General features: G+C 36.2%; 2 protein-coding genes across 3 annotated transcripts; one reads left to right on the forward strand and one right to left on the reverse strand.

Moving 5' to 3' along the window:
* Window positions 1-10372: 10372 nt before the first annotated feature.
* Window positions 10373-105735, forward strand: LOC133531228 (irregular chiasm C-roughest protein-like). Of its 2 annotated transcripts, none has more exons than XM_061869374.1 (22): window positions 10373-11430; window positions 18789-18939; window positions 22389-22469; window positions 39687-39838; window positions 42434-42525; window positions 46747-46855; window positions 60856-60934; window positions 63254-63342; window positions 65634-65736; window positions 69709-69842; window positions 75038-75161; window positions 75957-76102; window positions 76446-76599; window positions 77229-77354; window positions 78423-78535; window positions 82847-83014; window positions 85756-85859; window positions 97617-97765; window positions 100044-100223; window positions 100551-100657; window positions 100932-101037; window positions 101501-105735. In XM_061869374.1, exons 1-22 carry the CDS (start codon window positions 11272-11274, stop codon window positions 101548-101550), a joined length of 2676 nt encoding a protein of 891 aa, XP_061725358.1. In that variant the 5' UTR covers window positions 10373-11271; the 3' UTR covers window positions 101551-105735. The 2 variants fall into 2 exon arrangements, with proteins under 2 accessions (XP_061725358.1, XP_061725359.1); XM_061869375.1 differs by having other exon boundaries at window positions 101513-105735.
* Window positions 105736-137405: 31670 nt separating this feature from the next.
* On the reverse strand, window positions 137406-141311 carry LOC133530865 (uncharacterized). The gene has a single exon (XM_061868921.1). The coding sequence runs from the start codon at window positions 141309-141311 to the stop codon at window positions 137406-137408; it is 3906 nt and encodes a 1301-aa protein (XP_061724905.1).
* Between the last annotated feature and the right edge of the window lie 2868 nt (window positions 141312-144179).

Below are 144179 nucleotides of genomic sequence, written 5' to 3' on the forward strand. Positions count from 1 at the left end.
TATCTCTAAATGTCAGAACTAAATGATTTTTATCAAATTATCCTTAGAGATGTATAGAGTCTCTAAGAGTCAAAATTCAGTATAATTAAAACATTCATTAGGATAAAAGAAACATACGAGAACCGAATGAGGTGTTTCACTGTTATTATACAAAAAAATAAAGTTAGCTTAAACATACCAGTCTCCACAAACAGCACCCGTTCACGAGTACGACGCGTATCTCGGCCATCGCCTCCCTCAACCTTCATTCAACCCAAATAAATAACAAAAAAAAACGGTAGATAATAAACCTGTCTAGTTACTTTGTTAAACTTATTGCTAGATTCGGGTGCAGTTGTTCATCGGCCAGAGTGACAGGCGACCTAAACTTTTTAGTTGAAATAAAAAATGCTAAAGTATCTACTTGAAAATTGTCGGATTGTCTCGTTAAAAGAGGGCTTGTCCTATATTTTATTATTATAAGAAAAGTGGTCGGGGTCTCCCTAGATTAACGGTTGCTCAGTATGACCCACATATTCACCCCTCAGAGTATTGTCAGACAGCAAAATTACTTCTTCTTCTTCCTCGCGTTGTCCCGGCATTTGCCACGGCTCATGGGAGCCTGGGGTCCGCTTCACAACTAATCCCAAGATTTGGCGTAGGCACTAGTTTATATACACACAGACACATAGACAGCAAAATTACTCTGTTTATAAATTATTATTTTGTCCCAAAACTTATCTACCTTCTACTACCGCGCAACTTCTTTAAATAGATATTACAAACAGAACAGTACTTAAGAGGAAAGAGGACGGTCCATTCTCCATATAAACGTAGTCCCCATTTTTTTCTCTGGATATTGACATTTTGGAAAATATTTGTACATAATTTAATGTATATTAACCATAGCTTTAAAAATTAGGAGCCAAGCCAGATTTCATACGAAATTTTAAATGCTTCTAACTCCTATAATTGAAAATTCGAAAAAAATCAAAGCTAAAGGCATAGCCTGTGGTTGATATACAATAAATGGTGTCAAAATATTTTCAATAATGTTAAAATCCAGAGAGGAAAATGAGGACTACGTTTGTATGAAAAGGTGATTTCGGGTGGGTCCTCCACTTTCGTCTTAAACACAAAACCCCCCGACTTTGCCTACCGTCTAGCATTAGTGTGTAATAATTTCGTTAATCACAAAATCGTGGACTATTTTCGGGCGTAGCTCTCCATCTAATTCAGGAATAGGGTGGTCGGATACATGCAGTCGTTCTTTGGCAGTTGGGCAGGCGTTGTCTGAGTTTGGATTCAAAAAGTTTCAGTTTGAATTTGGAAGTGTTTTGTCTTCGTTATTTTTGCTGGTGTGTTGTGACACAGGTGAGATTTATTTATATCGAAACCATAAAACTAACCAAATACTTAAAAACAAAATGTATAGTTAAACATTGTGATCTGTGCTCTGGTTTTTAGGGTTCCGTACCCAAAGGGTAAAACGGGACCCTATTACTACGACTCCGCTGTCCGTCCGTCCGTCTGTCACCAGGCTGTATCTCATGAACCGTGATAGACAGTTTAAAATTTTCACAGATGATGTATTTCTGTTGCCGCTGTAACAACAAATACTAAAAAGTACAGAAGCCTCCTTGTGTGACTCCAACTCGCACTTGTCCGGTTTTTTTTTAATTACATTTCTAATATTATGCTACTTATAAGGAAAATTCTTTAAGCAATTTTATTTTTTTGTGAGTCACTAAGTGAAATTCTAGCTGAATATTTTGTGGAGTGAATTTTATAAACATTCATGCATTAGACTACACACAAATTTAAGAACAGCACTTCTGAATTGATAACTTTCATGTTTGTATCACAATTAAAGCCGGATTTAAGCGGATGTAACATGTAATTTAAGATTGCGTGTAACCTAGCGTCGTGTGGACAGCACCGCGATCTTACATTACACGTAATCTTACACTACACGTTACACCCATCTGGACTAGACTTAATGAGCATTCTCGCGAATAGAAGAATGTATTAGCGTTCGTCGAACAATGCGCTGAATCTGCTTATAAATGCGATAAAAAAAAACTTTCAAAACATGTCAAATATTACAATGGCTGGTGTCTCCTTGTAAGTTATTTACAAAAAAACCTGTGCTAGGAGGTGAAGTCCCCAATCCGCATTGGGCTAGCGTGGGGACTATAGCCCGAGCCCTCTCGCATGAGAGGAGGCCTGTGCCCAGCAGTGGGACGTATATAGGCTGAATTATTATTATTTTTTATTATTAGGAGGTACCGCTCTTTCATAGCTAACAAGGAAAGGTACCCAACTGTCCGGTTCCGATTTGATTTATATTTATATAATGTTATAGAGTAGTCTAAAATAACGGACACGTATTTTTTTTTACCTGCCCAAATTCAACCTATTGGGAGAAATTGTCCTCCAAACTACTAAAAAGTTACTAAATCTTCTAACTCCTATAGAAAGTGATGCTCAAGCAACTTATTTTTATTTTTTTATTTTATTTTATTGGAGAAACAACAGAAGCAAGTACAATAATAGTATAAGTGATAAGTTATACATTGCAATAGACGTGCACCTACCTCCTAAAAACGCTCTCACTAAGAACTATATATAATATAGGTAAGGTAATGCTACAGTAAACTATGCTAAACTTAACGCGCTCTAGCGACTAGATGGCAATGATACAAATTGTACGAAGACACTAAGTTGTCTCACCTAGTATTTCAAGGATTTGTTTTTTGAAACTTACTCTACTTGTATTGAAAATGTCTGCGGCCGTGAACATTTTATTGTATGAATTGCAAAGACGGCGCAAAGGTGCGCGTATCCCAGCGTTAGTTGAGCAAGTCGGGACGGCGAACAAGGCATTAGAACGGGCAGTGCTGCGTGAGGGGACCCTAAAGCGTATGTTGTCAAGCAGCTCCGGGCAGTCGTACTTATCACGGCAAATGTTGTGGAGAACCAACATATCAGAACACGTGCGCCTTGACTCCAGGGAGGGTAACTTATAATGTTTCAATAATTTACAGTAGGACATACGTTTGCCAGTTAGGCGTCTATGTGTAGCCCGCAAAAACTTTTTTTGGACCATTTCAATTGCTTTCGAATACTTGGAATAAAAAGGGTTCCAAACAATTGAGGCATATTCCAAATGAGGTCTAACAAGAGCTTTGAATAATAGAATGTACGTGGATGACTTTTTAAACACTTTTGCTGTTCTTAAAACAAATCCTAACATTTGGTATGCTTTAGAGATAATTCGTTCTATATGACTGTTAAAATCAAGTTTATTGTCAAATAATATTCCTAAGTCTCGTACAGATGACACCTTTGTGATGGGTGCGATACCAATCCTGTATTCAGAGTCAATTACTCTTTTTTTATTTTTCGTAAAACACATGTGCAAACATTTATCACCCGCTAGTTGAAGTTTATTTTTATGGCAGTACGAAGTAAAGTTGTTGATGTCATCTTGAATTGAGTAAATGTCATTATGAGATTTTACTGATTTAAATATTTTTAAGTCGTCTGCAAACATTAGAATACTACAGTTATTGAAACACTCCTTTATATCATTTATAAAAATTATGTACAACAAAGGACCCAAAATGGACCCTTGAATTACCCCAGAAGGTACAGTTGTGGAGTCAGACCTAAACCCATTCACGGTAATGACTTGGGTTCTGTTAGAAAGGTACGACACGAACCAACGTAGGAGGTTTCCCCGGATGCCATTGTAAGCCAGTTTTTCCAGAAGCAATAAATGGTCCACCTTGTCAAAAGCTTTTCTGAAATCAGTGAATATCACGTCAACCTGTGCTCTTTTATCCATAGATTCTAGTAGGTAGTTCGTGTAAAGTGTAAGATTAGTGATTGTAGATTTACCTTTCATGAAACCATGCTGCTCAGGGATTATAGCATTAACAAGCGAGGGATACAAAAGGTCATGTATTAAGCTCTCGAATACTTTAGGGATGCAAGATTGCACTGATATAGGTCGATAATTAGTAATATCAGCACGTGACCCATTTTTATGAATTGGTGTGACATAAGAAGTTTTCCACTGCTCTGGAAAGATGCCTAAACTTAGGCATTTATTAAATATGATGTATAACGGATTAGTAAGCGCCTTGGCAGAGTTTTTAATAAGTATAGGGCTGATTTTATCAGGACCGATTCCCTTATTTGTGTCGACTTTTAAGAGTTTCATAAAAATATATGATTGCTTAATATATAAATTTGATAAGTTAGGTGCTCCCTCGCGCTGTGGTAGATTGGTCAGAACGTCATAATTTATGTCGCCCTTAGGCTCAAATACAGAAAAAAAGAACTTAGAGAATAGATCTACAATTTGTTTAGGTGTTGATGCAAATTCATTATCATGAAACATAGTTTCGGGATAGCTAGACAAGCTTTTTTTTTGAGATGACACATAGGACCAAAATGCCTTGATATTACGTTTTAAAGAATTTTCCGTGTTAGCAGTAAAGGTATTAAAACATTCTACCATTAATATTTTACAGCGAGTGCGAAGAAGTGAGTATTCTTGATAATCGGCGAGCGATTGATAGATCTTCCATTTGCGCCAAACTCTTATTTTCCTATTTAAAGTGCTAATAAGTGCCGTGGAGAACCATTTTGGATATTTAGAGTTTTTTATGTGTTTAAGTGGGATTAATTTGTCAATAACATCAAACAGTAAATTGTAGAATCGCCCTACCGCCTGGTCCGGTTGTAAGTTATTTAATTCAGCTTCCCAATTTACCTTATTCAATTCACATGATATAGCGGAGTAATCTGCCTTTTCATAATTGTATTTTCGGATACAGTTGACGGAAAGGGGTCGAGGACAACTAAGGTTCATGGTAAATACTATAGGTGGGTGATGCCTATCTATATTAGAGAGTTCAACATCGGGCTCAGTAGTAACGCCCTCCTGGCTACAAAATAATAAATCTAAAATCCTATCATTCGTATTGCGGAACCTGTTAAACTGTTTAAGACCCAATATGCCGCTAGATCCTAGAACGAGCCCCCCTATGTGACACAAAACACCATTCGATGGCACTAGTTCCTGCGAGCCCGGCCGCTCCACCCAATCAATAGTAGGTATATTAAAATCACCCACAATACAAATATCAAAACCACTGTAGCTATCGTTAATTCTTGAAATTTTATCACAGTAATCTTTATAGACATCATAAGACGTTTTGGGGGCAATATAGACGCAATTGATTTTTAATTTAAATTTTTGACTAATTATAGTAATAAAAATATCTTCAATATTTTTAGACTCCCAACTTGGGACACGTGATACCCGTAGGGATGATTTGATTTGCTAGTTAATGGCTTGTTTGAGTATATGTTTGAGAACAGGAAAAAATAATGTACACGTGTTTTGTTATATCTGCTTAAACTCAAGTTTTCCTAAAAAAAGACCCGTCTTTATGTGTAAATTTAGCGATAAGATATTATAAAACTTCGAATGTCGATTTTTTTAGGAAAAAATGAGTTTTAGCCGATATAACAAAACACGAGCTCATTATTTTTTGCTGCTTTCAAACATATACTCAAACCAGCTATTAACTAGCAAGTTGCTTGAGCATCACTTTCTATAGGAGTTAGAAGATTTAGTCATTTTTTAGTACTTTGGAGGACAATTTCTCCCAATAGGTTTGAGTTTGGGCAGCTAAAAAAAAATACGTGTCTGTTATTTTAGACTACTCTATAACATATATAAATCTAAATCAAATCGGAACCGGACAATTGGGTACCTTAAGTATAATCTGTATTATACTATTCTTAAAACTATATTCCTTAAAATTATTATTTGAGTATATGTGTGTGTGTGTGTGTGTGTGTGTGTGTGCGTGAGTGTGAGTGTATATGTGTATGAGTGTGTGTGTGTAATGCGATTGCTCTGTGCTCTATCTTAGTGATTACTCAAGTTTAAAAGCAGCTTTAAGAAACAAACTTTCATCAATTTGTACCTATTGTCAAGAAATTCGAGATCACTTAACGAAATCTTGTCTGACACTTTACATTTGACTCCGTTATCAAAGTCATTTTGTTAATTAACTTATCTTTAATAAACCGTTGCCTTTGGACCCTCAATTTGCTTATCGGTCGTAAAATTAAATGTTATTTTGTAGATAATGCTAAAACCTTAGGCATCGGCGCTTTGAGGTTATAACCAAAACTTAATTACCTACTAAGATTATCTTAGTTCGTTTTATTTAATTTTCCACATTCCGAATTTCTAGTTTTATCTATGATTTAGGTATTTAAAATGTAGATCTAGAGACGCGGTAGCGTGTCCAGCCAAGTTCAAAGAAAAATGAACTTGGACGCAGCAATCGCATTGCATTTATTTTACTTTGGATTAAATTCAAGTTCAAGACATTACTTAGATAGTTTTTTACCGACATGTTTTATTATCGAATTTTAACTGTCGGGAGACACTCGTACTAAAATATATAGTCTTTCTATTGTTATGAAAAGTCCTAGAACGTGTTTAAACTAAGTGTACTGATTTTTTAGTGAATATGTGTAGGTGTTAACATAAAGGTCATATATACATTGGAATTTGAAATAAGCTTTGTCTAATATTAGAAATGACATTTCCTTTTCTGAATAAACAAAATATTTAATTACACATTTCTGCCGTTTCTTTTTTTATGTCAATATTTCAATAGCAATCCATTTTCACATTCAAAGTTATACACGTGTCACATTAATAATATACTAAAGCATCATTATTTCAATATTAATGTTACGACCTCAAACTTAATCTCCTTAACCGATTTTAGCACTAACAAGGTATAATAAGCTGTAATCTGTTTGTTTCTGAGATAATTTGTGATGATTATAATGCCTGACAAGATTCTGTTTAGACTTGGGATAATGTCGCTAAGATCAGTTTACAATACGTAATGTTAGATGAGGTACAATAAACATTGGAACAAGAAAAACATTTGTAGGGAATTCTCATAGTTGTTTCTTTTGCCCCGTGCAAAATAAACTGTTTCTCCCAACCCGCATGGCAATATAATGCGTCTTCTTTGTCGTTCCCTCATGCCTGAAGATCGTGACCAACAACAATGTCCCTCTATTTAACGCGATCAAGGGCTATGTGGAACCCTCTGCGTGGAACCACATGCTTGTCTAATGGAATCCGACCATCTTGCAGGGGCTGTTCTTCTAGCTTGCCTTCAACTTGACCCAGTATAGTGTCACGTTCGAGGCTGTGGTGTGGCGATCGCATTATGTGCCTAAAGAATCTGAGAGCCCTGTCTTGGCAGATGCGCACTATAGTCAAATAAAATGTCAGTCGACTTATTTTTTTTTATTCATTGAAATGCTATGCAATCCTTCGTCCTTTTATTATGTGTACTTAAATGATTTATGATACTTATTAATAAAAACTTTTTACGTCTTTGACAATATTTTTCGTATTTGTCCATACATAATGTTATATCAAAATGTCAGTTTTTTAGGGTTCCGTACCCAAAGGGTCAAACGGGACCCTATTACTGAGACTCCGCTGTCCGTCTGTCCGTCCGTCTGTCACCAGGCTGTATCTCATGAACCGTGATAGTTAGCCAGTTGAAATTTCTGCAGATTATGTATTTCTGTTGCCGCTGTAACAACAAATACTAAAAACGGAATAAAATAAATATTTCTTTCCAATCTCGAGATTCTCATCCAATCACCGAAGTTAAGCAACGTCGGGCGGGGTCAGTACTTGGATGGGTGACCGTTTTTATAGATAATGGTACGGAACCCTTCCTGTGCGAGTCCGACTCGCACTTGGCTGATTTTATTGACCTTTATGGGTATTTTGCGGTATTGATTTTCTATTTTCCTTGAAACCGACTCACCCTTTTGCAGTTTGCATTTAGCCTCCTTTAACTCTTTATTCTATTTTATTATTAGAAGGTCTAAGCGGTAAGATATGCGGCTCCCAACCTGTAACACAAAAAGGTGTAGTTTCATATTAAATACACTTATTATTTTAAACTATAACCGAACATATCATTACAAAATTATTCTCATATTAGTTACCAACCGCACATAGCTTCAAATTATCTCCAGTCAGTCTTTATCTCAAAGAAATAAGGTCGAAATTACGCCCTAATCAAGATAATTAAAGAATTTATATCGATATCAGTAATAAGCCTGCTCTATAAAACTAATTATGCATCCATGGGAACAAACGTAACGTGTAATTTTCCAAATAGCGAAACTACATACTAGTCTTATTAACGTTTACGACATTTTAAAAGTAAAGATTTGAAGCACTCATCTTGTTACAAAAGAGCGTAAGTATATATAATTGTTGTGTCGGTTACGTCTTTTTAAATTAGAAATGTGAACTAGAACTACTGGCAGAGTAACTAGTAGTTTGTGTACGCAATGGAATTTGAGTGCGTTTTTTTTTGTTGAGTAATAAATAATGTTTATGTGTTAGTTAAATTGTTCGGTTGGACATGGAAGCTTAATTATTATATTTTTGGTTTGATACGGTATTGTGGTGGTACGGGTCGGCTTTTTGACAAAGAGCATTTTGGAATAGTCATTAATTTAAAATGTTGCACTATTGCTACATTTGTATTCTTTTTTATATTATGCGCATTATTTAATTATAGTCATCGATGTTTTAGTGAACTATTTAATATTTATGCTTATTTCTTTCTTTTTATTTTATTTCTAGGTTTAATTTTGTAATATTATATTTTAGTTTAATTAGTCAATATAGATTGTTTACTAATATGATACGACTATGTAAAGTTGTTACATATTGACACCTACTCTGAAATAACAATTATATATTTAATTTGGCAGGATTATATTAAATCCAATTACATCCATTTGACAATTTCCTCAATTCAAGCCTGAAAAAAACGAAAATAATTGCGAATTGTTGTCTCGTACACTAAATACATTATTCATATATTTTACAAAGGCACTCACGCGCAACTAACAATATTTTATTATTGTTTTTAAATTATCTCTTTTATTTACAATAACATTATACATAGTGGATATATTATTATGTAGTGGTTTTACTATAACCAACTAAAATCTAAAATAGGCCCTTGAGGCATTGTACCAAAGATGCTGGCAGCATTTCCTCGTTGTATCGCAATACTGATACGTTCTGCGAGGAAGCCGTCAGCTCTTCGGTCACCAGTTACGTCAACCAGACGCTTCGCCATTTATGCAAAAAAACTTGTGCGCGCTGTGATGCCATGGACTTAGAGTTTCAACGCCAAATGGCACAAAATGGTACTCTGTTTTTTATCATTTTCACGTGCATTTCGTTCGTATTTGTCCGTACATATTTGATATCATAAGTGTGTGTTTATGAAGAAAAACAGGAGACTTGGACTTATTTGGCTACCACCAGTTCGGCACTGACATAAACGCTATCGAGAACGTAACTTACTTTCAATGCATCTCGCTCTTACTCGCATATAAGTCCGAGCGAGTTTACGTTCTCGATAGCGTATATGTCAATATTGACACTGTCAGTGACTCATGGTACGGGTACTAGAGTTTCTTTTGTTTTTAAATAGGTTCCCAAATATCTGCACAACGCTTATTTGTAGGAAATATTCTTATACTATTTTTTTTAGAATGTGGTTTAAATTTTTATAAATGTAGGCATATCTTTTGGTTCAATATATTTTGCTATACAAGACCCTACCCCTAATTTCACACCTTTTGGCTCATGTTTCTTTCCCCATATTCCCAAGGGCGTCGTATCGGCGACTTAGGGCGAGTTAAAACGCTTTAGCCTCATTTCTCTGGCTTGCCAAAACAACCAGGGTAATGAGAACTCGCGTTTCACAAAAAATGTACGGAGGTTTAAACTGGATTTTAAATTGCGCATAAGCGTTGGAAAGACATTTATCACTGTAACTTTGCATAATTTATTTGCAGGTGATAAATAAAAATGTGAAGACGAATGGCTCTTGTGTGTTTGTATGGTTACATAGGGTTAAAGTAAGGGTACAAATTATGTATGTAAGTGATTTAAACAAAGGCTAATAGGTTGGTTTACATTTGATATCTAGTCATAGCAAATACTCACATCGTCTCGGAAAAAAATATTCTTTTTCTTTTAGTACATTTTTTTTCTCAACCTTTTGAATTTAAAGACATTTTTTGGTAGGTAATTTTAAAAAATATATTTTTCAGAAATTCTGGCGTTCAATTATGTTTTGAGTAATATCGATCCAGTTTTGGTCTAAATTAAATTAATGAAATATTTTTTTTAAGAATTCAATTTTTAAGAAAAAATATTAGGCAATCATGTAAACACAGTACCTACAATAAACTGAACTTTTATCGACATTTATATGTAAAATAAATCAATACGCTGCTTTATTTTGTGAATTTCAAAGAAGTATTTAAATTGAACAACAAACGTATTTGCTTTGAAACGTTTTAATACAAAAACAGAAGTATGTGATATTTTTCCCATTTTTTTGTTAAACGAAACGGAGAAAACTATGCAAAACTTGTATGCATATTTGTGATTTAATCGGGAAGGCGAAGTCAAACTTTTGCGTAGTTTTTGTTTATCGAGTTTGCAAAGAAATATGAATCATAGTTCAACTTAGTTTTACAAAATATTGGTTTGGAGCCGGACTTTAAAATTTAATGTTAGTTTTTAGTTTACTGACTTTTGCGCAGAACTAAAGTAAAATATGGAAAATGTTTAAACTGAAATAAAATTAAACCGTTAAAATGTAATTTTTTTAAACAGTTATATTGTGCATTACAGTGAATATTTTGAGCTTAAACAAGATTTAATAGATAAAAAATACATTATAAGAAGGTAGTTATTTCATAGGTACTTATCTATAACGTATTACGTTGAGACTCCGTTATTACCTATGCCAAATTTAGAAATGCTTCTTATGAGAGCCCTTCACATACAAAACATCGGCTGACTCAGCTATCTTCCTCCCTTATCATAAACACGTCAAAATAAATCATATTCTCACGATCACACTAAATAAATCAATATTCATAACATGTCAACACCCATTCTATTTGCGTCACTAACATTAACCCTTTTTTGTTTCAGATTAAAAAAAACAACAGAACGAGCGATACATCATTCTAAAAACAAAATGGCCGCTAAGCAGCACGCGTCGATAAAAATAGGAACGGACAGGGGAAGTTAAGCTTCCGTTTAAAAATGTGAATTTTAAAAATAGAATACCGGATCCTTATGTTAACGGACTAGTGACAATCCTTGAAATGTCTAAGTGTAAATACAGAGTGGAAGTGAGGGTGAAACCTTTGTTCTTGTTGTTGCGGACCCAAAGTGTTTTTTGTTTTAGTTTTTTTCTAGTGTTTAATTTTGGTGTGTGTGGTGGTTATCATGAACAGAAGTTTGCTATGGAGCCGCAGGATCAGGTAATATTTTTTAAATCTTATTTAGTACTCTTTAAAAAAGGAATTTTAGTGCATGAAGTAAAGCGTAAAATAGTGTGTAAAAGAAGCGCTTTAAGTGTAATATCACGCACTATTATGATCCATGTTTTCAGCACATTTATTATTATTACTAGTTATTAGTTTCCTTTACTTTTCTGGTTCGAATTCATATCTATTTATATTATATATTGAATATTTATTTATTTTTCTTTATATATATATATATATGTATGTGACGACCGGTTTGGCCTAGTGGGTAGTGACCCTGCCTACGAAGCTGAGGGTCCCGGGTTCAAATCCTGGTAAGGGCATTTATTCGTGTGATGAGCATGGATATTTGTTCCTGAGTCATGGGTGTTTTCTATGTATTTAAGTATTTATAAATATTTATATATTATATATATCGTTGTCGAAGTACCCTCAACACAAGCCTTATTGAGCTTACTGTGGGACTTGGTCAATTTGTGTAATAATGTCCTATAATATTTATTTATTTATTTATGTATGCATTATTTTATGGTTATTTTTCTATCTATGTATATTTGTATCAATATATATTCAAAACGTGCAATTCATTAATTTCAGTGATTGTACACTTTTGTTTATGTTTGTCATTCATTCACCGTTACTTCTGTTTTACTCATTTCCTCAAAGGTTAACTGGAAGAGATCCCATACAAGGATAAGTTCGCCTTTGTTGTATTTAATTTACTCTGTAACTGTGTTTTTCGTGTTTTTATTTCTATGTACAATAAAGTATATACATACATACTTACATATTACATATATCTGTAATATTTGCTCCAATTGGGTACTCAATTAAACCGGATCGAAATATGTCATTACAAATACATCCAGTAGGTAATCCTGAGATTAAGTAGAGAATATTAGATGCTAAAAAAACCTGACGAACTGTCTGGCCTAATCGGTAGTGACCCTGCTTATGAAGCCGATAGTCCTGCGTTCAAATCCCGATAAGGGCATTTATTTGTGCGATGAGCATCGTGTTTTCTATGTATCAATATTTATGTTATATATTTATACATACATAGAGTCTATGTAGACCTGTTCGCCCTCGGAATACCCAACTGGCGTGAAGTGGCGCAGGATAGGGCAGAGTGGCGCTCTCTTGTGTCAGAGGCCAAGATCCTGTTTGGGTCACTGAGCCAGTGAAGTAAGTAAGTAAGAGTCTATGTACCCGAAATACGAGCGTAATTGACCTTTCTGTGGGACTCGGTCAATTTGAGGAATAATATCTTGAAATATGTTTCAGGATATTTATTAATTTAAAACAATAAAGAACATAAAATACCTAATATAAATTAAAGAAAAAAAAACGTTTACGGTTGTTTTCAAACATAAAAAGAATAATAACTGAATAATCTTAATCTTGAAGTCCTTACGTGATTATTTATTAATTTCAAAGAAACTCTAAACCACCGAGGCTTTGTGACTAACATTGATTTCTTCTAAAAATAGCCCGTCAGTCACGAGCTAGAATTAAAAACCCACTAAATATCACTGTCACTGTTTATCCGGGCCGTAATCAGAAGCAATTTTAAAACGAGCGTGGCCGCAAAGAAAGGCATTTCCATATCAAAGATAATCCCCGCCATGACAGTATAATTAGGAGCCCGGAACAATGTAGTTTTCCGGCTTATACGGAAATGGCGTGAATCCAGAATGACGTGAAAACTACTACGATTTTTCTTGTGAAACAATAATTGACAATAAAAATGCGTAATGTTAGCCAAGAAAAATTTATTGACATAAAATTTAATTGTAAAGTAAAATTTTAAATGTCACATAGGCACTCTGAATATTAGTAAATTCGAAACGCACTTGGCCGATTTTTTTGTATATTTTGTGTCATCCACGATGACGCACAGATTTATCAAATCTAAACTTTAATATTATAACAATACGAGTCAAGGCACGCGCCTTCGCGAATGACACGATTTGTATAGCGCAATAAATGTTAATAGTTTGTTGATTTAAAAAAAAATGTCAGACGTCAATAAAAACTTTTATCAAAATAAAGTGATAACGAATATTTTTTGTAGGAATTTGATTTTCATCTTTTTGGCTTTTATAAGTATTTAAACTTCCATAATTATTAAATATACTTAAAATAACACACAGGCTACGGAGACTGCTTACCATCAGGCGGGCCGTATGCTTGTTTGCCACCGACGTAGTATAAAAAAAAATCATTTTTGGATTGGTTGCAATGTACTGTATGAAGACATATGTCCGTTTTGAGTTAACACATACCATATCATAATACCTACGTAGTGCTTCATTTGCATATAAAATATTGACTCTCATTTGTTTTCACTAGATGCGACAGCGAGATTGACACAAAGTTGATAATTTACCTCTTAATGAGTTGAATGACAAGTTGACTGATACGTGGGGAGAAGTTCGGCTTTTTTTATTTGGTTTTTACGACCGGTCTGGCCTAGTGGGTAGTGACCCTGCCTATGAAGCCGATGGTCCCGGGTTCAAATCCTGGTAAGAGCATTTATTCGTGTGATGAGCATGGAGTCATGGGTGTTTTCTATATATTTAAGTATTTATATAATACATATATCGTTGTCTAAGTACCCTTAACACAAGCCTTATTGAGCTTACTGTGGGACTTAGTCAATTTGTGTAACCATGTTCTATATATTTTACACAGTACAGAGCTTATAACTCAAAAGGTCCCTGCAAAACTGTATTTACAGTTTGACTGAAATAAAAGTCTTTACGATATATATATTTTTAGTACGAATTTTAAATTATTATTAAATCTAAACACTTAATTGATACTTGCACATGTGCAATTGTGACTTTAAGTGTTTGCAGTAGGTATAATTTTAAGGTACTTTTTTCTTATTTGGATCATGCCGAGTTTTCTCGGTCAGACTATTCAGGAAGTTTTTTCCTTAGAGTCCTGTCGCCAAAGTAGTTACTAACCCGGGGAACGTCAGATTTTCGCGCAGTTACTGCCCAGACAGGACATGGCCACTGTATTTAATGATAACTGATGATTACTATATTTTAAAAGGCTTGTAAAATCCTTATTCATTCATAAGGCTAAGAAAATTTAGTAAAAATGAAGAGCTTGGCTTACTCAATTATAAATATAAATATTATTAAATATTATAGGACATTATTACACAAATTGACTAAGTCCCACAGTAAGCTCAATAAGGCTTGTGTTGAGGGTACTTAGACAACGATATATATAATATATAAATATTTATAAATACTTAAATACATAGAAAACACCCATGACTCAGGAACAAATATCCATGCTCATCACACGAATAAATGCCCTTACCGGGGTTTGAACCCGGAACCATCGGCTTCATAGGCAGGGTCACTACCCACGAGGCCAGACCGGTCGTCAAAATTATGAACTATGTAACATCCTATGTACCTATCTTTTGCAAACAAATGACTTGCGACGGCTAAGAACAAACTATTTTCAACGGTTTAGTAGATTTCATTTCATACTAATATTTCACGAGATATGTAATATTCAAAGTACACATTTGACTATAGTAAGCCAATCTAAGGGAGGTAGTATTAGTCCCTTTTCGTTTAAAATATGATTTTCACCGATCGATCCGGGCCAGAGCGCAGACAAAAAAAAAATACACAATATTTACATAATTTATTAACGTATCATTGATAATTTGTATTTTTATAAATTTATTTATTATTGATTACTAAACTAGTAGTTCTAAATAGTTTTATTTAATATGTAGACTAACGATTTTTTTTCCTAGCGGTTCTATTTTTTTCCTTTATTACACGCCTATTTTTATCTTTATTTTATCAGTCAGTAGGCGTATAATAGATGGCTTTATAAATTGATAAAATAAGTACCACTTTTTAATACCACGCAATTGAAAGATCACGCTGTCAAGTAGACAAATAAGATCATTATATTCGTACTGAGGACAATATAATACCCACAGTATGCAAATGTATTTAGGTTAGTACATTGTACATTACAAATTTATCAACCATAATCAATAAACAAAACCAAAGTCAATAACCTCAAAACATTTTCCGTAAAACACCATTGTAGTAATTTATGAATACTTCATAAAAGTCGACTTCGGCCACAAATAAGCGACAGAAGGGCGATAAAAAGGTCAATAGAAACTATTGTCCGACACTTTATTGTTGTAAAACCAGTTTATTCTGTAAAAACCATAAAAACTTTAGGTATTTGGCTTTATTCAGCGGTAATTCTTCAGAATAGATTTTTTTTTATCATTACCCTGGCGATTTTTATTTAAATATATTTTGACAAATTGAAAATTGATTATTCATTTCGTAGTACTTTGTTTAAAAATGGGCAATTGACGCGCGATCTTTGTTTTGGCGGTAAAGTAATTGAAAAAATAAAAGGTTCGTTATTTTAATACCTTGGCTAACTTTTAGGGTTCCGTACCCAAAGGGTAAAACGGGACCCTATTACTAAGACTCCACTGTTTACAGAAATGTGGATTTACATTATGTATTGCTAATATTATAAGCATATAATAAAATATATAGCATGAGATATTGACCGACTTCTAATTATAAAGTTCAAAAAGAAACAAAAAAAAAAAGTGCCGACTTCCTCGTGACATCCTGTGTACAACAAAATTAAAAGAGAAGACTCGTAGAATATAAGGGATTTAAGTAAGTAAGTAAGTAAATAATAACTTTGTATGTACTATGGGTACTGACCTGCCTGCCTGAAATAAAAGCCTTTATTTTTATTTTTATTGTGCACCATACATTTAAAAATAGACAGGAAATGAAAAAACACGTAAAAGTTAGGTAACAACAGGCGGTCTTATCGCTAAGAAGCGATCTCTTCCAGACAACCTTTGGGTAGCAGGAAACTATGAACTTACAACATTTGAACGACATATGGGATTTAATACATTTTACGACTCTTCTCTTTTCGCACGGACTCTATATGTTATTTTTTATTGGTATTAACACTGAATATAAGCGAAGCAAAGAAAAAAAAAAGTATGACATTTTAGTCTTTAAATGTGACAAGGAATAGGTAGGTACACTGTTAAAATCTGTCGGGTTCCTCGTGTTACAACATGTATAATAAACATATAAACATACCTAAACTATTCCAACCTCATTGTGATAATGATAAGTAACCCGTTTACCACCCCATTAAATCCCATTAAACGCAACATATGTTCCACAAACAAACGGATTTGCCTTGTTCCGTAATTTAAACGTGTACTATAATGTACTTAACCGAAAAGCCGTATAGTATTGTCGAGGCACATGGAGATACGCCTTAATGGCTTAATCAGGCAGAATTTAGAGGATGTGAACGCAAAATGGATCCGTATCCTTAACTAAGGTGAATCTACAATGTCTCTGTACATTTTGTATTTTACTTGAAAGTAATATCTCGCTGGTGTTTTTCGTAACAGATACATTTCAAGACAATTGATATTTAGCTCTAATTCACCAGCAATTTACTAACGATTAATGTGTTTTTTTAAAACCTTTTGCTTATTGCAAATTTATTAATACTCTAAATAAGTATACATCAAATTTATTTACTTACTCCGTTGGAGCAGCGACCTAAAATGAGACTAGGCATCCGACACAAGGCAATGCCACTTTTCTCGGTCCTGTGCGACTTATCGCCAATTGTTGACTCAAAGTTCGTGCAGATCCGCCTCCACCATGTCGCTCCAGCGATACCTGGGGCATCCGATAAAATTTAATTGAATTGGCAATTATTAGATCCTTCATTATTTACCATTAAAGCTCTGTCCTTACGATTTTTTGCAAGGTCCAGTCTATTTCTACAAAATTAGTCCAGGTTAGGCCGCATATCGTGTTGGTCCATCTCCGATGAGAACAATTTTGAGTCTATAATATAAATATAAATTAGTCCCACTGTAAGCTCAAAAATGGAAAATGGAAAATAAAATAGAGGCCTTCGAAATGTGGCTGTACAGGCGTATGCTGAGAGTATCATGGACCGCAAGAATAACTAATTTAGAGATCCTAAAAAGAATGAAGAAGAAAAAGGAAGTACTAGCCACAGTTAAGCGAAGAAAGATTACATTACATATTTTGGACATCTACATAGACATGAAAAGTATAAACTGTTGAAAGTTATAATAGAAGGTAAAATAGAGGGAAAACGGGGAAGGGGAACAAGGAGGATGAACTGGCTCGACAACATCAAAAAATGGACAAACATCAAGGACGCGGCCACGCTAACAAGAATGGCCAAGCATAGAAAAGACTTTTCAAAGGTGGCCGCCGATGCCCGCTAGGGCATGGCAGCAGAAGAAGAAGTAAGCTCAAGACTGTGGGTACTCAGACATTGATATATATGTAATATAAAAATACTTATACATAGAAAACATCGATGACTCAGGGACAAAAGTATAAAGGGGCCCACTGATTACCAGTTCAGCGGACGATATCGGCCTGTCAGTTATTCGCAAAAGCTGACAATCGCGAATAACTGACAGGCCGTTATCGTCTTGCGAACCGGTAATCAGTGGGCCCTTTAAGAAACATACCTATCCGAGATTTTGGGTGCGGGAATAATTTCGTGTGTTTTTAACTTTGTTTTTTTTTTTATACATATAAAATAGTTTCCCAAATATACATTAAAAACGGGTAAAAAAAATCCTGCTTTTACGGACTTCACCTATTTTCTCGCTAGCGTGAAACATTTTGATATCCGAAACCCCGGGGTATGATAATGAGTTTGTAAGCATGAATTCACCTAATATGGCCCATTTTGCCCTTACTTACTCCTGTTATTCACTTTCCTTAGCACGTGTACAATTTAAGAGGACGTGTATTCTGAAAATATTATGTTACTCGCACACAATTAAGGTCCTCTAATTGAACAAGAAAATAAAGCATCATGTATCTTGTTTTGTAAAATTATGATCTGATTAAAATGTAATACTTAGGTATGTTAAAAAATATTACGTTGATAATACGGCCTCTTTAGCCTCGTTGATAGTAACCCCGCCTATAAAGCAGCAGGTCCCGTGTTGGAGACCCGCGTATATTTGGATGTAGTTTAGCGAAAAATGTCGTTTAAATTTGATCAGTACTTTTTTTGGATTGAATCCTTTTGCCTATATTACACTCATTTGTTTTAAAGATATAATTATATTCTATCTGTTTAAGTAGTTTTCTATTTCTAAATTGCATGTTATATAGTCGTCCAGTACCACTCAATATTCATCGAATTTACTGTGGAACTAGGTCAATGTCGTTAAGATTGTCGCTTAATAATTTATTGAATGTCTTCTAACCAAACGTTTATTTTTTCAACAGACGGCAGTCGTTGGATCAAGAGTGACACTTCCTTGCAGAGTAGAGAGGAAGTCTGGCCAACTCCAATGGACGAAGGATGACTTCGGCCTGGGCCTTCATCGCGACTTGAGCGGTTACGACCGATATAAAATGATCGGGAGTGATGAGGAAGGTACGAAATTTAGACCAAAGAGTAAATCATTGATTTCATAATGTCCATAATACGTGTTGAACACCCATCTAAATTCAGGGGGTAAAAAATGAAGGGTATGTAGTTCCTACAGACGAATAAATACTGTCGTTTTCGACGACCATTCTGGCTTAGTGGCTAGATGACCCCACCCATGAAGCTTATGGTTCCTGGTTCGAATACCGGTAAGGGCATTTATTTGTGTGATGAACACAGATATTTTTTCCTGAGTCATGGGTGTTTTATGTGTATATAAGTAGGTATTTATCTATATACGTAACGTTAGTACATCGTTGCCAAGTTTTGTTTGAAGGTGCATATATTTTCGTTATTATTATTTTTGACATGACGATAAGTATGACTTTGTGTAAAAAAATTATATATTAAATGACTGCTATAATTTCAGTATTATGAGTAATTAGGTTCAAATATCCTTTTTAAATAATAATAATAATAATAGTCACCTATTGGTCAACAAAACTAAAGTTAACTAATTGTAAACATAAGTATAATTTAACAAAAACAAAACGTTAATAAATTTATACTTTAGCACACAAAACTTAAAGTGATGATTATTTTATGTGAAAAACATCGATAATTGAGTTTATCGATATTAGAACTCCCTACTTGTCATTACTTTTGCCGCCTAAAATCGGATTTCTGGTGATGAAAGGTATTTTTTGCAACAAAAAAGAAAAGAAAAGTACAAATATGATGTTCGTATTTGTTTTCATGATTGAGTGATAGCAAATATGTATACATATAACTCCGTATAAGATAAATAAAGTCTTAGAAAAAACGTACCTAGACAGATCAAGAAAAAAATATGCCCAAACAGATGGCTGACCTTTGGCCTACACTTGAGTAGTTGGCGACAGCGTTTGATATTTGACACATATCAGTGAAAGTACATGGGTCAAATAGCCATGTGTAATTTTAAGAGTTTTAGTCCTGTGTCGAAAGATGGCAGTAAATTGAGTTGACTGCAAAATTTACTTCGACAATACGCCTCTATTCTAAATTTTCTTTGATGATAGTGATACTGTTTTTACCTATCAAACCTGTGTTAAAGTGACACTTATTTTTTAACATGGATACAGCCATTTACAATACGCCTACAAGGTGCATATTTTATCATATTCTTGTATTTAAATGCGCAGAAGATATTTGACAATCAAATAAAAGACAAGGAAATCAAATGTTTCGTGCCAACAACGTGAATGACAAAGGGACGAAGGCTGTATTTGATTCCCAAATGGAAAATTAATGAGGGCCAATTTTGTTTGAATTTTTTCTTGCAACATTGAGAGCAAACCAAATTACTTTTATCAAATATTTTGATTTATGTTTTAAGAGGAAAGCATAGCACGTGACCGTGACACGTGCACGTCCATAAAAAGTGAGAAAACGTTTTTCCACTTCTAAATATTTTTTATCCTCCTAGATTTTTTTAGTATGCTATTGACAAAATGAAAAACTAGGTTTATAGCTTTTCTTTTTTTTTTCAAAAAAGCGAAACTTATGAACCTAGAATATATTATACTGAAGCGATTGACATAAAAATTAAAGTTATTTGTTAAGATTTATTTAGCGGAAACCGTTTTCTCTTGAAATGGAATTTCATAGAAAAATTACCGTTATTTCGTAATTCGAATAGCTAACTAGTCATTACTACTACATATATATAAATTATAAATTAAAATAGATGTTATATATATAAAGTAAAAGTAACGAAGCCCTCCGGTGCTGAAGGCCAGATATAATAGAGTTTACAATTCGGATCCGAAATGCATGAAATTATATTTCATACATTTCAGAGCCATCGTGCAAACCCGAGACATACGAGTAAATAATATTATTTTATTTATTTTTAGGGTTTTCAAATAGTCAAACTACTACATATAAAAAAATAACGTCAAACATGTCAAATATAAAACCAAAAGCGCTTAGACTTTGATACACGGTTGCATAATCTTGAGACGTCGGTTCAAATCTGGTCTAAGATACTTTTTCTTTAGGTGATGTTATTTTTTCAGTTTATAATTTATGTTTGGATTTAAAGATGTTTATTACTCATAAAGAACAAATGTTAACCTACAATGAGCTTAAACTATAAAAAAATATATGCGAGGTTTACAATTATATAAATTATCACTGGTATATTTCTTCAACTTGGTTTTAAACAATTTTAATGATTTTCAATTTTTCACTTCACTAGGTAAGTTATTGTACATCTCTGTACTCCCACGGACAAGATCTTTATTTTTCCGTATCCTGTTCTGTTCATAAATTGTTCAATTTTGTCTGTATTCCTGTTAAATATTTCAATTAGATCATAAAAGCGATATGTTGTAAATCTAATGAAATCATATGACTCAAAATATAAGTTACTTTTATAACAAAATATCTAAAATCAGCCTCAAATACCGGCTTTGTATCCATATTATTAACTAAGCCACCCTTTATTGAAACAAAAAGGCCACGTTTATTATCACCGCTAATAACATAAAGCCGTATACACACGTAAACGTGGGGCCATTAGGGGTAGGGATGTGCTAGCAGAGTTTTTAACATTGTCGATACGTTTTGCGTGAGTCCATAAAAATATATAGACGTGTACTAAATACAATCTGATATGTGTTTCAACGTGAACGCTATTCGTCACAATTGTGTGCACAGAAATTAAGTACCAGAATATTTAAATGATTTCAATTTAATTTATAGTACGTTGATGAAATTACTAAAAAACTTCCATAGCTGCGACTGCGAATGAGAATGACCGCATCTATTTATATTTTCAGTTGAATGCAATATATTTAAATTAAATTCTCTTACTTAGTTTTTTTCTTGAACCATTTTTACATATCTGTTTAGCCCAATGGTTGACTCGTAGAGAATGCCTTTAGACATTTAGTCCGCCATTTGTATTGTTTTTATTTTGTGCAATAAATTTTAAATAAATAAATTAATTAATAAGAGCGTTATATTTCGAGTTTCTAAGTGCGATGATATTTTATCCGTGTTCGATTTTAAGTTACAGTAATAATTCAAATGACCATGACAAATAAAAGCATGTACTTCTAGATGGACAAGTATGTCAAGAAGTACACAAAATCTTACGTAAAAATTAAATGAATTTGTAATATCTGAAGTCGAAGATGATTTTTTTATATCCGACTATACTCTGAGGAGAATATGTAGGTCATACTGCACAACTTTTTCTATAGATCCAACCCCGTAATAGCGAAAAAGAAATCTGCTGTCCACTAAAAAAACACTGATGAAATTGTATTAGGCAGCATTCCCTTTTATGTTTTGGCGTTGCCCCATAGTTGTTCATTATCGACTCGAGGTACGGTCAGACAAAACTAAATCACTCTATAGGTTTATCTTTCACATCACTATTTATAAATGAAGGTGTTTGTCCACAGGGGATTACTCGCTGGACATAAGAGACGTGACCCTGGACGACGATGCGAGGTACCAGTGCCAAGTTAGCTCGGGCTCCAAAGGTAAGGATTTTTTTTTATACCTACTCGTAATTTTCAAAGATTTAAGGACCTTTTCTTTTAACTTCGTAAGACCCTCGTAAGAGAATTTTGAAATTTCTTAATTTTTCGAAGAGTTCAAAACTCGAAAGTTTGGACTTGTATGCGGGATTTACGAGGTTAAATTAATTCAAAATAGTTTCAAAGATATTTTTTTCTATTTAAGTAAATGGCCGCGGACTGGACGCAAGCGGCGTGCGGCAAATTAAGGCCGTTTGGTCGAGCGCAATGTATGAATCTATGAATGACCTTGATTTGCCGCTCGCTACTTGCGTCCAGTCCGCGGCCTTATGGTATCAAAAAGGTAGTGTGTTATATAAACTTTTTCCGCGTAAATAATGCTTTATAATGATGGTCAGTTGTAATGTCATAAAAATGAAAATAATGTAATAAAAAGTTACTAGCTATAAAAAAAATGCAGGACACAGAACAGCAGTATTGAGTTAATAAAAATGTCCACTTCGGGAAAAATTAAAAATAAAAATATTTACATAATTAAAATGAAAAATAATATTTCTCCATAAATAAGTTCCGAAAAACACGTAAATTATTCCGCGTTGCTGGAGCGAAGACCCAATTATTGACGTCTGTCATTCCCCCAGGCCGATACACTGACATATCACCAATTAATCATGTTTTATATAAAAAGGACGCATGTATTATTAACTCACCTTGCAGTTAAGCTGTTCTTGAATTAAATCTTACTTTATCGCCATATTTGATCCTCACCCCAAAGATTAGGTTCCAAATGCTGCGCGATAAAATAAGGAACCAGTATAAGGGCGTACGCTAACTGGCGCGATTGCACGGGGTTGGTGAGCGGGTAAAGGAAAAATAGTAGGTATGAGCAATGCTAACTGAGAAGCGCTGGTGGCCTAGCGGTAGTAAGAGCGTGTGACTTTCAATCCGGAGGTCGCGGATTCAAACCCCGCCTAATCCCAATGAAGCCTAGTTTACCCTCTGGGTTGGAAGGTCAGATGGCAATCGCTTTCGTAAAAACTAGTGTATACGCCAATCCTGGGGATTAGTCGTCAAGCGGACTCCAGGCTCCCATGAGCCGTGGCAAAATGCCGGGACAACGCGAGGAAGAAGAGTATGAGCAATGCTAACTGGCGTGAGCGGGTGCGACGGATTTTACCTACATCTTCTCTCATCCAGCCTTAGATTCTCAAGGTCAGGACTGGACGCACGCGGCGAGCGGGGCGGCGGGCGGCACCGCAAGCGACCGCCGCTGCCGTCCGTCCGTGCGTCCAGTCCGCGGCCATAAGGGGCCCACTGATGGTGTATTCCCATCTGTCCCGTGTGTCTATGCCCGGCAGCATAGATGGGAATAGGCCCTATACAAATCATTCCCATCTGTGCCCGCCTCTTGTATGGCGGTGGTCACGTGGGGCGGGTGCAGATGGGAATACACCCCACTGATTACCAGTTCGCCGGAGAATGGGCCTGTCAGTTATTCGCGGTTGTCTGCTTTAGCGAATAACTGGCCTTCCCTTTAGTCGAGACCCAGGTAAGCTATAGTAATAACAACAGAGCAGTTAATTACAGATTCTGGATAAAATGAGATAAGGACTTTTTCCTCCTTTTTGTAATATCCCGCTCAATGGGTATACGGATTGTTTATGTGAGGCGTTATTATGTGAAATTACAATTTGTTTTGATATTTAATTCGTTAGGTATTATAACATTTTAAGACCCACCATGCAAAATGTTTTTAACCTTAATTTATTTGGTTTATGAAAGGTCCTAATTACACTGAAAAAAATAGATAGCCGAACTGGTTTTGTAACTTTACTAAATAACTAAACTACGGTTATAAGAAAATAAACTTTGCATAAATTTACAAACTTATTTTGTAGTGTATACCCAGTACCTGAACACTGATAGCCAAACACGGTTTTGTAACATATAACACATAGTTCGCAAGTCCCAATTTTTGTGTAAACAGTAACCAAAATTTTGTTACAGTTATGCAAACCATTTCTTTCAGTGTAGAATGAAACCGAGTGTACATTAAATGTTTATTATTCAGAGCCCACTGCTGGGCCTCCCCCCTCTTTTTCCATTCGTCTCTGTTTAGTGCTGTATCTGGCAATTTCCACAAACAAGGAGTCCAAGTTATCCCGCCTTCGCCGACGATGTCTAACAGCTCCTCGGTTAGACTCGCAGGCTCCCACTCAGTGGTCATCTTGACCCACTAGTCGTCCGGCATTCGGCAGACATGACCAGCCCAATCCCATTTCAACTTAGCTTTCCGATCTACGTATATTATTTGAGTCTTAAGGGGCCCACCACTGATTAACAATTCGCCGGACGGTAACAGCCTGTCAGTTGTCAGTTGTTCGGAGCTGTCAACGTTTTGTTCTAACTGACAGGCCGTTATAGTTGTTAGATTTATAGCTGGCTCCCAACGGCTTATCCTTTGTCTATTGTTAACAAAAACCGCGCGTGCCACTACCCGCAAAAAAAGGGCCGGGTCACTTTAACCGCTTATTTAAATTACAACTCCTATGGTAATTGAAATAAAATTCAAAATGAACAAATGGAAAAATAATTTGTGATTTCTAGTGTGCTCCCTATATGGTTACTGAGTGCCAGCGAGTCGAACGTTACCGAACCGGTCTAAAATGTGTCCTCGATATGCAGAACAAAGGCGCGTTATCGGAGAGCGCAACTACACTGGTTTTTTGAGCGTTGGACTAGCCTGCGATCAGGTGCCAATTAGAATTATACGACCCTTTTTTTGCAGGTAGTGGCACGCGCGGTTTTAGTTAACAATAGGCAAAAGATTAGCTGCTCCGAGCTAGCTTCAAATCGAACGACTATACCGTCCGGCGGATTGTTAATCAGTGGGCTCCTTTAGAGCGCAGCGTGGTGTTTCGGACTCGATCCCTTAATTTAACACCTAATATGCTGCGCTCCATAGCTCTATGGCAAACCCCGAGTTTGAGCTTCTGAGTATTAAATGTTTATAAATAAATATTATAGGGACATTCTTAAGGCCAAATACTTGTATGCCACTGACGTAGTATTAAAAAAAATAAGCATAAGAACACTTCTTTGGTGGAAAATCACATTTTATTCAAAAAAATTCATAAAGGCAACCTTTTTTCAAACGTTTCTCAAACTAGAAGTTCTATTGAGTTTAATTTAAAAAACAAGTATTAGGTGTTAATCCCTTCACGTTCCTATATAGATCTTGTCTACACGACCCTTTGAAACCATATTCAATACCATTGAGCTGTCGTTTGCTTTGACAGGAGAGCCCTTTGGGTAATTGGGACAATTCAATTGCATATCCTATTTTGTAGGTACTATAAGAACACCTTGTATTATTGTGTCACACACATTGTACATGTCTTTATTGTATTCCGTTTACAAAAAGCGTAAAAATCTTTATAAAAAAAAGTAGGTAGATACAAAAATCAAATATTCTTTATTGCCCATCTCAATAGACAATAATACAGAAAACAAAATTAGATGTAAATTACAGGCGGTCTTATCGCTAAAAAGCGATCTCTTCCAGGCAACCAAAATCTGTTACATGCATACCGTGTTTGCCTGTAATTTGGTGAAAACTCAAAAAAAGAAACACTTAGGTAGCGGAAATTATTTAATTACAATTTATTTTATCTAAAAGGAAAACGTTTTAAGTTATTATATTTTATGTTTAAATCAAAATGAAGCATATAAATTACAAAATCAAGCAATGTTTACAATCTTAACGCATCAATTTCCTGTTCAAAAACAATTTATTATTCATCTTTAAACGAATCGAAATTACACGGAAATACGCAGCAGTTTAAATATTTACTCAACATAATGGGCCACAAAAAATACGCTTACAAAATGGCAGATCGCGTTTTTAAGTAGAGAATTAAATGATTATCTTCGGCGGATACTTGAAATTTGAGCATAAATCTCTTTAAATCGGGGTTATTTTTGAATTGTTTTAATGATGCTCAGTTTTGGTTGTATTTTGGATCCACTTACTGTTCTCGGAACGAAATATAATACCTATTGAGGTTTCAAAGGGTATTTTGATTATTGGTGAAGATCTCGGTTTCAGTTTGGGCAAATATGCTTTCGTGTCAGGATGATCTCCTCTGCAGCAGTGTTGGCCGAACGTTTATTAGAATTGATCAATAACCATTACAAATTGAACCGTAAACGGTAACGGACGGTTACAGTTTGCGGTTCAATTTGTAATGGTTAATGGTCAATTCTAATTAACATTCGACCAACACTGCTCTGCAGGTCGCATTTGTTAACCGATTCCCGTGAAGGGAACAAGTTTGGTAGTTATATAGATTTTTTTTGGTCGTTTCATTTTTTTGAAAATGTTCAAAATGGCAAAAATTGACATAAAGGACTTAAGCGCCAGTGTTTTTTATTGTTTAAACTTATCGCGAGGTCTACAGCTCACAGAATCACTAGATATATAGTTTATATACGAGTTTCAACAAGTTTATGTCATTGCTACATAATGAGAGGCATTAAAATACGATTGTGGGCTTATGAAACGAGCTGAAAGCTCTTTTTATAAAAACATTACACCAGTGTCAGTAGTTGTATGCCTCATTATGTGCAGTTACATATACTTCTTTATCTACACACATATTATAGGAACCTTATGTTACGATTTCCATTGCGGAATTTGATCACACACTCATTTTTTTTAAAACGTCATCTACCATCGGACTCATAGTAGAAATTAGGTCAAATCAAATTCCTTTGTTTTTCAGAGATTATCGAAATTAGAATGTCATAATTAAATCGGTATTGACGTTATTATTATGCAATAATAACATTTTCGCAGATAATTAATTTGTTGTATCTTGTAACAAAACAGTTTTGTCTTTATGCTGGTTGTAATTTGTGATTTTTGAACTCATAATAGAGGATTTGATGATATGTGTGTAGCTAAAAATATATTTAGATGAATTTTCAAACCCACATGAGACAAAACAACTTAATACACTTATAATTACAAATACTAATCAAACCAACTTCTGAAGATCTACCAACTAATTGAAACTTGAAGATTTTAGTTACAATCAAGCAGACTATTTTACATCTCAAACACATTTTAGCATTGTACAAAGAGCAACAATTATTCAATAAGATACTGTTAAAGATACGAAGTTGTAGTTAGTTTCCCGAAACTGTAGGTAACGTCTCAAGTTCAGAGTTCTTAAAGTGCTTTGATGCCTCAAAGCTTGCATGTAACGAGTTGTCTCGGTACTTTGAAGATAATAATCTGCATGGTGCAGAAATTATGAGGGTGGTGATTTTCTTAGATGTTTTACTTAAATATAGATGGATAGATGGAATACCCTTTATTGGCATACTTCAGTAAAATTATACAACTTAAGGAAAATCAATTGATTAAAGATAGAGGCAGACAACAGACGGTCTGATCGCTAATTAGTGATATTTTCTAGACAAAAAATATAAAAAATACAAGAAATTTTATTTGTTTATGACATGTCTATATACGCATAAATGTATTTATGTTACTTAGATCATAGTTTTAAAACGAATTCGGGACTTAATCGCGTAAACTTACGTTTATTATATGGCCTGACGTTTCGAACGTGACGTTACGCTTGTGGTCACAGTGGTCGTGGTGGTCTGCCTGTAACCACGATCGTAACGTCACGTTCGAAACGTCAGGCCATATAATAAACGTAAGTTTACGCGATTGAGTCCCGTATTCGTTTTAAAACTATGAACGAAAATTGTTTTGGTTTAAATCAATTTACTTAGATCAGTCAGTTAAAAATATCTTGCCATGGAAAGTGTAACAAGAAAAAGTTGTTTTCCTTATTGATATTGTCAAATTAAGACAAGGCATAATATAGCGTGTTTTAAGATTTTTAAGCTTTCCGTCATCGCGTTACTCTTTCAATTCTATTATATATTGCTTTTCCCGTACATTTCCTATATTTTCCTTAGTTTGACTAAAATTCAGCCTATAGCTTTGTGCAAACTGCTCAATCAAAATAATATTTCCAAGCTAAACGTTTCTGTGTACGACGTAAAAACCTATACAACTTAAAAATAAATACTTCCTACATAAGGCACAATTGTTTCTGTTCCTGAGCCCCGTCTCGCGAAATTGTGTTTGCCTTTAATAAATTGAAAATCTTGCTGTTCACGAGGCCTCGAGCCATCTTTTTTCCCCTTTTGCCTTTTTTCCTATCTGGAGTTTTCTTGTGTTTTAATTTGTTTAAAATATTTTCATTAGGATTTTCTGTTTCATTTATCTTGGTCTCTTTCATCTCGTAATTAATTGAAGGTAATGGTTTAAGGATATACTTTGACGTGCTTTTGATGTTATTCGTTATTTTTAAATTATTTTCATATATCTGATGAAAAAATATCAATTGCGTTATAGCCATATATATGCATATGAAAAAGTTTTTTTCTTGGACAAGTATATAACAGAAATTGATGAACACATTCTGTCTCCAAAGAAACAAACATCATAAATTTAACGACGTAATTATTTCGAAACATTAATGTCCCTCGATGGAAAATTTAAAGTTTCACTATACCTAAACAACTGTTTTTCTTCTATTTATTCTACATTATCAATTTAAAAATATATATTGATATTTAACATTTTATTATTAAAAAGTATTTTAAAACACATTTACTTAGCTTAAAGCGTCACCTTCGAAATTTTCAGAAATCAAATACGAAAATCGAACAATCCCTTTCTCAAATTTAAGACGATTCTGATAACTCAAACATCGTTAATCTGAATCGCTATTCAAGCTTGACATTACAATTGTTCGCTACCCCTGACCCATTCAACTAAATTAATTAGGCTGGATATCGTGACATTTATGCGAATTCTTAATAAGCCGTCTTAGAAATTTTACACAGCTTCGATCCTTTTGGCCTCTGCCGAATCGTGCCCTATTCAAATGCAAAAGGCCTGAGAAATTAATTTACATAGCCCTTTGTGCGTACTGTAACTGGTACCTTTTGATAAATTCTCCTTCTATTCGAAATGTCTCTGTTAGAAATTTCTTATCGCTACTTCGGGCTCTTATGGCCCATTCAGCTTTTGTTTCAGGGTTTAGGGTTAACTTTGTATTTCTTAAGTAATCGAGGGTACCGCGTACATTTTCTTTGATCGTTATCCCTAAGCCGTTAAGTAAATTTGGATCTTGTTTTAAGTAAAACGGTTGAAGGTTCCGGGCGAATTTGAGTTTACAAGAGATACTGCCAGGGATTACGGGAACAATGAAAGAAGTTTTCTAAGTAGCTTTTCGATTTAGGCTTTTGACTTTTCAAGGATTATCGCCAACGTACTTGCCCAATTTATTGAATAATCTCGTATAAGGAATAAAATCAATGATAGGCCAAAACTTAAACAATGAGATTTATTTATTGACTCTGTACATTTTTATTATACAGTACGAATTTAATGAATAAATAAAGAATGAAAATGGGCTCGAAAAATAAAAAAGGGTTTAAGAACAGAACCTTGTCAGTGAGATAAAATTACCTGTGATTCCCTAGTGAATCTTCTTGTATTCTTTCTCATAAATTAAGTTTATCACTGTCCAATTAAATAGAATGCATAAGGAAGAAAGTCCAAAGGGACTGATATTTCAACTTTAAAAGATATTAACGTGACGGCACGTTGCATCGGCCATGATTAGTGATTCCCGAAATGTTGTTATGTTCCTCCCTATGCTATGTCCGGGACATAGCTCGTCCGCATGCTATGTCCCGAATAATGCTGCGAGAATGGGTTAACTAATGATATACATAAGCATCGAAAACTATAATTTTATATATTATACGAGTATGTGTCGACAGCTGCTCGTAAAGTTCCTGTGTAATGTTTTGACGGTAGTCACATTTCACCAATAAATAGGTAGGATTGGTTCGTTAGGTTGCTTTGCTTCAGATACCCGAAGGCCAAACCGTCCAGAAGTCGACTCAGGGAACCAGACTATGAATTTTACGTTTCACGATATGCCTAAGAATTTCATGATCTGCCGGATATTACAATCCACCGCCGACATACACCGATCTTTTATCATATTTAATGATATACCAAGTACGACATTAAGAATTTATTGGCGCAGCAAAAATCTTACTTCTTCCTCGCGATGTCTCGGCATTTTGCCATGGCTCATGGGAGCCTGAGGTCCGCTTGCAACCAATCCCGAGATTTGGTGTAGGCATTAGTTTTTACGAAAGCGACTGCCATCTGACCTTTCCACCCAGAGTTCTTTGGTCCGTTTTCATAACTATGGTTTTCGTAACTGGCTGCCAAAGAAGATTTATTTTTTCTGTTTCATAATTAATTATCAAACAAGAATTCACTTTCTGCTTTCGTAATCGAGTATTTTTTCTTCGTTCGTAATTAATTATCAAAACTTATTACTTTTTATTTTTTCATAATTGGACATTTTCGTGTGATACACTTAGTACCTTTTTCATGTAAAACGATACACACCTTTTTTTAAGAAAGACAAATTTAATGTTATTTATATACTTAGAATCATGAGCTGATTCCATCCTCCTACGAAAAAGTAGGCATATTTCTGAAAATTTTCATACATTTCACTTTGTTTTCCATAGTCCATTCCGTAACCGCCGTACAACGCGTTTGAAAAATTGTAACGGAACCTAAAAATAAAACTTAGGACGCTTTCTTTCTCCTAGTAGGATAGAAAAGAAAGAGCGAGATCCTAAGTAGGAAAATCATCAAACTGGAAAATAGTACATTGTGCAACATGGGGCGTATGTTAATTAATTATTAATTTATTACGCCCCGAGTTACACACAAAAATTAATATATATAAATTAAAGTAGATGATTTACAATATTCTTATTTTTATTTTCTCTAATTTACTGTAGGGATATCTATGTAGGTACTTTTATTGTATCTAAGTTTTTTAAAATCAAAATTGGTACAGAAAGAGCCTGGATGTTGCTCTCTTCTCTTTTGTAGTCAATTTACCCAGTCAATAACGAAAGTTAATAACGAAACTCGATTACTAAAAGAGTAATAAATTCTTGTTTGATAACTAATTACGAAGCAGCGAAAAATAATTTATATTTCGTAGCCAATCCAGGGGAAAACAGAAAAAAAATCTTATTTCATAACCAGTTACGAAACTCGATTACGAAACCAGAAAGTAAATTCTTGTTTGATAATTAATTATGAAATAGGAAAAATTAATCTTCTTTGGCAGCCAGTTAAGAAAACTATAGTTATGAAAACGGACCAAAGGAATAGTAAACTAGGCCTTATTGGGATTAGTCCAGTTTCCTCACAATGTTTTCCTTCACTGAAGAGCAACGGTAAATAATCAAATGATATTTCGTACATAAGTTCGGAAAAACTCTTTGGTACGAGCCGGGGTTTGAACCAGCAACCTTCGGATTGCAAGTCGCGCACTCTTACCACTAGGCTACCAGCGCATAAAAATAAACACAGCAACTAAAATAAATGCTACTTACAAAGAAACTAAATCAGAATAACAAAGAAAACGTCTTAAAGAAAATGAACAATTTACATGAGGCTAATAGAAGAACTTTGTTTTTATCAACCAGGCACAACGGACAACTGGCTTGCGGCAAAATTGTACAACTTTGCACTATTTAACTTGCAAACTTTGAAACAGAAACTTCCATAGGAAACTATCTGAAGAACCGACTTTCATTGTCTTTATTTCTCATTCTCTTTGGATTATTAAATTGTGTTCAAATCCCAAGTTGCCGAGACAACCCAAATATAGCGCTGACTTATTGAATTGAACTACATTTATTAGACAAAGAAGTTTCGCAAAGGACTTGTTTATTCCTGTAAATATTCGATTTTGATTAAACATTTTGAGCTGGAGTTGATGCTTGCTCAATTCGTGTAAATCCAGTTCAGAGTTCTTTTTTTCTGAGAGGTTTGAAGAGAGATGCAACACAAATATTTAGGTAATGGAAGTGAATTGCCAGCCATGAAATAAAATCTCTGTATTTTTTTTTGTTATACCGAGAACAAGGTGCAACATAATTTAAGAAATTAAGGTGAAGAGAATTCTCAGCACAATATATTATTAAGAAATTTTCGAGACGTTGACAATGCGTTTCAACAAGACTGAGAAGTAAAATGAGAGCAGATGTTTTTTTTATATCAAACATTATGTAAATATGGAAATGACAAGACGTAGAATAATTAATTAATAAATATTATAGGGACATTAATAAGCTTAATAAGGTTTGTGTTGTGGGTACTTAGACAACGATATATATAATATACACATACTTAAATACATAGAAAATATCCATGACTCAGTAACAAATACCTGTGCTCATCACACAAATAAATGCTCTTACCGGGATTCGAACCCAGGTGAGGTGTGTGTAGTAGTGTAAGATATAGATATACATAAGTTGACGATGTATGTTGAGTTAGTTACAATACAGACGCTCGCGAGTAAGCACTTGTGTTTGATTTCACCTCTGAGCCCCATACATGCCACATGGCGACCGTGACCTCGAGCGCGGGCTCCGCCGGGCCGCACGATGTTAGTGTCAGCGTTTTCGCCGCCTCAGTGTTAGCGTGATTATTACAATATGGGCTGCGTAAGCGACAGTACTGCAGACTATTAATACGATTATGGACAATTTTCGTGTAGAAAAAATACAGTAACTCAGGCGTGATGGGGCAAGGATACAGCAAACAGGAGAAAGAGGTTGTGATCACCCAGAATGCGGTTGGATCGAATGATGCGACGGGCACGAGCGAGCATCACACAAAGGTCAATAACATCCTTATAAGCGTTCTTTTCGTCGTACTCGCCCTCATCGGTTGCTGCGTCCTGTACAAGTTTTTCAAGAAGGCACAGCAAAAATACATACACAAAGAAGTCAGGAGAGAAGTTTGGGCACGATTGCAAGCTAGGCTGTCCATGAGGAAGTCAGTTCCGGCCAAGGACGACGAGGAGGAAGGCGCATAAGCGGTGGATGAAAGCGCGGCGTTCTACGTATAGTGTGTGTGTGAAGTGAAAAGTGTCGGGAGTGAAAAGCGTCGGGAATGTTAAGGGTATGAATTTAGAATTACAGACTATATATAATAAGTTAGAAAATATACGCATACACCTACGAAAATTAGGCGAGGCTAGAAGGCAACTAAAACAAGGTCAGGAAAAAATTGACAATGCACAGTTGATATATGAGGACTACCAATCTTTAATCACTTCTGTTAATTTAGATGATCTGTCTGAGTACGAGGAGTGTTATATTTTAGAATTATTATGTGGAAAAATAGATAAAGCTTATAGTAAAATTTTACAATATAAAGTTTTAGAGTGTGTAACCGAAAAACCAATTAAAATGGAGAAAAAATTCGAAATAAAAGAAGCGAACAGCTTAATACCTATTTTGGACGGCAAGGAGGAGACCGTGGAAAAAATGATCTCCGGTATTGAAATGCTAGACAGTATATTGAACGAAAATTGCGAGAAAAAATTACTAATTTCATTTGTCCTTAAAACAAGAATTAATAAAATTGCGCAACTAAAACTTAAATCGAGTTATGAAACTGTTGTCGATTTAGTGACTGATCTACAAAAATATTTGTTGCCGAAGAAATCCGCAGTCTCTTTACTTGAACAATTAAATAACATAACACAGCGCGATATGTCTATTACTCAATATGGTGATAAGATCGAGGAGTTGTTCATTGGCCTAACGATAGCGCAAGCCGACGGGAAGCCCGAGGCGCGCGATGTCCTTAGACCAATCAACGAGTCCTTAGCTATAAAGAAATTCACGGACGGTTTGAGGAACCGCCGTCTTAGTACCATTTTAGCAGCCCGAGAATACACAGAATTAAAAGAAGCTGTCAGAGCTGCCCAAGACGAGGAGCTGGCGCGACCCCAGCCCGAGCCAGTAGTCATGAACATGAACTACGGCTACAGAAGAGGTTTCCAGCAGCCACAGCGCTACGGCTGGCGTGGGCGCGGGCCCACCAGCTACCAACCCAATCGAGCCAGAGCCTACCACAGCCCATGGATACCACGCTATCCCACTAATAGAGGTACTGTACCTAGTAATAATTTTCACAGGGGCCGTGGACAACGTACGAATTTTAGGGGACATCCCAGTACTCGCAGGAGTCGTGGACACCGCGGAAACGTGTATACATATACACACGAGCCGCAGACCCCCCACAGTTCGACAAGTAACGAGACAGACAGAGTTCAGTTTTTTCGAGCATAAAGTTTTAACTATATGTGACGGATTAGACTATGTAAATTTTACTGTAGGTGGAAAAAATCTTATTCTTATGATTGACAATGGCGCAAGTATATCAATTTTACAACAAAGTAACGTTCCCACAGAATCGCAGATATATGAGAAGGGTACTATTATATCAGGAGTAGGTGGCAGTATTACTAGTAAACAAGTGGCGGACGTGACTTTACATGACGGAAATACGATACAGATTAGGCATAGGTTTCACGTTTTGCAAGATCAGGATATGCCGTGTCATGCGGACGGAGTACTTGGTTTAGACTTCATGCGAACTTATAATGCGATCATAGACTTAACAAAGGACGAGCTTACTTTGCATTATGGAAATCAAAGGTGTGTGTTACGAATACAAAGAAGTAATGAAAACGAAACTTGTTTATCTTTGCCAGCGAGAAGTGAGTCTATACATTTAATTAGAGTAAAATCATTCGATTTAGGAAAGGATTACGTTATAAACTCCGAAAAATTGGCCGAAAATGTATTTTTGGCGGGAAGTATAAGTAGAGTTAAGCAAAGTAGAATACCAGTGCGAATTTTAAATACAAGTGACGAAAACATAAAATTACCTATTTTTGAACCTATTTTAGATAATTTGAGTGATTATAACATTTGTAACTTTCAAAAATGCGACAACGGAGTAGAAAGGGTTAAAAGGTTATTGTCGTCTTTAAAGTTAAATCATTTAAATGACGAAGACAGAAAACTTATAGAGTCAATATGTGCCAAATACGCCGATGTTTTTTATTTAGATGGGGATAAATTAGGAACTACGAATGTATCGACCCAAAGTATCACTGTGAAACCGGACACGAAACCCATATATACGAAACCGTATAGGTTGCCAGCGTCGATGAAATCGGAGGTTAATAGGCAGGTCGATCAAATGATTAAAGACGATATAATTGAAGAATCTAAAAGCGATTGGAATAGTCCGATACTATTAGTACCGAAAAAGTCTGACAACAATACAAAGAAATGGCGTTTAGTCATCGACTACCGAAAAGTAAACAATGTTATCCAGGACGATAAATTTCCACTGCCAAATATTACCGATATTTTAGATTCCCTGTCAGGTGCAATATATTTCAGCCATCTTGATTTACAGCAGTCTTATTATCAAACAGCATTGGACGAAGACAGTAGGAATATAACTTCGTTTTCATCAGGTCAAGGTCAATTCCGTATGAAAAGGCTCCCAATCGGCCTCAAAATCAGTGCCAGTGCATTTTCCCGGGTAATGTCAATAGCAATGTCAGGACTTTCATATGAAAAGTGTTTTATTTACATGGACGATCTAGTTGTTTTCGGCAGAAACATGGACCAACACAATAGAAACTTAATCGACGTATTAGAAAGATTACGTAAGGTCAACTTGAGAGTAAACCCCCAAAAATGTGATTTTCTGAAAAAACAACTACTTTATTTAGGGCATGTAGTATCAGCGGAAGGCGTGTTACCAGATCCGCAAAAAACTAAAGTTTTAGAGAATTACCCAACACCAACAAACAGTGATGAAGTTAGGAGATTCGTAGCCTTTTGCAACTACTATAGGAAATTTATTCCAAATTTCGCAGAAATAACATTACCATTGAACAAATTATGTAGGAAAAATATACCATTTCAATGGACAGAGGAATGCCAAAATTCGTTTAATAAATTAAAAGAGAAACTTATTACTCCCCCTATCTTACAATACCCAGATTTTACATCAGAAAATGAGTACTTTTTGAAAACAGATGCATCCTCAAGGTCAATCGGTTCGGTACTATGTAACAAAGATCAGAGACCTATAGCTTATGCTAGTAGACCCTTGAATAAAGCCGAGTTAAATTACCCTGTCATTCAAAAGGAGCTTTTAGCAATCGTCTGGAGTGTACGCTATTTTAGACCTTATTTATTTGGAAAACAGTTCACAATAATGACGGACCACAGACCACTCTTATACCTTTTCAGCATGAAGGATCCGTCAAGTAGATTAATTAAATTTAGATTGCAATTAGAGGAATATGACTATAAAATAGTATATATAAAAGGAAGTTCGAACGTAGTGGCAGACGCGTTAAGTAGAATTTCAATTTCGTCCGACGAATTAAAAAGTATGAGCGAACAAGTTACAGTTATGACAAGGAAACAGAGTAAAAAGTTGAGGCAAGAGGAGGAGTTGTGTGACGAGAGTGTAGGAGATCTTAGTATACCCGAGAATTCAAGGTCTGATCAGCCGAGAATTGCGGAAATATTAAGAAAACCTAATGACTCAATAGAAATGTTGTTTGAATCAGAACACGAGTTAAGAAAATTAAGAAAAAATAAGTTAATAACTAGAGAAAAAAATTGTTTCGCGTACGCAAGGGATAAAAAACGTCTCTACATAAACCTTAACTATATGTCTCATTTCACGCGAGCCGTATTTGTGAATATGTTGAGTGATTTCTGTAGAAATATAAATATAGACGAGTTATGTATGATAAAAAATGATAAAAACGCGTTATTTATAAAAACATTGTTAAATGAAATAAAAACGATGAAAGACTGGTCCGGACCGCGAATAAAAATCCTAGGAAATATAATCCGAATAGATGACAAAGACGAGAGACGAGTTATCATTAACGACTATCATTTACTACCAACCAGCGGACATGCCGGCGTTCGCCGAATGGTTAGTAACATCAAGTCTAAATATTATTGGTCAACTTTAGAGAGTGACGTCAGAGACTTCGTGAAAAAATGCAGTAAATGTCAAGTAACAAAGTACTCTAAAAATATACGACAACCTATGGTTATCACGACAACAGCGTCGTCAGCATTCGAGAAAATATACCTCGACTTGCTTGGACCGCTAGACACCGATACGGAAGGTAATAAGTACATCCTAACGTTGCAATGCGAGCTAACGAAATACATTGAAGCTTACCCATTGCAACGCAAGGATGCGATTAGCGTAGCAAAAACTCTAGTTAGTAATTTTATATTAAGATACGGTATTCCAGGTATGATATCAACGGACCGAGGTACCGAGTTTATGTCATCCACTATGGAAGAAGTATGTAAGTTATTAAAAATAAATAAGATTAATTCGACCGCTTATCACCACCAATCGATAGGTGCTTTGGAAAATATGCACAAACATTTAGCCGCTTTTATGAGAATTCAGTGCGATGGTCACCCGGACACATGGTGCGATTGGCTACCGTTCTGGTGCTTTGCATACAATACAACAGTACATTCAATTACAAAGTATACCCCATTTGAATTGGTTTTCGGAAAGAAATGTCAAATCCCTAGTAATCTGATTAAAACTGTACAACCACTGTATAATCCCGATAATTATGCTCTACAATTAAAATACAGACTACAAATAGCTCATAAGGATGCCAAGGAAAATTTGTTAAAATCTAAGGAATTACGAAAAAAATATTATGATAAGTTATCTAACTCAGTGACTTATAAAAAGGATGATCTAGTTTTGATTAAGTCAGAAACTGGAAAAAAATTTGATAATCTTTTTAAAGGACCTTTTAAAGTGATTGAGGACGATGGAGTAAATGTTAAGTTAGAAATAGATGGTAAGATCGATCTTGTTCATAAAAATAGGACTAAGATTTTTAACCAGTGACTCATGTGTCACTGCTCTTTTTTTTTTTTTTTGTCATGTTGTGTTAACATTAATAGTTTGACTTTATGTAAACATATTTCATAATTGTGTTTTGTTGTACTATCGATATGTTTAGATTTCTTTAAATAAATCAAAATGTTTGATAGTGTATACATAGTTTTATATTAAAAAAAAATTAATTTACATTAATTTTTTTTTTCTCAACAACCCCCCAGATGAGGTGTGTGTAGTAGTGTAAGATATAGATATACATAAGTTGACGATGTATGTTGAGTTAGTTACAATACAGACGCTCGCGAGTAAGCACTTGTGTTTGATTTCACCTCTGAGCCCCATACATGCCACACAGGACCATCGGCTTCAAATTATTTTTTGAAAAATACGTAAACATGCAACCAATAAAAATCATTACATTGAAACTATAAGCAGTAATCTCATTAAATACACGCCCACAAACATTAGTTTACTTTATTTAATTATTACTACCGTTATTTACCTATCCTGTGTACAATTTAATAAAATAAAAGTATGTGTTCCAAATTTATTTCAGCAAGTAATCATAGTTAAACTAGGACATGAAATTGTACTGCCTATATTAAAATAAAAATACCAAGAAACTTAGCTAATTTCTAAACTTGAAGAACAAATGTAGTTTCGCTATTAGAATCGATCTTTCTATTTATAGTTCTAAGGTCAGAGTCACTCTGTATTTTAATCAGAATTTTCTGGGTGGATTAACAAGGGTAATACGTACCCTACCTTTGTATATAGAATTTTTAAGGAGCTGGAAATTTATTAGCAACGTTTCATAATTTTGAACATCTTCTAAGCTTTCATTACTTTCGAAGAATAACAGTCAAAAAGAGGTACATTTTAAACTACATTAAAATATCTTGATACTTATTATAACGAAGCGTAGAAAACACAGCAATATAAATACAAACAGATTTGTTTATTGAATTAACGTTCCCAAATTATACGATAAAGCAAATGACCTAACCACTATAAATTAATTTACTGAAACCCACAACAACCCATTTTTAGCCGCCAGATTATCAAATAATTACACTGACCACCATTTAAAGACAACCCTGAATTAGGTTACAAATACAACTACACTTACATAAATGAGAATAATTTATGAAAGGTCTTAATTAGCAGCCTTATAACATTGAAAAACTACCTTAAGCTTTCAGTGTTAAGGTTCATTTTTGATCTAGCAAGGTAGAGGATATATGCGCTTTTGGAAATCACTGCTCAAATTAAAATGGTTTGTACAGGGGAGCCGGCTATTAGGTCACGGTACGCCCGCCTGACTGTCCTTGTACCACCCGAACCGCCGAGAATCCTGCAAGGGAACTTCTACTCTACGACAGAAGACAGAAACATCATTTTAGAATGCGAGTCCGTCGGAGGAAAACCCCCAGCTGAGGTGAGTGAAAAATTCTGGATTGGCTTACGTTGATGACATTTTTGTTGGTACTGAATGAAATTCCCAGCGATTCTTTCGGTGAAATTGGGTTTCTGGGAAATGTATGCCGATATTTAGGTTTACATTGGGGTTTTTGCAAGCGGCAGATGAAGGTTTGAATAAATATGAAAAGGCTTTTGTAAACCAGAAAATTACTTGCGATTTTTTCGATATGCCAATATAGGTATATAAAATATGACTTTACTTCTTTTCTATTATTAAGAGGCTTTATAGAAAAGTAATTGGTATAATATTTTACGTGGGCCTTCTGAAAACCTCTCAATCACACAAGTACAATAAATAATAAGTAAGTAGAATAAAAAAATACCATTTTAATTTTTTCTTTGCTTCTGAATAGGTATTTTAGTGGATTCCATTCCGTACAGCCTATCTAGAATCATAAAAGTAAAAACCAATTCAATATTATCAATTAGTCCTGTTGAAACACATGCAACTGGACAGCAAGACCATTGCACACATTTTCAAGACTTGATTATTTTTACGATTCTAAACAAATATGCTGTTGACAATATGGAATCTACTAAAATATTGACGAGCGAAGAGAAAATTAAAGTGTCAAATTTTCTATATGGTGAAACAACACCATATTTCGGTAATACATTCACTACTTAAATGTTCATATTCGATAGCACATTACGAGTACTAAAAGCATGAATAATACATAGCATTCCAATTTATTAACGCCAATCCTATTAACATAGTAATCAATAATACAGCAAACTAAACAAAATTAGCTAATGATCAAAGCACTCCGACTCCAAGTTCCATTAAACTAATTACATTACAAGAAACACGGATTAACTATACTCTCTACTTTGCTTAGAACATTTAACGTTTCTTCAAATTCTACAATCACTGAATAATAATGAAGTTATCCATTATTATTCACAAAACGGCATTTTTAATAACTTAAAAAATTGCCTCCGGCATTTTTAAGACATTATCTTAGGGACTGAGGAAAAGCTGGCTGAATATCATTATTAACGTTTTCTAGATGCGCTAGTTAAGTCTAATTTAAGTAATTAACAATGTGTAGGTACATCGTGTAATTTTAAATCCGTCTTATATTCAACTTCATTTTTATAAGCAAATTCTTTAAAAGGAAATTTTTGTAAACCTTCAATCTCCTTTTCATTATTATCTTTTGCTTTTATTAGCTTTGATTCAATTCGATCGTAAAAGCAACATTGTTTCCACATGCCGATTCCCCTTTTAAAACTTCGTCATTCCAACCCTCAGTCAATTCTATTTTACCGTTATAAATCTTTGTACTTGTCCCAAAGGTCCTCTAAGCTACGCTACATCGTTTTCAATTTTAAGTCCTAATTGTATGAACTCTCATGGGTATACCTATTCACTTAACCGGATTAAATAAATAGAATACGTCGACACCAGCAACATAAATTGGACGTTTATGTAAACAGACAGTATTTCTTTGAAGTGAAGCTTATCTCCCATAGGCAAATATGTCAGGGTATTTTGCGAGGAATCTTTATTCCATGATTACATTTCCATGTTAAGGCTGGTCAAATTCAGCGAGTTTTTCCTTTAAAATTGTTTCTTTAGGCGTCTCGTGGGTATCGGTTACAAATGTGAGGAAAATTTAACTTTTATGCTTGATAAATTTGTCCCGAGTTTCTGTTTTCGAAATTTTGTCTTTGTGTCAAAACTTTGAGTTTATTATTGATTTCTTCTGCTTGTCTGGAATTTTATTTGGAACGCTTGTCCCATTTTTTATCGCACCACTTACATATTGTACCCGTTCCTCTCAATTTAAATGTGGAATTTTTTAAATGGAACAGAATATTTGTTTCGAGTTTAAAACAAAACCATTACTCTATTTCGAATACTGATTGATATCAATTTCACGGTAAAACGCCTCCGTTAGGAGGTTCAATTTCACATTCGCAATCAAATCGAATTGCAGTCAATTTTTTATAGCACGTAAGGTTATCGTAGCCTATGGAGGCCTGCAACTCCACCAGTTTAAAGGGATGAATAAAATTTTGCGAGAATAATAAATATACAAACAATTGGATGAGTTTTCAAATTTGTGTTAGGGCTGTATAAACCTCTAGCTTTGTTTTCTAGATTTCTTGTTATTCTTAATGAGACCTAAGTTAAACTCATAGTGAAAAGAATCATTCATAATTTTAATATTATCTTTTTAGATCTACAAGATTCAGTAATTTATGTTTCAATGACTCAGCTGTAAAGATGACAAGCTAAAACAGTTCGGGTCTGACACTTTAGTTTTCTGTAGAAAACATCACGTGATCACCGATCATCCGCCATAGAAAACGAAGTGTCGGATTCTCGGCTCGGACCCGGATCGTTCTAGCCTGAGTCATCATTTATGCGTCTTTCCTACGGACACAGTCAATAAACTTTAAAGACATGATCAAGCTTTTACTCCTTAAAAAAATATTATAAAAGTATTCAATTTACTATCTGTTTGAAAAGCTCATTTTCCGGCACGTTTTTATCACAAATATATGTTCGAGATAAATAGCTCATGTATATACATGTTCACAGATAACCTGGGTGGACAGCAACGCCGGCGTGTTGACACAAGGCGTAACATACACTGTGGAGCCTTTGTCGGATGGTCAACGGTTCACGGCTAGGTAAGTAACAAGCAAGCAAGACATATGTACACGTCTGGTGTACTAATACAGGGTAGTGGAACCTCGATAACATGACCCTGAGAAGCAATTCTTTTTTAAATTCAATACAAATCGAATATCATTTATTTTCTATCAACTAAGGCCCTTAGATCCATGCCTTACAGACTAACATACAAATCTTAAATGGTAAAAATCATTCATACAAATCTCAAATGGTGAAAATCATTTTACTGACATCTGCGTGACAGACCTCTTTCGGTGTAGGATATAACAGATTTCTACGGAACTGACGAAATACCACACATTAAATAAAATGCGATTTCTATACCTTCAAAGATTAAGAGACAACATCACCACTCGAATCATTTCTTGTTATTAAGACGAATTCAACGAATCCCTTTGCGGTAATCCAGTAAATACAAATTTTACCTTCATAACTCGAAGACTAAATTGGACGTCTACTATAACTCAAAACATCACGTTTTCATTTATCAGTTCCATATCTCGATGATGATGATGATGTGAAGCGCTGGTGGCCTAGCGGTAAGAGCGTGCGACTTGCAATCCGGAGGTCGCGGGTTCAAACCTCAGCTCGTACCAATGAGTTTTTCGGAACTTATTTACGAAATATCATTTGATAAATACCAGTCGCATTTCGGTGACTTCGGTCGCTTTCGTAAAAACTAGTGCCTACGCCAAATCTTGGGATTAATTGTCAAGCAGACCCCAGGCTCCCAAGAGCCGTGGCAAAATGCCGGAACAACGCGAAGAAAATTAGAACCTATAATAACCTCTTTTAGTTGAAACCTATAAGACGAAAACTCGTTAACACGAAATATTCGGAGTTTCCCTCGAGATTCCTGTTATCGAGGTTCCGTTGAACCCAATACCAAAGGAGATCTTAAACTATTTGTGATTCTGCAAACATAACTCAGAGAAATATATTAGCAATAGAGCTACTGAGACCTAGAGGGGCATATACCAAAAGGGGTCTTATTCTACAAATACAAACATAACTACAGCAAAAGGGTCGTAGAGCCGTGAATAATTTGCAATACAAACAGAGTAATACAAATGTCTGTTGAATACTTCTACATAATGGCCGATTCTCTCTGCTTATCGATTTCATTTTGTTTAGATACAACCTATCTATTGTGACAGTCCTTTAAAGTTCATTACTAATGCCCAGGACTGAACCTAGGAAATTCCAGATCCTTTGGGCCGTAATGTTCTGGACCTCATAGGGCTGCAATACGTGCCGCCCTAAGTGGGTACTTTTTAGGGTTCCGTACCCAAAGGGTCAAACGGGACCCTATTACTGACACTCCGCTGTCCGTCTGTCCGTCCGTCCGTCCGTCTGTCACCAGGCTGTATCTCGTGAACTGTGATAGGTAGTTAGCCAGTTGAAATTTCTACAGATTATGTATTTCTGTTGCCGCTATAACAACAAATACTAAATGGTACGGAACCCTTCCTGTGCGAGTCCGACTCGCACATGGCCGATTATTTTTAAATATTAAGGTTTTATTTAGATTCAGACTGCACCAGCATTACTTATCGATGTTTGTGCTCCGATTTTTGATATTTGCGGCAGTAATGTTAAAATCAATGTAAATGTCTCGATCGAAATTTTTATTTGGCTGCTTGCTGCGAGTCAAATATCAAACATTTATTCAGCAAATAGGCCACAGGGCCATTTGATATTTGAGTGTTGGCCGAATGTTAATTAGAATTGAACAAAAACCATCACAAATTGAACCGTAAACTGTAACCGTCCGTTACATTTTACGGTTCAATTTGTAACGGTTAAAGGTCAATTCTAATTAACGTTCGGCCAACACTGCCTGCCGCAAATGTCAAAATCGATTTTACTGCTCGGGTTTTTGACATTTGCAGCAGCAATGTCGTTTCGCATTACTGCTGCAATAATACGGGTGAAGCTTGAATTCGAATGGTATCTTTAGCGGTTCACGCTGATGGTGATGACGAAACGCAATCAGATCTGATAGCATGAGTTGAACGTAAATGCTAAGCGGTGAAGAAACGTCTCATAAGCCATTTTACTCGCACTTATTGGTGACTCAAGACTCAAAATAGTATCATAAGGAGATGAAAACCACATCAATTCTTCATAACAGAATCAGCCTTGTCGGATTCCTTTGAAGGTCCATGTTTAATTTAGATTGGGGAGTATTATTATGTCCACCTAAATGAAAACCTTTGTATGGCTTCGAATTAAGTACGTTTGATTAATATTGGAGATTTAATGATTTTAAAAGTTGTGTTAAGGCATATCGGCGGTGGAAAAGCAGAACAGTTTAGAGTAACTAAATGTGGCTCAGATAGAGAAGGGTTCTTATGATTCATGTGCAATAACTACTTTTTATCAGAATTTCTGTTGGAATTTCAGATGGACCGGACCTTATTGCACTTGAAGCATAAGAACCCTTCTGTGATGGAAAGCCACAAATTAAAAAAGTTGAATCAACCTTTATAACACATTACAATTTTCAATGTTCACGATAAAGAATTGTCAAAAAGACTTCAAACTCAATCTAATGAGGAATTCAATTTAACTATAATGCAAAGCACCGTCTTCATTGGCGCTAAGCTTTGCACCCTGAATTTGATCAAACTAGAATCTAGATTAATGCAAATTTTGTACTCGAACGTTATTCCAATATCATTAAGAGTAGCTGCAGCAATACCTACTGAAGAAACGTATTATATACCTCATCATCATCAATATTTAAGAGCTATGCTCTTGTCGGTAGAGTAATCGCCAGTTTTCTCTTTGCTGGGCCAGCCTTTTAACTTCCTCGTACGACACGATAGAAACTGTATATTTCATTTGGCTGACCTCTTTCTGCATCTTCTCCCCTCAATCTTGCCCTCCAGGATGTTTAAAAAGAATCTGTCGTCCCGTATCAGGTGGTCAACCATCTTGCCCCATCTAAAGGATCCCAACAAAAATAAAAGTAGTTTTAAAATCACAAATTTATAAAAAAGAAGAAGAAATCTATAGGAATAAAAAACTTATAAGTATGTTAAAGTCTCTATTTCATATATTAAAACTTTAATGTCACCAAAAGATACAAAATCATTTAAATAGTCAACTGAATTAATCATAGATTTCTCAAGATGATATCAGTCAAAGTGAGCTTTTAATAGCAAATGCAAAGCAACTTTATCAAAATACGATCTAAATTAATGCAGATTTTGCACCCGGATTCATAATTCACCTTCATTATGGCGAAAGCTCTTTGCATCAAACACAACATCATAAATATCGCTTTATGATATATTGATACGAAATTAAATGTTTCCTTCATTTTTAAATGACTGTGGTTACGAAATCGTTGTTTGCTGCAGAGTTTCATTTGTTTTTATTGTTTGACAACGTCGTGGAGAATATTGAAATTATTAATTCAATATTCATTATATTTAATAGGATTGTTCAAATTTCACTTTAATTTAAACTAATTGAAATTGTGTTTTTCCGTGTAAACATTACAATTTATTCTCAGCTAAATGCTGCAATACTTTGCAAAATTAGCGCCATTGATCTAATTTATAATTAGAACGGCACAATATTTTTTTTTCGTAAAATGTTGACACTCAGCTTGGCACTTTCAAGTTAAGCCCAAAACGCAGGTAAAATTATCCTGGATAATCTCTTCCGTTGCTAAAAAGTCACGTAAAAAATAAAATTGTAGGTGCGGAAGATGACTTTTGAGTATTTCACCTTTTTACTGACACTAATGGTCAGCCGTACTATGAACGCCTTCTCTTTAAAATCCCACATCTAAATACTACTATATACTGCTGTGGCACGACGATCCGAAGTGGATTTGGCCTTCGACAGCAAACTAAAGACCGCCCGCTTCTCTGTCCAAACACACATATTGTATGGGTATGTCCTTAAACTACGTCCAAATGAGAGGTATGGGCACTGTGAATGTCATCTCGCTTTGTGTGGATATCAACTGCAGAGCAGAGCCCAACTGAGGAAGTACCTCCACCTTACAGAAAACCGCAGCCAAATAACACCAGACCCTACTCCTATGAGTAGTGTGTTGTGTTCGTCGGTAAGTAAGGTTGCCAGGGTGCGAAGTGTTAGGGTCAGCAGGGCGCATGTAACTCCTCTGGACCGTCTGACTTTTTCACATAAACGTCGACATATATTATAATAACTAGTAATATGACCCCATTTGTCCACAGATCAATAATCAAGATGTCTCCGAAGCAGGAGCACCATAACCAAACATTCACCTGTCAGGCGCAGAACACCGCAGACCGGGCTTACAGAGCCGCTAGCATTCAAATTGAGGTAAGGATTTAAGTATTTTATTGGTAACGAATATGAATTCGTTAAGTAAAGAAGTATTTACGAACAAGTGTTAATTTTAAGCCCGAAGCCGAAGTCGAGGGCTTAATTAACACGAGTTTGTAATTCTTGTACCGCCCTTACACACAATGTTTTCACACACTTGTGAAGAACGAACTAAATTCAAAGCGAAATAGTTCTTAAAGACGGTGACATTTCCAACATCTTTAACAGGTTAGGCATCGAAGCGAAGGCACAGACTTATCCGGAATTTAGCCACGATTGAAAATTGTGTAAAAATATTTAAAACGGCTATTAGCCTATTAAATTAATCAAATTAAATATTTATAAACATACACAAAACAAATAATTTATAAACGTCATTATTTTAAAAGTAAAACTCATTTATACCTACTTGAAAAAACATTTTGACCAATCTGCCCATGAGCGTAATGAAATTAATGTTTTGCCACATACAACCTGATAGAATATGCTAGCTTGAAAGAAAATTCACTACGCGCGAAGTATCGAGAGGAGTGAGGGTTTTGGGAAGCAGGCAAGCAAGCAAGCGCCGCAATTTTAGATTTTATATTCTTATCAAACTCGTCTACTTGAGAAATAGGCGTCTCAATTCCCAGTATGTACACAATTCACGAAGACAATAAACCTTAATTAATGCACACAAGGCATTGTCTGAGATACTAAATTGTGTAGAGCATTTTGCAGTACAAATAACTGACAAAGTCTATAATTGTATACAGGATTTTGCAGTACAAGTATTAAACACAGTCTATTTTCATCGCTTTCAAACTAGGTTGCTCCCACGTTCATTTTCATACTAGGTTGTTATTTGTATGGTTGTTTAACGGCAGCTTATTTAACATCTTGAGCACAAGCGATGATGTTGGTTTTCTCATGAACGGGCATCATTTTATCTCGGTCTATTCGGGTAATTTCTACTACTCTGAATCGTCAGCTGATTTAGAAAATCACTCATTATTGCATCATGTTATTAAAGATCTTTCATGGAATTAACCGACATTCTGAGCTTTTCGTAATGACCAAATAACACCTTATTCGTTCTTTTAATTCGGGCTTATGAAAACGAACTTTGTTAAGTTTTTTAACATTGACGAAATATGGATAGGTAATTTTTGACATTGACAAGATATGGATAGGAAATTTTTGAGATTGACAAAATATGGATAGGTAATTAATGACATTGACAAAATATGGATAGGTAATTTTTAACATTGACAAAATATGGATAGGTAATTTTTGGAATGTACATAACACAACACAATTAATTGATACTTAGAAGTACTTACATACATAATATGTAGCTTATTAGGGTACCGTATCCAAAGGGTGAAACAGGACCCTATTACTAAGACTCCGCTGTCCATCCGTCTGTCTGCCTGTCAGTCCGTCTGTTACCAGGCTGTATCTTATGAACCATGATAGCTAGACAGTTGAAATTTTCACATAAAGTATTTCTGTTGCCACTATAACATCAAATACTATAAAATATAGAATAAAATAAATATGTAAGTGGGGCTCACATACAACAAACGTGATTCGTTTGCCGTTTTTTGCGCGAGTCCGACTCGGAATATATCGGTTTTTTTTTTAATTCCTGATATTTGTTCAGTCACAAAATGTGTAAATAATATCTTAAATAATTATAATAAGTTTTTTTTATTTAGAAGTATCTTCTATGGAAATATTTATCGCGTCAAATTTAAGTACTAAAGTTATTCAAGTAGCAACTTTCTCTTACCAAAGTATCATCCAAAAGGCTTGTTAAAAGACAACTTACTTAAAAAAGATCATAGTTGTAATATTGTCAAAGGCAAGACCTGAATTATGTTAATAAATATTCAAATTTCTCTTCAAAGAATAATTCGAATCTTTAGACCCTAAAATGTAAACTAAGTTGAGTAAAAGGCACATTATATCATGAATATGCTAGTAGAATCTTTGATTCTAAATCTGCTTTATGAAATTAATCCTTATCCTTTGGATAACTGTGTTTTATTCCTTTCAAATAAGTATTTGGAAATATTTAAATATTGGGTACATTTGTACTCATATTTTATTAATAATAGCTAAAATCTCCTCCGTATTTAAACTTATAAATTATACTTATTTTGATTATATATGGATTTTACGCGTGGCAGGAACATATATCCATGATCAAATGCATTCCGGGCGATAACTCAAAAAGTGGTTTAAGGGCAACAAACCTCGTGGACGTCAGCTGCCGCTTCGTTTGTGGGTTGAGGAGTAATATCTACAAACTAAACACCAGATTCAGAATCAACCACCAGAAAACAGAATATCTCCAAATGAAAAGGTACAAGAACACCAAAGCTGATAGAGAAGACCTAGTAGTCGGAGCAACCACCTACTAAGGTGTGGATCAATTTAGGTATCTTGGTTGCACAGTAACTAATAGCAACTGAAGGGAGGAAGAGATAGATCTACGAATCCATAACGCTTTAAGATGCTCGGCAGCGCTCCATTGAGTTTTAGTGTCCACGCTGATCAGTAGACCAACCAAGATTCGTGTCTACAAGAATTAGGCCATTTTTTGTATGTATGGGTGTGAAGCTTGGACTCGGACTCAGAAAGAAGAGAGCAAGCTCTTAGTGGCGGAGAGGAAAATATGGAGGCGGAAGATTCTGGGACCTATCAGAGATGAAAATGGAACTTGGAGGCGTAGGAAGAATAGGGAGCTAGAGGAGCTGGTTGCGATGCCCAATATAATTGGCGAGATCAAAGCCACACGACTCCGCTGGCTCAGTCACCTAGAGAGGATGGGAGAGGATCATGCTGTGAGAAGAGCGTATGTGGGGCAGCCGGGTGGAAAACGTCCGTCTGGGCGTCCCAAATACCGCTGGAGTGACGAAGTCCTAAAAGACCTGTTCGCCCTCGGAATACCCAAATGGCGCAGGATAGGGCAGAGTAGCGCTCTCTTATGTCAGAGGCCAAGATCCTGTTTGGGTCACTGAGCCAGTGAAGTTAGTTAGTTCAGATGGGAAGCAATTACATTGTTTTAACGTGCCCATGCTACCAGTTGACGGTCTTTCCACCACAATATAATCGGCTAACGAGTTTTTATTATTATGAACTAATAATATTAGCAACAATTTTAATGACTTGCAGCTTCTAATGAGAAAACAGCAATTAATTCCGTTATAAGCTTCCTACAAGTTTCAAATAGCTTATAAAATAACTTCTCCAGTGAACTCAACGTTAATCCTAACATGCTTGAGTTAATGCTAAGTACAAAACAAAACATATTCACAATATTAATGTACTGTAAGCTGGTAATCTTTTGAAAACGGGAGCACAAAATCCAAAAAGCGAAAATGAAAGAAATACAATTACAATCAAATATTTTTCTTACTCGCACTTGTTCGGTTTTTTTAATGCACTTATATTTATTTTACTTTCTTCGTATTCAAAATGAAACTAACTAGTTAGTAGTTAGTGTTTAACTTGGGTGAGGCACCAAATCTCATGCTTTGAAACCATTAAGATTCCACTTTTCACAATCCTGACAAATGAATCATTAAATTAACCATTAATAAGGTTCAAATAAACGGAATGAGTATTGTTTTTCTCAAAAATCTACTCCCTCTTGTATGAGTCTAAGCAGCAAGACGTAACTTCCTCATAATACATATTAATGTACTTTACACTCTTCCGAGCAAAAAGCACAGAGAACAAACAGTAAACAGAGAATGTTTTGCCGCTACTCCGTATTCCGCCCTCGTGCTGCCCTTTCTTGCCCGCTTTTTTTCCACCCGACGCATAACGGAGCTATGAAAGATGTAACAGAACAGTTAAAGATCGGGACGATAAAGTAACAATTGTTACGATAATAAAGTTGCTTATTTGCTTTTTGGATTATTGTAGTTAAGCGGGCGTTTAATTTTTTGCAAACAATTATTTGTACATGTACACTATTTCTTGCCACCTTTTTTCCACACCGACACAAAATGGAACTATGAAACATATAACAGAACAGTAATGGTTAAAGATCGGAACGATAAAGTAACAATCGTTACGATAATAAAGTTGCTTATTTGCTTTTTGGACTATTGTAGTTAAGCGGGCGTTTAATTTTTTGCAAACAATTATTTGTACATGTACACTATTTCTTGCCACCTTTTTTCCACACCGACACAAAATGGAACTATGAAACATATAACAGAACAGTAATGGTTAAAGATCGGAACGATAAAGTAACAATCGTTACGATAATAAAGTTGCTTATTTGCTTTTTGGACCATTGTAGTTAAGCGGGCGTTTAATTTTTTGCAAACAATTATTTGTACATGCACACTATTTCTTGCCAGCTTTTTTCCACACCGACACAAAATGGAACTATGAAACATATAACAGAACACTAATGGTTAGAGATCGGAACGATAAAGTAACAATTGTTACGATAATAAAGTTGATTATTTGCTTTTTGGACCATTGTAGTTAAGCGGGCGTTTAATTAATGCAAACAATTATTTGTACATGCACACTATTTCTTGCCAGCATTTTTCCACACTGACACAAAATGAAACTATGAAACATGTAACAGAACAATAATGGTAAGAGATCGGAACGATAAAGTAACAATTGTTACGATAATAAAGTTGCTTATTTACTTTTTTTAGTATTATAGTTAAGCGGGCGATTAAATGAGTGATGATTTTTTTGCAAACACTTATTTGTACATGTACACTATTTCTTGCCAGCTTTTTTCCACACCGACACAAAACGGAGCTATAAAACATGTAACAGAACAGTAATGGTTAGAGATCGGAGCGATAAAGTAACAATTTAAAGATGAACAAAGTATGATTTTGTTTCCTGAAGTTTATATGAAAGATTTATGCACGAACATTAATAAAGTCGTAGAAAACATTATAGCTAGATTTTATCTACATGAGATTAAAGAAATAGTAGACAAAGAATGTTATTCTATTTAGATGCTAGTAGTTTAGTGACCTATGAAATAAGTGATAAAGCAATATAAAGGGCAGGAAAGCAATATAAAGGGCAGGAAAGCAATATAAAGGGCAGGAAAGCAATATAAAGGGCAGGAAAGCAATATTTAAAATTTTCGCGCCGTTCCTTATGTTAAAAATGGTAGCCACCGCACGCGCGGTTATCAGAGAGCATCCATTTCGAGGCATCTTGCCGCACGAGGGGTAAAAATAATATTTTTTGCTAGCCTTTGTCCACTCCAACACAAAACGGAGTTAAAAAAGTGGTAACAGAACTGTTTTGGTTGATGAGAGAGATACTGCTACGTTTACAGTAGGTATTGGTGCCTGTATTTATGCTAGCTTTAAAAAAAACAACAAATTCGGGTCTTACTCCAAATAAGTTATAAAACTGTACACAATACACTATGGTTTAGATTTAATGAGATTACAAATATTACACATGAATATTGAATTTTTAAACCTATTATTTTAATACCTGATATTAAAAAAATAAAAGCAATAAAGCAAAGTAAAAGCAATTTTTAAATGGGACCGGAGATCCTTTTAGCAGGATGTCCTGGTTTTGTTTGTGTAATTTTTGCCAAGCAAAGGTTTGTTTACAAGAACTGTTTGGTTTACAAGATACAGTTGTAAAAGCAAGATGGCTTTACAAATGTAAATAAACATGCAAGTTAAACAAATGTTGAAGTTGAAACCATTTTATTTGCAAAGAAAAAATAGAAACGTATGATTGAAAAAGCTTGTTTTGTTTATAGATTTGTTTACTTTTTAACATCTGCAATTGCAAATAATCCTATTGAAATAACAATGAAACAAAAGCAAATTGAAGGAAATATTCAGAAAACATTAGGAAGTAAACGTATTCCTGGAATCATTAAATATTTACCGAGCACGAAACTCCACATTAAATTTGCCTGCTCCTAAATTCTTACTTCCTGGGCAAGGCAATCGTAAGACACCCCGATACCGAGGTCTTATAAAATATTGAGATAGAATTCGACATGAACCCCGGGTCAACGAGGATGAACTTTAATCCAAGAAGATAGAATACAAAATCGATTGCACGAATGACGTCAATGAATGATAAAGAATGGAAAGATGTAAGACAACGGAATAAGGTTCATTATACAATGTCTTTTTCTGAATTTTGGAGGACTGTAAACATACTCGTTGAATTTGCTGCATATGATGAAAATTTCTTTCCCTTTTTTTACTTCCTATGAAAAAATGGGCTTATGAGATGAAATGTTCAAGTTTATGTGTTTGTTTGCTTCTGATAGTTTATAATAAAGAAAATTGAAATTTATTTAGGATCGGTGTGCAAATATTATATTTGTGAAGGTTGTGATTTATTGTTTTTGCACACTTTTGCACAGTATTTTTCGACTAGTGAGATTGATTTTGTTCAAGAATATTACTGATGGTAGAAATGATAAATAAATAAATAAATAAATAAATAAATAAATAAATAAATAAATATTAAATAAATATTATAGGACATTATTACACAAATTGACTAAGTCCCACAGTAAGCTCAATAAGGCTTGTGTTGAGGGTACTTAGACAACGATATATATAATATATAAATATTTATAAATACTTAAATACATTAAATGATGTTTTTATTTTTTTATTATTAAGTATAGTAGTGACATTATTGTAACTTATTTCAAAGACTGCGGTTCAGCGAAAAAACGCAGCGGGAATAATGGGGACCTTTGAGCCAGGTACGATCCAGGCCGGGTTATTTTGGATTTAGTCCTGCTACTTGGCTGACAACGGTCCAGAATGACCTGAAAAACATAAATATTGACGCCGGAACTGCAACAAATCGTCCTGTGTGGAGAAAGAGGACAAGGAGAGCCGACCCCAGATAATGGGAAAAGGCTTAGGTTGAAGAAGAAGAAGAAAGGTTAACTGTAACGATTACTAGACCTTGGCTAATTATCAACAAATTGTTAGGCGTGAAAGCATTATCGATTTGATTTAGACTAATGAATAAATTTATCATTGATAACAAACTTCATACTTAACCAATCGATACCTCTTATATAAAAGTTTTGTATAAATAAACAAAAGCAGGTATACGTCATTTTACTGCGCTGAACTTTTTCAAACTTTGGATTTTGTATGCAAAAAAGTATTAGAGCTCAACGAGGGGTGGCGGGGGGTGGTGCGGGGGTCGGCAACGCGCATTTAACTCCTCTAGGCTACGGAGACTGCTTACCATCAGGCGGGCCGTATGCTTGTTTGCCACCGACGTAGTATTTAAAAAAATCCGATATTTCCATACATTCTCGATTCTACGATTGCGTTACCGTCATACAAAATCTATTAAAAAGGTTACAGAATAAATAAATAATATAAATAAATAAATATTGGACATTCTTACATAAATTGACTAAGCCCCCAATGTGCTCAAGAAGACTTGTGTTGTAGGTACACAGACAACGATAAATATAATATATAAATACTTGAATACATAGGTAACACCCATGACTCAGGAACAAATATCCGTGACCATCACACGAATAAGTGCCCTTACCGGGATTCGAATCCAGGACCATCGGCTTCATAGGCAGGGTCACTACCCACTAGGCCAGACCGGTCATCAAATGAACAGACCAGAACAAAATGGAAATATAAACCTTGAGACACTTTTTATTTCATATCAGGATCGAAAAAGCTCGTGATTCTGGGTAGAAGTAGAAACAGCATCAAAATATCTAAATAAAAAAATATAGTTTACAAAATGATCCATTTCCAAAATATCCCTTTCAATGATCCTTTATTTTGTCAATTTCTTGGATATAAAGGAATAAATATGAATATTCCTCTTATATATTCCTATTTGTGAAAAGCCTATTTGTCTGTGCTTGTGTACGCGCCCTTATGTTTACAAAGAGACGTATGATTTATGTTTCAATAAAATAGAGTGTTGGCAATAAATTTCACTTGAGTTGTCAATGCAGGGTAGTTTTATTATCAATATCTTTATGTTTCATGGGTGGTCATGGCAAAAAGCAAATAAGTTTCAAATATATATTATATTTTTAGCTATAATATATGAAAGATATAAGGAATACAATCTGCATGTGCCAAAAACTGTTCGTCAAAAAACCTTAAATAGGTGGCGCTACAATACCTAGAATATTTAAAAAAAAAACTAATCATAGACAGCGTACTTGACTCCGTCAATAACGGCTTAGACAGTGCACTTCACTCCGTCAATAACGCCTACGTTGTTAGCTACTGTAGCGCTACTCTGGAGAGATTTGGAACTATTATTTATAGCTGACAGCTGGACACTTTTGCAACAGCTCTGTCTGTGGAGATTGTATTCCTTACCTTTCATACTATGAAAGCTTCCTTTTGACTCATTATTGCAAATGCTGCTCGTTTTTATTATTTATTTATTTAAACTTTATTGCACAATACATGAAGACTACAAATGGCGGACTTAATGCCAGAAGGCATTCTCTACCAGTCAACCATGAGCCAAACCGAATGATCCTAATTGGTGCAGGGTCAGACTACAGAGTTAAATGACAAAAAAATATCACAAAATTATATAAAATTATACGTACATAAATAATATGATACATAATTGTACATACATAAATCGATGGGTGGTCAATTAATTGGCGAAATCAAGGCCACACGACTCCGCTGGCTCGGTCACCTAGAGAGGATGGGAGAGGATCGTGCCGTGAGAAGAGCGTATGTGGGGCACCCGGGTGGAAAACGTCCGTCTGGGCGTCCCAGATACCGCTGGAGCGACGAAGTCCTAAAAGACCTGTTCGCCCTCGGAATACCCAACTGGCGTGAAGTGGCGCAGGATAGGGCAGAGTGGCGCTCTCTTGTGTCAGAGGCCAAGATCCTGTTTGGGTCACTGAGCCAGTGAAGAAGAAGAAGAACATACATAAATATGTAACCATAGTGAAACATCATGAGGACGACCTTTGAACCTTGTCAAACAGATGCTTGCGCAACATGCACTTGAAGGAGAATTTGTTCTGGGCTTGTCTCATAGAGAGAGGAAGATCATTCCACAGCCGGATTGCCTGAATGTTTTTGTTTTGTTTTAAGGGTGGAAATAAGACAAAAGTTCTTTGTTTTTATTGTTACTTATTTCGTACATTTATTAAAATCTTATAGCAAATAACTTATTTATACCTACATCAACTGAATCATTATAAAAAGTTAACTTCTATTTTTTTGTAGTATTGAATAATAGACATACGATTTTGTAAGTGCTGGCAAATTTTTATTTATTTATAAATGTCATATGCACTAAACAAAAAAAAAACAAAACCAAACAAAGCCATTTGAATAAGTATTTTTGACGACCGGTTTGGCCTAGTGGGTAGTGACCCTGCCTACGAAGCTGATGGTCCCGGGTTCAAATCCTGGTAAGGGCATTTATTCATGTGATGAGCATGGATATTTGTTCCTGAGACATGGGTGTTTTCTATGTATTTAAGTATTTATAAATATTTATATATTATATGTATCGTTGTCTAAGTACCCTCAACACAAGCCTTATTGAGCTTACTGTGGGACTTAGTCAATTTGTGTAATAATGTCCTATAATATTTATTTATTTATTTATTTTAATGTCATCGTCACATATTTAATCGAAACCACACATCATAAAATAACATTATTGACAAACAGAGCGCGACATAAACCGTTATAGCGTCAACGGCGTGATAAAAATTATTGTCGCCCAAAAGACTGTTAAGCGGAAATTACTATTCCATACACGGATGTAGAAGGGATTGGATATAAACTTGGATGGTGAATAAAATATAAATGAGGTTTTTAGACATACAGTACGAGTACTGGCCTAAAATATATCACCTTTGTGTTTTTTGTATGAGCGTGTATAGAGTAAACAATATAGTTTAGTTTGTAGATTACGTATTTTATTTATACTTTATTGCACATATAATATTAAGTACAAATGGTGGACTTAATGCCTTACGGCATTCTCTGCCAGTCAACCACTGGGTCAAAAAAATGTACTGCTAATTTTATATAAATACATATATGAATAATACTGCTAATACTGTGAATTTTAATAAGATACTCAGAATATTACAAAAAAAAATCTATAAAAAAAATGAAGTTGACTTTAAGGTCTATAAATATATTAAAAAACTGTGTGAGTGACCTGGAACTCGGTTGGAATGAAGTATATTATTATTGATAAACTTAGTATATTACTGATTAACAAATAAAAAAAACAATTAATGAACAAAATAATAACTATCGAAACTGCTCACAAAATTTCACAAATCAGTACCCTTAGTGTAAATTTAATCGACATCATAACGTGACGAACGCGTTTGCGTTAAGTCTCATTTTGTATAGGATTTTGAGTTTCCAAAACGTCCCGCTTGGCGCGCTCTTTCTAAATCACATACAAAATGAGACTAAACGCAAACGCGTACGTCACGTTTCGAAATCGAATTTATTTACACTAGGGGTACAAGTTCACAAATGCGACTTACAGTCAGAGAAAACAACTAAACATAAGAAAATTTTTCTACCGATAAGGAACTTCGTTCCAAAAAACCTCTTCAAAAAACGAAAGAGACCAATTTTTCTCATCGCTCATACTATCTAGACAAGCTAATTTGACGTAGTGAGGTGGAAGTCACTAACAAATATATAAAAAAGTACACCCGTAAAAAAAAATTACGCGATACTGACCGACCGTTACGTTACCGTGGCGTGGTATTGACCGGTACTGTAGATGTATTTACCTTAATATAAATGGGACAGTAACTCTGTGTGTCTTGTAAGTTCTTCAAGTTTAAACTGTAAATGTAGATACTGTTTTTACTGTATGTAAATGTAGATAGTTTGAAACCTAAGGAAGGACATAAGATGGTTATTTTACAGACAGATAGACAGACAGACAAATAGACAGACAGACAGACAGACAGACAGACAGACAGACAGACAAACAGACAGACAGACAGACAGACAGATAAACAGATAGACAGATACATAGAAATTAAATTATTTCAAGGTGATATTATTCCAAAAACTTGTGTTACTAAGGGTAATTTTGTAAATGATTTATTTTGAATCTTTTAATGTAATATAAATTATGTTATTCGAAGACTGAAATATAGCAATTATCCATTATGCACGTGTTTCTCTTTCTATACATCTTTCACTGTTTAGGTTAAGTGATAACATTTTGTTTTTCATAGCATAACTTTAAGTCTGAAACTAAAGTACTAAATAGCTTACTAAAATTTCACAATCACCAAAGACACTTTACATAGCCAGAAAGTGCACTTTGCAACAAAACGTCATGTGCAAGTTTAAAATGTCTTCGTTTGTAAAGTTTTAAACAGACTAGTTTATTCAGACATTGAATCCAGTTGTGCAAACTGTTGCTAGTTTTGAGACGTCTTGGGGGAGACGAAATTTGGCAAAAGTTGTATATGCTATAAGGAATAGTAATTACCTATAAAATCTCATTACATAAAACAAGTACATAATAAATAAATATTATAGGACGTTATTACACAAATTTACTAAGTCCCACAGTAAGCTCAACGAGGGTGGGAGGGGGTTAGAGGCGGCAACGCGCATGTAACTCCTCTGGAGTTGCAGGCGTACATAGGCTACGGATACTGCTTACCATCAGGCAGGCCGTATGCTTGTTTACCACCGACGTAGTATAAAAAAAAAGCTCTATGAAAATTGTGTTGTGGGTACTTAGACAACTACATAAAATATATAAATACTTAAATACATAGAAAACACCCATGACTCAGGATTCTCAGGAACAATTTTATTAGTCGTGCTCATCACACAAAATAAATGCCCTTACCGGGATTTGAATCGGCTTCATAGACAGGGACTAGGCTAGACCGATCGTCAAAATGTATAAGACATTTCCGCGTTATTTTAAGTTATTATTATTCGCTAATAAATAGTATCCTTTCACAAAACCGGCTCTTCGAATCTCTGTTTATGTTTTTTACTTCAAAAACTGCCGAGAAAGTTGAATTTTATCCACAAGAGTAGCAAAGTAATTTAATGCAATGCTTTCTCATCACTTTCATTGTTTATGTTGGCTGGTCGAATTGTCTTTTAAGTGACTTTGATTCAAAAATGTAGAAATGTTTAAAAGTGTTAATTTGGATTTGACTTGTAATGTCTTGCAGTTAATATTTTTCACGCGTTGGTGTGGTGAAAATTTGTGTGTTTCACTCGTAGTAAATTTTTTGAATCTTTCGCTTGCTCGGATATCAATATTAGCACGAGTTGTTTGACAATAACTTTGCCCCTTTATAAAACAAAATAACTATGATCGCATTCATCGTCAGAAGAAGATAATAAATGATATTGTGTTCTTTTTTTAATGATGATTATATTTTATTATTTAGATGTACTCTTATTTAGAATTAGAATAAATGATTAAAGTTTTTTAGAATATTTAGACTAAAGTTAGGTACATATATTTTCTTGCTTTTTATATGGATGAACCTGGTTATTTGATATCTGAGCCGTATCCAGTAATCCTATTCATTTCGGTCGTTACCAAAAAAAGGCCCAGTATCTTTATCATGTATTTTTCGGGCCCCGTAAAATAACAACCCTTTTTACTGGAAACCCAATTACTTTTTATGATCAGATGGCCAGCGATATTACCGGCCATTCGGACTATACCGTTGTGACCGTATTTTTATCTGCTTTTTGTATGAAACGTCTTAATAGAGAATATAAAATAGCGATTTTATTTAAGTTAGGTTTTTTTATTGGATTTTCTTTGTAGTTTTATAAGGTTATATCTATAAGTTTGAATGAACTATTTAACTCTATGTCATGTCGGTAAACATTATACAATTGTGTCAAAATCTATTCAAAGGTTTTTTTTTTTTTGTTGTTAAATTTATTTATTTAATACAGCACATAATAAAACAAAATGGTAAAAACTAATCTAAATTAAAATATATCTAAATAAGGCCCCCGCGGCATTGTGCCAAAGATGCTGGCAGCATTCCCTCGCTGAATGGCAATACTTATGCGCTGCGAGAGAAAGCTGCCAGCTCTCTGGTCACCGGTAGAATCTATGAGCCTTTTACTCATTTCCTTAAATAGTATCTTGGCGCTTGGACCCCACGGCCCTAGTGTCTCGACTCCAAACGCCACAAAGTGGTATTGGGGGCCGAGACTTCGATATTTGGAAACTTTTTTGGTTTCAGCCGCCTCGGCAGCTGCCCCAGCCTTGGCCGAAGTTCAAAGGTTCCACTTTGTCGCTTGCCATTAAGATGAGATTTGCTTGTGTATGTATACGAATAACCTGTCAAAACATACTCTACTGGCAAGCGAGAGACTGGGACTTTTTGCTTGGAAACGACACAATTTATCCACATTTAATCGGATTGCATTTTATAAAAAATAAATAAACGGTTTTGACTTATTTACAGTATTAGTGGTGTAAGTTGTTTCTACTGGTACAAATTCTAGTTCTTTTTTTAATTCATAAACGTCATTTTTTTTACTTTTGTTATCTACGTCGTTAACGGATTTATAAGGCCCAAGTGATCCCATAAAATTTCCTTGAACAAAGGCACTAAAAAAATTGTCAGCTTGTAAAATAAATGTGGATTTGGCTGCACGTAAATAAACTATTAGTTAATTACAAAATTGTATTTTTTATGTATATAATAATTTTATTGAAAGAAATTATAATAAGTGCGAGTAAAAAATGGAGTCAATGTGACAGCAAATGACGTATGATAAAAAAAAAATACTTTCAAAAGTGTTTTGCAAGAATGTATAAAAAACAAATGTTCCAAATTTTAGGTACGTCGAACAGTTTTTGAGAAATATTACGCGTTTAACCGATTTGCAAGCCCGAATAGATCTCATAAGAGCTCCGCGAACAGTATTGTGCGGAGCTCTAAAAACATTTTGACTTTTGACTTTTATTCATTGGATATATTTTGTCAACAGGTGAAATACGCCCCAAAAGTGCAGATAAGAATAAAATCAGGAGCCAAAAGGATACCTGAAGGAAGTGATGTAACGGTTGGTAAGTGTCTATAAGTATATGTCAATATTTTTATACTTTTTTTCGATGTCGATTAAGTTTTGACGTAAGACGTTCCGCTGTGATTTTTAAATATATTTCTATATTATTTCTTTCTTTCTTCACACATTCATTTACACATTTATTTCTTTCACAATAAAATAAACTAAATTATTATTCGATATAATTTTTTTATTGGCAAAATGAGAGTAAAATATCAAGTGTCAGATTTTAACAGTTACAATAAGAATAAATTAATTCGTATACGCCAGTCTAAGGGACGCAGCTATGCAGTGGAATGAGATAGCAATATCACTTGCTCCCTCTAACGCATAAATGCGTGCCTTGGACTGGCCTACGCTGGGCTATCGTGTAGAGGAGCCATGACACATAGGCCGATACTATTATGGCTCCTCTACACGATGGCTCAGCGTTGGACCAGCGAGATGGCAATGTGATGGTTGAAACGCAACTACACGATAGTTCTGGAATTGGCCACGTGTCATCGCTGGCCCACTACTTTTGATGTGCGGACAAAAAACCAACACCGTGGCATCCGTGGCCATCCCGCCGCGCCATAAAGTCATCCGACACCACTTCGCTCTCCACACACTGGCCCATCTTATTAGTGGGCCATCGTGTAAAGCAGCCATTACTGTGTACTGTGTACAAAGTAAAAGATTATTCTAAGCTACTTTTTAATGTCCTCACGTGCCCATGACAATAATGTGCTCTTAAAGGTTATTTATACTTACGCCAAAATAAACAAAAAACACCTTACTTCTCGTAATCAAGTACAGTATACCATAATGCTTTGCGTTAAGATTTATTTTCTTCTGTATAGCACTACTTCAAGTGAAGTAATTTCTCCAAGAAAAAAGTGTCCTCGCATTAGTTAAGCGCTCAACCCTTTCTAGAACAATATTTTATTTAATAGCAAGACTGAAAAGTTTAGATTTAAATGCTAATTTAGTAAACAACACCGTATTTTAAAGGTTAAGTGTTTCTTGTAAATAAATCCTACATTGTTACAATCTAGCATTTATTTAGAGTAGAGGGTCATAATTTCAAAATTACTGTGACCTAAGTCTGTGACAACTTTTTTATTTGGAAGATTTATATGTCCACCTGACCTGATAATAATCTTCACTGCACCAACTCTAAAAGTCTTTCTTTTTTTTTTTAACTGATGAGTAATTCGCATTTTATACACAAGAGGGGAAAGCAATGTGATGCAAAGTTTGAGTTCTTTCCCCATATTAGGTGGTAAAACAGAAAAATGTATGAATCTTTTCATGAAGTATCCATAATAATTATTGTTATTTGGGTGAATCAACTTTTTTTGTTTTGTTATCCTGTCCCGTTGTCCAAGGGACAAAACAGTGGCACAGTTTGTTTGAAGAGACGTTGTATGCCGTTCTGTTAACATGCTTAGTAGGGGGCCCATTATGGACATTGGTTATAACGACCACAAAAACGCAAGTTTGATACATTTAAGTACCATAAAATCAGTATTTCAATGAACTTTTGTCCCCTGGACAACTAATCGTAACCATGGCAACGAGTGACGCTAAAAAGTTGATTCTCCCATTTAATAACAATATGAATTATTTATTGCAGTGTTTAGAGTGTATAATACAATACAATACAAATCCTCTTTATTGCACAACCTTAAAATAACATTTACAGAGACACATACAGAATACATGAAGACAGAGGTGACAACAGGCGGTCAGGCCGTGTACATTTTTTTAAAATTTATAAAATAATGTACCAGCAGGGTGCTTTTTTTTGCCTTAATAATACATTTACCATCAGATATATAGGAACAGCCAAGTTACTCAAAAATATTTGACCATGACTTTAACTACTAACTGCAGTAGTTTATAAATATCTTGATTATTTTGTTACTGACCACGCTATGGAATGTAAAAATTCGAAAATAAATTTGAATGAATGAATGAATTTAAGATTTATATTGGTAAACACCTTGGTAAATCCCATAATAGATCTTTGATAGTAACTGTATATTAAATATGTTTTACAGTACATATGGTGCTACTTTATCGCACTAGTGTGAAAATTAGCATATTACGTTATTGTGTCGAAGATTTAAAGGGCCATATGTACTGTAAAACGTTGTACGACACATGTGCGAATAGGTAATTCGCAACTCGTGTCGATTTAAAACACTCCCTTCGGTCGTGTTTTAATTTATCGCCACTCGTTTTGAATTTCCTATTTTTCGCACTTGTATCGTAATGTACAAATTTAATTTGCTAATTAATATAATTTATTAATAATAAATGTTTATTGTTTTAGTGTGCCAAGCGGAAGCGAACCCCACGAATTTAACCTACAAGTGGTATATGGATGAACATCTAATTATAGGAAACTATACAAAGGAATTGGTAAGCCATTTAATTAACAGAACTTCATACAACATATGTGACATTATCTATGAAAAAAGCGGCCAAGTGCGAGTCGGACTCGCCCATGAAGGGTTCCGTACCATTTATGACGTATTAAAAAAAAACTACTTACTAGATCTGGTTCAAACCAATTTTCGTTGGAAGTTTGCATGGTAATGTATATCATATATTTTTTTTAGATTTTTCATTCTGTTATTTTAGAAGTTACAGGGGGGGGGGGGACACACATTTTTTCACTTTGGAAGTGTCTCTCGCGCAAACTATTCAGTTTAGAAAAAAAGATATTAGAAACCTAAATATCATTTTTGAAGACCTATCCATAGATACCCCACACGTATGGGTTTGATGAAAAAATATTTTTTGAGTTTCAGTTCTAAGTATGGGGAACCCCCAAAATTTATTGTTTTTTTTATATTTTTGTGTAAACATCATAATGCGGTTCATAGAATACATCTACTTACCAAGTTTGAACAGTATAGCTTTTATAGTTTCGGAAAAAAGTGGCTGTGACAGAATCGGACAGACAGACGGACATGACGAATCTATAAGGGTTCCGTTTTTTGCCATTTGGCTACGGAACCCTAAAAAGGACCTTATTGTCGGTGGCGCTTACGCCATTATCAACGATGCTCCCGTATTATAAACATCGCCGCGCTACGCAGTGCGGCGTAAGCGCCATCGACAATAAGGTCCCTTTTCATAGATAATGTCACATATTAATCTTATTAATTTAGCAATGTGACGAAATAATTATAATTCAGTGAGTTATGAACAAAATTAATACCAAAACTTCAGTGATATATTAAATATACGGATCACGTTAAAGTCGAAGGTTGCTTGACATGTTTCGTTCCATAACGAGGAGCTTCAACAGGAGCACGCAGACAGTCGGTCACGGAGAGTTGCAGCGCGCAATCTGCGTCGGTCTGCCAACGCGTGCTACATTGAAGCTAGCTTTTTTCACGCGATTTCCAAGTTGATCATTTATTTAAAAAAATTAAATTAAACTGTTTTCATTTGTAATGTAAATGTACTTTACGTATTGTAATCAAAGTTCATTTAACTGAAATAAATGTCATATACTAAGAAAAAGTGACTAAGGCCTCCAGTGCCCCAGGCTGGAATCGAACCAGCATCCCCTGCTATCGCGGCAGGTGCTGTGTTTTTCTTAGTATATGACATTTATTTCAGTTTATAATTTATTTAGTAGTGTTTCTAATAATAATAATAATAATTAAGCCTATACTCGTATACGTCCCACTGCTGGGCACAGGCCTCCTCTCATGCGCGAGAGGGCTCGGGCTATATAGTCCCCACGCTAGCCCAATGCGGATTGGGGACTTCACATACACCTTTGAATTTTTTCGCAGATGTGTGCAGGTTTCCTCACGATGTTTTCCTTCACCGAAAAGCTAGTGGTAAATATCAAATGACATTTCGTACATAAGTTCCGAAAAACTCATTGGTACGAGTCAGGATTTGAACCCGCGACCTCCGGATTGAAAGTCGGACGTCATATCCACTCGGCTACCACCGCTTATTGGTAGTGTTTCTACTTGAAATAGAAAAAAATAATAAAAAGTATTTTCTGAAAATAATTTAATTTGTTCTAATACTTCTAATAATAAGTTCAATTAACTTTAAAAAATATCAAAAGAAATCAAAAATGTATCACCCTATACTTATATATTTTGAAGACAAAGAAACATGTTAAAAATTGGCGTAAGGGTAAAAAGGGTAAAAATGGAAAGGTGCCTCAGCGGTGTGGTCACGCGTGAAAGATGGATAACAACATATTATATGTGGATGAAATGAATGGGGGGTCGGTAAGGGTCTCAAATTGTCGAAATGGCGAAGAAATTGACAAAAGTGTGTTCAGGTAGAAATATTTGTGTAAGGATGAGTTTTATGTCTCTTTTATAAGGTACAGTTGGCAAAAATATTAGCGTAGAACCTTTGTATACATATAATATAGATAGATAGATAGAATACTCTTTATTGGCACACCCCAGTAAAAAGATACAAGAAAAATAAACAATTGACACCCTATATATATATATATTTAGGGGTGCAAAGCTAATAGTTTTGCTGACGGCACAAATAGTCTGTCTTCGTGCCAAGGAAACTTTTATTTTGGAAATAGATAATTTCAATTTATATAAAAAAATATGGGAATCTTTCAAAATTTTTCCATTTATAATATTTAAACTTTTCGACGCTCACAGTATTTATACTAGACAATAATTTTTCATGTGTCTTTTTTGTTTCAGAAAATTGAAAACATAACAAGAAAATATAACGATATCGTCATCAAATGTGAAGTTTTCAACGAAGTTGGCAAGAGCGAAGACTCCAGAACGTTAGAAGTTACATGTAAGTTATAAAGTAACACACATAAATAATCTATACACACACACACACACACACACACACACACACGCACATATGCACGCACGCACGCATGCACGCACGCACGCACTTCCTCTTTTGAGATTGTAAGACAAAGTCAGTATGATTCTCACTGTCTATGTTTGGAATAGGCAATCCCTGGCCAAACTATATATTTTGCGATGTGAATAACTACTGAGCAAACTTTTACGATGGGCCAATTCCCCAGATCGCGAAAAAACTTGCCTGTTGCATAATTTGACTGATAAAAGATGGTCGAAGTCCGGGTCGAGGTGTCCGTCACTTCTTGTACTATGATGGGTGATCAGTGATCACATATGCGTATGATGATGATGATCGTGAACCACCCTGTGTCATTTATTACCTTAGTCGAATTCTAACGTTAAATAAAAGGATGAAAAGTCGGGGGCGAGAGTTTTAGCGACTTAAAGGTACAGTGAAATAATTTAATTTCAGTATCATTTCGTAGCTTGTCACAGTGACAATCAACAACTCAACAACGCAACAACAACAACATCAACGCGTATGTAATACCTCTGGTGTTGCAGGCGTCCATAGGCTACGGTGACTGCTTACAATCAGGCGGGCCGTATGCTTGTTTGCCACCGACGTGATATAAAAAAAAAATAAAGATGCTAGGGACCTCATACTATTGTCACTGTGACAAAGTACGATATAGCACTGAAATTAAATTACTTGACCGTACAACACCCATATTATTCAACAACACCCGTGTTAATACACGGGTGTTGTTGAATAATATGGGTGTAAGAGACAGAATACTGTTTTGTCAGCCAGGCGACAATATGTGTCAAAGTCTAGTCAAAGGTCCTTAGTTTGTCGCTTACCATTAGGACGAAATTTGCTTGTACGAATACGATATGAATAACCTGTCAAAACGTCCTTATGGCAAGTGACAAAGTGGGACTGCCAGGAAATGGCACATATAGTAGCATAGTTTGTTAAAATAAATAATGTTATGTTTACTACGTTTTACTAATAAGTATACTAAGAAAATTAGCCATTCGATTTATAAAAGGACTTATAACGATAGGCAAGCGTTTGACCACGATCTCACCTGATGGTAAGTGATGATGCGGTCTACGGTGGAGCACGCAACTACCATAAAACCCCACAATCTCTCTGCTTAGGTTGACTGGTAGAGAATGCCTCGCGGCATTAAGCTCGCCTTTTGTACTGTATTTTTTTTGTGCAATAAAGATGAAACATATAAATGAATAAAAAGGTATATTTGATACCATTAAACCAGGGTTTTAAAGTGACCCAGGCGAGCGAAACCATGGCAATCAGTGACGAGAAAATGTTGATTCACCCAGATATTTCGAACTACCTATAGAAGTTTAGAACCTTTTTACAAAATTACGTTTAATTTGTGAAACTACCAACGCTCCCAGAAAATATTATGACGTCAATTAGTGGGTGTACATAATACGCACCTTATCATGACGTCAAATCAAAACAGTAAACGCAGATATGGAAATAACTTCCAACATTTAAAGCATGACTCACGTTTATTACTGCAAATAAAACTTATCTCTCGTTCTGGCAAATTTATAAATTCAAATAGGAAAAACTGACCAAAATCGAGTCGAATTCTCGCCCCCAAGGTTCCGTACTATCACCCAAATTATTAAAATATTTTATTACTTTCTCTTCAGAGGGAAGAATAGCTTTACGATCCTACCCGAACGTATATTTTTCGGGAGAAAACGGTTTCCACTAACAAAATCTTAACAAATCCTTTGATTTTTATGTTCATCGCTTCAGCATAATATATTCTAGGTTCATCGGTTTCCGGAGATCCTTTACAACAGAAAAATTTCATATTTCTTTTTTTCAAATTATTTTTTTAGTGTTCCGTATAATACTTTGTTCACGGAACACTTATGGGATCACTTCGGTCTTGAAAATCGGTTAAATGCGTTTTTTTATTAATAAATATATTAAATGTGTCCAAAATCACAGTAAGTATACTATGTGTAACAAAAATACTGGGAATTCGTTTAAGGACATATTTTGTATCGTATTCTGATTTAGAGAAAAGTAGAAAAAAAAGATAAATAAACCAACCCTTTCTGATTAGATTTGTAATGTCAATAGTGAACAATCATAGGATTTTTAATTTGCTTGGTTTTCAATATGAAACAAAAATATTTTTATTCATTTACGTACTATTATGTATGGACCTAATGTATATCTATATATACACAGATATATAACATTAACTGTACAGATACTGAACTAAATGAATAACTAACTTAAATCTAAAATATAGGCCCTTGAGGCACTGTACCAAGGCTGGCGGCATTTCCTCGTTGTATCACAACGCTGATAAGTTGTGCGAAGAAGCCGCCAGCTGTTCGGTCACCAGTCAACAAAAAAATATAATAATATTATTTTGCTTTAGTAGGTAAAGTAATATAAATAAATAAATAAAATAAATAAATATTTATAGGACATTATTACACAAATTGACTAAGTCCCACAGTAAGCTCAATAAGGCTTGTGTTGAGGGTACTTAGACAACGAGATATATAATATATAAATATTTATGAATACTTAAATACATAGAAAACACCCATGACTCAGGAACAAATATCCATGCTCATCACACGAACAAATGCCCTTACCAGGATTTGAACCTGGGACCATCAGCTTCGTAGGCAGGCCCACTAGGCCAAACCGGTCGTCAAAACAATATATTTTACAAACATGCCGCCAGCGTCAGTTTTCGTGTCACCACTATTATGATATTTGGGTCAGTTATCGTTTTGTTGTTGTTATTCTGTTTCGCGTTCGTGACCTGGGACACAGCGTTAAAACAAAATATTTGTTGTTTATTACCGTGAAATAGATGGTAAAGACTACTGACTGAGAAACATACCCCGGACAGATGGGGACAATTTAGGATTTGACAATAGTGCAAAGGCAAATAAAAGTTGAGAATCATGGAGATATGTCTGCAAATATAAATAATAATAAGTTAAAGCCGAGGACAAGTCCAGTAAGTACCTAGACTTGGCTTGCGAGATAACCGCCATGTGGGATGTTGATTCGACGATCAATGTCCCTATAGACGTTTCAGCGACCAGTCTCATAGTGAAGAGTCTCGACCAACCTTCGGAGACTCTCAGTAGGTGGTTGGATCAAGGGTCAGATGCAGAAGGCGATAGTCTTGGATACTGCGCGGATACTCCGACGTTTCCTCTCTCTGCAACCCTGACCACCGGCAGCTTGGGCCCTGCCCCGCTGCTGGCGGCACAATTGGTTGTTTTTTATAATGTATTCATATATTTTGTATTGTTTTGTGTCTTTATATTTATATTCAAATTATAAATGAATTCATCTAACACCATAAATTTTGCATTATTATCAAACCTAAATTGCCCCCGTCTGTCCAGAGTATGCTGAGAAATCATGAATAAAACATGCAACAAAACAAGATTTAGTTCTAGGATTTAACAAAGTTGATATTTTCGGAAATAAACAAAAAATATGAAAAAAAAATCATGAAGTAAAAGCTACTTTAAATGCAAACATGATCGGTCCAGCCGTTTATGAGTTATTGCGAAAAAATCTTTTCTCCTTAGTAAAAAGACGTACAATGCGCTGCAAAGGTGCTTATGCTTGTAATGTACATGATACTTACTAATGAATAGCAGCCCTCGTTTGGCCTGTTCTGGCAGAATGGTAACTACGGAACCCTACAATGAGCATGGTCTGACATGCTCTTGGACGGATTTTTCTAATGATATATGAGGCAAAAGATTTTAAATGTATTTTTCTTAGAAATTTGCTGTGAATAAACTGAAATTGAAATCATCGCTTTTTTGATCTTAATCTAAATTTGAATAAAACTTGATTTATCCCATACTTTTACTAAAACTTTTATTAACGAATTGTCTATTTCCTCAGACGCGCCAACCTTCAGAACACATCCCAAAGACGTCGAAGCCGAAATCGGGAAAACTGTGACTCTAACTTGTGACGTTGATAGCTACCCCGCGCCTGAGATACGGTGGCTCCATCAGGAGGAGGATCAGAATATTGTAAGTAGCTTTGCCATTTTTCATAGAATCACAGCATATATATTTTATCTTGAGTTATATAAGTAAAAAGTAAATGTAAGTAAGTATCGTATCCGGAACACCACGCTGCGCGCAAGAACCCGCATTGCTGACGTCGGCGAGAAGACTGCTAGGCTCATATGGGTCTGGGCCTGTCACGTATGCCGCATGCTACCAGACAGGTGGGCTAATGTAGCGACCAAGTGGATGACAGAAGAAGGGCGCGGACGCAGCAGGCCCAAACGGAGATGGCGGGACAACCTAGACATCTTTCTCAACAATTAGCCAGAAGAGGCATTAAATCGGGGGTTGTGGAAGACTAAGGGAGAGGCCTTTGCCCAGTAGTGGGACACCATAGTAGGCTAATAAAAAAGTAAAATAAACACCATTAAATAAGACGAGACAGGTTTTTCAAAAATAAAAATACATAAAATTGAATTAGCTTTAAACTAGGGCCGGCAAGTACCCGGCATAAATGTTGTGTGGCAAGCGATATGTGCTGCAATAAGTTTGCGCTTGTCTTAGCTTTTTGACGATCTTTTTTCCTCAGCGCACTGAGGGCCGCTCTCTACGTCTTGTCATTTTTTTTATGTAGTATCTTGAAATGTACTCAAATTAATTAATGAGGCGTATTAACTACTAGGAAACAAATCTCATTATTTTATTGAATATTTTGTTCTGTTTTCTTATGGGTCCAGATTAAGAAAACTACTGCTTTATACTTAGGTATTTATAATGAAGCTTTATTCATATGAATACCTAGTTAGAACTATTTCTACTGTATCTCTGAATATTCTTGCCATATTATGTATTTAATTTATATTTGTTTACTGCTTTTAGATTGTTTTTATAAAATAATATGATTATTTACTCCAAATTCTCAGGAATTCGTGATTAACATTTATTGGGTTAAATAATGAAATTCCTATATCGACTGCATTATTGTATACGAACGTTAACTAGTAATAAATCAGCCTTAATTTCTTTTCCGTTCAAAATAATTTCAATATTAATATTATTACCCGTACAGTTCAATATGGCATAAACAAATGCTTTTATATACATCAATGTTTATTTGGTAAAAGCGGTTAAAACCAATGAACTGACCACAATCAATACAAATACTGACTAAAAGCTTTCGACCACCGAATTATACAAAACTATTGAGGTTTTCAACCGGTGCACTGGTGTACAAATATATTCCTTATATTTTTTGATTGTGATTTTGAAAGTATATACTTACTCAATGCTTCATTTAGATACGAATAGGTAATGTAAGGTGTCATAAAAAAAAATATTTTACAAAAAATACATAATACGACTTCGTCGCCATCAAGACAGCGGGGCCCTGGGGGCGGGAGGCGCGTGAGCTCTTCCGAGAACTTGACAAGCGACTCAAGGAGAAAGGAAATGACCCCCGTTCTGAGTCAATGCTTGTCCTACATGTCTCCATCGCCATACAGCGGGGTAACGCTGCTAGTGTGATGGGGACCTTTGGACAAGCCATGACTCAGAAAGGGGGTAATTTCCTTTCGCCCTGAGTCGCTTGTCAAGTTCTCGGAAGAGCTCACGCGCCTCCCGCCCCCAGGGCCCGGCTGTCTCGACAGCAACGGGCACGAAGTCGTAGGTGGCTTCCAAGGCAGAGTATTTCAGGCGCTTGCTTTTGGCGGCAGTCTCTGCCGGATAGGAATTAGATTTCATTGTAGAATATGTAATATAAGAGTCAGTATTTATATATTATATATATCGTTTTCTGAGTACCCACAACATAAACCTTCTCAAGCTTACTGCTTAGTCAATTTGTGTAAGAATGTCCAATATATATTATTTATTATATGAATATTAGGTTATTACAAATACTACTATATCAATATGAAGCACTTCTTATTTATAAGTTCATTTACAAAAGTTTTGATAAGGTTAGTTTGAATTATTACTTTATTTAATTTTTATTTAAGCTCTCTGCATTATTGTTAAGTTTTTATTTTCTGAGAAACAAATTGATGTCCATCAGGTGAAATGGAAAAAAGCCATAATTATTCGAAGTAGGCACCGATTTATCTTCTAGAGATCTAACCACATACCCATATCTGTACATATATTCGTAACTATTGAGGCAATTGTAGCAATAAAAGGGTATTTTGTGAGCAATAATTTAACTTGATTGTCGACGTAACAAGTATAATCGTCAGATTTAACATTTCGGAATGACGGGAGTGATCTATCATTTTATTTATCTTCCTCGCGTTATCTCGGCTTTTGTCACGGCTCATTAGATCCTGTGTTTTTTTTTGTCAGATATGGGGTCCGCTTGGTAACTAATCCCAAGAATTAGCGTAGGCACTAGTTGTACGAATGCGACTGCCATCTGACTTCCCAACCTAGGCTAGTTAGACCTTATTGGGATTAGTCTGGTTTCCTCACGATGTTTTCCTGCACCGAAAAGCGACTGGTAAATATTACATGATATTTCATACATAAGTTCCGAAAAACTCATTGGTTTGAGTTTGAACCCGCGACCTCCGGATTGAAAGTCGCACGCTGAACTGCTTAACCACCAACGCTTCCGCGTGGTATTTTTTTACCCCTGCGTGATCTAGTGTTTATTACCACTCAAATATTTTACTCTTTGAGATAGACACTATAACATGTATTATTCAACAACATTCAATATGTGGAAAAGGTATTCCGTTGGTAATAAAATTTGATCCGTACTAACGCTTTTTATGAAATAAATCTTGAATTTAATCATTAAAAAAACCCGCTTATATCTTTTGAAGTTTATTGAAAATGTGCTCCCGAAATTGTATAAAAGAGAATAAGGTTTTGGTAAAAATTTCATTTTTGGTACAAGCTTTTATCGCTGACTGTACTTTTTTTCTTCAGGCAACTAATACTAATACTTATTCGACCTGATTCGAAGAATGATTAAGACACGTTTAAGATCTTGAAAAGATCGATGACTAAACGACATGTCAAAATTGACGTTTATTTCGATTCCCCTGTGATCCCAATAAGATCTATCTACGATATTTCTAACGTCAAAGTGACATTGGTTGCCCGAATCGAGCTGCTTCTGTCAATTATACGACATAACTTATCTGAACCAGAACTTATCGTTATCGTATCAGTTCATTCTTCGAATTGGGCCAAATGTTTACCCTGGTGCGCTCTCTGGTGACCGACGTAGCCAATTTTTGCAGCGAGGTCCCACTCGCTGCTGGTTACCCCTCCGACGTAATTGTATGTGATGGCCACAGTTGGTCATGACCTTCCATTAGAATCCCTTCGTTTTCTAACGTTTTTTGTAGCTTATTATATTAACAGAAACGGCTGTAAGCAACATAGTATACCATATTTACTTCAAAGTTCACTGTCTTCGAGATATTTGGCATCAAAGTTGAACACTTTAGTGGTTACTAGTGTAAAATTAAAATCTCTGACCAGTTTTTAGAAACGTCAAAGACGAACCCAAATGTTTCGTAGATGTTAAATCCTTCACAGAAATCTAGTAACGAAAAAAGTGTTTTTTGGACATTGTTTAAAAATATATAAAAAAATAAGTGTTCATTTCTTTCGAAATCCGGCAGACCATAATGGAGATAAAAGATTGAAGAACCGATAGCCGTTTGTCTTATAATTCTATATATAGTGCAAATGTAGGAGTAACGACTCAAAACTGGTCAAAACTCGATGAAAACCTTGAAAGAATCGTTGAAAATAAGGACGATACAATAATTCCTCTTACATCCCACATAAATAAACTTATCTTACAAACGTATTCAAGCCACGCGGACGCTTATCAAGATTCCTTATTTCCTGCGTATGGAGTAATGCGAGTATTGTACCTTTTGTGAGGTTTTGTCGCCTCTTTGATATGTTTATTGTGGATGTGGGCGTCGTTATGAGTTCTCACTCGGTTCTCGATTACGAAATATTGCGAACTTGACTGGAATATTATACATCCATTTCGAGAAGCTCACATATTTTTTTATCTGCAATCTGACATACTTTTAAATATAATGTGTAAGATTTACCGCTCATGTATCGCGATTCTCTTTTTCTAATGGTTTCCTCGTACGTAGGAGTGCCTAATCCGTGTATAATACGATATCTCTCATATATATTAATTTTAATTTTATTATTTTTAATTTATAATGTAATGTTTGACGATCATGATGAGAAGATAAACATACTTTAGAAGATACTTTCCAAAGATAAGATACAATTCTAAAGATTTTAAGGAAGAGCGTTAAGTCGCTATTTAATTTACTGTATATTCTTTAAAACTCCGCAATTTTATCAATTTAATTAGTATTTACTCGTACACACAATGACAGTCAAAACTCTGTAAAATTACGTAATACGTTACTTATATTAATAGATTACTTACATTACCTATTTTATTTGGTGACACAAATTTCAATACAGTATAAGCCAAAATTTTAAGAATTCATGTCCCGATCGTCAAACTCTATAGTTTAATGTAAATTAAGAACATTTTTTTCAGAAACATATATTTCATATATGCATGAATACGGTTAGTTGCGAAACGCTTCTCTCAACTCTATACTTACATAAGAATGTTTATTACTTAAATATTCATTTTATATTCAGTCATTCAAACAAAAAACAAAAATAAACAATAACAACTACAATGAAACAGTCTAAAACTAATAACCATCAAATTAATTTAAACGTAAAGTTATTCCAAATAACGAATAAAAATGTACTAAAAATTTTGAGCAAATTGTGAGTCGTTAAATCTTAGTGTTATTGTAAAACGAGTTACATTAGTAGCTACTCTCTTTTGTAAATATCTTTCTCATTAGGTTTCATATTACTGCGCTACACATATATATTCGTGTCTTTGCGTGTAAATTTTAATCATATTTAATTGTATTGTCTCAGACTTAATAGAAAGGGGGATGACGTCACGCGACCACTTATCTCCCGCCCCTCTCACACAAGCGTCTCCCGTGCGTTGACGCAATGTTGACGCAACGTTGGCGCAACTGCGCAGCGACGCCATTTTTCGTAGCGCTGACTAGGCGCCGACGCTCAAAAGACGCTAGTGTGGGGTCTAATTGACAGCAATATCGCGATGCAGTACTGCCGCAGTAACGCTGATGCTGTCTGAAACCGAACGATACTTTTAACTAGCTTATTTGTTGCAGCGCGTCGGTAGGACCGCTAATCTTACCCTAACACTGGACACCCACACAGCCGGGAGATACATATGTATAGCAAATGTACCTGGCTATCCTGAGATTGAGACGTCTGGTTCCATTTTCATCAAAGGTAATTGGCATTTATATTTCATTTTATATATAGTTTATCCAAAACGTGATATTTTGTGTGACGTAATGAATGGATGAAGCTCAATGAGTCTTCGATAGCTATAAAGCTTTGGGTCAAATAACGAAAAAAATGCCATTGTTTTTGATTTGATGAAATTTAATAGTAAATTGTCCCTCTTTAAAATATAAGGAAAGTCCTAGTAGTAAAAAGATTAAAAGTGTTCATTATTTACTCGTAAATGAATATTGTTTTATGTTATACTGTATTGTGTTCCTGCCGGTGAGTAAGGTTGCCAGAGCTCAACGAGGGGGGGGGGGGGGGGGGGGGGGGGTTTAGGGTCGGCAACGCGCATGTAAATCCTCTGGAGTTGCAGGCGTACATAGGCTACGGAGACTGCTTACCATCAGGCGGGCCGTATGCTTGTTTGCTACCGACGTAGTATAAAAAAAAAAATATATTTTCCAAATATGTGCCTACCTACTTTGTATTAATCTAGTGCAATGATTATTGAGTAGCTGTAATATTTATGACAATGTATGTTTAATACTGATAAAGGAATATGAATGAGGTTTTCCCGAGGGGCTACAGTATGGGGTTCTTCAAAAAAGGAGTGTACAGGTTTTTAAAGGGTCGGCAACGCGCATGTAATACCTCTGGTGTTGCCGGCGTCCATAAGCTACGGTGACTGCTTACCATCAGGCGGGCCGTATGCTTGTTTGCCACCGTCGTGGTATTAAAAAAAAAGATTTTTTTTTTTTATAATGAAGCTTTATCAGGATTTATTTATTTCTTTAGGTCCACCAAAAATCCTATCAAACCATACCCAGTTCGGATCCCAAGGAGACAGCGTGAAAATAGAATGTGCGGCATTTGCTGTCCCTCGCATCGAGAGCATCGTGTGGACCTTCGACGGAAAAGAGATAGATTCTATACATGACCAGGTAAGCTAACAACAGAAGATCATTATCCACAATAGCTTATCGCCAGCGTAAGCTGCCGGTTGCCTTCACTTCTTCTTCTTCTCAGTATATTTGGTCCACTGCTGAACATATGCCTCTTTCATGGATTTCCATGTTGTACTGTATGCGGCTGTTCTGTCGCCTTCACACCGGCCCCGAAACCCAGCCTCGCTCAAACGGTATCATCGGGCTAGGGGTCGCGGAGCTGGATAACAGTCAACGCGTGCCTTCACCAGTTTGGTTATATGTCCAAAGTAATTAAGGATCCGTTGGAGGCAATGGTAATCTAAAGGTAATATTATAACCATATATATCTTGTCAACAGGATTACGCATTTCTTGAAGATGCGCAGCCAGGCGGTGTTATAAACTCGACTCTGATCATACGAGAAAGCCAATCCAAACACTTCGGGACATATCGATGTAACGTATCCAATGAGTATGGGAGCGATGCAATGGATATCAATTTGAAACCTAACAGTGAGTATTATCATTAAATATTCATTACAAGTTTTAGTAGTTTTTATGACAAAAAAATGTCTATAAGATATTAAAAAACAACAACCAGCAAAAAGAATGGTACTGATAGCAAATAATTCATAGCAATACTACCCTGAGCAGAAATCAAGTACCTTAGATTTTGATTTATTAAGAGAGAAAATATCGCAATAAAGCAAATATCCAATATTCTGCCAAATGAATGTTATGCGACATGACAGTTATGCTAGTTATACAATTATGCAAAAGTATCATTCGGTTAAAAATGATTCTGCGAAAACTGCTATGCGAAGTGTATTTCGGACAATCGATAAGATAAAAGGAAGCCCACTTAGTAAATAGTATTCATAGATTACTATTAGACTAAGTGCAATAAGATTAAGCTCATAAAGAGTTTGTTTTTGTATATTCTTTATGTTACACTTTTATATGCAAAAATAGTTTTTTTGTATTGTATACTACCACACAACTTATGAAGAAGTCTACATAAATTCAAGTGTCTAAAGATGCTTGTGTTTAACTTTGAATAACAAGCACAATAGATTAGTATGCGTAGGGTAGCCGAGTTGTATACAGAGTCAACAGAGTAGGTAACAAAATTTTTGTTGCAGAAACGTTTCCACTACTACTGATTCTGTTCGGGGTGACATCAGGAACTATAATGGTGGCAGCATTGATAATGCTAGTGATATTATGTCAAAGAAAGCAGAGGAAGAATAAACAGACGCAAGTTACAGGTACATTCATATTAATAACGCTTTTGTATAATAATTGGGTACTTGACACATGTTGAATATTATAACAAAATTTAGTTAAATGGATAGAAAATGAGCCATCCATTATAAAAAAGTGGAATTTAAAAAATTATATTGAGATTATAAAAAAATACAAGGCTCCGAAATCAGAAAAAAAATTTTTTTTATTGTCTTTCAGAAATAGAAAACAAAATGGTACCATTCGATTCCTTACATTTTATTGAAAAATAAATTGTATGACAACTATACACATAAACGCAATATTTCAAGGTCAAGATGGCAATTTCCTTGATCTTCCATACATTTAGGACAGACTTATATGATGTGACGTCACATCACCTTATCATTTTGTTAGAAGCGTTTCAATCGTCGACTACGAGCGTCAGACTTTAACTCGCATTTCTGACCTTTGTGTTGCTTAAATGCCATGAGTCCTATATAGACATTTGATCCTCAGGAAAATCAAGATCGTTTGACATTATTTACAAAAAACAGTCAAGTAGCCGATTATACCGAGTACATACTGAGGATATAGGTACATTATATGGGTACATATATAGGTACATATATTAGTATGGTAAATATCGTTAAGAAACTAACGTTATGTGTATTAAATATTCTGTAGTAAAGTGTGGAACTGTTTACATAATCCTCAAATAGCTGTCACGAATGGCGTAGAAGCATAAATGCAGACAAGATTACAAACCATAATAACATCAGAGAATATGCTTTTATCTTCTTAACTAATTTATATATGCGTAACTAAACTAATTTAAATTGACAATTACATTGATTGACTATTCAACTTTCGTTTATAAAATAATTCATTCACAAAATATGAAATCAAATTCTCTTTTTACGAGCAACAATTTAAAATATATTATTTTGTTACAAAAATAGCTACCAATTTCGTTCCATTTTATTTCGTTTCGAGGAATTTAGTTTTTTGACGTCTCATCATTTTTATTTACTCCGAGATATTTGTCACGTGTATTTTATAAAGACAACGGAATAAAGTTTTCGGGACATCATCAATTTGTGTTGTTTCAGAAAAACCCGATGTGACAGTGACAGCAGAAGAATTGTATAAAGAAAACGACAGAAACTCCAACATCAGCGATCTCAAACTTGAACTCCGACAAGCTAACGGAAGTTGTGAAGTTGTAAGTATTGATAAAGTTACTTCGGAAATTGGAATCATTTTGCTTTCCAATCCTTTAGTTTAGCTAGCCATCGCTTCAATTGAACCAGTTCAAGAAATAGGCAAATCCTCTGCATCTTGTGCTCTTATACTGGTGTGCCTCAAGGCACTGTTATAGGTAGCGATATGTATAATATTGCAGTTGTTGGTTGGGTTGTTACTTCCCACTGTCTTTCAAAATCTATAAATAGTCCTTCCAGGTTAGTTTCAAAGTTTAAATTTTGTTTTAAGAGTGATATTAGTATTATAAGGCATAAATATTGTTAGGTACCCTTACTAAGTTTTACACTTCGCACGTAGTTGAACTTATTTACCCTTTAGACTTTCTTTCTCTCAGATTTATTCTTATAACTTAAATTGAAATGATCTTTCATGTTTTTTTTCTTTTAATGCTCCTAAAGTTTTAATAGCCGGTCATTATTTTAAATAAGTGATTTTTAAAATAATTATCAGGTAATTTGTTTGAATTAAGGTTATATAGGACAATCATGCACAACGGTGTTTTCGGAAACAAAACTTGGACAAAAAATTTAAGTCGAGAACTAAAATTTTATACCCATAGATCGTGTGATTCACGTCGACGCGTGCCTTGATACGTATTGTCATATTATTAAAGGTTAGATATGACAAATCTACGCGTCAACGTTGATGACACGAACTATATGAAACCTAAACAAGTGAACAATACCACTGTAGCTATTATTCGTATTGTTATGCTTTTCCCGATGCATAAATGCAGCTGAAATACCAAATAAGAGCCCACGTTGCTATTAGCATAAGTCTATTTAGCAAAGTTCAACATTTGCAGTGAAACTATTTTGAAGCATTCTGATTGGCTAATTGGCCAAGCGGAGTTGCGATTCAAAAGTTTAAATGCAATTGTAAGCTAGAGGGTAGTTTGATAAGTTTATTTGGATCTTAGCGAGTTTATGAACTATGAGAAGAGTTTTTATTATTTAAAAAATATTCTAGTTACTTGGAAAAAGTTGAAGTGCTGAAAATAGAAAAATCTATAAGAAAACGTCGATATGTATTATAGATTGTTGTACGACAATTAACCAAAATAGTGTAAATACATGTCTTTGATAAAACAAGACATAACGAAGAAACGATTTGATAAAAGAAGAAAATAACGATCAAAGTAACCAAATACAGGATACATACTTATATCTGTAAAAAAGCTCTTCTTCTTCCGTCCCTGGTCCCGTTATCTGGGGTCGGGTCTCCTCACTCTACGGCGCCAGGTTGATCTGTCCTGGGTTGTCGGTTTTGGCAATTGGGCTTTCTTAAGGTCTCTTTCGATGCTTGACCACCAGGTCGATGGCGGGCGGCCTCGCCCTCTCTTTTGTTCTGGCAAGCTTAATGCGATTTTCACTACATGGTCTTCATCACGTCTCATGATATGGCCGTACCATCTAAGGCGATTTTCCGTCATTTTGTCTGTGATTGGTGCAACTTTAAAGCTCCCCCGAATGTATTCGTTCCGAATTCTGTCCATCCTGGTCACCCCACCCGCCCAGCGCAGCATCTTCATTTCATTTACATGTGCTATCTGTTCATGCGCTTTCTTGACTGTCCAGCATTCGGAACCGTACAGTAGGGCTGGCCTGACAGCTGTCTTGTACACTTTACCCTTTGTTTTTATCGGCATACGGGTATCACACAGAGCTCCTGTAAGCGACCGCCATTTTTGCCATGCGACATTTACACGGTGCGCAACATCGGCCTCTACATTGGCATCCGGCGTGAGCATAGATCCCAAATATTTAAACTTGTTCACAGTGGGGATTGGTGTTGATCCAATACATATGGTATCAGGAGTTGTATTTCCGCTAAAGGGACATTTCATATACTCCGTCTTGCTTCTGCTCACCCGAAGTCCGTACTTCTCTAAAGAGTGTGTCCACGTATTTAAAATTTCTTGCAGGTCTTTTGCAGTATTTGCCGCCAGTACTATATCTGTAAAAAAGCTATTTTTTATATATTCGGCTACTTTATCCGTCGCTGTTTGACTGTACAGTAGTTAAGATTAAACAATATTTTCTAGCTGCAGCTATTTTGCAGGCTAGACGTTTTTCAAGATATACTAAATAAATAATTATAAATTGAATTCCCTGTTTAATAGCAGATAAAATATTTTATTATTCATATCCGAAACCCTAAAAGAATTTAAGTTCTCAATATACGCACGTGAACAAAATTAAACGAAAAAGTATGCGAGCACATGTACTTTACTTTATACTGCAAAATTATTGAACGGCTTCTCAACACTGCCGCGTCTCTCACGCGCTCAAAAAAGTCTGGCTACATCGTTTGAGCAGTGTTTCAATTGAAATTATATCCATTAAATTAGAGATATTATGTTATTTTGGCCAGAATCCACAATATATTAACTACTGTCCAGCGAAGAAAATTAAAATATTTTCATTAGCTAAAATACAGTTAATACCATATTCAACAAAATGATGTAACAACGCTTAAACCATTAGCTTTAATAGGGCAATAACGAACCAAATACACTTTTAGTACCCTAAAGTACTTTTTAACTTTTATTAAGACAATGTTACCTTTCTGAACTCCTAATTCGTTCATTGTTAAAATTTTAGAGAGTTTATTACATTTTAGTCTAGTAGATGTTTATCACAATACTTATTGTTAGCTGACATGGAACTTTTTCGTAACACGAACAATCACGTAAAAACACGATATTTGAATAATTAAATTCCCTTTGACAGGGAACAATAGTGGCTTTTAAAAATAATTGATTTAACGGAATTTACTGAACGCTTGGAAACAAAAAAGTGATTGGAGTTTTTTGTACACACATATTCGTCAGTTCTGTTGGTAAATGTTTTAAATGACAACAGTTCGGTCAATTCAAATAAGTATTTTATTTCAATAAAGTTTATTAGTAAATTTTAATGACTACTGGATTATTTTACGAAAAGTGGTCTTCAAATTGTAAAATTTGTTCTGTCGATCGAGAATATTTCCCATAAACGGAGAACGATTTCAAGAAAGAACGATACGAGATAACTCCAATACGAAGCTTACTAACACACGTAAGTTTTTTATGTCACTCTTAGGGATTTTTGTTAGCAATCGGCCTCAATCTTTGTTTCCTAATATTGTGCCCAAGCGTGTATCATAATTACTGGTTTATTTTTGATAAATAATGATCAGGATGATGATTTTCTATAAGAACTATTTCTTTTTATTTCTGGAGGTGATGGATGAAAAGAGATTACATGTAGCGGAAATGAGAATGTTAAGATGGATGTGTGGTGTGACAAGAATGGATAGGATAAGGAATGAGTATATAAGAGGAAGTCTGAAAGTTGCACCAATAGTAGAAAAAGTAAGAGCGAATCGCCTAGCATGGTATGGGCATGTGATGCGGAGGGACGAAAGTCATGTGACAAGAAAGGTATTACGAATGAATGTGGAGGGATGAAAACCGAGGAAAAGGTGGATAGACTGTACAAATACATAATCCTTTGTTTCATTAAATACTGTACATATAATTCAACGGATGGTATCTCCCTGTGTGAGAAATGATATAAAATGAACGCGAGTGAATGGTGAGATGACGGGCGATAGAAAGGTAATGAAGAAAAAGACATGCTGCGCCGACCCCAAATGAATGGGTTAAGGGCAAGCTAATAAATGACTATGTATGTCTATTATTGAGCTGTTAAGACGAAAGTAGATGATCGCGCGTAGCTATGGTTAATATACAATTAAAGGTGCAAAAAATATTTTCCATTATGTCAATATCCAGGGAGGAAAATGTGGACTACGTACAAATGAAGCGGTCGTCCACTATGTTCTTAACACGTTCATGGGCACAGCACAATTCTCTAAATTGCCTGATGTGGCACAGGTAAATCCCGTATAAACGTTTTTTCGTCTATGGACGGACTGCCACGTTGCATTATCTATAAAAAATTATGCCACAATCTTCATACATTGAAGAGGCTCGTGATACGGCATCTCGTCTATAGCCGTAACGTCCTCAGCCGTGTCGTGCCGCAGCATGCGGCATGGCCTTATACTGGTGATGCATAAAGTCTGAAGATTTTGCTGCGACACTAGAAAGCCTTTTGATGTGCCATTATAATCCTATAAAAACTCGCCGTCTGTGGACGGGATAACGGGTTTGTCAAACATCATCGGCTACAGACGTGGTGCCATATCATGAGGCTCTCCATTTACGTCTATCGACGGACTGCCCGTGAACGTGTTAAGATCTAATACTCATTTTCTTTCCCAGGACTACCCCAACACAGGCTCTGACAGCACGCTATGCTCCAACGCGAAGCTCGGCAGTGGCATACCACTGGCCGGCTCTGTGCCACTCAACTCTATAACTCAGAGTAACTACCAGCCTTATAGATATAGCAATGACTATACGGATCCGGCGTATGCGGATTGTTACAAGGTGAGCTTTTTAGATGAACTTAACTGAATGTTTCAAGGGCTAGCTAGGTAATTAGATGATTACGTCCGTACCGCCACAATGCTCCGAAATAACTGCGTTATGCGGCGTACAACCCATGAATGCCAGATGCAGCGCACGGCACTCGTGCGCGGCATCTGGCGTGTATGAGAGACCATAATGCATTTCCATAGTAAGCATTTGTACGTCGCGTACAGCGTCACGCCGGACGCGACCTACGGCGTTTGTTGCAGACCAGCGCCTTTGGTCGTTCTTTAAACGCTAGCATCCAATTTGATGCCTAAGCCTATAGTTATTGAACTACTTCTAGAATCACTAAACGTTTAATTGGCGTATTAAAAGTCAGCCCTTTGAAAATAACTGATTCACTAAGCCAAGTGATACAAATTTAACCTAAAAAAAAACAATATAAAATATAATAATATTATATATATATGGAAAATAAACTAAACAAAATACCCTAACCAAACATTTCACGATGTCCAATTTAACAAATTGACTACGTTACGTGCAGTCATCTGGTGAAACGTTGCGCTTAATGATTTGGATAGTTATTCTTCAGTTATTCCATTAGATTGCATTTAATGAACGGCCTAGGCGTCTAATTAGCTGGCTAATTTAATCAATTGGCTGCGACAGATACACTTCGACTCTTCGGCATCTTTTGTGTAATCGCCTTCCTTAAGAGCTACCTTGTGCCTACTAAAGACCTTTTTCGATCATCTCCGTGTGTCGGATGATGAAGCTCAAGACAGCGCCTTAAATTCCTTCGGTTCCAGATAGCCTGCTCCTAAGTCCTTCATTCTCTGTCTACCGAGCAATGATATTATATTACTAAAGATAGGTTATATTCATACACAAGGAGCTCAAAAATACTTCCGTATTTATTAAACAAAGTAAAAACAGGATATGATTTTATGAAAAAAAAAAAAACAAATTCAGTGCAGGAAAATACGCTTCTATGAAAAAATTAAGACAATCAATTCGTAAAAGATCTCAATTAATTTAACCTTTCAGTGTACATAAAAGACGAATTTTCCGGTCTTTTTTGTTTGAAAATTACAATTCTGTTCTACAAGGAAAACGCGATGTAAATGCTTTTCAATAGAAATTTAGGATCAATTGCAATTCGAGAGTTTAATTGTTTGATTGCCGTTTTGAACTTTTAGTGTTTCCTAAAAGTTACAAGGATAATTTTTTTACATTCGATTTTGTAAAGGAAATATATAAGTTTTTGATTTTACACGATCTTACGCTGAGCCCCTCTTCCGATTTTAAAATTAGTGCGAAAAGGACAACTGCAGTTTAAGCGAAAAATCCTCCGTCAAAATCCCAAAACTTGAGGTTTCGTACTCGACTGTCCTTACTCCTCCAAAACTTAACCAATTGTAACGAAATTTTGAAATCTAAATAATAATGAAATTATCTGTGTCAGACTGCTTTTCTTTATTGGTTAATTGATGTCAGTTTTGAACATGACGCCTCTCTTTTCGGTCTAGTCTATTGCCTGCCATTTTAAGCAATATTTGAAGAGCTCTCACACTGGTTATGTTAATCTGTGTTCAAAAACTCATTGCTCTAGGATCAAAAACCACAGAAGAAACAGTCAAGTACGTTTGTATAGAAAAATAACCACTCCACGTGCCTTTTAACTATAAAACTCCTGTAATTAATATTTTGTGATGCGGCTCAAGCAATAGGTACTTGATTACATCATAAACTTTGTACATTAAATATTAGTAATTATTCACTAAATTAATTTAATTCGAAATTTTACTACGCTATCAATTAATTATAATACTAAAACTACGAAAACTAAAACAATATTAGCAGTGACTAGCCAGATAACTTCTAAATGCTCTGAACTTTTGTACCTAAACCCTAAAAGCGGGTAATAATATTATTAAATTTATTTACAAGAGCTTTATTTTAAAATAGTTTAATGAAACTATAAAATAGTCGGACCTGTAGGGCTAAGGTCGGCTCTTTATCATTTGTCACCATGCCTGTCACGTTCTAACAAGTATGTTAGCGCGAAAGTGACGGGCATAGTGGCAAGTGATAAAAACGGAAACATCATGCCACCGCTGTAGGGCTAAGATGGTCGGTTTTTAGGGTTCCGTACCTCGAAAGAAAAAACGGAACCCTTATAGGATCACTGTTGTTCGTCCGTCCGTCTGTCTGTCTGTCTGTCAAGACCCTTTTTCTCAACGCGTGGAGGTATCAAGCTGGAATATATATCAAATACTCTGGTCTACTGTCCGTTGGAGCTGTGAAAAAATTCTAAGCCAACGCAATCAAAAGATACAGCCGTTTATGCCGTATATTTCTGCAAATTTTCGACACTCGCAAGGGATTCAAAACCTACAGAGTACTTCCCTTGAACTCAGAATCTTGAAATTTGGTAGAAGCAACGTCTTATATAGGTAGCACAGATAAAGGAAAAATTGCGAAAACCGTAAATTTTTAGTTACATCGTTGTCTAAGTACCTATACAAGTCTTAATTGAGTTTATGTGGGACTTAGTCAATTTGTGTAATAATGTCCTTATATTTATTATTTATAAACATATTGGGCTAAGTCACCCATGTTTCTTTTTATATTAGGTGTTAGTTTTAGTTTTGTAGGTAGTTTTAAGTTTTGGTTAAAATTTAATATGTTTTCAGATTTACTACTTTTTTTTTAAACTTGTAACTTCGATTTGATATTTTTTTTGTCCGCAGGTAAACGGCTACCAGACCTACGTGCATTACGGCCACGATTACACCCCCGGGTCTTTGCGAGTACAATCCCCCACGCTCAGCACCGACAAATTAACTCCTAACAGGTAAGGCTCATAGATTATCCCCTACCAAATACCGCAGTTAAAGGATACTCGAAGAATGTCATACAGTCACCCATCTATTCCTTTCTCTTTTGCACGCGCATAATTTTACATCGCTGTTCCGCCTGCACAGTGACATTTACCATTTACCGCTGACATGGGCGGCACGGCAATATAATTATTTTATTTTATTTTTATTGCACATAAGAAAACACACTGTATAAAAGGTGAACTTAATGCCATAAGGCATTCAACCTTAAGGCAAAGCAGATAAGTTGTAAGCGGATTATGCGTATGCTATAGAATTGTAAACAAGCGGGTCAATGTTCGAAAGTTTTCGCGCATAGCGACTTTCCTTTACCGTATAATGGTCCTATTTTGCTCCAATATTTGCTCTAAATTATGGAAACTATGAATATTTCATTACACCTCCGATTATTTGCGAGTACAATCGCGCGCTCAGTGCGGACAAATTAACTCCTAAAAAGGTAAGGCGCAGTCATTTATTATTTCCCACGAAATACCGCACTTACAGAATGCTTCCATTTATTGCCCACTGCTGAGCAAGCCACTTGTCCCTGCCCTGCCACTTGTACTAATCTCATCCAGAAGTGACCCGCAGTCTTCCGAATGTCGTCCACCCAACCAGCCAACGGACGCCAGGCGTTCCTTTTTTACTTAAGCGGCAGCGAGCTGAAGGTCATAGTCAGAAAAAAGCGGCCAAGTGCGAGTCGGACTCGCCCATGAAGGGTTCCGTACCATTTATGACGTATTAAAAAAACTACTTACTAGATCTGGTTTAAACCAATTTTCGGTGGAAGTTTGCATGGTAATGTATATCATATATTTTTTTTTAGATTTTTCATTCTGTTATTTTAGAAGTTACAGGGGGGGGGGACACATTTTTTCACTTTGGAAGTGTCTCTCGCGCAAACTATTCAGTTTAGAAAAAAATGATATTAGAAACCTAAATATCATTTTTGAAGACCTATCCCTAGATACCCCACACGTATGGGTTTGATGAAAAAAAAAAAATTTTTTAATTTTTATGACGTATTAAAAAAAACTACTTACTAGATCTCGTTTAAACCAATTTTCGGTGGAAGTTTGCATGGGAATGTATATCATATATTTTTTTAGATTTTTCATTCTGTTGTTTTAGAAGTTACGGGGGGGGGGGGGGGACACTTTTTACCACTTTGGAAGTGTCTCTCGCGCAAACTATTCAGTTTAGAAAAAAATGATATTAGAAACCTCAATATCATTTTTAAAGACGCGTATGGGTTTGATGAAAAAAGATTTTTTGAGTTTCAGTTCTAAGTATGGGGAACCCCCAAAACTAATTGTTTTTTTCTATTTTTGTGTAAACATCATAATGCGGTTCATAGAATACATCTACTTACCAAGTTTGAACAGTATAGCTTTTATAGTTTCGGAAAAAAGTGGCTGTGACAGAATCGGACAGACAGACGGACATGACGAATCTATAAGGGTTCCGTTTTTTGCCATTTGGCTACGGAACCCTAAAAAACGGGACAAAAGCGAGTCAGACTCGCCCACCAAGAGTTCCGTACTTTTTAGTATTTCTTGTTATAGTGGCAACAGGAATGCATCATCTATGAAAATTACAACTGTCTAGCTATCACGGTCCATAAAATACAGCCTGGCGACAGACGGACAGACATCGCGTAGGTATATATATGTTGCGTAAATTACAACGTTTCCTTACATACTCCATCTAGTGATAAATTAGAGATTGTGATACATAACTAGTATTGGCTCTTTTAAGTGATATAAAATCACTAAATCCAGTTTCATAATATCGTATTAGTTATACATCTCGCGACGAATGATGATCCAATTACGATATTAATGTTTCTTCAGGTTTCTTGTTTGGGCTTCATATAAAAATATTTTTTTGTGACAGCTACTCCATAAAAAATAAACTGAAATAGGGACCGCGCTTCATTCGACGCAAGAGGTTATGTTAGTAGCATTAAATGCGCCATCTAGTGGTATATAGTGATCTACGTCCAGTATATTTGAGTCATTTGAGTAATGTGACACCATTACTTCCCGTCAGCGTACAGTTTTGATGAATTGTGTCTGTCAATTGCGAGCAAATTTATTTTAGTGCCTCTGTTGTCTAATTTGTGACTCATTCGAATTAAAAATGAATGAATTAGTCCCGAAAGTATGTTTATGTTTGGAGTAATGTAGAGTACGTTTACGTTGTTATATTTTTGTTAGTTTAAAGTGGAAAGTGTTGGTGGCCTAGCGGTAAGAACGTGCGGCTTTCAATCTGGAAGTCGCGGGTTCAAACTCTGGCTCGTATCAATGAGTTTTTCGAAACTTATGTACGATATATCATTTGATAATACCAGTCGCTTTTCGGTGGTTTTTCCACTGCAAATGACGTCTTCACTTAAACTTGTTTTGCAGATCTGCCAGATCTGCCAGATTAGAAACAGCGCGCCAAGCGGGACGTTTTGGAAACTCAAAATAACATACAAAAGAGACTTAGCGCAAAAGCGTACGTCACGTTTCGATATCGAATAAATTTACACTAGGGGTACAGAATGCCATAACCATGGTCGAATGTTATGGTTATGGCATTCTGTGCGAACGACAGTAACTCATATGTTGCGAATCCATTGCGAAAAATATGGGGTAGCGACCTAAGTCGCGTAGATCTCGCATAATAGAACTTTATGCAACGAGTGGGATAAGTCAGATATTAGAGACGAGGGTAATAATTCCCCTCGAGGGTGCTAAGGCCCGAGTTTGCAATATTCTTACCCCCGGAGTTACACACAGTGTTTTTCATTACACTTGTGAAGAAAAAAACAAATTTTATGCGAAATAATTCTTCAATACAGTGACATTTCAAACATTAGGCATTGAAAGCACAGACCTATCCGGCATTCAGCCACGATTGAAACTTGTGTAAAAAAATTTAATACTTTTTAGGGTTCCGTACCCAAAGGGTCAAACGGGACCCTATTACTGAGACTCCGCTGTCCGTCCGTCCGTCCGTCCATCCGTCTGTCACCAGGCTGTATATTCTCATGAATCTTGATAGCTAGACGGTTGAAATTTTCACAGATTATGTATTTCTGTTGCCGCTATAACAACAAATACTAAACACAGAATAAAATAAATATTCTTTTCAATCTCGAGGTTCTCATCCAATCACCGAAGTTAAGCAACGTCGGGCGGGGTCAGTACTTGGATTTGCCGGGGGTCAGCGTGACCTGTTACGCCGACGATACTCTGGTGACGGCTCGCGGCAGCACCTTCAGGGAGGCATCAATTCGGGCCACGGCGGGAGTGGCGTCGGTTGTGGCCCGAATTAGGAGGCTGGGGCTGGAGGTGGCTTTGAACAAATCTGAGGCCCTGTGTTTCCATGGGCCCCGGAAGGCCCCTCCGGCGGGTTCTAGCCTAATAGTGGGGGGAGCGTCCATCACGGTCAAGTCGACAATGCGGTACCTGGGCATAGTCCTTGACAGCCGTTGGACGTTCAAAAAACACTTTGAGGGCCTTGCTCCCAAACTAATAGGGGCGGCGTCGGCTCTTAGCCGACTTCTACCCAACGTCGGCGGGCCGAACGTGGGCGGTAGGAAACTGTACGCGGGGGTGGTGCGGTCGATGGCCCTGTACGGCGCGCCCATCTGGGCCGATTCCCTGACCGCCGAAAATAAGGCCCAATTGCGAAGGCCGCAGCGGGTCATGGCGGTCAGGATGGCGAGGGCGTATCGCAGCGTCTCCCACGGGGCAGCGTGCGTGTTGGCGGGGACTCCGCCTTGGGACCTCGACGCAGCGGTGTTAGCTGATATTTATTGGCGTGTCACCGAGGCGCGGGCCAGGGGGGTCCAACCACCTCTGGAGGAGGTCAGACGGTGGAGACTTGACTCCCGTCGAGTGCTCCTCCAGAAGTGGAAAGAGCGACTGGAGGCGCCTAGCGCCGGCCACTGGACCATCGAAGCCATTCGACCTGTCCTGGAGAGATGGATCGGAAGAAAGGGGGGGCTCCTCTCCTTCCACCTTACCCAGGTCCTCTCGGGGCATGGTTGCTTCGGGAGATACCTGTGTAGGAGGGCGGGACGGGAACCGACAATGCAGTGTCACGACTGCGGCGACGCTGAAGATACGGCGTTACACACGCTGGCGGTGTGCCCAGCGTGGGCAGAGCAGCGGGCCGCACTCGTGGCTGTAGTAGGTAGAGACCTTTCCTTGCCTGCGGTGGTAAGAGCCATGATTGGTGGGGAGAGGCGATGGGAAGCTGTAGCCTCCTTCTGCGAGGACGTGATGGCGCAGAAGGAGGCGGCGGAGCGCGGCAGGGAGGAGGATCCGGCCTCTCAGCCAATGCGCCGCAAGCGCGTGGGGCGGCGGCGGTTGGCATACGACCGCCGATTACCCCCATAAGGGTACCTGTGGGCGGCAGGCTCGGGGACATCTGCCGCCTACACTAGGGTCCCCGCGTGGGCGGGCGCGACGTTTATCAACGCGCTCACTGAGGTGGAGGGGTGATTCCACGAGTCGAGTCCGAGTACGGACGGTCGCTGGCGAGGTCGCGGAAGAGTACTTCGGCGTTCCTGGGACCTCGCCCTATAGCACTGAGGCGGCAACAGAGGGGTTTTAGTGGGTAAACCATGGGTCTCATCAGCCTGTAACACTTTGGGGTATCCACCCAGTGTTATAAACAGCTGAGTAGCATATTGTATAGGTACTTTATAGGTTAGAAAATGGTATGTTTGTTTTGGTAAGATTTGGTAGTTGAAATGTCTTCGACACGGATGTCATAGTGGGTCAGTCAAGGACTGAGACCTGTAGTGTTATTTTCAACTTTACATATACGCTTTTAGCTATATTGAGTGGACAAAACTTACCGGAGCGGTAGGTCAGTCTGTGCGTTCACTCCGTTGCATTTTGCGCATCCATGTCGTGTTCCTGCGTTGTGCTAGGACACAGGCACTTTGTTTGCGTTGGGATATATACATTTCACAATTGAAATACATTTTAAAACATAGAAATACCACGTATTAACAGTATGATTTCGATAAAACCGAGCAGTTGTTTATTTCAGCGGTAGACACTGACGGCTGTCAATGTCATTTGGTTTTTTTTTTTGTCCATGGTTCCGTAACAGACGGTCGGTCACACTTGTTGTACGACAGTAAACATATACTTGTGGTTCTTTTATCTTTTTATAATTTCCAATTATTAATAAAGTCCGTATTATTTGCTTCCAAAATGAGTAACTCTTTTTATTGTTGATGTTTCGAATTATTCTGAGAGTCAAACCGGTCAGTCGTGGTAACCATTGAATGGGTAGGTTTTCATTCATCAGTTTGTCTATGGTTTCTCGGATTGGAATTTTGATAAATCATTGTTCGATCGATCTTCAAGATGTGAAGGATATTAGAAAATCTTTCGGCAATCAATCTTAGGGGTATGTAACCTACTTGAAGGTTTTATTTCCTAAAACTGTGGTAAATTCAAGTCAGTAATCGTTAATGTAATTTTGTTACAGCTCGTCCCAAAATGTGCATAATTTAGCGTCTTAGAGCCTACCTAAAATGGCGGCTGCTAATCTTTTTCCTTCAATTTAACATAACTTGGTGAGTTTCCACACTTTTTAAATATATAAAGAAGGAAAGGCGGAGGTAGTGTGTCCTTTCGCAAATGGGTTAATATAGTGTTTTATGTGGATTTTCCAGCAAAACCTAATGTAACGTCAACCACCTCTTCGTCTTGCCACGCGGTCTGCAGGCGCCGTCGTTGGTATAGGAAATAATGGACCCGGCATAAACCCCGGTAAGTCATTTAATCGCTTCATTGCCGTAATTTAAATCGCGCTGTGCCTCAGTTTAAAATATAATTTTTCTATAAAACTAAACGTGTTAAAACATAATTTTTTAACCTAGAACATTTTCTTTGTTCTTAGGGTTTTTCCTGGACCCTGGTTTTTTTTTCTGGACCCTGGTTTTATCTGGACCCTGGTTCTCTAAGGCTGTGCCATCCGGTGGCAGCGTTCTTCTTGGCAGTGTCCGTGAAGTTAAGACTTTTATGATATACCTTTAGTTAAATATGGACCCTTTATGCTGAACAGGTAACCTGTAATCCCTGTGAGCAATTGCTTACTGCTAAACATCCCCGGAGGTTGGGGCATAACTTTTACTTTAGACAGTGTTATGTTAGGAAGACAAATTTTGATATTGTTGTCCGTAGACACAGAGATGTCTATGATGTATTTAGTGTAAATTTCAAGAAATAGTGGTGTCACTAAGAAGTATTTAGTATTACTTATTTACTAATAAATAACTCGTGTTGACCGTAGCGGGTCATATATATTTAAGGAATAAAGGTGTGTATTAAATAAATTTGGGATTTTCATTTGGATATGTCATGCGCTTGATGAGGATAGTATCCTGGCGTCCTACCTTAAATTTTTGGATACCTATTCTCACTCCATAGTGGCCTGAACCGCGACCCTATCTATGATTGTAGTTAGCCGAAGGTATTTGTGAACTTTTCAGTAGTGAAGTTTGGTGAGTTCTGGATCACTCCATAGAAACACGTTTCCTTCTATGGAAACGGTCTTTAACAATAATAGAATCGGATCTTCTCCATATCCAGAGCTCACCCACACCTATTACAGTGGCGCCCAACGTGGGGCCTATGGAGTATGACATGTCCAAGTGAAACATTTTTGCATTATTTTAGTATTAAGGTTATTTTATGTAAAAGGGATTGCAAGTTATTGTTTTAAATTGTTGCTTGAGTTGGAGGTTAAACTTATAAATTTAACCAACTTATAAATAAAACTATACTACGCTAAATAATTAGCCTTACATAAGAGAAATTTTCTCACTATTTTAAAATACTTTAAAAGGGTTAAAATCTAATAAAGTTTTAACTTACTTTAAAATATTACAATTCAAAACTTGACACTGACTTACTTCTGATATTAAATATCAATCTTAAAAAATGGATTTCCTAAATGCGGGATGTAAAATCATACATTTACATAAAGACGAAATGGCACATGAACTGGCGATTCGCAGACTTCCGGTTAATCCTATATCGCGTCGGTCCAGCTTATGTCATGCGTTAAAACAGACTGCAGATTTAGCCAAAAAGGGTAGTTTGAAGTGCCAGGACTTGTTAATAAGTAACGAAGTTGCCGAATTGGAGCTCTGCCAACGTAAGGTAGAGGAGATAGGTTTAGAAGCGAAGGGAGACTTAACGGCGTCGGCGATTGATAGACTATCCTCGCGATGCAAATATCTTTTGTGTCGTGTTTCACGGTTACCTCAGGAGACCGAAGCGGTACTTCTGTTGAAAACATTAATTACTTCTTTATTAGATCGGTTGAATGAGCAAGGCTCTTCTGCGTCGTCTGGGTCAGATGATGATTTTCAATCTCCTAACGAATCTCGTATTGTTAGGGAAATTATTTATAACTCTTGTGAAATTTGTAAAACTTATAAACCTGTTAACTTAGCTCGTCCTGGTTTGATGGGTAATCCACGACGTATATCGTCGCCAGGCGAAGCAATATCTTGTGATATTCTTGGTCCCTTTCCTCCATCTTATCTGAGAAATCAGTATCTCTTCGTATGTGCTGATTATTTCAGTAAGTATGTGACTTTGTTTCCACTACGCAACATAACTGCTAAAGCTATCGTTAAGTGTATGGAAAAAGGGATATTTCTTATACATGGGGTTCCTAAATATATATTCTGCGACAATGGTGTTCAATTTACTTCCAAAGACTTTCGAGACTTAATGTCCAAATATGATGTCCCTCATATTTTCTATAACCCTAGGTATCATCCTCAGACGAATCAAACGGAACGAGTGAACCGTGAACTAGTAAGAACCATTGCCTCATACGTGCGTTCTGATCACCGTAACTGGGATAAGAACGTATCGGAAATACAATGTGCATTGAATACAGCTCGTCACGAAGTAACTAAAAATACACCGTATTTCTTAACACATGGTCGTCAAATGATTCTAGATGGTTCCCTTTATAATAGCGAAGGTCCCATAGATCAAAACGCGCTCGAATTAGATACCAGTGGTGCTTTTTCTGAAAGACTTAAAGAGCTCAAAACTGTATTTCAAAAGGTGCGTAACTCGTTGATTGCCTCCCATGAACGTAACGCTAGGTATTATAACATGAGGAAGCGTCACGTAGAACTGGAAGAAGGACAAATCGTTTATAAAAGATGTTTCCCATTGTCAAATGCAGCAAAACATTTTTCTGCTAAATTAGCGCCCCGTTATGACAAATGTGTCATTCATAAAAAATTGAGTCCTCTTGTTTACTCTTTAAAATCCTTAGAAGGAAAACTTCTAGGTAACTTCTATATAAAAGACATTGTACGTCCCGGTGAAGCCGAGCCGTCTTCCTAGCGGTACTCGTCTTAACACCAATTGGATACTTACACTTGTAAATATCCTATGTGATACTAAATATTGAACGTACCTACTAAACTGAATGCAGCCTGGCACAAGCTGGTTTTCATCAGACTAGGTATTTGTTCCATGTTTTTGTTTTTTATTGGTACCGGGTGCACACGGACCAACATTAATCTTTCATGTGTCCTTATAAAGACATAAAACTTTAAATAATCTGAATAAACTGCAGAAACTTACTTTACTTATAATTTATTATTTTTAAGTTATAAACCCTAAACGGGCCTATTACATGAAATATTATTAATTGTTGAAAAAGGGACTACGTTCTCGCTAAACTTTGTACTGTAACTGAACTTTTGTTTGTAATTTTAGGAATTGTGTAATAGCTAGAGAATGCAGCTTGTTACATATTTCCACTACTGTCGGTGATAGGCAATTTCTTTAATAAAGGGAAGGTTGTTAACGTTGCCGTCTTTGACGTTTTCTTTTAGGTTTAGGAAAGCGCGCACTAGGAATAAGAAGGTTCGAACCAAAATTAGTCATTAGATTTCCTTGGTCGAACTGATCATTCACCAAGTCATAGGTATAACTTTGGTTATAAGACTTGTTTTTCTTTATAGATTATCTATGGTTTCTTATTTACGTTTCGTAGGTTAAGGTGTTCACTTCCTATTGGGCGTATAGCATTAAAAAAAAAAAAATTTTTTTTTTGAAAAATTTTTTTTTTAACCCAACTAAAGATGAACTGTAACACTTTGGGGTATCCACCCAGTGTTATAAACAGCTGAGTAGCATATTGTATAGGTACTTTATAGGTTAGAAAATGGTATGTTTGTTTTGGTAAGATTTGGTAGTTGAAATGTCTTCGACACGGATGTCATAGTGGGTCAGTCAAGGACTGAGACCTGTAGTGTTATTTTCAACTTTACATATACGCTTTTAGCTATATTGAGTGGACAAAACTTACCGGAGCGGTAGGTCAGTCTGTGCGTTCACTCCGTTGCATTTTGCGCATCCATGTCGTGTTCCTGCGTTGTGCTAGGACACAGGCACTTTGTTTGCGTTGGGATATATACATTTCACAATTGAAATACATTTTAAAACATAGAAATACCACGTATTAACAGTATGATTTCGATAAAACCGAGCAGTTGTTTATTTCAGCGGTAGACACTGACGGCTGTCAATGTCATTTGGTTTTTTTTTTTGTCCATGGTTCCGTAACAGACGGTCGGTCACACTTGTTGTACGACAGTAAACATATACTTGTGGTTCTTTTATCTTTTTATAATTTCCAATTATTAATAAAGTCCGTATTATTTGCTTCCAAAATGAGTAACTCTTTTTATTGTTGATGTTTCGAATTATTCTGAGAGTCAAACCGGTCAGTCGTGGTAACCATTGAATGGGTAGGTTTTCATTCATCAGTTTGTCTATGGTTTCTCGGATTGGAATTTTGATAAATCATTGTTCGATCGATCTTCAAGATGTGAAGGATATTAGAAAATCTTTCGGCAATCAATCTTAGGGGTATGTAACCTACTTGAAGGTTTTATTTCCTAAAACTGTGGTAAATTCAAGTCAGTAATCGTTAATGTAATTTTGTTACAGCTCGTCCCAAAATGTGCATAATTTAGCGTCTTAGAGCCTACCTAAAATGGCGGCTGCTAATCTTTTTCCTTCAATTTAACATAACTTGGTGAGTTTCCACACTTTTTAAATATATAAAGAAGGAAAGGCGGAGGTAGTGTGTCCTTTCGCAAATGGGTTAATATAGTGTTTTATGTGGATTTTCCAGCAAAACCTAATGTAACGTCAACCACCTCTTCGTCTTGCCACGCGGTCTGCAGGCGCCGTCGTTGGTATAGGAAATAATGGACCCGGCATAAACCCCGGTAAGTCATTTAATCGCTTCATTGCCGTAATTTAAATCGCGCTGTGCCTCAGTTTAAAATATAATTTTTCTATAAAACTAAACGTGTTAAAACATAATTTTTTAACCTAGAACATTTTCTTTGTTCTTAGGGTTTTTCCTGGACCCTGGTTTTTTTTCTGGACCCTGGTTTTATCTGGACCCTGGTTCTCTAAGGCTGTGCCATCCGGTGGCAGCGTTCTTCTTGGCAGTGTCCGTGAAGTTAAGACTTTTATGATATACCTTTAGTTAAATATGGACCCTTTATGCTGAACAGGTAACCTGTAATCCCTGTGAGCAATTGCTTACTGCTAAACATCCCCGGAGGTTGGGGCATAACTTTTACTTTAGACAGTGTTATGTTAGGAAGACAAATTTTGATATTGTTGTCCGTAGACACAGAGATGTCTATGATGTATTTAGTGTAAATTTCAAGAAATAGTGGTGTCACTAAGAAGTATTTAGTATTACTTATTTACTAATAAATAACTCGTGTTGACCGTAGCGGGTCATATATATTTAAGGAATAAAGGTGTGTATTAAATAAATTTGGGATTTTCATTTGGATATGTCATGCGCTTGATGAGGATAGTATCCTGGCGTCCTACCTTAAATTTTTGGATACCTATTCTCACTCCATAGTGGCCTGAACCGCGACCCTATCTATGATTGTAGTTAGCCGAAGGTATTTGTGAACTTTTCAGTAGTGAAGTTTGGTGAGTTCTGGATCACTCCATAGAAACACGTTTCCTTCTATGGAAACGGTCTTTAACAATAATAGAATCGGATCTTCTCCATATCCAGAGCTCACCCACACCTATTACAAGCCTATATGGGAGTCCCACATAACCACCCCAGGCCCGTCCCCGCGCCTGGGTGGTATGCGTAATGCATTTCCCCTCTTAAAAAAAAAAAAAAAAAAAAGGGTCAGTACTTGGATGGGTGACCGTTTTTATAGATAATGTTACGGAACCCTTCTTGTGCGAGTCCGACTCACACTTGGCCGGTTTTTTTTAACATAAATACAAACTTAAATTATAACTATTACTTAAACATTAAACTTAAATTATAAACGTCAGAATTTTAAAAGTACAACTCATTTATACATACTTGGTTCGTATGAATTAGAGACACAATTTAAAAAAGCTATAACTCCCTCGAGAATTATAGCTTTTTTCACAATCCATAACTCCCGCGAGAACAATATCATCATGCCTTGGTCTTTCAGTATACCTGAAATAAGATCTTTTTCGAGCAAGTGTGATGAAAATTATATTATTCGATATTATGCAGTAACGCGCATCCGATTAGAATCCTTTACGGGATAACATATCGAGATGTGTAATTTCGATTCGAAAAAACTTGTATGGGAGCGGTTTTTTCGACAGCGGGTTCATGGGACTCAATTTTTGTTGTAGATCTGTTAATGGAAGTCTTCCAAGGAGCGTGGATACGTCTTCTACAGTGCAATTTAACCCTGGGAATGGGTCGCAGAACAATTCTCTGCAACGCAAAAGGCAGGATAGCAGCAACGCGTTGAACAACCTTGGGTTGCCGACCACTGAAGGTAAGATTATTTTTTTATTTAAGTTTTTTCTCCTGTTACGCCCTGCTGGGTGTAGGGCTTGAACCGTTTTCTTCCACCGACTTTGGTCCTGGTCAGCTTTAAGTTAAGGTTATTTTATAAAAATCTGTTTTAAATCAAAGCCTTGAGAAGACACATACCTAGTTAATAAACCCTAGAAACGGGTTAATAAATTTTTGTTTGCCACACCAGATTGTAAAGGTTTTCTTTATTCTTACTGATAAGAAAATCGCATTTTATACATAAGAGTGGCAACATTACTTGGATTTGATTTGGTTTAACAGTTAGTAATAATTGTTTTCCTCGCGTTGGTGTGGTGAAAAATTTTGTGTGTTGCGGTGGCAAATTTTGTTTAACCCTCGTGCCTTAAAACACTAGTAACCCTTAATATTCCACTTTTCGAACGACTCGCTATGCGCGTGGTTTAATTTTGGAATCTTTCGCTTGCTCGGGTATCAATATTGGCACGAGCGGTTAAACAACAACTTTGCCCCCTTGTAAAACGAATAACTATTTTACTTTCTTCGCGTTGGTATGGTGAAAATGTTGTTTGACTCGGTAGCAAAGTTTGTTTACCTTAATGCCTGCGCTTTAGTACCTTGGCCAAGATTCCACTTTTAAAAACACTCGTCCGTTTTTGATTCAAGTTTCGCATTATTCGGGCTGATTCCATAGCAAAACTTTAGGTATAAATCGATTGTTTTGATTAGCTCTTCTGAAATTTAGTTTTTAAGTACAGTTCACATTAGATTGATCCTGATTTATAATGTCATTATAATATTCGAAGCTAAAACGTGTTAATATATGTAAATATTTAGATAACAAATTAATACGTGCTATTATCATTAAAATTAGGTGTTATAAATATTTTACTAACGAGTTTTGGGAAAACCTTTATCATGTTTTTATTTTGCTACTTAAGATCAAAAGAGGTCGATATATCCGTAATATAACAGGACTTTAATTAGAGTGGTTCTTCTTTGTATCAAATTAAAAATTATTTCCAGCTAATTTAAATGAAAAAGTGTCTACTTTTTCATTTGTGACAATCACAACACTATACTTTGTTGAAGAAAAACCATTAAAGTAGGTTTACCATTTCTTTTTGTTTCGGTTGCTAACTTTAACTACAATAAAAGATAATTTTCAGTACCTAATGTTTAGTCCAAAATAATGAATAAGCTACAAAGTTCAAAATAAATTCGGTATTTTGACCGAAATACCCTTGAATATAAATCCATTACTAAATTTTATATTGAAAATAAGCTTTTACTAAATTTTTGCAGACTATTACATTAGAAAGACATTGTTTAAGTCCCTGATGAAATCATTTTAACTGTTATTAGTTTATGGAAACACTGTTTTGTGTTCTTAAGTGCTAAAAAAGTTTATACTTTTCGTACAACTAGCAAATCTCTAAAGAATTTTAGTATTTTATGGTTTTATTTTTTTATTATAGTTTTTTTTGTGTAATTAGACATTTAGAGACAGTATACATCTCTAATAAAGTATTTATTATTTCATAGATTCGATATTTGTAATTGTTTTTTTATTTATTTATTGTTTGTAAAAATGGACATGCAAAAGTGCCCCTGTGGCCTATTTGCTGAATAAATGTTTGATATTTGATATTTGAAACGTTTTGGGACAAAATTCTGTTGTTGAAATTATTAAAAATGTTTAAACTTACTTCAAATCACTCTTTAAGCTATTTTAAAGGGAATTCAAAACCCATGTTAATAAAAATTATATTATATTATAATTACCTATATTAATTATATTATTATTTTTATAATTATATTATTTTTTTATTGTATTTCTATAAGTGAGAACCTGTAATTGGCTCTGTAATTCTATTGGAAGTTCTAGATATATATAGCGCTGTTGGTTTTCCATGTACTAAAATAAAATAAATAAATAAATAAATTAAAATTAAAATACCTGACTCGTTTCTTACTGGTATCTACGCGGCATGTATTATTTTTCCGTCCCTTAAAACCTCAATAAAGGAAAACAAAAAAAGAAACAGCAATACAACTACTACTATGATTTGCGATGTGATCTAGTTCGTGACACAATCGAGACCAAACTGATGACAAAACGCAACGCAAAAAGCAGTAGCACAGAACTTCTCTTGTCAGGCTCTGTTTGTTCTCGCATTGGTCTAATCAACCACCAATAACGGTGTTTTTTATATTATTTATATTAAATTAGCTACAATTCACAAAATGAATGACCAAAAAAAACTTATTTTCTTTAGTGAGTCGGGTACCAAACGGTGGCATCATCCAAGGAATTGACGTCCGCTACGCTGCTACATACGGCAATCCCCATCTACGATCAGGGGCTTTAGGCTTCACTGTAAACACAGCGAAGCCTGCATCTACTCCTGCGCCACCACCTTATTCGTCTGTGCGAAGTTCCGTGGTGATGCCGTCAGGTGAGTTTAAGACCCAAAGGCATCTGTGTAAATTCGTAATGTCCAAATTCTGTTGTAAAAGCAGTTTGTATCTGGGAACTATTGAAACTGTTTAATCTAGTTTAAGAAAAGTTGTGTACAGATTCTGTTTGTAAATCTCACTCTGAATTGTGTCTTTTAAAATAAAGATGAAAAAAAAACTATTACTATAATTATTTTTACAATTTTCTATCGATTTTTAGAGTGTGGTTGGTTTGGGTGGGGTGTTGATAGGAAAAAGTAAAATAACCAGAATAATTTAAACGCTGTACTCTTATTATTATAACATAGTTTTCAATCCATTTGTAGGTACTTCATCACATTCGATCACGTCACCGACTAGTTTAGCGTCTCCACAGTGCGCAACTAGCCCTATAACGACTTCTACAATGTCTACGGATAGCACGCAACTGGCGGTGAGTTTATAGTTTTAGGCTTACATTGTATTGTGATGTGAGAGGTGATTGAAATGGCTTGCTACGATAAGAACTTTTATTGGAATTATATATATTAGGGGTCATTATAGAGCTTAAATAATAGTATCATATAATTATGAAATAATAGAGAGTAATTATACGGATAAAATCACATATTTTTGTACGTAGAATTTGTACGTATTTTATTTGTACCAACTTCCAAAAAACCATTAAAATATAAGAATTCTTATTTTTGTTTCCCTTTTCTTCTTAGATTGGGGTAGCAACGTCATCGGCGACACCCCAGTCGCCCAGCGCTCACTACATACTAGCCCCATCGAATAGAACTATTAGCAACGCTGTTACTGTTACCAAGAAAGGTAAGTTTTAAATCATTTAGAGAGACCTCTCACTAGCGTCTTCGGAGGGTCGGTGTCTAATCAAATCTATGGCTGCTGCTAGAAGTTAACACAACTGCGTAGCAACACCATTTTTCGTAGCGCTGACTAGACGTCAACGCTCAAAAGACGCTAGTGTAGGATATAGATACCCCAATTTGTACTGTTTAGGTGCTCCTGCTTTTAAAAATAAAGTCGAATTTCCTAATTAAGTTCTTTTATTTCTGCTTCCAATACAAAATAAATATATGAAAGTAACCATTCACTTGTTTAGCACAAGTTTTTAACTAGAAGATTTCAGTAGATATTTTAGTTGTTTAATTTTATATTTTTTACTTTTTTTTTGTCATAATACCAATCTAAAGAATTGGTCAAAAAATGATTGTTTATCAGTCATTTTAAGATGAACACATTTCACAGATTATTAATATTAGTATAACATTAGTATCTTTTTCAGGTAATGGTCTACAATCTCCACTAGCGACACACGTGTAATAAAAGTGTTAAAAACATTTACCAAAATATTTTAGAAAGTAGTGACAGTGAATGAATAATGAGGAAAAATTCTGGTTGTTAATATCTGATCACCTGACACCATACACATTTGACTATAATCGTGGTCACTAGATAATAAAATTATGAAAAAGGACATTAACTGTTGTTTTTGTTAAAAAAACTAGTGTCAAAAGGTTGGTTTAAAAAATGTTACGAGAATCAGTTTGAAAACTGTATTCTTACTTCGTCAATTTTCAAGGACACTAAAAGTGACTTTCAAAAGTGCGTGTGTTAAATTTTTAAGAATTAAAACATTTTGTAAAAAGTCAATTCCAAATATCCGACTGAGGTTCTTGTTGCTATTTGTAATTATATTTCAGAATAGATATAGATATATGTAACTAATTATATATAGTTTGATGTATCAAGCAAAATTAGTTTATCTTCATTATTTCTAATATGTTTATTGTAACTGTTACAAATGTAAGTGTCATTAAAATCATGTTATTCTGTATTCTACAAGAAAAATTACATAGTTTCGATTTGTTTTTCTTAGATGACAGAATTGACAACATTTTTATTCTCTTTGTAAATACCTTTAATTACATAATTTCAGACTTATAACTTCTTATGCAGTGGTTTTACAATTTCACACGGATATCACTTTCTTTTCTGTGAATTGTTTTTACAGTTATTTTTCTTTGTCAATTAAACAACTAAAATCATATGCAATTGGTGCGCCTATCGCTATGTTCCCAAATAATAATTGTAAGGGCCACCCACTCCACACTAGCGTCTCCCGAGCGTCGGCGTCTAGTCAACTCTATGGCTGCTGCTCGACGCAGTGTTGACGCAACTGCGCAGCGACGCTATTTTCCATAGCGCTGACTAGACTTCGACGCTAAAAGACGCTATGTTAGCAATAAAAGATATTGCGTATTTAGGTTATTATACTGTAAAATTGTAAAACTTTCTGTTTAAGTATAAGCTGAGATCATTTTGTAAATGCATTGCCGTGGCTGGTTTTTACACCATGTTTTTACATTTGTAAGTGAGTGTGGCCTATGTATAATAACTGCTAAAAGTTACATTTTATACTTACCAGCTTTCGAATTTCCACCTAGTTATAAACTTAAGCTTTAATTTATCTACGAAAATGTGCCATTTCCATATCTCATACACATATCTTTATATTAAATTATTAGGGCAAATTGATCAGAAATAATAGCACAGTTCTTCCATTTCGTTTTATAGTGCAATGTCAATTAAAAGTGTTTTTCTTCAAAGTTTAATAAATTATTTCATATATTATTTTATAGTAAAATATTTCATCGACATATAGTATATTTACCGCTTATAATGTGCTCAATCTTTACAAATGGATTTTATTTCAAATTTTAATCTAAGACTGATTAGACTAACCTTCACATTGCCTATATTCATTTGTCGAAAAGTTCTGTAGGGGTTAAGTGGTCGATTTTTTATCCGCTGTCATGTCATCATGCCTGTCACTTTCTAACAAGTATGTAAGTGCAAAAGTGACGCATGACATGACAAATGATAAAAATGTGACCATGATACCGCCGCTGTATTAGTAAATGCTGACAACATTCTATTTGGCCCAGAGATAGTGTGGCTACAAACAGCTTACATATGGCAATAATGTGCATACTTTATGTATCGTCAAATAATATGTCAATACTCGTACCGGTTATGTTAACGGCTAATTTCGAAACATTGTTTTTGAGAATCCTACGCCATCCTTCGTATTTTGATTGATGTTTTATTGTATTCAAAGTATTTTTTTTTCATGTCTGACAATCTATTTGTTTTTTTTTGTAAATCTTTTTTTTAATTTTTTATAATTGCGATATATTTTCTTCTTGTATACATTGGTGACATTTGATGACTTTCAATGTATTTTTGCCATTATAATAAATTAGTACGGTCACCTACGAATAGATACGGATGATAAAGTGTCAAAAATATGTAAAAACCTTAATATACGCACAATGAAGTCGTGTATACATATTTTTGGGACTTTGTTCGTATTGATATTTTCAGACGTGACTGTACCACTGAAAATTCGCAACATATCAAAGGCCAAATAAAATCTTGTTAGGATACAAGTACGATAGTAAAATCGCTGTATTAGAGCTATAAATTAAACAATTACTTGCCTCTTGAATAATTAAATCAATTACATTAATTGCTAAATTCAATACCTCTCGATAATTTCTTAATGATTTCAATACCTATTCAAACATTCTGGGAGCCTAGAATTATTTCCCGTATTGACGTCGCCAGTTAAGTAATTCAGTGTTTCTATTCAATGTACCATCCGGTTGTATAATGAATCCACTCCATTTACAACCTAAATTCCATACAAAACGATCTAAATATGAATCAGGGCTCGGAAACCGTTTTATTTTTCAAACCGGTTTCGTTCATTTACCCGGGAATGAGAAGGATTTCGTTTCCGTTTGCGGTTACTGGTTAAAAAACTGTTCTTTTGAGATAACGGTTTGTGCCACGTTCTCATTTCGTTCTTCAACGAAATTAACCGGTTAAATTGAAAATATCGAAGCAACTTAGAACTAGTAAGTATTGCTATGTATTTCACGTATGATAACGAGTTCAACCGAGTCTCCGAGAGATGAGAGTACCTGGTATTATATCGTTCCCCGCGAACCATAGAATTCCGTTCCCCGTTTTACCGGTTGGAAGATAGAACGATTTTTAGGGTTCCGTAGCCAAATGGCAAAAAACGGAACCCTTATGGATTCGTCATGTCTGTCTGTCTGTCCATCCGTATGTCACAGCCACTTTTTTCCGAAACTATAAGAACTATACTTTTGAAACTTGGTAAGTAGATGTATTCTGTGAATCGCATTATGATTTTTACACAAAAATAGAAAAAAAAACACTAACTTTCCCCATACTTAACTCGAATTCAATTTTTTTTTCATCAATCCCATACGTGTGGGGTATCTAGGGATAGGTCCCCAAAAATGATATTGAGGTTTCTTATACCGTTTTTTTTTCTAAACTGAATAGTTTGCGCGAGAGACACTTCCAAAGTGGTAAAATCTGTCCCCCCCCACCCCTGTAACTTCTAAAATAACAGAATGATAAAACTAAAAAAAAAAATTATGATGTGCATTACCATGCAAACTTCATCCGAAAATTGGTATTGGCGAATCCGACTCGCACTAGGCCGCTTTTTTTAGTTCGCGTTCCATGAATTAACCGGTTTTAGATGAAATAAATAATATAACAGTTTTGGAACGATATTAACAGGTATTTTAATACCGGTTCCAAGCCCTGCTATGATTGATCAGATTGAACTTGGTAAAAAAAATAAACATTTCGTTAAACGAGGTAACAATATATATCAGAGAAATATTGAAGGCGGTAAAAAATAACTTACTGACGAGTGTGAATTGAAGCCCGAAGCCGATGGCAAGCACTTAATTAACACCAGTTCGTAATATTTGAAGTATCACCCGTTGCACACAATGTTTTTTTTTACACTTGTAAGGAAACGAAAAAAAAGAAAATGAATAAAACCACTGCCTAATTTCGTTCGTATAATACAGCCCTATGTCAAAATTTAGGATTTACGGATCACCTACGTGTAATAACACCTATTACGAATAAGCAAAGGCGAGCCGTGAAAATTGTAAGTGATCAAAAGTAAAACTGTTAATTAAAATAATAGCAAACTTTTCGGCGACTACCCTCTAAATTACAGAACATTATTCACTCCTAATGACAAGAACTTTTCAATGTCAAGTCTCGTTTAACCTTGATTGTATTGATTACTTATGAAATACTACCTCGTACTGCCCACCATACTCAGTGTAAGCCATTGAAATTTAAACCATATTATTTGGAAAATAGAGTTGATTTTCCTTTGTTTCACGTTTTAAGTATAAAATAAGAATTTTCACTGTAACCTCAACCTATCAAACCCTTTTATTCATAATTTGCTAAAACTGGAATATGTCCTTTAAAAATCACACTGGGCAGGACGAGGATATTCGTGTTCCGTTTTGTTGTCCAAATCGTAAATAATTAATGTATGTTGCTATAAGTATAATTAATAACGCATAATAAATGGTGCCGTTGTATTTTTTCACTGGAATGTAAACTGTCGTGAGACATATTAATATTATAATAATTTTACGGTTTTTTTCGGTAAGAAACATTGCCTTCGTGAATAAAAGTATTTAAGTTACTTTATTGGATAATGCAATAAAAATAATAGGTACATTACAGTTCTGAATATCAATTTCATGATTCATAAATAAAATATAAGATTTTTTGACTAGGACATATTTATTTGCTTATCGAAATAGCATTCAATGCCAAAAGTAAAGTGGAAAAATGCTAATAATATAAATTACACGACAAAAATATAGAGATAGGGACAGTGAGCTGCGAAATTGCATGGAAAATTATGAATGAATTCATTGATAAAGTTGTCATGCACTTTTACGGCTGATGGTACATATTCGGGTTGAATTTTTTAGGTGATATATATATTTTTTTTTTAATAGCCTATTTGTGTGTCCCACTGCTGGGCAAAGGCCTCCCCTCTAGCTTTCCAATCCTCCCTGTGCTGAGCAAGGTCCCGCCAGTCCCGCTGAAACGCATCCAAGTCGTCCCGCTATCTCTTTCTCGGTCTGCCTCTGCCACGACTACACCGGGGATGCCAGCTAGTGGCTATTTTAGCCCATCTGTCATCATTCATCCGGCAGACATGTCCAGCCCAGTCCCACTTAAGCCTGGCGGTCTTCATCCCAACATCGACGACACGGGTTTTGGAGCGAAGCTCTGTGTTCCTCACCCTGTCTGATCTTCGGATACCCAGGATACTCCGCTCCATTGCTCTTTGACAAACCTTGAGCCGTGATTTTTGCGCCTCAGTTAATGACCAGGTTTGGGCACCATAGGTGAGGATGGGTAAGATGCTCATGTCGACGAGCTTGCGCTTTAGTGCAATTGGGAGTTTACCTTTCATGAGTTCCTTCATAGACCAAAAGCTCCGCCAGGCGATATATAGCATTAGGTGATATAAGCAATAAAAATACAATACGCGACTGTACTCATTACTGTGAGCTGTGTTTGTTATGAGAGCATCCCTGACATGGCAAAAAAAGATCAAGTGTTCAATACTAAAATATATTTTTATTGTAAATTTTTAGGGTTTCGTTCTTCAAAATGAAAAAAGGGAATTATTATTAGTATACATAGGATCACTTTGTTGTCTGTCCGTCCGTCCGTCTCTCTGTCTATCAAGACCCTTTATCTCGGGAACGCGTGAAGATATCGAGTTGAAATTAAAACCATATACTCAAATCTACGGTCCTTTGGATCTATGAAAAAATCTAACTTATAAGTTTTACGTAAAAAAAGAAATGTCGCATAAAACGTATATTTTGCCACTCTCAAATGAATCATAATTTGTAAGGTATTTCCCGTTGACCTAGAGATATGAAATTTCGCAAGTAATATCTTCTTACACTACAAGTACAGGAAAAAATCTTTAAACTATTAACTTTTCTAAAAAAAGTAAAATTTGTACGGAACCTTCGGTGGGCGAGTCCGTCTCGCACTTGTCCGGTTTTTCTTTGTGGTTTCACAGTTACTGCTATTACTATAATAGTAACATTTGATCATAGCAATGAATAAAATTGCGTAATATATCTTGTATTACCTAAAAAATACACCCAGTATGTAGTACTACTTATACAGCGATTTTACTTTTCGTATTATAATATTCATATTTTCTCGTAGAAAACATAATTTTGGTGTCCCTTCACCATAATTTATCATGGTCTAGAGGTTATATATTAGCAAATCCACCATTACTCATGTCATCCGTCTTTTAGTATTAAAAATATTACTCGATATTTTTCTGTTATAATAAGGGTACATCCACACCGCACTTCACGTTTGTGGAGCAACCATAGATGGTAGGATCGTATAGATGCTATACCCGCGCGCCCGTGTGGGAAGAACACGCAATGCGACAAAATTAAGAACACTTTTTAATATTTCTGACGACATACCAAAAACAACCTACGTAATTTGGTCGAATTATTTGTTCCACACCATAAACCATACAAAAATTTACGATGGGGAATAAAAGAAATTAGATTGTGACAAGGACAAACAATAGAGTTTTCTCAGCTACTCTTACTGAAAGATACATAAGACTATCCCGTTTGTTCATTTCTAATCTAGTTATACTAGATCAACACTACCATGGCAACATTAGTTAACTTATATACGATGAACTTTTATTGGTGATCAGGAACCAATTTAACTTATTCAGTCATCGATGGCGATGCCCCCAAAAAAAACTTTGAAATAACCATATATTTAGGTTTATTTTATACTCCAAATGCAGGAATCAGTTATGTTTTTAGATGACGACTTCGTATTATTAGATTGCCCGATTAGAAATGAAATAATTAAAAAAGATCGAAAAAATACGGTTTCCGTTCCCATACAAAAAATACCGGTTTCCGATCCCTGCCCGAAATCACGAAAAAATTGTCCGTTTCATACATTTCGGCTGGTTCGATGTCGATATTTAAATGAGACTCATTTTTAGGGTTCCGTGCCCAAAGGGTAAAACGGGACCCTATTACTAAGACTCCGCTGCCCGTCCGTCCGTCCGGCCGTCTGTCACCAGGCTGTATCTCATGGACCGTGATAGCTAGACAGTTGAAATTTTCACAGATGATGTATTTCTGTTGTCGTTATAACAAAAAATACTAAAAAGTACGGAACCCTCGGTGGGCGAGTCCGACTCGCACTTGTCCGGTTTTTGTTTTCGTGATTTCCAATGTTGGCATAGTTATGGCTCCTCTACACGATGGCCCAGCGCAGGCCAGTCTAAGGGACGCAGGTATGAGGTGGATTGAGATAGCAATATCACTTACTCCTCTAATGTATAAATGGACTGGCCTGCGCTGGGCCATCGTGTAGAGGAGCCATTAAAGGTGATCGCCAGGCTTCGGAGTCTTTTTAGCATAGTAAGACTAAAGTAAGCTATGGAGTCGTTGTTAACATTAAAATTAAAGTCATACTCATACTCCTCATTGATTAAGTTCGTCCGGATCGTTTTAAAATATTGCGACTACTTATATGTAATACTCTTTACATATATGTAATTACATTTTACATTATAAACATATAATCAATATTACCTATTTTGCTGTTTTATCGGTCCAATACTTTATTTAAGTACCTAGAGTACATACTTTATTTTATTTTATTTAAATTATATTATTAGGCAAACAAAAACTAGTACATAATATATTGTTGCAATATAGAACTATACATAGTCACTCAAACTCATTCCTATAGCTACGTGTTCTATGGATATTGATTGTTCTATGGATTTATTATAGTACCTGCATATTATTTGTTATTTTGTCAATAAAGATAGTTGTGTATTTTTTATATTTATTTTATGAATTAAATTAATGAGGATGAGTATGAGTAAGACTTTAATTTTAAAGTTAACAACGACTCCATAGCTCAACTTTGATCGCCGTCGATGACTGAATTAGAAAAAAAAAATCCTGATCACCGATAACATTTCGTCATGTATTACTTTTTGTTGCAAGTGTTGCTCCACATAAATTAATTGCGGCGAGGATACATACAAGATGTAACAAAAATAGTGGTGATACGTTTACTAACACTGTATGATGGTCGGCTTTTTATCATTTGTCACCATGGCTGTCACGTTCTAACAAGTATGTAAGCGCGAAAGTGACGGGCATAGTGACAAGTGATAAAAATGGAACCATGCTGCCACCGCTGAGCTTGAAATAAAAGTTAATTTTATTTTATTTTTTTACGGCATACTGAATATCGTGTTCTGAATAGGAAAAAGTAGAAGAAAAAATTTTTGACGCGATTTTTTTTTGTTTTTCTACGGGGCACGTCGTCCAACTCGGCCAACTTTCCTTACGAAACTAAACATTTTTCGTGTCAATTTTTTTTCTACTTTTTAGCACGATACCCACCAAATATGCCCTTAAACGGATCACTTACTTATTTTTGTTATTCCTTTTATAAATATATATACCATAGCACGATTAGTAAAGTTGAAATTAATATTAACACTAAAATTTGGATGAAATAGCGAGTTGAGAAAATAGTGTTCATAGAAAAAAATAATATGAAAATATCGAGTACCCTATCCACTAGCTAGACTGTAGATAACTACATTTTTAAAAACTGCTTACATATCAAGAAATCTACGTAAATTTTATATGTAAGCAGAATTATGAATTTAAAAATATTCTCCTATTATAATTAACATGTTAAAAAGCCTGTTTCACATATGCAAATTATCAAGTGTTTTTATAGCTTTCGAAAACAAGATTTTTTATAAATCCCGGGATTTTGGGATTAAAAAAAAAATCCCGGGTTTTTTTTTCAATAATCCCGGGATTTTTTTTTTGTTTTGGTACTGGCAGCCCTGTCTACCGATGAAATATCGATGTACCTAGTGACGTCAAAGACAAGATGGATTGTCGACACTTGATATGGCACTTACAAAATTAGATGCGTTGTCGGAAAATTTGTATATGTGAGGCGTGGCTACGTCAGAGACAAGTTAATAATAAAGACTATTAATGTATACAAAGTCGGGATCCTTATATCACTTCACTTATCACTTAACCTACAACCTCTGTCTCGGACCCAGGCGCCGGTTATAACTGATCTAAATGAATTCTCTTGTAAATGATGTCGATTTAGCGAAGTTCCAGTTCCATTTATAAACTTTGTTAAGACTTTGGCCTTTTCTATTATATCACCATTTTAGTGACTTCTTTTGTTGGTTTCAGTTGTTTTGATAATAAACAGGGTAATTTTGTTATTGCCTCACCATACTGAGGGGTGAATATGTAGGTCGTATTGAATCTGAAAAATGTCATCTTTTAAAGTATCCATTCCCGACAAAAAAAGATGTCTCAGAGTATTGTCAGACAACACACTCACAAGTTATATGGGACTGAGTCTTCACCAGATATGGCGACATATATAAAGTGAGGAAGCTAAGCTCGACAAATTTCATACATTGCTATAATCACCAGCCATTTTGCTATAATCATGTCTCTATTGCACGTGCATCCCCCGCCGTCCCGCTCGCACAGTGGCATTGGTCGCCGGCAGCATGGGCAGGATAGGAATATAATTACGCGCGTGCAAAATAGAGAATCAATGTACGAAATTCTCCATGCTTTGCGTCCTTACTTTACCGCTTTTTTATGAAAATTAGCAGTCTTTATTAATAATGTCTCTGTCTGTACGCTAGAAATGTAATTATTTTTTCTGTGATACATAGATTAAAGTGTTTTGTGTAAATATGCTATAACGAGTGAAATTGTTAAGAATTGTAATTATTTGGAAATGTAAGGCTTTCAGATTTGTGAACTAGCATAGTGACGTTTCGAGTGGGTAGATGGCGTTGTGCGCAACAACTTGTAAACTAGTGAAATGTACAAATTACTTTTCTAAATAAAACGAAACTTTGGCCTACCTATGTATATTGAAGTTTTTTTTTCTATTTTCCATTTATAGGTTATGTTAACTGAGCGTTCTAAAATATGGATGAAAAGCATTTTTAACCCCCGACGCAAAAGAGGGGTTTAATGCCAATGTCTGACTGTCCGGCTGTGGCATCGTAGCTATCTATCTGGGGACAAATATGTATATAATATTCCGTTAAGCTACGAAAATACTATACGTTTTCATAATTCAGCGGAAGATTTTGTACTTAGGATAAACAGTGATATTAGGGAACTATCTATAAACCAAAATTTATCATAATCTGACGACAAAAATCGACAAAAAAAATGCTAAAGTAAGTTACAAAGTACTAACATTTATTCAGGGACCATAATTTTATATCCGCAACGCAGGCTTCGTCGCATGAACACAAACTCATAATCAGCTACAGGCTTCGTCACAATACAATACGTCAACTTACTCTAAAAGTATGTACATTAAAACACCCTACAAATAAAAAGCACCCTCTAACTCACTGCCAGTAGGCAGTATGCCCAAGAAAAAAAAAAGATGGCCCTAATAGTATTTACAGTACATATGGTGCTACTTTACCGCACTAGTGCGATAATTAGTACATTACGTAAGTATGTCGAAAATTTAAAGGGCCATATGTACTTTAAAATGTTGTACGATACAAGCGCGAAAAAGAGGCAATTCGCAACTAGTGTCGATTTAAAACACTCCCTTCGGTCGTGTTTTAATTTATCGCCACTCGTTTCGAATTTCCTATTTTTCGCACTTGTATCGTAATTTACTATTATTTAACTTTATTGCCTCATCACAAGGGGTTACACATCAGAATACTTTTTTTATACTATGTCGGTGGCAAGAAATTATACAATCCGTAGCCTATGGACGGCTGCAACTCCGGAGGTCATGCGCGTCGCCGACCCTAATACTCCGCACCCTCGATGAGCTCTGACAACCTTACTCACCGGCAGGAACACAACTCTACGAGTTAACTGATACAATTAATTTACCTAAGCTCAGAATACCTATGGTTATTTTAACTAAAGATACACGTTATCATAGACCTAATGTACGAAACACCTAACGCTGATTTACCTAATGTAATATATACCTAAAGTTGATTTACTTAATGCACTAAATATCTAAAGTTGATATAGCTAATAAACGAACATGCCACCATACAGTGCCTGCTCTTCTTGAGCCGACTGGCATTATCAGGGATGATGGCAAGAGACCTGATGGGGTGTTCTTAGTTCCTTGGAGCTTGGGACAGCTGTTAGACACACCTGGCACCGTCCCGCCTCAAAGAGACTAATGTAAAAGCGGGCGCAGCGGCGGAAAGCGCCGAAATTTTGAAACGGTAATAAATATAAGAGCCTTGGTAGAGAGTACCATTTTGTACCATTCGGCGTTGAAACTCTAGGTCCATGGGATCTCAGAGCGCACAAGTTTTTTGGTAAAATTGCGAAGCGTCTGGTTGAAGTAACTGGTGACCGAAAAGCTGGCGGCTTTTCGACAACATATCAGTATTGCGATAAAACGAGGAAATGCCGCCAGTATCCTTGGTACAATGCCTCAAGGGCCTATATTAGAATTAAGCTAGTTATAGTAATTAATCCTCTGTATACATCCATTATGTATAATGTTATTGTAAATACAATTTTCTATGAACGAACTACCTGAAGTTAATATACCTAATGGACGAAATACCGAAACACGATCCAATAAACGAAAGTCACCTAGTGAATGAAATAGCTACCTGAATTCGATATATCTAATCATAGATATAAGAAGTAAGGAGATTTATAACGAAGCATAATTTCAACGAGTCTCGCTGTCTCCAACTGTCCCCCACCACATCATTAAAGGCGTGGCCAGACAACCAACTCACGCGCTGTGATTGGCCAAACCGCGCGGTGTAGGAGCCTAGAGCGGCGGCACTAGAGTGAGGACAATTCGATAGAGCTATCGATATTTTACATGTTCTAAACATGAGTAACATGACCTTAGAGTTTTGACATTTTTGTTTTAAGTAATAATTGCCATAGACTTAATTTATATTCCTTTAAATTTTTGACCTTATTTACGAGCTAAGAATTTTAAGGTACGTGTAAGGTATATTAGTTGATCCATAAGTTCTCTCACAAAGGTTTTTACTGATAAAATGTAACACAAAGCTTTTAATAAAAAAAAAAATGTACCATGATGCGAAAGCTTGTTTATGCTTAACTAATCAAATTGGTTTAAATTTTAGTCATTATTTGATGTAATGTTTGTTTAAATTGTTTACTTTGGGATTGTCGTTAGACGTGAGCGCTTCATTAAAAAAATAGTTTCAGTTTATTATAGCATATTTCGTCACCAATTGAAAGCAATTCCAGCATGTTACATAGAGTTATGAAGAACTGCGAAAGCAAGTTATAGTAAATTATATTGTAAGTATAATGCACCATTAAATAAGCTTTTAAATCGTATGTACGAATAATAAGGAAAGAGTAATCATAATTATCAGTAAAAATCTTTCTGATAGAACTTCTGGATCGACTAAGTATAACAATATACTATTATTTTAAACATATTTATATTCTATCGTTATATAAATGAGGTGAAGTGTAACTGGAAACATTTTTCTTGAAAATGATCAAAACAAATAACACTTTTCTGGCTCGTAAATCAGTTAGGGCCCTCTACCTGTAGCATCTATCCATTTTTTTTAATACTGGAATTTTTCGGGAAACTGAAAAGAATTGCAATCATGAACATATTTGATTATACCTAGTGCAGTTATTCGAATCGTTTTTATTCGAATCGTATTTCGAATCGAAACCTGAATAAAATATACTTATAGGTATAAACTATAATGTTATAAATAAATTGTACTTAATTAAATCAGTTTATTTTTTGGCTTACTTATTCGATTTTTAATCCAAATTAATAAGTATTAAATTAAACATTAGGTGCATATAAAATAATTGTAAAATTTTACTTGAAAAATAATTACTTTCATACACACTATATCCAAACATTTTTATCGATAACGCTCAAAGATCAATTATATGCACGAGCACCACTCTACTTCGCGGCGTCAATGAAGGGAGCGGTTGGCGGTCGTACCAAGAAACAATAATGCCCCTGCGAATATCGTTAGCGGTTTAATGCATTGCGCCGTTGCTATGGACACTACAAATAGTTTTCCATGCCAAAGTGTCAATGTAGGATGCATAGATAAATTGCCACGCGTTTGTATGACAACATGGTCTGACTCAGAAAAATCGTATGTCACTGGATTTATTTGTTAAAATGTGTGGTTTTATTGACTAATACGTGAAAAAAAATGTGGTATGTAACTCCATGATCCTTATAGTTTTTGGATGCACTCCTATTTCGACACAAAATAACGCTATAATTCGGCATTTCAATAAAATTGATGAGCACATTGTTCAATGACAGCTAATTTGCTACTGTCTTACGGCGGGCCGGTATGGCCACGATGTGGCCATGTCGCGGCGACACGCGCCACGCCTCCGTCAGCCATCTAGTACTTTCTATGATCTGAGTATCTAATCTACGAAATACAATACTCATACTCATACTCAATACAATACAATATTAATCATCTTTATTGCACAACCTCAAAATAACATTTACAGAGTGACGTGTACATAATGCATGAAAACAGATGTGACAACAGGCGGTCTTATCGCTAAAGAGCGATCTCTACCAGACAACCTAAAGAAATACTTAAAGTTGATAAAATATATAATAAAAGAAATAAAATTTTTAATAATGTATTAATATGTTTTAAAATGAGCCTCATTTGTTATCATGATTTAGAAATAGCTTACTATCGATATCGATAACATTTGAGTCGATATTTAATTAATCATAATACTTACTAGTAAATTTTTTTCCCTCAAAAAATCGGGATAATAAAATAGGTAAATAAATAAATATTAGGGGACATCTTACGAAGACCAACCTAGCCCCATACTAAGCAAAGCTTGTAATATGGGTACTAGGCGAAGATATACATTCTTGTATAGATAAATACATACTTACATACATAGAAAATACCCATGACTCAAGACAAATATCTGTGTTCATCACACAAATAAATGCCCTTACCGGGATTCGAACTTGGGACCATCGACTTCATAGGCAGGGTCACTATACCCACTAATAAATATTAAAGGACATCTTACGATCAACCTAGCCCCAAACTAAGTAATTCTTGTACGGTCACGTCTGAAAATATCGATAAGGACAAAGTGCCAAAAATATGTATACACTACTCTAATATATGGGCCATAAGGTCACTAGGGCCATGTGGGTACTAGGCGACGATATACACATACTTATATACGAGTAGATAAATACATACTTATATACATAGAAAACACCCATGACTCAGGAACGAATATCTGTGTTCATCATACAAATAAATGCCCTTACCGGAATTTGTACCAGGACTTCATAGGCAGGGTCACTACCCACTAGACCACCCCGGTCTATTTGTGTCGGGATACGTCTATATACACGAAGTAATATCTAAAACAGGTGCTTTCATAAAAAAATATTGCCCTCACCTCAGCTGAGTTATTTCGTCTACGCATAAAGAAATTTTACGGTTCGCGGATATAAGGCAATTGTGATTCATCTGTTATACGGACATGCACATAAATGTTTATCGTTGTGTGCGGCCATATGTATAGCGATTTTGAGTGTATTCCCATTTATTCCCGACGGACACAGATGGAAATAGGTGCATTCATATGAACATTCCCATTTGTCCAAATGGGAATAAATCCACCACTCACTCACTCACTCGCTACTGGGTGGAAGTGGCGATTGGCAGGGCCAAGTAGAGCAGGTTCTCTGCCCTGCTTGTCCCTGGCAATACTTGTACCATTTATACGAGTATCTTTTTTTATTATTTTTTGCTTTTGTTTTTGTACTGTGCCACTAACATAGTTATTAAGATACTCTGTAACTAACCCTATATGGATCAACCTGGTCTGAAATAAATTTTATTTATTTATTTATTTATTTAAATCCAATTTTTTTACCTGCACCACCGCTGGTGAATAGGCTGTAAGAGAGATTTTTGAACCATGATGATAAAATAAATAAATTTTACAGTCCCGAGGATATAAGGCATTCACATTGTGATTCACCTGTTATACGGATATACACATAAATGTTTATCGTTGTGTGGGGCCACGGATATAGCGATTGTGTTACCTGCATCGCTGGTGAGTAAGCTAAGAAGAGGGATTTTTAAACTGTTATGATAAAATAAATAGCAGATCTTTCATAAAAGAATATTACCCTCACCTCAGCTGAGTTATTTCGTCTACGCATAAAGAAATTTTACGGTTCGCGGATATAAGGCAATTGTGATTCATCTGTTATACGGACATGCACATAAATGTTTATCGTTGTGTGGGGCCATATATATAGCGATTTTGAGTGTATTCCCATTTATTCCCGACGGACACAGATGGAAATAGGTGCATTTATATAAACATTTCCATTTGTCCAAATGGGAATACATCCAATTGTGTTACCTGCACCATCGCTGGTGAATAGGCTGTAAGAGAGATTTTTGAACCATGATGATAAAATAAAGAAATTTTACAGTCCCGAGGATATAAGGCATTCACATTGTGATTCACCTGTTATACGGACATACACATAAATGTTTATCGTTGTGTGGGGCCACGGATATAGCGATTGTGTTACCTGCATCGCTGGTGAGTAAGCTAAGAAGAGGGATTTTTAAACTGTTATGATAAAATAAATAGCAGATCTTTCATAAAAGAATATTACCCTCACCTCAGCTGAGTTATTTCGTCTATGCATAAAGCAATTTTATGGTTCGCGGATATAAGGCAATTGTGATTCATCTGTTATACGGACATGCACATAAATGTTTATCGTTGTGTGCGGCCATATATATAGCGATTTTGAGTGTATTCCCATTAGTTCCTGACGGGCACGGATGGAAATAGATGCAATCATTTGCCCCGCACATGTATGGCGAAGTAGGCGGGGACAAATAGGAATACATCCAATTTTGTTACCTGCAGCGTCGCTGGTGAATAAGTTGATGAGAGAGATTTGTAAACGTGATGATAATATAAAGATATTTTACGGTTCCGCGGATATAAGGCAATTGTGATTCATCCGTACTTCCTGGTGTTGCAGGTGTCCATGGGCGGCGGTAATCGCTTACCATCAGGTGATCTGTCTGCTCGTTTGCCTCCTCTACTATAAAAAAAATCCGTTATACGGACGTGGATCGTGCTCATGAATGTTTATGGATGTCGCGATTTTGAGTATATTTCTGAGTATATATGTACAACAAAATCCATATAATACCGAGGCTTCATTGCTTATCGTTACAAAATAAAAATAAACATAGTTGGAAAGTTAAACGCCTAAGTCAGAATCGTCTCAATTTCTGGCCGCTTCATAGGTAAATAATGAGCCACTTACATAATAGCAATTAAAAATTAACTGTTATTTCCTGCAGCAATGCAAATAATTGGTACTGTTATTTAATTTTACTATGAACATTTATATTTAATTTATCACTAATCAGCAAAGTTGCAAGAAATTTCAAAATTAATAAATATGCCCTAGAGTTTGTGCAGCAATGCAGTCGGCAGCAATACTGTGTTACAATTTTATTGCAAATAAATGCTAATTCTGCAGGGTTTTTCAATCACAAAGTGGCCTGTCCTCATTAATGCGAAATTGCAATGAAAATATGACTTTAATATTGACATCACCTCACTTTGGTCTGTCAAATCGATGCAAAGTTAGCTTAGACGGACTCTGAACTGCACTTACGGGCATATATGTGACTTTCCACCAAAGAAGGGCCCTTATGCTTCATGTGCAATAAGGACTTCTTTATCAGAATTTCTGTTGGAATTTCAGATAAAAAGGGCACTTTAACCATAAGGAGATAAGGACCTTTCTGTGATGGAAAGCCACATATGAAAAAAATATAATATAACTGTCAGTTTAAATTCTCTATTTTGTGTACGTTTTGTGTGTGCTTTTCGAAATATAAGCTGTTAAAAGTTCACTTGTGTTCACCATTTCGTCACGGCGAGCCCCTATCCCCAACACGGAGGTAGCGGGTTCAAATCTTGGCTCGTACCAATGAGTTTTTCGGAACTTATGTACGAAATATCATCATTTGATATGAAAAAATAAAAAACCAGCAAAAATTCCTGGCGCTTATTTATCTTCTTCTCATAATATGTGACAAGTGGCTAGCGTAAAAGCGAAATCAAAATCTTGAGATTGATAAGTTACCCTTTTCCTGGCCCCCACAGGGCTCACAACAGGGACGCACGCACGGAGTTGTCAGTTATTACCGCACTTTTATTTTGCTACCAGATGCACGTCCACAAACAATTCAGGGTAGAATATAGCATACATACAATGGAAGGAGTACCCACAAGAGACTCCGTATTTTGAATCATTTACGTAGACTTGCAGTTATCGTACAATAGGGTATTTAAAGCCTGGTGATATCAGTTTCGCACATTTTTTGTTGGTATTTAGAATTATCACAAGCAGATCGTACAAGTAAATGCAAAATGGAAAAAAGCACTTGGGCTCTCGTGCTAAAGTCAGTTCCAGCTAACTATACTGATAAAAGTGTATTATTTATTGGATTTGCCATTTATATTCTGTCACTTGTCAGACTGGACCGACTGGTGCAAAGTTAGCTTTGGATGACTATTTTTATTTACACAGCATTACATCGAACATTGTGAAATGTATTATAGACAGTATTTACTCAGACTAGGTACATGATACAGTCTATGGCGGGGACAGAAAATAGAAATGTAAGAATATAAAAACGATCCACATTCTCCTGTATACCTCAAATCCTTGTTTCAATATTATGGCGTTACCCGCGACCGTCAACTTCGCTCTTCTGGCAATATGTCTCTGTCCATCCCTCTTCACCGGACCGGGTTCATGTCAAATTCGTTCACCATGCAGGTGGCGCGTATTTGGAATGGACTTCCTTTTAACATCAAAATAGCGCCAAATAAGTTCGCTTTCAAAAAATCATTACGTGCTTTCTTTGCTAGCAGAATGAAAGATTCTTAATGTATTTATTTATTAGCTTCATAAATGTTTCGTCTTTTTATTTATTTACATATATAGTGTATGTGTGTATTATATTTGTATTTATATGTTATTATATGTATTTTTGTTTGATTTGTTTTGCTATTGTAACTGTAGCACCGCTCACAATCTCTCTGCTTAGCCTTAAGGTTGACTGGTAGATAATGCCTCGAGGCATTAAGTCCGCCTTTTGTACTATAAGATTGTTTTTCTTTTGTGCAATAAAGATTAAATAAATAAATAAAAATGTGGTGACCACGAAGTTGTACATGGCTCATCGAGAGTAAGTAATCTGTGAAAAACTTATGCCAGCTGGACTTTAAGGACCTCAATGGTAATCTTCAGTTGTTTTATTAAAATGAATGGAGATTTAATAGCATTATAAAAGACACTAAAGTGTGGTTCTTGATATAAGTAGCTTTGTACTTTATACTTATGTTATTAATATAAATGGAAAAAGTGAATCGGTAGTTTCATTAAAAACCAATCAGTTCTATGTAGTTTCGATTTGTTTGACATTAAAGGCTTGTGTTTAAAGTGTCATTAAATCACACCGATCGTTATAGTGTAGTGATATAATCATGGAAATACATTAATAATAATGGGGTGATTTGTAATTTCGGTTGTCGTTTTGAAATGAGTAAGAGTTAATAGTTGTGGTGTTATAATGAACTGACCTAGAAATTAAATAAACAGATAATTTCGTCTTCGTGGAATCCAGCGATTAGCAAATGTAAGGGTGAAAAAACATTCCAACACATACCATCAGATGTCGTGAGTGAGAGCAAAACCCGCGCAGCAAGATGTTGATACAATTCCTCGCCAGTCTGCCTGTGACCAGGAACGTAACGTCACGTTCGAAACGTCAGGCCATATAATAAACGTAAGTTTACGCGATTAAGTCCCGTATTAGTTTTAAAATTATACCAAAATTTAATATAATGAAAAACTATAAAATTTACTTACCAACAGAAATTACATGATGAATGTGAACTGACTTAATTTAATAATTAATTAAATGTAAAAAAAAATAATTAAATGTTGCATTTAGCGTTATTGTAACACGGGCATTACATTTAACTCAACCAAACAATTGAAAACTGTGACATATCAATGTCATTTTGAACATCAATAGTCCGAGATAGTACTTACGTTTGGTAACAAATGTATTATCTCATACTAAACACTAATCAAAATGTAAACAGGCCCTAAGGCAAGTGTACACGCTCGTTAGGGCCTTAAAGATAAAAATTAAATATTGATTATCTCCGAAATGGAGTTTATTAGAATACCGGTGTTTTTGAGAAAGTTACTTAATTTAAGCTTAGGGATGCATCCTTGACATTAACGGAAAAAAAAACACGGTTTATAAGAATTTTAATAATATGACTAAGTATTAAATTAAGTACAAAAACTTTAGTCAGTTAAAAAGTTCTCAGTAAGTTGTATGTAAGTGAAAGTGTCTATGTGGATCAAACCGCTATTTTTGTGGCCCTACGAAGGGATTAGACTAGGGCCGCACGCGCCTCGGTTATCGGTTGCTCTATTGTTACGTTGCCGGTTTTTACGTCTGCACTGAAATTATTTAATTTCATATCCATAGGCTACGGTGACTGCTTACCATCAGGCGGGCCGTAAGCTTGTTTACCACCGACGTGGTATGGGTATATACTTCGTGGTAAATAAGAAACGAACAATTTTGATTCGAAAACCTATTTAAACGTCTAATAAAGACATTTACAGTACATATGGGGCTACTTTATAGCACTAGTGCGAAAAGTAGCATATTACGTTACTGTGTCGAACATTTAAAGGGCCATATGTACTGTAAAACGTTGTACGATACATGTGCGAATAGGTAATTCGCAACTCGTGTCGATTTAAAACACTCCCTTCGGTCGTGTTTTAATTTATCGCCACTCGTTTCGAATTCCCTATTTTTCGCACTTGTATCGTAATGTACTATTAAATAGGTAGGTTAGGTAGATTTGAATTTCGTAGTGCTAAGATTTTTTTTATACTACGACGGTGGCAAGCAAGCATACGGATCGCCTGATGGTCAGCAATCTCCGTAGCCTATGTACGCCTGCAACTCCAGGGGAGTTACATGCGCGTTGCCGACCCTAATTCAATTAATAGTTGATTTTTATCCCGCCGCGCTAGCGGTCTACTGGCTTTAATGACATTGTAACAATTTTTCGAACAGGTCACGTGTCCGTCTTACGAATTTTCAATCTGTCGAAGACTGTCGCGAGTTTAACATTTTTTCCCCATCACAAAAAGTGCACAGCGCCGCTAAAGAAGTTTTCATTGCAAAATATATCGGCAGGATGTCATCCTAATTATCGGTGGACGGATAGAGTGGAGGCAGACCTCCGTGAGCTTGGCATCAATGAAGACTAGCGTAAAAACGCGCAGGAGGTAATAATGGCGTACTGTGTTGGAGGCCAAGACTCTTTTGGGTCATTGCGCCAAACTAGTAAGTTAGTAAGTTACCGGCAGATACTTACCGGTAAAATACTGGTAAACCCTTGTTTAGTGTGTACTGCCCTTTGGACCAAATACTTTACGCCAAAGTTCACTTCCCAAGAAATTTGTCGCAATAATTTCATTTCCCAAATAAATCTTTAGCAAATTTACATTTCGCTTTTGATCCATTTGGTTAAATTATTATTTGGCATCATTTATTTATTTAAACTTTATTGCACAAAAGAAAACTTATCGTACAAAAGGCGGACTTAATGCCAAAAGGCATTCTCTACCAGTCAACCTTAAGGTAAAGCAGAGATATTGTGGGCGGTACTACTCGTAAGTGTGGTTAATGATAATTTATTTTTACGATATTTAATATTAAAATTAACATCAGATTACTTTGCCCCACAAGTGTATAAAATGCAACTTTCTCATCGGCTTTTGAATAATCAAGTGAGCCTTTACCAGCTGGTGTAGTGAAAAGAATATTATAATAATATTTGATGTAAAAAATCATATTAATAATGGAATTTAAAATATCTCACTTAAATTTTTATACTTACACTAGTATAAATATATACTCTTCTTCGTCAGATTGGTACGAGCGTTACAGCAGCCAATATTCTGACATGAATGCCGGCTGCATTGCTGACGCAAATGTCAAATATACAGACAGAAACATAGACTTGTACTCCAGCATATGTGATTTACAATAACAGTATACATAATTGATATAAACCGTGGTGTTACCATAACTAGCTTATATCTAAAATAGGCCCTTGAGGCATTGTACCAAGGATACTGGCGGCATTTCCTTGTTGTATCGCAATGCTGACACGTTATGCGAGGAAGCCGCTAGCTCTTCGGTCACCACTGTCACCAGTTACGTCAATGACATTGCGACAGTAAAGGGGACCACTGATTAACAGTCCGCAGGACGGTATGGGCCTGTCAGTTGTTCAGAACTGTCAACTTTTTGTTCTAACTGACAGGCCGTCCGGTGGACTATTCATCAGTTGGCAGCCCTTTACGCAGTTGGCGGAAATGTCGCTCTGCAATACTTCAGCCGTAAATGAATGCAGGTGTAGTCTGAATTCGAACAGTACCTTCTCCTATATAGATCCGGGAAGAACGTTTCCTATTTCCAGGCAATTTTGCATCGTCTTAGGTACAACGGTTATCGAGTGGCTGCTATTATCAATAATAATTAATAATAAAATAAAAATTCAGTCTATATACGTCCCACTGCTGGGCACAGATCTCCTCTCATACGCGAGAGGGCTTGGGCTACAGTCCCCACGCTAGCCCAATGCGGATTGGGGACTTCACATACACCTTTGAATTTCTTCGCAGATGTATGCAGGTTTCCTCACGATGTAATTATAAATACAGCAACAAATTTAAGATTTAATCTGTATGAAAACCAATGTGAAACAATTTGAAAAATGAATGCTTAGAGATGGTAGATAGAACACTGTTGCTTGGTCTAACATTGGACAACAATCTACAATGGAGTCCTCATATAAGGACACTAGCAAACAAATTAAGTTCGGCCGCTTACGCCGATAGGAGACTTAGATAATTGACTAATGTTGAGACAGCTCACCTTGTTTATTATAGTTATTTTCATAGTATTATATCATATGGTATTCTGGTTTGGGGCAAAGCAGCTGACATACAGACTATATTTGTCTTACAAAAGAGAGCCACTCATTCTATAAGTATATAACTTAAGAGCACTTGAATTATTAAGAGAACTTTTTAAAGAAATTAATATTTTAACTGTAGCTTCCCAATACATCCATGATAGTATTATTTGTTGTTAAGAATCTAGACTCCTTCACTAAGAATTCTGATCTCCATAACTATAACACTAGAAATAATAATTTCAATGTTTCCTTTATCTGTGCTATTATGACGTTGCTTCCTATCAAATTTCAAGATTCTGAGTTCACAGGAAGTACCCTGTAGGTTTTGATTCCCCTGCGAATGTCGAAAATTTGCCGAAATTTGCGGCATAAACGGCTGTATCTTTTGATTGCGTTGACTTAGAAGTTTGATTTTTTCACAGCTCTAAGGGACAGTAGACTTGAGTATTTGATATAAATTCCAACTTGATACTTCCACGCGTTCCTGAGAAAAAGGGTCTTAACAGACAGACGGACGGATAGACAACAAAGTGAACTTATAAGGGTTCCGTTTTTTCCTTTCGAGGTACGGAACCCTAAAAAGGAATACATAAAGCCTTGTATTCCCAGTAGTAGTTACTCACGTATCGTTCAGGAAATGTTTGTGTACAGTCAGAGATTTCCAATTTCCTTGCAATCTTGCGTCGTCTTATAACGGATATTGAGCGGTGTAATGGGTAGTTTTAAGACCGAATATGAGGGAAACACTCAGTTTTACGTGTAGTTATTATTTAATTACGAATTCAAAAACGACAGACACAAAATATATAATATTGGTGATTTCTCCCATTTTAATATAAAACAAGACGTTGCAAGTAAAGAAAAAAATAAAAAAGTTATGTGACTTAAGTTTCAATTTACGTTTTCTATCAACGATTTGTAATTGTAATTTACCGACACATTTTCAATGTTAACCCAAAACGTGGCATCAAATAGAACAATGGTGTGCGAAAGTGGGAAATTATTGGTTCACACCTAATGATACTATCAGTACAAATCTATCGGAGGGAGATGTCAACGCCCAGAATTTCATTAGGTATTCTCTGAAAACAGTAAATGTAATATGTATTTACATTTATTACATTATCATTTGTACTAATATTCTGCACCATAACGTGAGCAGAAGATAATTTCTTGTTAGTATGTATGTCAGTTACTGTGGGTCAAATTTTGGAAGCTAAATTTGGCTTACTTTCCGATTGAGCTGAAATTTGGCATACAAATGTAGATCGGATGATAATGCAATATTGAGACAGGAGGTGGCCATGGGAACTCTGTGATAAAACAACGCAAACTAATTGTGTTTGGGATTGTAAGAAATCTCTCGATTAGTATTAGTAGTTGTTGTTTTTAAAGGGTCGGCAACGCGCATGTAACTCCTCTGGAGTTGCAGGCGTACATAGGCTACGGAGACTGCTTACCATCAGGCGGGCCGTATGCTTGTTTGCCACCGACGTAGTATTAAAAAAAAATTGCATGTGGAAAGAAAAACACAGTCAGCGATAAAATCTCGCACCAAATTTGAAATTTGACAAAATCTTATGTATTAAATCAGTACTTGAAACTATAGATAAAATACCCCTTTTTCTTTAGTTCAAGTTTTCCAAAGGTCACACACGCTCCTTATTGCCAAATGGGCCGTTTTACGGCGCCCTCGTTTGACAGAATGGCGCCATTTTCACTATATTTTTCCCCTTATCATTTCATAAAAAAGAATGTTTCCTTCAATTACTAAGGGAAATGTGGGTGATTTAATAAATGAGTATAGTTAATGTTCACTTTGTCAAAAGTTACTATTAGGGTGAGTTTGAGGGAAAGTCGTAGTTTTTTTTCTTTATACGCCGTTAAAAATACTTTAGGACTTTTATCGTTTGAAAAAAAATAGTGAGAGCACACTTTAGAATGACGTATAGTAGTATATACATCGTGACGTATAGTAGTAGATGGCGCTACTGGTTGATAAATTCACTTAATTAGGGCTGAGTTACCAGGGTGTTATCTCATACGGGTTCAAATGGAGGTAAGGACACCTAAATAAGGGTAATTAATGTAATTTTAGAATTCGTGAATGCATACAATTCCAACGGCATCTATGACATCAATAGCGACCACAGCTGTCGACGTATTTTTTCTAAATTTAGGTATTCCAGAAATCCTGAAATAAATACATAGCAAAGATAATTGAAACAAACATGTTTAAAAATGGTTTATAGGTTTCCGTACCCAAAGGGTAAAACGGACTCCGCTGTCCATCCGTCCGTCTGTCCGTCTGTCACCAGCTAGACAGTTGAAATTTTTACAGATGATGTATTTCAGTTGCCGCTACAACAACAAATACGAAGAAAGTACGGAACCCTCGGCGGGCTAGTCCGGCTTGCACTGGTCCGGTTTTATTTTAAGGCTTCAACTCATTCCCGCTATACGGCCCTATGCACACTCTCATCACTATTGAAAAAGGTTTGAGCAAATATAGTTCGTGTCATCCACGATGACGCGCAAATTTATGAAATCTAACCTTAAATAACATGGAAATACGACTCAAGACGCGCGTCTTCGTGCATGACTTGATCTATACAAATAAAATATAAAAATATAATGACTAACTAACTAACTAACTGCTTTGGCTCAGTGATCCAAAAATAATCTTGGGCTCCGAAACGAGAGAACGCCACCTGTCCCGATCCAGCGCGGTTTCCTGCCATGAATTGGCATTCAGCCGACGCAGGTCCGCCTCCACGACATCACACCAGCGGTACCTGGGGCGCCCGATCGGTCGACGGCCGGTTGGTCGCCCCAAGTACGCTTTCTTGACTGCGCGATCCTCCCCCAATCTGAGTAGGTGACCGAGCCAGCGAAGTGTGTGGGATTTAATTACGCCGACGATATTGGGCTCAGCCACCAACTACTCGATCTCGGCATTTTTCTGGATCCTTCAGGAGCCGTCGTCACTTCGGACAGGTCTCAGGATCTTTTTTTTTTCTTTTTAAAAATATAATGAAAACATAAAATAACTTGACGCAAGAAAATATAAGTAACGTTTTATACTTAATAAAAACTACATTAAACTTGTATCCCCTTAAACATTAAACTCGTAACTTAGATAATGCCAGAATTTTAAAAGTAAATAACTTTTCCGAGACACAACTTTTACTACCTTGTAATAGTTTTTCTTGTTTTGGAACTGTTTCTTAATTTTAAACCTTATGTGTTGGGAATAGAATATAAAATTGCTTACACTGGTAATATACGCGGTTGAGTCGTGCAATTTTGATGATTTGTTGTTTCAACCGCTGTAATAAGTATTTTTTATTACTCATGTTTTCAAATATCAATAAAATATTGCAATCTCTTAGTTCTTTATGGTTTTGAGAATCAAAAGAAATAGGAATTGGTTGGTGCAGGGTAATATTTGTTTAAATAAGTATTTGGCAAAAATTTCTTTTTTGGTACAAGCTTTTATCGCTGACTGTACCTTTCTTTCCACAGGCAACTTACTCATCGAGACAATTCTAAAAACCCCAAACACAATTACGTTGCGTTGTTTTATCACAGAGTTCCTATGGCTACCTCCTGTCTCCATCATCAGATCAGCTCGATAGTACCATAATATTGCATTGTCACCCGACTTACATATGTATGCAAATTGTCAGCTTCAATGGAGACCGGGAAGTGGGTCAAATTTAACGTGCAAAATTTGATTACAGACCGACAGCCAGCGGAACAGGTGAAACTAAAAAAAATAAAAGCTTGTAAAAATAAATACATATTATAGGGACATTCTTACACAAATTGTCCAAGTCCCAGGGTAAGATCAAATGACTTGTGTTGTATGTACTCAGATAACGATATACATATAATACTTACATATAAAATATCCATGACTCAGGAACAATTATGTGCTCATTACGCAAATGAATGCCTTTACCTTTTTTTATTGTTATTGTTATTTAAATTTTAGGATGTTATTTAATTTGATTTAATTTAATTTAATTCTTTTTGTAATGTGTAAATGTATAATGTAGAGGTACATGGAAATAATTTTCTGGAATAAATTTCATTCATTCATTCATTCATTCATTCATTTACCGGGATTCGAACCCAGGACCATCGGCTTCATAGGCAGGGCAAGGCATTTATATTGTGAAGGGGGTAATATATGTATAAGTAATTGGGTACTTGACACATGTTGAATATTATAACAAAATTTAGTTAAATAGATAGAAAATGAGCCATCCATTATAAAAAAAGTGGATTTTTTTTTTTTTATTGAGATTATAAAAAAATACAAGGCTCCGAAGTCTCAAAAAAAATTTTTTTTTTCTGTCTTTATAAAATAGAAAAGGAAATGGTACCATTCGATTCCTTACATTTTATTGAAAAATAAATTGTATGACAACTATACACATAAACGCAATATTTCAGGGTCAAAATGGCAATTTCCTTGATCTTCCATACATTTAGGACAGCCTTATATGATGTGACGAGGCGTTTCAATCGTCGAGTGCGAGCGTCAGACTTTAACTCTTATTTCTGACCTTTGTGTTGCTTAAATGCCATGAGTCCTATATAGACATTTGATCCTCAGGAAAATCAAGATCGTTTGACATTATTTACAAAAAACTGTCAAGTAGCCAATTAATTAGTATTATCCTGTTTCCGCCTGAAGTACAGTCAGCATCAAAAGTATCTGATATTCTGGATAACTTTTCAAAATATAGATAAATCTCTAAAATTTACATTCAAAAGTAAATCTTTTACCGTCTTAATTGTTCTACGCATAGAACCACCATATTTTGTTAAGCTGTTACAGAATGGTAGATACTTTTGAAACCTTGTTTGATCCGCTACTTTTGATGCTGACTGTACAAGTAATCATATCAAAGGCATTTGTAAAACCCATTTCGCATTAGCATTTAAATATTGTAGTTATTTATTTTACGAGGAGGCAAAGTATGTCCATAAACTACGTCCACAAGAGAGGTATGGGCATTGTGAATGTCATCTCGCTCTGTGTGGTAGGGCACAGCACAGCGGATGTCATTCCAGATCTAGAGCAGAGCCCAACTGGGGAAGTACCTCCACCTTACAGAAAACCGCAGCCAAATAACACTAGACCCTACTCATAGTGTTGTGTTCCTGCCGGTGAGTAAGGTTGCCAGAGCTCAACGAGGGTGGGAGGGGGTTAGGGTCGGCAACGCACATGTAACTCCTCTGGAGTTGCAGGCGTACATAGGCTACGGATACTGCTTACCATCAGGCAGGCCGTATGCTTGTTTGCCACCGACGTAGTATATTAAAAAAAAAGTTGTTGTTGTTTTTAAAGGGTCGCCAACGCGCATGTAACACCTCTGGAGTTGCAGGCGTCCATAGGCTACGGTGACTGCTTACCATCAGGCGGGCCGTATGCTTGTTTGCCACCGACGTGGTATTAAAAAAAAAAACCACTCGTGCTAATATTGATACCCGAGCAAGCGAAAGGTTGAACAAATTTTGCTCCCGAATGAAACACAAAAAATTTCACTACAGTAACTCGAGGAAAATATTAGCTGTAAGATATCAAACAAATAAAATTAGATCACAAACGTCATAGATTAGAACGTCATTAAATATTTATCATTCAAAATAATCATGTCAAAGTCAATTCTGCCAGCTAACATAAGGCAACATCTCGAAATTTGCATCAAAGTACTTTGCCCCACATGTGGATAAAATGCAACTTTCTCATCAGGTTTTGAACAATCAAGAGGGCCTTTACCGGCTGGTGTGGTGAAAAATATATTTTTAGTTTCTACTTAGACCCTTAACTTTATCGAGCAAATTTCTTAGGCAATTTTATTTTTCGTTAAAATATACGCAGATCTAGAAAGACGTGCGTAAATTTATCGCAACCTGCTCCATTAGCGAATTAGATATAAACGACTTAGCATAACTCACTGCGCTTGAGCTTCTATTTTAGTTTATTGCTCGTTTTGAAATAAAAAAGTAATTTGTTTAGGGTTCACTTAGGTTATTAGCTAGACAGAGTCACCTTCAAAATTGTTGATGTGCTGGATACATGAGTTTTATCCGCAGATATACTTATTACTTTTATGTGATAAACTAATCTTGTTTGTAATTTTATAAAATAATATTTATCCTATGTATCACAACAATCTTTGATGTGAAATCCACGAATCTACTGTCGATACGAGTACAAAACCGATAGGGTTTCACGGCATTCACGGTACGCGCGCGGTCGGCAACGCGCATGTAACTCTTCTGGAGTTGCAGGCGTAAGTACATAGGCTAGAGGCTACGGCTACCATCAAGCGGGCCGTATGCTTGTTTGCCACCGAAGTAGTATAAAAAAAATACTTTTTACTGTAAAATAGTTCATAGGTATTAATAATGGCTATATATCTGTCAATTGACGACCGGTTTGGCCTAGTGGGTAATATCTGTCAATTGACGACCGGTTTGGCCTAGTGGGTAGTGACCCTGCCTACGAAGCTGATGGTCCCGGGTTCAAATCCTGGTTAGGGCATTTATTCGTGTGATGAGCATGGATATTTGTTCCTGAATCATGGGTGTTTTCTATGTATTTAAGTATTTATAAATATTTATATATTATATATATCGTTGTCTAAGTACCCTCAATACAAGCCTTATTGAGCTTACTGTGGGACTTAGTCAATTTGTGTAATAATGTCCTATAATATTTATTATTTAATATTTATTTATAAGGATGTCTAGACTAGGTCCCATAACAGCGACATAGCCATCAAAAATGCGTTATGCACTGAAACACGATAAAATAATATTTTGGATAAATTTGATATTAACGCTGAAACAAGGCGAATTAAAAAAAAACTTTCTATGACATTTTTGTTTGTTTCCTCCTTTCCATTTCCTCGCGGGCACCTTGTGTAATGACCAAGGTGCGGGTACAACATGTTGGACCTGCCCTTGTTCAGCTAAGTGGAGAGGTATAAGACATTATTAGACATATTACAATATTTACAATTTATACAATTATGATAAAAAAAATAGTAGGTAACGAAGCTTTATTACGGGTTTAACCTTATGAACGCATCCCTCACGGGGCTGGTCACGTGTATATCCGCGAACTCCTTTTGAGGATTCAAGTACAACTTTTTAAGCCTAGATTTGAACTATTGGATATTCTTTGCCTCACGCACCGGGGGAGGTATATCATTCCAACATTTTGTGGCAGCATAGCGAAATTACCCCCGGAACGTGGCCGGGTCGTGCGGTACTCGGTCGGTACCAGCAGCATCACATGGAAGGCTCGGCGGGGGCCGAAATATTTAAAAAATTACAACTACATATTTTTTATAACTTCTTTAACCATCCATCTTCTTTAAATGAAGTCCTACTTAAAGTGCGATTTCATTTATTTTACAGACAAGTCTAATCAGTGATATTTTCACGAAATAAATTAAGAAGTGTGAATAAGAAACCTTTTATTTCCACACAAAAAGCAAGATAAGATGCAAGAAGACTTTTTTTTAGTATGTCAGTCTTAAACTATACAACTAAATATTTCGATACTTTACTGAGATTCCCACGTTACAGGTTGAGCCTTATGTGGGGATCAATCGGCGGACTCTCTTGTATTGCCAAATTCATGAAATAAATATATTCTTATTGTTAAACTAAATAGTGAGATTTCGACTAATTCCTTGAGCAAAACTAACAAGCACATTTCATTATCAAAATGTAAATACCTTCCATTGCAATAAAACTTGCAAACTAATAACAAGGCCGCAACTTGAATCGAATCGGAATCGCGGTCGAATCTAACTCTGTATTAAAAGGCTTAAGTCGATAACATTGAGTGTAAACGTAAGCCTTTCGTGTAAGAAGCTTAAGTTCTGGGGTAAGTGATTCTAAGCCAAACTTTTAAAGTTAGCTCGTTATGAATGGTTCAACATTTTACGTGTGAAGTCGATAAGTTGGTAATCGGGTTTCATTTCGAATCGGTTTGGTGAAATTGTTGGTTGTTTAAGGGAGTAATATATATCCCACCAAAATATTTACATGTAAAATGTTGTCAAGTGGAAACCATAAGGCTTGCAATGTCAAAAATTCTTGTCTGATTTGATTTTCTGTCTTTTAATGATTTATATAAGAATTCAAGCCTTGAAGACCCTCTACATCTCTAAGGATAATTTAATATCTTTTTTATATTTTATCTCTGACACTTAGAGACTTATACATCTCTAAAGAATTTTAGTATTTGTTGGTTTTATTTTTTTATCATAGTTTTTTTTGTGTAATTTGACATTTAGAGACAGTATACATCTCTAATAAAGTATTTATTATTTCATCGATTCCATATTTGTAATTGTTTTTTGTAATTTTATTGTTTGTAAAAATGGACATGTAAAGTGCTCCTGTGGCCTATTTGCTGAATAAATGTTTGATGTTTGATGTTGAAAAAGTTATCAGTTCTAATGTTGCGAGCCTTATGGTTCCGTCTTGACAACATTTTACTTGAAAATGTATTAGTGGGAGTTCACTTCTTTTTGTAAGTGCTTTTTGATAATCTTCCATCCCCTAATTTAAAGGGGGTGATTTATTAAAATCCAGAAATAATTATTTTATAAATTTTCACACGGAGTTTATTTATAAATTTTCAGACCTCTAGTATCAAAATTTGGCGTCTCCTCTAGTTTAAGGATTTGAGCGTTAGAAGTTAAAAATTTTGGTTTTTTTTTTGTTGTTTGTGTACTAATACTAGCATACATACCAAATTTCAGCTTTCTAAGGCTTCAGTAATTACCCTAGAATTTTAATGATCATCAGTGAGTGGCTGAGTGACGAAATCGGGTTTTTAGAAACCAATAAAATTTGAAGTATAAAATCTATGCATTTCAAACTTTTATGTTTAATAATTCCACTATTGATATCACATCCTGAGAATTTTGTTTATCTTTTTAGAGGAATTGTTCTCTACTTGTATTGCTATTTTATGTATTTTTTTCTTCTATTGCGATGTGCACTGTCAATAATAACCTTCTTCAACCTAGCGTTTTTCCGGCCTAGCGCCTGGGTCCGCTTTCCTACTTAATCTTCTCAACTTTGCCCGGTCTTCGGCATCCACAGGTGTGAGATTGTTCTCTTCCATGTCCGCTGTCACGACGTCCAGTCAGCGCTTCTTAGGTAGACCTAGCGGTAGACCGCGGGCGCGTGATCTAGAGCCGTGGACAGTGAGGTTGACGCATCTATTTCCGAAGCAGTCTACTGGTCTGCGGCTTATATGGCCATACCATCGGAAGCTACTTTCCTGACTTCCATGATTTGACTTATTATTTGGCTTTTCGAACATTTTATAATAATATAGGAGGCAAATGAGCAATAACCTTAGATCATGGACAACTCAGCACCAGAGGGGTTGCAAGTGCTATTTGCCGGACTTTAAAGGTTTGAAGGCATAAAAATAAAATTGAATTGTAGCTATGAATTGTAGGAGAGTAAGCAAGTCATTCTCCAAAACACAAGCACACTCTAAGTACGACAGTAAGGATAAAAAAGTTCTTCGTAAGCCTTTTTACCAAAGTATTTAATGAGATTACGCGTGTCAGAATACTAAAGTGTTTAAACAATTTTAACATTAATTTGATCCTCAAGTTTAACTTGCCAATAAGAGCTTAGGTACAAACTTCTTTAATTTTCATTATGGTATGGAATCATTGTATAATTTGTGAAGGTTCCAAGTTTTTAATTAAATATTTTGTTAATTACTTTTGGGAAGGTGCTGTGAGAGGAATACAGAATTTGGTAATTAGTAGCGTGTACGATTGTCAACTTTATTCAGCATTTATTGAGAAATTTATCTTTATTATATTTGTTTATTCTTCTTTCACAAATTAATAAAACAACTGATTAAACTAATGTTTGGGACAAGGCTCGGAAACTGGTTTTTCCAAAACGTTATCACGTACTTGGCGCAAAACCTTTTAATTTCGGTTTCGTTCCTAAAACCATTCCATTTACGTTTCCATAACTTTCTTGTCAGATTAACCTATTTAGAACAATAAAAACCGGTTTCTTCCTATGTCGGTGTCTTTGTTCACGCGACTTATCACCAAGCCAGCAGTAGGGCTAAGATGGTCGGCTCTTTATCATTTGTCACCATACCTGTCACGTTCTAACATGTATGTAAGCGCGAAAGTGACGGGCATAGTAACAAGTGATAATAATGGAACCATGATACCGCCGCTGGTCGTCTCGTCGCTCGTCGAATAAACTGGTTTATTTAGGTTACAATATAGTTCTTAAAACGTTCGCGTTCTTATGAAAGTTCAGAGTAAAACCGAAATAAACCGGTATTTACCGCTATTTTGTAAACCAGTTTCAAGCTTTGCATATGAAAAAAATATTAACTTGATATTGCTTATATATTATATTGCAGGCCATCAACCTCAATTAATAATTATACACACAAATTAAAGGTTAGATTGCAGAATGTGGGGGACTTATCAATATGTGTCTTAGTTTTTAGTTTTAATTTCTTTAGTTTATACATAATTTTTGTCATATTTTGCAGCCTTTGTATAATACAGACATAAGTAGGATTATCCTGGAAGCTCCAAAAGGAACGGATCATTGGCTGACACCAGATCCCAGCGGGTGACATCATTGATGGCATGATGTCTCGAAAAACACCTCTCGCACTTCAAGTAGCCAAGACCATGGTGATTGGTGACCGTCTGCGTCAAACATGACCCCACAAATATGTGCTTCATTGTAAAGGTAGTTTCATTGAAAAAGGTATCGCTTCCAATAATTTCTTTTTTATATACTACGTCGGTGGCAAACAAGCACACTGCCCACCTGATGGCAAGCAGTTTCCGTAGCCTACCCCAAAACTCCGCACCCTCGTTGAGCTCTGGGTACCTTACTCACCTGCAGGAACACAACACTATGTACTCATGGCCATGGGTCTAGTGTTAATTGTCTGCGGTTTAGTGTAAGGTGGAGGTACTTCGCCAGTTGGGCTCTATTCTAGATCTGGAATGACATCCGCTGTGTTGTGCCCTACCATACAAAGCCAGATGACATTCACAATACCCATTCCTCTCTTTTGGACGTAGTTTAAGGACGTGCCCGGGTCCTTAAGGCAAAATACAGGTACGGTAAGTAACTAATTTGCAAAGTTACACAATTTATTCTGAGCCATTCATAACGTCTAAGAATAAATTGACACCTTTGTCACAAACTTTAAAGCCATCAAAATTAGCAATTTCGATCCGAAAAAGGAAAGTTTCTTCCCAACTCCCACACTTAGCACGTGAGGCCGATTGTGTTGAAACAATTTAATATGGATTTTATTTGTTGTATAGTATTTGTTGTTTGTATTTTTTCATCATAGTTTTTTTTTTGTGTTATTTGACATTTAGAGACTGTATACATCTCTTATAAAGTATGTGTATGTTCATCAGCACCGATTTGCTAGGTGCACGACCTACTACATACGACTGCCGCTTCCATTGATGTGCGACATTTTATAAGATAACGTGTGTCACCGCCACTTTTCCCTCCACCGACTTCGCACCTTGCTAGATGTTAAGTTTTTATCAAAGTTATCAAAAGAACAGGTTTCTTTTGAGGACCAAATGTCTAATATTGGGCCCATTTCATTAAAACTATACAAAAGTCAGGAAAATAAAAGCGGGTTTAAATCCAGCAAGCTGTGCCCGCAACTTTTTCATTACTTACACAATCAAATTGTTAGACATTGTCGGGATAAATACTTACCTTCTCTTTGTACCTAAGATGGACTACTTACCTACCTAACCTAACATTTATACCTATGAACTGCTGTAATAAGTAATGAAATAAACGTATTGGTATTAGTAGAAAAAGTCTTACAATCGTGCTTTGGGATGTTGCGCACGTGACCTCCTTTAGTTAGCGGTACTTGAGGTCATCAAATTGAAGCCATTTAGAAGTATGGAAAACAGAAAAATGGCGATTTTGGCTGTTAAATATTGCGATTCATTCATTCATTCATGCCTTTATAAAACATAGTTTTACATATCAATCACAATTTTTCTTATTTAAAACTATTTATAGCTAAGTTGCATAATAAGTAGAACTATCATAATCAGTCAATTATAATTATAATCAGTCTATTATAATTATCTTAACATAGATTGCCGTAAAATCTATTTTTTTTTATAAAATATAAGGAATCAAATGTTACCATTTTATATTTATTATGGGAGAAAAAAAAACTAAAATTTGGAATGCTTGATGTCTTGTATTTATATATAATTTCTATTTTTCTGTGTCCAGTTCATTGTGATACAATTCAACATGTGTTATCATCACAATTACCGTGGGCTGCTAATGCTAACGGTCTCATAGTCAATGTCTAAAACCGTATTAAATGTTTAAATCAGAATCAGCCTCCGTATTAACATAAAGAGCACGATAAATCAAATATTTCTCTTCACAAAGACAAACGCGTTCAGCCTTAACGAGTTAAACTCGGAAAGAAATTCCTAAATTCACAAGTCAATTGACTTTGCAAAAATCAGGAAATTTGCTCTCGCAGCTGAGGATGATTAAAAAGTTAAAATCATAATAAAAACTTAGATAATGGGAAATATTTTTTTAATAATGGTTTTTTCTAGGAAGATAAATATTACTATTGAAGATAAATATTTCATAAACCAAGAATGCTATTATATTACTTCAAATACATAATAACAAAAATGTAGTTAATCTAAATTAAATCTAATAAAATAATTACACAACTTTGAGAACAAATCAAATTATTAGTGGAGGACCTAGGGGTTCATGGCGTTAGCCCGGATAGCTAAAGAGGCCTTAATCACTGCAGGGCTTCCTCATTTCTCTTTAATATATGACATCTATTTCAGTTTATAAAAAAATAACGAAATATTATTCAATATTTCATGTTTAGAACTAAGTTAGCATAGGTGTACCACAGGGTTCAACTTTCGGACCTATATTTAATTGCTACTAAACTTAATGAAGTTATTTGCTGTTTAGTCGACAGTTTAGCGCTACAAATCGATAAAGGGTACGCTTTTCCTGAAATAGAATGCTGTTTCGTTACCCTCTAAATTTAAAGTAAATAAACGATTACGGGCCTAAATTACCTCTTAAATTCCCTACATAAAAAGCTACTTTCCACCTAGCCGCATTACCGTCAGGCACGTTTAAAAAAAAACTTGCCACAGACAACAGAATGCAAATGCATTTCGCATCTGGCTGCCAAGAAAACGCCAACAAAATGCCAAATTTAAGAAAAAGAGTCGCTGTTCAATAGCGAGAGAGTGGACTGTAATTCGAAAAAGGGGGGCGATAGGGAATGAAATTTAGGGGCCGGTTGAGCAAGAAAGTTGTGACATATTAAAATTAGAATATTAAATTAAAACTAAAATGTGAAATAGTGTAGGGCGAAGTTACCTTTCAGTCCGGGAGTTGTGGGGCTGAATCGTTGGTCGCCGTTGAAGACCGCTGGTGGTGATTCTGGCTGTCCTTGTCGCCAGCTAGAAGTAAGCTCAGAACCGTTACCTTGAGTCGTCCAACTTAGACCTCGGATTTTCCACTTCGCGGATGTGCCTGGTGTCCTTCGTCCACACAACACTGAGTCTAAATGCTAGAGACGTGATTGGCAGTAGTGCTTTCAATAAGTTGCGAAAATTAGCGAGAACGACGAAATACGATGTTAACTAGTGGTAGGTTGATGACACACTGACTCTGACGTGTCTATGACAGAGCAATATTCAAATTCCAACTGTGAGCTGGTGTTGCCACAGTAAATACGAGAAAATCTTATAGAATACAAGGCCAAAGCTGGACATTCCGCCCACCAAAATGCATTTGTATTTTGACTAAGCGAAAAGAACAATAAAAGTGAAACAAGTGCGATAATATTAAAGCTAAACGAAGAATGGACAACACAAATGTAGCGCATTAAAGCGACTACGCAGGTAGTGGACACAGCTTGACCACAGGCCGTTTGTACAACCCTGTGGCAGTGCGCACAGTAACCACACGACAGATCCCGTCAGATCCGGGGTGTGTGTCGATAATGCGACCCAGGGGCCACTTCATTGGGCTCGTCTGCTCGTTTACAACGAGCACAAGTGTGCCAACTTGGACGTTAGGGTGTCTGTCGTGCCACTTCATCCGCTGCTGGAGAGTATGCATATACTCCTTCGACCATTTGTTCCAGAAGTCCTGGTGCATCTTCTGAAGCAACTTCCAGCGTTGGAGAGGGCTAACCCGAACGTCTGAGAAGTCTTCCTCAGGTACGACCGATAGGGGTTCCGTGGTGAGGAAATGACCCGGTGTCAAGGCCGACAGGTCGTTGGGGTCGGTGCTGAGAGGAGTGAGTGGCCTGGAGTTGAGTAAAGCCTCGACTTGGGCTAAGATCGTCGAGAATTCCTCGTATGTCAACCTTTGGTTCCCGACGACACGCGACAAGTGTGTTTTAACAGCTTTAATTCCAGCTTCAGCGAGTCCTGAAAAATGTGGGCTACCCGGCGGGTTGAATTCGAAGTGAATTGTATGGTGTGCGGCAGCATCCTTCACTAGGCGTTGCAGGATGTTGTTCGCACCGACAAAATTTTTACCTTGGTCAGACACTAACCGGCTGCACCGACCACGGCGAGCGACGAAACGCCGAAGTGCGGCGAGAAAAGCATCCGAGGACAACTCGGTGACGAGCTCGGTATGAATGGCCTTTGTTGCGGTACAGACAAAGACGCAAATATAACCTTTGTACGTCTTGTTACCACGTCCGCGACCGAGAGCGATGTCGAAAGGCCCACCAAAGTCAACCGCTGCGCTCGAGAAAGCCTTCAGCTTGGATATTCGATACGATGGTAAGTCGCCCATGAGTGGCGCAGGAGCACCCGGTGGCCGCACCCGAAAGCACTTCATGCACTTCGATACAACTGCATAAATAGCCCGTTTCGGACACATAATCCAGAAATGTTGCGCTAGCAAGTTATGAAGTGTTTGGATGCCTGGATGCATGAATCGCTTATGATAATCATCGATAAGAAGGAAGGTCAGCCGATTGTCGCGAGGTAGAAGCAAAGGATGCTTCACGTCGAAGTCGAGAGAAGCTCGCGACAGGCGACCGCCCACCCTCAAGAGACCCGCGTCATCCATGAATGGGGACAGTTTTCTGAACGCTTTTGGGAGAGAGTTCGAATGATTGTTCAAAATGATTTCGATTTCCTGAGCGAAGCTGCGCTGCTGCACGAAACGTACAATAACCATGAGTGCCTGCTTTATTTCGATAGATGTTAAAGGACCGCGTAGCCACTTCCCGGCCGTTTTTCGGTTCTTCGCGTTATTCGCGAAGCGACAACAATAGGCTAAAACACGTTGAAGTGTTCTTAACGACGAAAACTTCTCCAGTAAGTTGTCGATTAGTGCATTGTCATTGGACACTACGAGGACTGTAATCTTTTGCTCATCATGGAGAACGTCCCTATCTGGCATCAGCACTGACTTAGGCCAGCTCTCAGTGGGGTGCCTGAGCCAATCAGGCCCGTTCCACCAGCAAGTTTGGTTGACTAAATCTTGGGGAAGCAAACCACGCGATCCGCAGTCGGCTGGATTGTCAGTGGTTCTGACATGATGCCAAGAATCGGGAGGAATAACGTCTTGGATATGACTCACACGGTTGGCCACGAACGTTTTCCACCTGGACGGACACGACTTAATCCAGGTCAACGTCACACTTGAGTCCGACCATGCAAAGATTCTGTCTACCGAGTGGAAAGGCTTCAAAGCCTCCACGACCGAAGCCATCAAGTCAGACAGCAGAACCGCTGCGAGCAATTCGAGACGCGGCACCGACAATTTACGCAATGGCGCGACCTTGGACTTAGCACACACGAGCTGTACGTCGACGTCACCCTCCTCAGTTTCGGTACGGCAATAGATTACGGCACAGAAGCCACGTTCTGACGCGTCGCAAAATCCGTGGAGATGTAGCACGTCGAATTTCCCGACTAAACGGCGTTGCACAGCTACAGCACTCAGCGACGAGAGTTGAGTTTTGAATTCCTGCCATTCCAGCCTGATGCTTTCCGGGACATCTCCATCCCAGGAAACGCCCGAAACCCAAAGCAATTGCATCAGATACTTGGCGAGAAATGTTACAGGCGAGAGGAAACCTAATGGATCGAAGATTCTAGCTATCTCCGACAGAATGGTGCGCTTGGTGCACCGACCGTTAGGAGCAGCGGCGACACGAAACCGGAAAGAATCTGATTGAGGTTGCCATAGCAATCCCAATATCTTTAGAGAAATGTCAGTCATTTCTTCGAAATGTTTAAAGTCTTCCGAGTACAGGTCAGAAGACGGAAGACTCTCCAAGAACTCACTACTATTGGAGGTCCACTTCCTGAGGTGGAAACCCCCCGACGACAATATTTTCGTAAGGTCCGCCTGAAGCGAACGCGCCTGCTCGACAGAATCCGCTCCGGTGACGACGTCGTCGACGTAGATGTCACGAGCGAGAACAGTTGAACCACTTGGGTATGCGGCTGCAGAATCACTGGCAAGTTGAGCCATTGTACGAAGAGCTTGGAATGGCGCAGCAGAAACCCCGTAGGTTACCGTTTTAAGACGGTAGTCGCGCACAGGACCGACAGCAGAAGGGCGCCACAAAATGCGCTGAAATTCAGCGTCTTCATCAGAGACCAGGATCTGCCTGTACATCTGTTTCACGTCACCTGTGAAGACGACGGCATGCCAGCGAAAACGTGTGAGCAGATCGAAGATGTTGGTCTGAAGCTTGGGCCCAGCGAGAAGAGTAGCGTTCAAAGACACCTCGTTGGCGTCCTTAGCGCTTGCGTCGAAAACCACGCGAAGAGGAGTGGTGACGGAATCGCGCAGAATTCCATGGTGAGGTATGTAATAGAAGTGGCCTTCACTTGTGGAAGGAGGTTCCACTTCTTCCAAGTGACCACGAGCCTCATAGTCATCCATAAATTCCACATACGCCCTTTTGAACTCGGGGTTGGAGTTCAACTTGCGTTCCAACGACGTGAGCCGCTTGAGAGCAATTTCACGCGAATTGAGGAAGGTAGGTTTGTTCGCGGGATCGACAAATGGTAGTGGAACTACGAACCTGCCTTCTTCATTGCGATAGTATTTTTCAAGAAAATAGTCCTCGCAGCGTTGGTCCTCCTCAGATACGAAAGGTTTAGTCGGAGAACTAACGTTTTCTAATTCCCAAAATTTTTTTATAGAATCATCAAGCGACAAAATCTGCGAAGGACTCGACACGAAAAAACAATGATTTTTATTGTTACGATACGATACGAGAGCGCTTGTTGTGAGCTGACTCCCGTCACACTCACCCATAACGACCCATCCATAGATGGTTTTCAACAGAGTAGGCTGTCCAGGCTCCCCGCGCCGTATACCGGGCAACAACGACGAAACGAAGACCTGTGCGTTAAGTAACAGGTCCACCGGCGCCGGACGGGCGAAACCAGGATCAGCCAGCGATAAATTCCTGATGTGCGACCACCCCGACGAATCGACAGGTTGAGGAGGTTGGTCGGCACATACCGGCGACAAAACGAAAGCTTCGAGTTTAGTACTCAGTGAAGAGGGTTCATTTCCCATTGGCTTGACCTCACATGATAGTGCGCCAAATGTTTGATATGGCGAATTGCCAATGCCAAACACAGTGTGTTGTCCAGAAGTTTCAAACCCTAGCATTTCTGCACAGGATTTTGACATGAAATTGCATGCACTAGCACCATCCAAGAGCGCCCGCACTGGGCGGAAGACACCAGAACTGTCCCGAATTAACACCTGGGCAGTAGCGAAGAAGATTGTATTATCTCCCGCCATAGCAGCTAAAACTGTGTTATTAGTACTACTACTCATGCCATTGCTAGACGGTGCAGTGGCAATCTCTGTGCCCGTGGGAGCTTCCACACTCTTTGTGAAATGCAATAAGTTGTGGTGCGAGCGATTACACACACTACAGCGAGAAGCTCGACAAGTTTTCACCCTATGTGCATTTGAGAAACATAGAATACACAAACCCTTCTCCTTAACAAAATTAAACCGGCCATCATTATTGAGATTTATAAACTTGTTACATTTATCGAGACTATGTTGACCCGAACAAAAAACACAACTTGGTGTTGATGTAGTCGAAACGACAAGGGCCGTTTTGTTTTTGGTTAACGGTTTAACATTCTGAACTTGAGGCCTAACACTAACACTGGAGTTTTCCAAAGCCCTGCTCCGCTTTTCAATAAAGTTTTTTAATTCCTCAAACTTTGGAACTTCAGTATTGGAAGCGAGTTGTAACTCAAATGCTTCTCGGGTAGCGACATCTAACTTTGCCCAAAGCAAATAATATAACATAAAATTCTTGTCGGGGAGGTTAAATTTTGACAAAATAGTTAAATTCTCATTAAAAGTTCTAAAAACCCTTTCCAAATCCATTTTTGTTTTGACTGGCTCACAATTTAGCAGTTTTTCATAGTACATGACAGCAATTTGCCTCTTCCTATCATAATAGTTGGACAGTGTTTCATATGCACTGCTGTAATTGTCACCTGACAAAGGAAAACTTTTTATTAAATCATGTGCGGAACCCTGAACGCTTGATAGAAGGTAGTGCAATTTCTCCACATTACTAATATTGCTCCGACTATGTATAAGGGAATCAAAAAGCTCCTTAAAAGACACCCAACTTTCCAGTTTCCCATCAAAAGGCGTAATCGATATTTTTGGAAGCTTAGCTAAATTATTCCCAAGCGTTAAAGATTTCACTTCAGGCTTATCACTTATTTCACTTCTAGCCATTTGTCTCAACCTACATTTTACGGATTTTAGCTTACTTTCAAATTCCTTGGTGACTTCATACTCCTCCACACGTTTTTCAGGTTTCAGTGGACGTAAAATCCGTAGTTGTGCTTTGTGAAAGTCCTTTTCTATATCCTTGATGTCTGATTCATCATACCCTTTCAAGTCGGAACCCTCAATATTTTCTAACCGAAAAATAGCGTAACCTCGCGCGACATGGAACATGTCTACTGTCGCGGGATCCGTGTCACTATCACCATGTACACTCATATTGTTTTAAGTGCAATTAAAAACACTAAAACGGCGAAAAACTCAAACTTAATTGCAAAATTAATTCAATAAAAACGAAGTACTACTGACTGATACTAGTGACATTGACAGTTGACGTTAACCCTTGACAACTATGAGAATGTTGCCAGCAATATTAACCACGAGTGAACGAATGATTTACTAAAAGCAGTACTACACGGCCACCAACTTTCTTGCTTACCCTCGACTTTTTTATAAGTGTACCCTAAATTTTGAATTAAACAAATGATATGACCAAACAAATTTGAATAAGCAACAAACAACGAGAAACGAAAAACCAAAGGTCACTTTTCAAATTATGCGGATCGAAGGCCAAAATGTTCAATAGCGAGAGAGTGGACTGTAATTCGAAAAAGGGGGGCGATAGGGAATGAAATTTAGGGGCCGGTTGAGCAAGAAAGTTGTGACATATTAAAATTAGAATATTAAATTAAAACTAAAATGTGAAATAGTGTAGGGCGAAGTTACCTTTCAGTCCGGGAGTTGTGGGGCTGAATCGTTGGTCGCCGTTGAAGACCGCTGGTGGTGATTCTGGCTGTCCTTGTCGCCAGCTAGAAGTAAGCTCAGAACCGTTACCTTGAGTCGTCCAACTTAGACCTCGGATTTTCCACTTCGCGGATGTGCCTGGTGTCCTTCGTCCACACAACACTGAGTCTAAATGCTAGAGACGTGATTGGCAGTAGTGCTTTCAATAAGTTGCGAAAATTAGCGAGAACGACGAAATACGATGTTAACTAGTGGTAGGTTGATGACACACTGACTCTGACGTGTCTATGACAGAGCAATATTCAAATTCCAACTGTGAGCTGGTGTTGCCACAGTAAATACGAGAAAATCTTATAGAATACAAGGCCAAAGCTGGACAGTCGCTTATTTAAATTTCGAATTCGGCACGTCAGTGGACGCTCGACTATCCTACTGTTAGCACGTCTTAATGAAGTTTTAACTGTATTTTACAATACCTCGTATCTCTCTAAGTAGTTTGCTGTAAAAACAATCTTATGACTAACTGTTGAAGGTTTAGAAAAGAAGTAAACGTTGAGGAAGTAATGAGTTTCTTCAAGTCACAGCGCGATTTAGCAGATGGCACCGGGGAGTAACGAATTTAAATTACTTTTTTCTTTTAAGATCTTATTTCAGTTCCTGAATTAAGATAAAGATTTTTTGTCCTTTGACTTACTTCATAGTTGTAATTAAAGATTTCGCCAAGATATCTTTTGTTTTGTATTTTAGGCCTTAATTATTCATTGCTTAGGCATTTAAAAAAATGGCCCTGACTTTTTGTATAAAACGTTTAAGGACTTTAAGGACGTCTTCTATCCTACGAATTTGCCTAATTTTGAGAGTCATTATGTTACTTGACGCTAAGTTGTATTAGAATTCATTACTTTATTTTTATTGATACGTAAACTGAGGTAACTTTGAGCCGCGGTGAAACATTGATCATCGATTTTTGAGAAATAGGGAATTGATTGTTGATTAGGTAACCCCAGCGTGAAAGAAATTTGTGATGATGACTAAAAATAATTGTTGATATCGAGTTATTTTTTTAAATACCATGATGTTGGCAGACAAGCATACGGTCCGCCT

This window comes from Cydia pomonella, chromosome 24, assembly GCF_033807575.1.
Source record: "Cydia pomonella isolate Wapato2018A chromosome 24, ilCydPomo1, whole genome shotgun sequence".
NCBI classification, from domain to species: Eukaryota; Metazoa; Arthropoda; class Insecta; order Lepidoptera; family Tortricidae; genus Cydia; species Cydia pomonella.

Bases quoted from the DNA above. Each gene is read 5' to 3' on its own strand.
- LOC133531228 (XM_061869374.1), top strand. From the start codon at position 11,272: ATGTCTAAGTGTAAATACAGAGTGGAAGTGAGGGTGAAACCTTTGTTC. The intron at 76,103-76,445 runs GTAAGCTAACAA...TCTTGTCAACAG, and splicing joins TAGATTCTATACATGACCAG to GATTACGCATTTCTTGAAGA. The intron at 100,658-100,931 runs GTGAGTTTATAG...TTTTCTTCTTAG, and splicing joins CGGATAGCACGCAACTGGCG to ATTGGGGTAGCAACGTCATC.
- LOC133530865 (XM_061868921.1), bottom strand. From the start codon at position 141,311: ATGGCGGGAGATAATACAATCTTCTTCGCTACTGCCCAGGTGTTAATT.